Source organism: Canis lupus, chromosome 3 (genome assembly GCF_003254725.2).
Source record: "Canis lupus dingo isolate Sandy chromosome 3, ASM325472v2, whole genome shotgun sequence".
NCBI classification, from domain to species: Eukaryota; Metazoa; Chordata; class Mammalia; order Carnivora; family Canidae; genus Canis; species Canis lupus.
The window spans coordinates 42,591,204-42,735,382 of record NC_064245.1 but is presented as its reverse complement, the minus strand read 5'-3'; the positions used below and the strand labels follow the sequence as shown (position 1 = coordinate 42,735,382).

Sequence of the window (144,179 nt, the reverse complement as noted above, 5' to 3'; positions counted from 1 at the left end):
GCTTCTCCCTCTGCCTGTGTCTCTGCCTCTCTCTGTGTGTCTTTCATGAATGAATAAATAAATAAAATCTTTTTAAAAAATTAAAAAAATAAAAAACTGTAATGCACATAGCATCAAAAAACTATTAAGCTATATTGAAATATAATTAAAGTACAAAACACTCCATGAAATGTAAAAGTATAAACTTTGGTAGGTTGTGGTATCTGTTATACACATGAAAAACATCACCATGATGAAGATAATGAACAGATCTGTTATCTCCAAAAGTTTCCTTGTTCCCATTTGTAACCTTTTCTTCTCCCCTTCTGTATCTCTACCCTCTCCTTCCCTCTCACCCCTTCTCCTCCTGCCTCCCAAAAGAAGCTGTCAGGCTGTTCTCTAAAGGGGCTTTCCTTCTTGGATTGCAACCAGCAGTGCGTGAAAGTTCTAGTTGCTCCACATTCCTGCCAATGGTTGGTATGATCACTTTCAATTTTAGCCATTCTAGTAGCTAAAATTGTAGTATCTCCCTGTGCTTGGAATTTGCATTTATTAAAGATTAATTCTATTAAGCATCTTTTCATATGCTTATTTACCATCCATATGTCTTTGTGAGATATCTTAGCAGATCTTTGGTCCATTTATTTTTATTATTTGTTTTTATATTGAATTTCAAAAGTTTTTTATGTATTCTGGATACAAGTCCATCATCAGATATGCTTTGCAAATATTTTCCCCAGTCTGTGACTTGTTTTTCTCATTCTCTTAGTAGTATCATTTTATCATATCAGAAGTTTTTAAATTTTATGAAGTCCAATTTATCACTTTTTTCTTTTATGAATCAGCTGCTGTGTTGTCCTTAATGAATCTTTGCCTAACTTTAGATCATAAAGATTTTCATTTGTTTTCCTTTAGAGGTTTTGTATTTAAGACTATAATTAACTTTGAGATATTTATATTTTTCATTTTATGGTAAATATATTTTCTTTTTTTTTTTTAAAGATTTTATTTATTTATTCACGATAGACATAGAGAGAGAGAGAGAGGCAGAGAGAGAGAGAGGCAGAGACACAAGCAGAGGGAGAAGCAGGCTCCATGCCAGGAGCCTGACGTGGGACTCGATCCTGGGACTCCAGGATCGCGCCCTGGGCCAAAGGCAGGCGCCAACCCGCTGAGCCACCCAGGGATCCCCAATATATTTTCTTTATAACCTCTATTTCCATTTATTTGTTGCTTGTATATAGGAATACAATTATATTCTGTATACTGATATTACGTCCTACAATCTTGCTAAATTAACATTACTTCTAGTAGGTTTTTGGAGATTCCATTGGATTTTCTACATATACAATCATGTGCGTGAATAAAGAAAGTACAGTTTTTCTCTTCTAAAATGAATGCCCTCCCCCTTTTCCTGACTGATTATGGTGGCAAGAACTTACAGTATAATGTCAATGAAAATTTGTGAGAGCTAATATCCTTTTTTTGTTCCTGATCTTAGGGGAAAGCCTTTAGTCTTTAAATGAAAGTATGAGTTTAGCTGGAGGTTTTTCAGTAATGCTTTCTATCAAGTTTAGTAAGTTCCTTCTATTCCTAATTTGCTGAGAGTTTTCATCAAGAATGGATATTGAATTTTTTTCAAAATGCTTCATTTGTATTTAATGAGATAATCATAAGATTTTCCTTACTTATTTGGATAGCATAATTAATAACAACAATTAATATTTTCCAACATTAAAACAAAACCACATTTCTGTAATAAACTCCACTTTATCCTGTGTATTACTCTCTTTATATGTTGTTGTATTTGATTTGATCAAATTTTGTCTAGAATTATTCTGTATATTTCTATGAGATAATACGGACATATGGTTTTCTTTTTTTGTAATATCTTTGTCTCATTTTGGCATCAGTGTAGTGCTACCCTCAAAGAATTAGTTTAAAAGTATTCTCTTCTTTTCAAATTTCTTTTTTTTAGAGCTTGTTTGTAAATAATTGTTGGGGTTTTTCACTTAAATATTTGGTAAAATTCTCTGGCATAGTCACCTGGGCCTGAAATTGTCTTTTGAGAAAGTTTTAAACTAAAAATTACATTTCTTTAGGAGATAGAGAGCTATTTTGGAGTGATCATTGTAAATTCATGACATTCAAGAAAGCTGGCCATTTTACCTAATTATCAGATTTATTGTCTTGAAATTGTTCATAATACCATCTTCACATATTTTTAATAACTGTAGAATCTATTGTTAAGTCACAAACATAATTCTTAATATTGGTAATTCATGTCTTGCTTTTCCCTGACCAGTTTGGCTAGAGGTTTATCAATTCTATTGATCTTCCCAAAGAATTAGATTTTATTTCTTTGACTAATTCAGAAACTTTTATGTTTCCTATTTTATACATTTCACATTGATATTTATTATTTCCCTTATTCTCATTATATTGGGTTTAAATTTCAGATATTTTCTGTTTTCTTAAGATAGAAGCTGATGAAATTGGCTTATTTTTTTTGGCTAATTGACTTATTCTATAATAAAAATATTTAGTGCTGGGCAGCCCAGATGGCTCAGCAGTTTAGCGCTGCCTTCAGCCCAGGGCCTGATCCTGGAGACCTGGGATCCAGTCCCCTGTCAGGCTCCCTGCATGGAGTCTGCTTCTCCCTCTGCCTCTCTCTCTCTCTCTCTCTCTCTCTCTCTTTCTCTCTGTCTCTCATGAATAAATAAATAAAAAATCTTTTAAAAAATTTTAATGCTATAAAGTTTCTATAAGCCCTACCTTAACAGTATCCTACAAATTCTGACATGGTGTGTTTTCATTTTAATTGAATTCAAAATACTTTCTAATGTCCCTTTTGAATTTTTTATTGACCTATGTGTTTTTCAGAACTATGTTATTTGGTTTTCAAATATTTGGGGGATATTCCATATATATTTCTATTATTGATTTTAATTTAATTTGCTTGTGGTTAGAGTACATAACTTATATGACTTTAATCATTTAAAATTAATGACTTGTTTTATGGCCAAGATTATGGTCATCATCTCCAATAAGTGCCATCAAGTGGTGTCTCCCACCCCAGAATCTAAATCTGATCAATTGGAATTGGAATGACTGAAAAAAATAATAAGGATGGGAAAGGGAGCCTAGGTGGCTCAGCCCATTAAGGGTCTGTCTTCCGCTCAGATTATGATCCCAGGGTCCTGGTATTGAGCCCCAAATCTGGTTCCCCACTCTGCGGGGAGTCTGATTCTCCCTCTTCCTCTGCCATTCCCTGTCACTCGTGCTTGCTCTCTCTCAAATAAATAAAACCTTTGAAAAAAAAGAGAAAGAAAGAAAGAAAGAAAGAAAGAAAGAAAGAAAGAAAGAAAGAAAGAAAGAAAGAAAGAAGAAAGAAGAAAAAAGAAAGAAGAAAGAAAGAAAGAAAGAAAGAAAGAAAGAAAGAAAGAAAGAGAAAGAGAAAGAAAAGAAAGAAAGAAAGAAAGAAAGAAAGAAAGAAAGAAAGAAAGAAAGAAAGAAGAAAGAAAGAAAGAAAGAAAGAAAGAAAGAAAGAAAGAAAGAAAGAAAGAAAGAAAGAAAGAAAGAAAGAAAGAAAGAAAAAATGAAAGAAGAAATAAACTTGCCGGCTGGCACCATGGAAACTTTTGGAATCTTTAGAAATTTTAAAAGAAACATTTTCTATAAATCAGAACCTTTAAATTATCATATGTCCCTAAGGAAAACAAGTCATAGATTTCAAAACATGATTTTGATTCAATCTCAAATTCCTTTTTTAAAATTTTATTATTAAGTAATCTCTACACCCAACATGGTGCTTGAATTCACTACCTTGAGATCAAGAACCAGAGGCTCTAACAACTGAGTCAGCCAGGCGACCCTCAAATTCTTTCATTAAAGGTAAAATCAGTTCAAATATTTGGGCTACAGAGCCCCTTATTTGACAATGGAAGAAGACTGGGACAAAAATGTTATCATCCAAATTTCTGCCGCTTTTTATTGTAGTTTTGCTTCTTGTCCTCTTTCCACCATTGCTGGGTGCTGGCCACACTGGTCTATTCAATCTAATAAGGAATTCTTTTCTTTTCTTTTTTTTTTTTGGTCATATTTTACTGGCAATGAATATTCTTTTTTTAAAATATTCTTTACACAATATAAGTTCTTCTAAAAAAGCAAGATTCCAGGGGTGCTTCAGTGGCTCAGTCAGTTAAATATCCAGCTCTCGTTTTCAGCTCAGGTCATGATCTCAGGGTCATGCAATGGAGCTTGGCGTCAAGCTCCACACTGAGCATGGAGCCTGCTTGAGATTCTCTCTCTCCCTCTCCCTCTGCCCCTCCCAGCTCCCATGCCCTCTCTCTATCTAAAAATAAATAAATAAATAAAAAACAAGATTGCCTTCCAAGTAATAAAATGAAATGTTTTATGATGGAAAAGGTAGTGCAAAGAATAATAATAAGGATAACTTTATTGTGGGGACGCCTGGTGGCTCAGTGGTTGAGCATCTGCCTTCAGCCCAGGGCATGATCTTGGAGTCCCGAATCAAGTCCCACATTGGGCTCCCCACAGGGAGCCTGCCTCTCCCTCTGCCTATGTCCCTACCTCTGTGTGTGTGTGTGTCTCTTGTGAATAAATACATAAAATCTTAAAAAAAAAAAAGGCCAATTCAAAATACAATTAAAAAAGGCATAAAAGTCAGTCACAAAAATTGTTATTATTCCAAGAATGTGAACCTTCTGGACATTTAAAAAATGCACTAGATCCCATTATAGTCACCTCCAGTCCAGGCCAAGCCCCCTCCTTGCTTCAGCCTATGCATTAGGAATTCTGCAAATGAGTGTTCATGGTTCACAGGGGGTTTGATCACAGAAAACTAGTTGTTGATCTTTGGATGCCTGCAGGCCAGCAATCTGTGCTACAAGTTTATCCCTCCTAGAAAAAAAAATTTTTTTAAAGGAAGGAAGGATGAGACAAGAGGATGGAACCAGTACAAGCATCTGTAACAAGCTAATTGGACCCTTGTGGGCCACCAGCAGGCACAAAATTAAAACAAACAGAGCCTCTCATTGTGCACTTTCAGGGCTGTACACACCCTGGGTCTATCAGCTTTTCTCCTGCCTCCTCCCCTGATCCCCATTTTTAAAAGACCTAATTATGGGTCTTTCTGAAGGATCACAAGCCAGTTTGCATCTAAAAAGAATAAGGTATTTTGCCTCAGAACTGGAGACACTGTTAGAAGTTGGTAATTAGTATGACTTGTTAATGGAGTCTGGCTGTGATTAAGCGGTGATTGAGTGTGAGTTTGGTGCCTGTCAGTGGGTAAGCCTTGGGAGGGCGAGAGATGTTTAATGAGACACCTGTTGTTGGGGGCCCACTGGGATTCGTTGTAGCTGATTGGCACTTGGATGCAGTGTGCTCAGGGTGGGGGCTGGGACGAGCCTGGCAGGTGGTTGGCATCACAGCAGAGCCCGCCGCTCCCTGCGAGTCAGGGCTGGCTGGGTTTCCTGAGCAGTCTGTCTAAGGCCACAGTCACATGTCCCCAGCTGCCAGGGAGCACTGCACCCAGCCTGTAGGAAGAAGAGCCCCAGGCTCTCCATGACCCCTGCTTTCCACCAGACACCAGGCAGGCCTCTCATCTAGCTTCCCCTGATCCCAACGTGTAGATGAGGAAGCAGAGGCAAGGGAGGTTAAACAGTGTGCCCAAGTTCACGTAGCCACTGCCACTGCCAGGGGTGGATGCACCATACTCAGGACAGTGCCTCTCAAAAACATGTAAAGGATCCCTGCGGAACACGTTAAAATGCAGGTTCTGATTAAATCAGTCTGCAGTGGGGCCTGGAGAGACCATATCCCTAAGAGCTTCCAGGTAATGCCTATACTTTCTTTGCAGGTCGACATATAGGATACTTCCTTGAGTTTGAGTCAAACAGAAGCCATACAAGAGATATGCTTACTGTGTACTTCGATTTTATGATTAAGACCACATTGTACTTGGGCACCTGGGTAGCTCAGTCGGCTAAGCATCCGACTCTTGGTTTCAGCTCAGGTCATGATCTCGGGGTCCTGGGATCAAGCCCCACATCAGGCTACACACTCAACAAAGAGTCTGCTTGAGATTCTCTCTCTCCCTCTGCCCCTCCCCCTGTTTATGCTCTCTCTCCCTCTCTCTAAAATAAATAAATCTCTAAATTAAAAAGAAAAGACTACATTGTACTTTTTAAGGAAGAGAGAGAAGAAACATACATAATACAGCTATACCTCCTCATCTTTGCCACCAAACAGATCCTGATGCTAAAGATATTCAGAAATTGCCTAACTAAGCATGTGGTGGAAGAGGCCAGTGGACACAGCATAAAAATGTGGGACAAGTGGGATCCCTGGGTGGCGCAGCAGTTTAGCGCCTGCCTTTGGCCCAGGGCGCGATCCTGGAGACCTGGGATCGAATCCCACGTCAGGCTCCCGGTGCATGGAGCCTGCTTCTCCCTCTGCCTGTGTCTCTGCCTCTCTCTCTCTCTCTCTCTCTCTCTCTCTCTCTCTGTGCGACTATCATAAATAAAAAAAATAAAAATAAAAAAATAAAAAAAAAATGTGGGACAAGGATGAAAACTTACAAGAGTCCCACCCTCCACACTAATGCATTGGTAGAAAACTTCCAGAAAGGGAGTAAAAAGTCTCATCTTGGGGACACTGCTCTGTCACAGTGTTGGAGATCCAATCGCAACCATCCACCCTTACACCTGACCCTGCTCCCGCCTGCTGCGGCCCTGTCCAAATTCACTTGACAAACACCACCCTTTCCAGGTCAGCAACCAGGGCCCTGGGAAAAACAAAAAAACAGCATTTTGTTCTTTCCTGACAGTTGTTTCAGGCTGAATGTTGAGTCAAAACACATGCGAGAAGTCATAAAGACACCTGCAGCCACCTGGACCAGGTTAGGCTTGGGTTCAGGTAGAGGGGCTCCAGGCCTCCACCTGACCTTCCCAGTGGCATAGCTTACAATTCAGGCCACATTGTTTCAGATGTTCAGATGAAGGTTTTCTGAGTTGGAAAAAAAAAAAACCCACAGCCTCTAGCCAAAGTTTGGGCAAACTTAGGTAAAGTTTGTTGAGCATAAAAACACAGAACAGAACAAACTTGGATGCCTTCAGGTTCCAACAGCAATATTAAAAACACATAAGCCGGGATCCCTGGGTGGCTCAGCGGTTTCACGCCTGCCTTTGGCCCAGGGCCCGACCCTGGAGTCCCGGGATCGAGTCCTGCATCGGGCTCCTGGGATGGAGCCTGTTTCTCCCTGTGTCTCTGCCTCTCTCTCTCTATCATAAATAAATAAAAATAAATCTTAATAAAAATAAAAAAATAAAAACACATAAGCCTGCATGAGTAATTCACAAAACAAAAAGACATGGTCTTAAATTCCATAGATTATTGAAGGTAAAATGATTTGGTTCTGACTATCCTGATAACCATCTCATATCTTGGCTTCCCTTGGCTGGGAGAGAACTGATCTGAAGGAAATACAATATTACATCAAGTATATTTTCCTTGTATTACAATGATCAGACTATCAATTCATTTTCTAGAGAAGGAAAATATTTAGCTGATGTGGGTCAATTTTATTTAATTGATAGAAACATAAATGTCATATGAACCACAATTTGATCTAATGAAAGGTAAATCTCTGAGTAAGTTATATAAAATGTTTATGCATGTTCTCTTTGTCCACATTTATACTTATGATATCAGAGTATGAGGTGTTATCTGGTTATTAGCATGTGTCATTTCCAACAGAAAAGTATGTTTTAGACTTCTGGAAGGATACCAGAATTTCAGGTCCATCTTTCAGTAGGGATTCTGTATGCTTTTTTGGTAAACATGGGAATAGGGGACCGTCATCTGCCAAAAACCTATAGAAGTGCAGATATGTCTTATAGGAATCTTTCTTTTTTTTTTCTGTTAAAATTTTCAAGTACTAAAAGGTGCTACATCTCACAGATACCATATGAAAAAGGAATATGCAAAATGCTTTAGGATGGAGTAAATTAACAACAGATCTGAAGACAGATGGGTTTGGGCCAGAGGCCCAGTTCTGCAAAGTACTAGTCATATAGTTTTGGACCAGTGGCTTCACTTCTTTGAGCCCCAATTTCTCCATTAATAGTTTGGAAGCAATCATATACTCTTGGGATATTTTTAAGATAATTAGATGTAAGGTATGGAAATTTCCCAGTACATGGTGGACCCTGGATGAACGCTGAAGAGGGTTTATCTTGATCACTATCCCAGGTGGTGCAATCCTACCAGCATGACAGGGGTAACCATCCTTCCCAGTGGGAGCTTAGAGGGAGTCCATTTAATCATTGTGTGCCACATGCAGGTGGATTACAAAAATACCCATCTAGGTGCCATCACCTCTCACCTGGAAGATTGCCATAGCCTTCTGATTAACAGGTCTGCTTGATCCACTCTAGGACACCCTCTTCCCTGGCCTCCATTGTTTATATGAAAATCAATGTGAGCCTGAATGGAAGTCAGATCAGGTCACTCTGCCTCAACTCAGACAGTGACAGTCGAAGTCCTTCTGCTTGCCCAAGGCCCTATCTGAGCCAGCCACCATCATCCTGGGCCTCACTTCCCAGCACTCACTTGCCTGCTCACCCTGGCTAGCCCCCTGAGCTCCACATGGGTCCCAAAAGGACAAACTCAGCTCCTGCTGTTCCCTACTTAGAAAGTTCTTCCTCCATGGGCACCTAAGGGGCTCAGCAGTTGAGCATCTGCCTTCAGCTTAGGTCGTGATCCCGGAGTCCTGGGATTGAGTCCTGCATCGAGCTCCCCACAGGGAGCCCGCTTCTCCCTTTGTCTATGTCTCTGCCTCTCTCTGTGTCTCTCATGAATAAATAAATAAAATCCTTTTAAAAAGAGAAAGAAATTCTTCCTCCAGCTCTCCACTAGGTCCATCCTACCATCCCATGAGTGTTCTCTTCAAATCAGAGCACCCCTCACATACTAGCTTACATAAATTTGCATTCCACCGTGCTTTTTGGGGCTTCTTACCTCCTTACCTGGCTCCATTTCCCCCATAGCGCTGATCTGCTCTAATGTGTCGTATTTGGTTGTTCCTAAATGGCAACATCTTATTCTCTTCTCTAAGGGTAAAAGCTTTACTTTTGTTTTGTTTTGATATATCCCAAGAGCCTAGACACATTACCTAGTATACCATAAAAAAAAGATGGGAAGTAAATTGATAAATAAATGCATAAGTAAACAAATGAATGAGCTCCTGACAAACAGGAGGCCCTGTACACCTGCTGAGTGACTGAATGGAACTGGTTCTTTTTAACAAGACTTCTCGCTAAATAGGAATCTGCCTCTTGTGGGGCAGAGCCATATCTCTTGACCTCAGCATATTTCAGTGGAAAAGTATCAAATAAACATTCAACCATCTAAACAACCAATCTGCAAAATAAGAAAATCACAATGGGGGAGGGGGCAGGGGGCAAGGCTGGAGATTCAGCCAAGTGAGAAGAATTGAAGCCCAGAGAGGAAAACTAATCAAGGCAAGAGGAACTTGGACCTGGGGCCAGGTGTTCAGGCCTCAGCAACCTATTGCCTTATGCTTTTTCCCCCCTCACTGAGCCTACCGCCCCCTCAAGACTCCTGGACAGGGGCAAGGCTGGAGGAGTAATGCTAATTGAAGCTGGCCTCTTGTTTCTGTATCTGTCACAGATTCCCTTTCACATCCCACAGGGAGAGGCAAGGCCTTCTTTATTCCTCAGAAGAGTGAAAGGTAACTGGGGATAATTCCTAGTAAAGCCACCAGGAAGGAAAAGCCACCATGTGCCAAGCACCTACTGCTCTTTGAGCACTGCTTTGTAGAACCCTTGCCCTGAGATCACCATGTGATGGTCCAACAGAAACCTGTTGACTGGATGCATGACATCCTGGACATGCCAAGATTCCTCTGTTGGCATCTGCCCCACTTGTAAGTTCCATGCCAAAAAAGCCACAGGTCCTAAGGCAGCAGAGCACCCAAGTGAGAAGGCAAAGCTGCATAGAAGCCCAGCCCAAAGGGAGAGAAAGCCCTCCTCCACATCTCCCCTACCTCCACCCCCACCCTCACCCCTAGTAACCAGCCTCAGTCACCAGTAGAATGTGTGAAAGAAGCAGGCTTCTTGGAATATCCTGAGCTTAATCACAGACTAGGAGCCATGGCCAATGGGACCTGAACAGATGCCCCGAGGCAGGCAGGGTCCAAGCCTTGGGCCCCTTCCCAGGGTCCAAGCTGGGAAGACTGGGCCACAGGCAGCTGGGGTTAAGAACTACAGGAGACCCCACAAGGGAGTCAATGCAATGCGGGCAACACAAGGGGATGAGTCATGCAGGTGAGTCCCCATCCCCAGAGGTAAGGCCGTACCCTTGCCACTGAGACCTGGTAAGCCTGCCCATCAGAATGCCAGTGCACATCACTAAATTTTCAGTGATGCAGGACCATACTTAACCATATTATAATAAATTTTGTCTCTAGTTCACAGTCCAGAGTGTGGGTTTAGTCATTCTCAACTGATCCTTTTGTTTTCTTCCTAAAGTTCCAAATGAAAAAAAAACCTTCAGGCTATCATTTTCAAGGGCATCAGGGGACTAACAGACATTTGTTGTTTTTATAATTAAGATCCCAATGCATTGTCTGAAACTGGTAAAACCAAGAACTGTCAGGATGTGGCCTTAAGTAGGCTTACATGCATCCAGGTGTATATACATTAATAGAGAGCACAATGCAAGGTACTAGGCATCTTACATATGGTCTAGTTTAATCCTGGTGCCAGGTATGATTCTCTACATTTTTACAGATGCAGGAAATTGGAGAAAACAGGTGACTATTAGTTGGCTAGGGCTGCCATAATAGTGTATCACAGACTGAGTGGCTCAAACAATAGACATGTACTGGGATGCCTGGGTGGCTCAGTTGGTTAAGTCTCTGACTCTTGATTTCGGCTCAGGTCATGATCGTGGGGTCTTGAGATCGAGCCCCACGTCAGGCTCTGTGCTCAGCAGGGAGTCTTCTTCTCTTCTTCTCCTTCTCCCTCTGCCCTCCCCACCTTAAATGGGCAAATAAATCTTTAAAAAAAAAGAAAGAAAGAAAGAAAGAAAGAAAGAAAGAAAGAAAGAAAGAAAGAAAGAAAGAGAGAGAGAGAGAGAGAGAGAGAGAGAGAGAAAGAAAGAAAGAAAGAAAGAAAGGAAGGAAGGAAGGAAGGAAGGAAGGAAGGAAGGAAGGAAGGAAGGAAGAAGAAAGAAAGAAAGAAAGAAAGAAAGAAAGAAAGAAAGAAAGAAAGAGAAAAAAAAGAAAAGAGAAGAAAGAAATTTTTTCATGGTTCTAGAGGCCAAGAGTCCAATAACTGTGTGTTGGCCAAATTGTTTTCTTCTGAGGCCTCTCTCCTTAGCTTGTGGATGGCTGCCTTCTCTCCATCTTCACATGGTCTTTACCCCTGTGTGCACCCCCTTGTGTTTATTTCTCTTTTGTGTGTCCAAATTTTCTCTTCCTATCAAGACACCAGTCAGATTGGGTTATGGACCAATTTAAAAGCCTCATTTTAACTTAATCACTCCTTTAAAAGTCCTATCTGCAAATACAGTCACATTTTGAGGAACTGGGTGTTAGGCCTTCAATATATGAATTTGTGTGGGGTACACAATTCAGACCACAATGGGGGCCATCTGCCTTGTTTTGCCTGGGATACCCAGTGTGAGCTCATTATCCCAACATTAATGATTAAATACCAGCCTTTCACTCTCAGAATCATCCCTGTTTGGAAGATCACTCCCATGCTCACTCTACAGTGGCAGCAGAACTCATGAAACATCTCAAGAACAACAGATGGAGTTTCAAATGCACTCACCAAATCCGCCCTCTCCCTCTTGCCTCCCAAATGTTCCCTTGGGGAGAATTGTGCTTACCTGGCACTTTGCAGGATCTGGGTAAGGAAATCAAGAGATCTCCTGGTAGGCAACAGCTGGCCATAATACAGTATGGCTTCTCCCCAATTTCAAAAGGAAGTGTAGCTTGTTTGGATGAACATGGGTATATGGGTCCTCTTCTTTCCCTCTTTCCTCACTTTAGTTTGAGCTGAGCGTGCTTTGCTACTCTTCCTTCGATCCAAAATTAAGAACATTCTTTCAGGGGCACCTGGTGGCTCAGTCATTGAGTGTCTGCCTTTGGCTCAGGTCGTGATCCAGGGGTCCCAGGATTGAGTCCCACATCAGGCTCCTCATGGGGAGCCTGCTTCTCCCTCTTCCTGTGTCTTTGCCTCTTTCTCTCTGGCTGTCATGAATAAATAAATAAAATCTTAATTTAAAAAAAAGATTTTTTTATTCCAAAATGAAGAAGGAAAACAAGTGCATGGGTCCAGGAGGCCGCCATTCGAGTACCGGAGCCATCTTGGTGAAGATGTTCCAGCCTGAGCCTTGTGCCAGGCTTCTGCTGTTGTTTATCCCCCCATGCCCACCCCACCCCCTACACACACACACACACAAAGGCCCAGTAGCATATGGTGCTTCCCGCACCTCTTCAGCAACTTCTTTGTCTCATGCAGTGAGACTTTCTCTCCTGGGGTGTGCATGCTGGGCCCCTCACTGGGAGCTACTGTATCATCTGACAGGCAACAGGCCACATATTGCTGGGCTCTGCCTCTGCTGGGAGATGCTTAGTCTTTTCACAGTTCATTCATTGGGAAAGGAAAGATGGCGCCCTGAGACTATTAACGTGAGGGATTTTGTCTGGGGACGGAAGGAGGAGCAATTCTGGGAAAGTCTAAAATCTCATAGGCAAGGTAGATTTTGATTGCTTGAACTCTCTGTCCCAATTTGTCACGAAAAAGTGAAGATAATGACAGCAGCTTCTATATACTGCTTGCCATGTGGTAGGCTTTGCGCCAAGACCTTTAAAACCAAATTTTAATTGAACGATACAAACCTGTGAGGCTTGTCTCACAGGCAGTGAGCCACAAATCTGAACTCAGGTCTCCCTGTCCCTCTATTGGCTCTTGCTGCTATGGTACCTCTTCTGATCTTTTTTGCAATCATTGTTGGGGCAAGCTTCCTAAGACACATTAATAGTGTCACTCCAGCATTAAAAGGAAAAGAAGAAAAAAGAAAAGACTCCTTCATCTCTGTAGTAACGTGTTCCAAAGTTCTTTCCAAAGAATCTTTCTTCCACAAAATATTATTAAATGTCTGCCTTCCATCTTGACCCCGTCTCAAAACAAAGGGAGCTTGGTGACTTCTTGTGTTAGAAAGGATGGGTTGCTCTGCTTCATTATTGCAGGATTTCTCCAAGCCTCAAGTGTGTTACTGCTAGTGAATTTCCACTGAGGGAAAACAGCATGCGGTGTTTCCCAGACTGGATACCTCATGGAACGTTTTGTCTTTCTGAGGATGTCATGGACCTGGTTACCTGGACATTCTCCTGGAAATGCTGGCCTCTTAATGCTTCAATCTGGACTTCCAGGCCCTGCCTTATCCTATTTCCCCCCATTATTATTTAGCAGGAACATTTTCTCTTCTGAGAGTGGGCAGTCTTCTTCCCACACTAGAACTTGCCTCATACCCAAGCCTAACTCAAGTTCTCTCTTCCTATCTATCATGCCATCCTCAGCCTGCCCCTACTTCCAGTCCTACACTAAGCCCTATGGATCCTCCCCTTACCTTGTCCATAATTCATTCTAGCTACCCAATTAGAACCTGGCCCATGCTCTAATTGCATGCAAAGCACAAATTAATACTAAATCTGCTTAACATAGACTATTCTCTTTTAAGTCTAAAATTATTCTGTGCTTACCAGCCTTGTTTCATCAGCTAGATTGCAAGTTCTGTGTGATGTTCTTTCTTCTCTTTATTGAAACCAACAACATCTGCCACTGAACAGAGACCATGACTCTTCAGTCTGGCCACAACCCTCCTTTTCATTCTGGCTTTCTTATAGGATGACTGACTTGCCCCAGCTTTCCTCGGACTTTGCTGGCTTTTGCCTTGAAATCCCATTCCTATTACAGTATAGTTGCTTACACCAGAGGATCATTAAGTGGGCAGACACCCAATCAGGGTTTGCTGTTCAAATGATTGATTCCCATCCAGGGCAGGCCCAGGCTAGGGCAGGCTGAAGGCTAGGCAGCAGTATGACAGAGAATTTGGAACTGACTGTACTCCCTCCACACCAGCTAAAAAGCACAGGAAGTAACACTAAAATCTTCAAATCAGCAGAACTGCTCTGTGCAATGCATAGGACTGTCTATAAGTCATTAGTTGTATGTTAGCTTCTTTCTAGAAACAGGAACCCCCCCACCCCCAGGCTTGGCTGATGCATACAGGTAGGCGAGTTTGCCGCCATGTAGAATGACTCCCAGGAATGGGAGAGCTATCGTGCAATTCTGCTGGGTTGTTCAAAATAGTTATCATTATATATATCGCTGGGGAAATTGCAGAGGCCATATTTTTTAAATGAATATAAAGTTGAAAAGGAATTTTGACAAGTCAGATTCACCAAAGCCAAAGTAGGCCACCCTGACTTGAGCTGTCAATAGGTGTTAGGGAAGCCACTGGGAGATTAACACCCTTTCACGGTGACCCAGCTGTTCTCTTGAAGGTGATAACATGCAATCAGGCACAAGATGACGAACAAAAGCAAGTGGGGGTGACAACGGGGAGTTTCATAGCTAAGGATCCAGCAGACCTCCTACTTAATTTTCCAAAAAATGACAATTTTCTTTTCTTAATCTAAGTAGCATGATTTTCCAACCTTCTTCAACTACAAGAAAGGAAAGATTTCGCTGAGTATTTTCCTCCTATTATATTACATTACATTCATTTTCAGGAAGCTACTATATAAAGAGAAGCTCTCCATATAGAAAAAAAAAATCTCTGTGTGTCTGTGTGTGCGTATATTCATTTATTTTAATTGATTTTTATTATGCCATTTATATTACACTGTTATTTATTATGTAAATATATATATATATATACAGAAAGGTGGAGGCCAATGCCCATCCAAACACAACTTGTCCCATCACCAAGTGGGCATGTTGTATGCCATGTTGGGGAAAGTCACAACAACCTCCAGGACCCACCTTCCCCATCTAAAGTCAGGATTCCTCTGAGGTCATAGGTGAATCGAACTGAAGTCACATGCTCAGTGGCCTGACTTCTCATAGTCCAGCTAACAACCCACTAAAAGGAAAGACTTATATTTCTAGGATCCTGCTATATTCTTTGGTCAAATGGAAGTACAGCAATACAATAGACTCCAATGTTGCTTTTAAAGTTTGCATGAAAATAGAGTCTGATTGAGGGCATGGACTTCCCAAATGATTATCCACTCCATGCACTGTGAAATTCGGTATTGGTGTTTCTCCCATTTTTAACATCCCTATCAAATTTCTTTAAATAGCTTGAAGTCTCAACATGTTGTGTGGTGGCAGCAGTTAGCAGAACGCCCCTGCTCAAATGTCTATCCTCCTGGAAAGTATCAACTTAACCCACCTCCATTCCCATTAAATATTAGCGAGCTTATTTGGGCATTCTGAAGACGTGGAGATAATTTTCAGTGTCTAAAATAACTGCCCTAAGTAGGCAATTTGAAGTTTGTTTGTTTTAAGGACACGTAACAAAGACAGGAGAGATACCGGAAAATTAAAAAGCATTTTTTTAAAGGCAAAGGATAGAATAAGCGACACCAGCAGTGATATAGCAGTTGTCCATCTTCTGAGTCTTCTTTCACGCTTTCTTTACAACTCTTATCACCCAGTGTTTTAAATGGGCACTTATTAAGTCAGACATAATCTATATCTTTCATTAGACAAAGCTAAGAACTCTGTTCTGGATCTCCAAAGCATTGGAGCAGTGCTTTGGTAAGTTTTTTGGGTTGTTTTGTTTCGTTTTAAAGATTTTATTTATTTATTCATGAGAGACACACACACACAGAGAGAGATAGAGAGAGAGAGGCAGAGACACAGGCAGAGGAAGAAGCAGACTCCCTGCAGGAAGCGTGATGTGGGACTTGATCCCAGGACCCCGGAATCATGTCCTGAGCCAAAGGCAGCCGCTCAATCACAGAAGACTATGGAAACATGCTTGGTCAACAAGCAGTCACAAATGTTCTTGGACTGTAGGGTCTGGTTTTGCCTTGGGGTAGCTCTAGCCATCTCTGGAAGACTCAATTTCCACAGCAGCATGGATGGGGTGAGGCCAGATGAACTTTAAGATTCCTTATAGCCCTGACAGTCTATGGGTCCATAGAAAATAAATAAAAATCAATTAATATTCATAAGCATATTATTTTCACTTCTAGACACCCAGCCTTAGTGAGAATGATAGAATTATGCTTTTAAATACAAAAGTAGTAAATGTTCATTGTAGACAAATAGAAAATAATGTCTCTCCCCTCCCTCCCTCAAATATTCCTAAAATCCTAGTACCCAGAAATAGCCATTTGCAACATGGTAGTGTTTATCTTTCAGAATATTTCCTAAGCTAAAACCTAAATATGCATATATCTACATGTATAAATGAGATACTACTTTGCATGGCTGCAGGATATAGTTATTAGTTTAAATTGTCTAAGGACCAGTTGGCATTATATATCAAAAGTCTTGGAAACACATGTATTATTTGATTTAGCAAATTGTATTGCTAACAGAGTAATGAGAAAAGTATGCAAAAATTATATTAAAGGATGTTCTCTATAGCATTGTTTAGAATTGGTTTTTAAAGATGGAAACAAACCAAATGTCCTAAAGCCAATATTCTGTTAGATAACTTAGGTGGTATATTCACACTATGGAGTACAATGCAGCCTTTAATAATGATACTCAGATATATTTATTTAGGAATATGGAAACGTACCCAGGACCAGTACTTGGAGCAGTTCCTCTGACATCCACAGGTAAGGTTGCTTACTGAAGTGGTTCCTTAAAACCACAGCAAAGCTGCCAGGATGGCATAGCCCCGATCTGGGTTGCTGACAATTACAGGCTCTCCATATGCTCTGCAATTTCCACAAATGGCAGGCTAACATTTCCCTCCTGCTGGCACTTGTGGGCTTGCCACAACTGTCACTGTTCCTGTCCTCATTCTCCGCGCTATCTCCTAAAGCCTTTGCCCACTCTTACCAAGGCCAGAGAGACACATTCTTGAAGCTAAAAAAAAAAAAAAAAAGTCTGCTGGGTGGTGGCTGTCTTGTATTTCACAGTGACAGCAGCCTTCCTTCCTCTGGGGCCGGGCAGGGGCTGAGGGCAGCAGGAGATGCAGAAGGCAGAGGCAGCTGGAAGAGGCAAGAGAGGCATGGGAGTGTTCAGAGGCGTCCAGCAGAGGGAAGGTCACAAAGAAATCAGGAGACAAGGTGCTGGAGATAGAGCAGGAACTGGAAAGCTCTATTCTTTAAATAACCATAAAGAGGATGAAACTAAGATGCCACCCTGCTGTCTTTCCTTTGGTAGCCTGACAAGTGAATGAAGAAAGGAAAGGAAATTCAGAGTAGAGTCAGCCAGGTTCTGAGCTTGTTTGCTGGTCCCAGGGAAGGAAAAGCTTTCTTTCTTCCACCTGCTTCCCTTCCCTTCATTCCATCCCACTTTGATTCTCCTGATCCATCTACATAGACACTTGCCCATCTCTGTTGTCAGAATCCAGCCAAACGTCCCAATGGCTGGGGTGGTGCTAAACAAGATGGGGTCTTAGGTGGGAGGAAGGTTGCTGGTCCACCTGTGCAGGGTGGGATGTGTGTCATGGTTCACCTACTCCCCTTCCACTCTTCAATGTGCTGTTCTCCACTGCAGTGACTGCAGACTAAGAGAGTCTGAAATCTGAAAGTCCTGTACAGTAACTTTCTCGTCCTCTCTTGGCTGTGGTTTGGTTGTACCTAGCTTCTACTGGGCATCGTCTGGCTTTCCTTCATATCTGAATTTCTCTTAATTTCCTTTATTTCTTAATTTCACTAACTCCAAGTATATTTACCAGGTTTGGACTGTCACCAACTCCCTTTCTCTCTATGATTTGGAATAGCACCCAATTAAACTAATCCAACTCCCTCTCTAAAATGAAGCATACTTTTCCTCAATGTCTCTATATTTTCCACCTCTATACTTCATCATTGTGTAACGATGAGTGATTAATTAATTTACCTTTTAATTAACAGACACGGTAAGTCTGAAGCACAATTATAAGCAATTAAAGCCTGCCCAGCATCCCCTTCAGCTGCCTGGCAGTGCCTGCTGCCCACCTTCTTGTATTTTTGTGTATCCAACCACCATGAGGCCATTGGTAGTTACAGCTTTTGCTGGCCTCATGCTATTGTGTTGTCCCTCCAACTTCCAAGAATCTTAGTTTCTTAACTAGAGGGATAAAATGTACAATGGAACTCCTGATGTGACACAAAACTCATGGTCAGTGTAGATCACCACATTCCCCAGTTGAAGAGGAATCCAATGAGTCAACAACACAGCCTCACAGTAGAAGGACATTCAATTACCTGAGCACTTCCTATGAGCCAAATACTATGCAAGATGCTGCATGCCCACCAGGAACCATTATCCGTTCAGATGCTGAAGACACAGTTCCTGTCCTCAAACTAGACATATGTAGACAAAGTAGTCACCTGGTAATGGCTTATAGACATTTATAAAGGACATCGGCAAGGGGAAGTTGAAAAGCAGTCAGACCAGAAAAAGCATCAATTTATGACAATAAAAATAATCTGTATTTATTAAGTGCTGACCAAGAGCCAGGCTCTTCATCATCTTCATCATCAGAAAGATATTAAATGATGTAGGTATTAAATTAAATTACTTTGTGGGCACTTGAGTGGCTCAGTCAGTTAAGCTTCAGCTCAGGTCATGATCATAGGGTCCTAGAATGGAGCCCCACATCTGGCTCCCTGCTCAGTGGGGAGTCTGCTTCTCCCTCTCCCTCTGCCAATCCCCCTGCTTGTGCACTCTCTCTCTCTTTCAAATAAATAAGTGAAATATTTTTTTAATTAATTAATTAAATTACTTTTACTGTCAGTAATGTATTCATGTGTACAATGGTTACTTATTGATCTGAATAAGAATTAAGTTTTATTTTGTAAACAGATGGATGAAATGGAGTTTATTAAAACCAAACAACAATAATTGGTCTTCCTGGCTTAAAAGCTTCTAATTCTGGAACATAATTAATACTAAATAATATTTTAATGTAATTGATATTTAAACCACAACATGAATTATGACTAGTATTAGTTGTGACAATTAATAATTTTTAGTACATCCTAGAAATAATCTCATTTATTACTCCTACTAACCTATGTGAGAGATTTTATTATAGGTCACATTTTACAGATAAGGAAACTGAGGCACAGAAAGGTGAGATAATCTGTGCCCAGTTTTAAACATGGTGAATGGCAGAAATGATACTGAAACCAAATTCTACTGGGTTTTGAGCCCACAGTGTCCTGACCCATGACCATGCCAACTAGATTCAGTTACTAGTGTTTGTTTGTTTGTTTGTTTGTTTGTTTGAAGAAGGCTCCACTCCCAACATGGAGCTTGAACTTACAACCCTGAGATCAACAATCACATGCTCTACTATCTGAAGCAGCCAAGTGTTCCAGATTCAGTTACTAGTTTCAATAATAAAGAAATCACAATTTAAATAAATATCTAGGGTATGTTTCACTATGATAGGTAAAATTTACTTGAAAAATAATTGCATCAATTTTTTTTATATTTCTGACAATCAACAAACAAGTTACCCCTTTCCGGAGGGTTTCACTAAAGTGTTCATCCCTATTAAAATTCTTATCTGAAAACTCCAAGCATAGCTTTCAATCACCCAAGCTGAATTTTTAAAAGAGGAGTGGTTGCATCTTTTACAAACAGTTTTTTGTTTGAAGTCCTGACAGCTGTGAAAGCCAAAATTGTTTTTCCCTCCCTATGTGTTGCTTATGGGAGATGCAGGGTCTTATGTAAGAAACCTCACTCAAAATAGGCCTTGGGGACACTTGCATGGCATCCACTCATGGTGCTTCCTGAAGAAGCTCTTTGGAGAGCCAGGCCTGTCAGGCTCCTGGGGAGCCTCCCTGATTGCCTGATGAAGACATCACAGACCAAAGGGAACATTTAAACACTGCTGGCTGTTTTGCATTCCTCAGAATGCAAATCTCTTGATCCTGCCTCTAGGTTGTACCTTGCAATGGAAGAATCAGGACCTGACTCCTGATCCAGTTGCCAATGACTTAGTGTGTTGTCGTCTTTTACTAGGAGTTAAGAAATGCTTTAGATGATTAAAATGTTTTAAGGTTCCCCCAAGTTTTCTTCCAAAAATTGCCTCTGACTCTGCCTAGGGTTAGTTTCTCTGGTTTCTGATTGCCTTCCCCTGTATCCTGTGGGTTTTCACTGTGTGTTGCTAGATACTTTGAACTTATTGTCCCAAGAGGGGGCTAAGCTTGTATTATGTATTAGGTAACTTCAAGGACATGAAGCTAAATGGAGCAAAAAAAAGAGCCTAAGATTTTACTGGAGGAATTTGTGCCAAATATCATACTCAAAATAATAAGAATCTGAACTTTTCCCCACCAAATTTCTGACTGGAAAGATGAAGATGTTAGAGCGCATGGCTTATAACCTCCATCTCCACATAAATAATTTTATGCTTGAATAGACTTTTAAAACACATAAATATGCATGCTATTGTAAGATTCCCACATGGGATGATGTTTTAATGAAGGCTGCTGAAGTTTCAAGAGAAGTTTCCCTAGAACCATGGGGTTGCGATCGTAACTGAAAAAAGAAAAATATAGAAGTGCTCATTCTTAACTTCTGCTACACTGAAGACAAATGTGTGATTTATTTTTTTAAGATTGTATGTATGTATTTGACAGAGAGAGAGAGAGAGATAGCATAAGCTTGGGGAGTGGCAGGCAACGGGAGAGGGAGAAGCAGACTCCCCACAGAGCAGGGAGCCCAATGCGGGACTCAGTTCCAGGACCCTGAGATCATGACCTGAGCAGAAGGGAGCTGCTTAACCAACCAAGCTATCCAGGTGCCCTCGAATGTGTGATTTATCAAAATGGTCTGGATTCAAGAAAAGGCTTCCTGTAGTTGACCCCACACATAACCTAAAGCAAGTAAGCCTTAAGTCCAAATAAAACCTTGTTATAGCAAATAATGAAGAAAGACCTTTGAAACCAAAGTTCTTTCAGTCTTATGTAATGGACCGTAAAAATTCTCCCCTTTACAAATATAGATACTTCCTAAAAATTCAAAACCAATTATGTTTTCTGGACATTTGTACACCTCTTTCAAGACACAAGCCCCCTCCCGCATTCTCACATGTTTCAACTCATTCAAGTAACCTTACTGAGAAATTTTCAATGCATTTCCACAGAGACTCCCATATCCAGGTACCTGATACTTAGCACAGGCTGGATTAAAAAGGCAAGGTGTCTTTACATTCCTGTGGCAGTTTCTCCATATTTTTCAAATAGCACTCATGATTTTCTACTTGAAATCTGCTATTTATAAATATTTCTTGCTACCTAAACTACAAGCTTCATGAAAGCAGGAACCATATACCTGCAAGGACTGCATCCTATCATGTTATAGCCCATCCCATCATTTTATAGCATTTTGCACTATAATTACTCAGTAAATATCAATGGAAGGACCCAGAAAATCCCCCTTCTTAGGAACGCATCCTACAGATGTGTTTGCACACATGCAAAAACGTATTCTTCTTGTAGCATTACCTTCCACCATAAAAATTAGGATCTACGTAAAATTCCCATCAATAGAGAAGTGGTTAGATAACCATCCATAACACGCAGACTATAGATTGCTACATATCTAAAAATATTTTTAGGGGCAGCCCTGGTGGCTCAGTGGTTTAGCGCCGCCTTCAGCCCAGGGCCTGATCCTGGAGACCAGGGATAGAGTCCCACGTCAGACTCCTTGCATGGAGCCTGCTTCTCCCTCTGCCTGTGCCTCTGCCTCTCTCTCTCTCTCTCTCTCTGTGTGTCTCTCATGAATAAATAAATAAAATCTTTTAAAAAAATAAGAAAATAAAAATATTTTTAAAATATACACATGCACTTGATAACAGGAGCAAATTATGAAAGATATGGCAATGTGTCTATGATATTATGTGAAAAAAGTTAAAAAGGAAAGTTACAGAAAATATATAGAGTATGCTTCCATTTTTTAACAAGCATACACATATATGCTATATTATGTACTATAACATTTTTATACATCAAAAAATATCTGAAAGGATATAGAGTATGACTCCTCCGGGAAGTGTGATGTGATGGAGAAAAGGAGAATTGTACTCCTTTATGTGAATTTTGAGGCTGTTGATACTCTTTATGCCGAGTATGTATATTTTTACAATAAAAGCTTAAGGGGGGCTCTTTGGTGGCTCAGTGGTTGAGCATCTGCCTTGGGCTCAGGTCTTGATTCCAGAGGTCCTAGGATCGAGCCCTACATTAGGCTCCTTGTAGGGAGCCTGCTTCTCCCTCTGCCCATATCTCTGCCTCTCTCTGTGTGTCATGAATAAATAAATAAAATCTTCAAAAAATAAAAAGTAAAAAAATAAAAGCTTAAGAAAAATAAATATTATCTGAATGAATGAATGAATGAATGAAAATTGAATGAATAAAGCCTACATTACCAAATGGTTAATTCTGAATATCTATTCTGGTTATGAGGAGATGCTAAAATCAGTCCTCTCCTGAGGATGGAAACGTTACAGGATTAGACAAGTATTTACTGAAAGGCAACATAGAATCATGTAAATTACCCTATCCTAGGAGTCTGTAGACTAAATTCCTGAATCATCAACTACCTACCAAGCTCTGTGATTAGATAGGTTCCCTAGATCTTAGTTTTCTAATTTACAAAATAAAGTGGAGCTGATTTATAAAATCAGGTTTATTTTTTAAAAAAAACAAGCTCCAAAATTCCCTGAATTCTAAACTCCTTACCCCTTGAAAGAGAGAGAAAGAGAGGAGTATCATCAAATGGCTAGAGCATTAAAGATTTTAGGTGCACCACCATTAAAAGAAAGGCAGTTAACAGAATCTGACATTGGAAAAAAAAAGTGCTTAGAAGGTTAACATTCATTTTATGCTCTGCTTCATGATATAAATTTAGGCTTTCATCTGTATTCAGCCCTACATAACATCCTATAAGACAAGGGATCACTGTTTACAGTATGACATTTCAAATATCCAGATGATGGTCCATTTGGAATAGATTACAACTCTGCTTTCTATCATCAAGCATTCTTGGACTCATATTGCCTCCATATGTAACCAGGAACCATTTGTTGGTCCAGTTATCTTTCATTGGGGGGTAAAAAGGAAAGATGGGGGAAAAGTTAAACCCAGAAGTATTTCCTAATATTCTCTTCTAGATTAGAAACTAAAAAATGGATATACTGGTTGATGAGCAAGTAGCATCCATTAATAATGCCATAACAGAAGGGAACTTGAATCTCATCAACATGAAATGTAACCTCCTGTCTCAGAAACCATATTGATCCATGAATTTTATTCCAAATATGTTGCAAATATAAGAAGAGTTACTCAGATACAATGTAATGAGAAGAGCTTCTTTTTTTTTTTTTTTATTTTCCAGCCTTGAATTTAAGAAAAAAAGTAACTTCTTTGAATCATGACATCCTATTAACTGGAAAAGAGGGCCAACAGTTCGCATTGTCCCCAGTGATATTATATACAGTTCTTTCTATGGTTTCTGACAGAGGATCTTAATTAGACCTTAGAAAGGACAAGTTCATTTTTTAGCCAACTTTGAAAGACGATCTCACCCACCTAATTCTCCTTGAAAATCAATACATAGAGTTCCGCCTTTAACAGTTCCCAGAATGATATCCACACCAGGCCACCTCCCAGGCACCTGTATCTAGTTTTTGCTACCCAGATAGTCCTTTGTTTCTTTAAGAGTTACAAAGAAAGATCTAGTCTGGCTGCACTGAGAACAATGGGAAATAAAAAGTTTCAGAGCCGGAAGAAAGATATAGTTGCCCTCCTCGAACTGGGAAGCCTGGGAATTTCAGAACAGTTGTCAGAGAGGGTCATGAAATCAGGACTGGCAAAAAAAAATAAAAAGGGCCACATAAGTCCTCTGGCATGCACTTGCCTCCACACACTCTCTCTTCTGCCCTTCTGCTATTCCTTCCAAGTGCTTTCCTACCTCCCTGACAGTTGACTGGGCATCCCTTCTTCCCCACAGCAGAACCTTGAACTGGACCAGCCTTCATCATCTGAGCAGAGTCCAGCAATGGAACGTTTTCTTCCAACCTTGTCCAAACATGCCTTCCCTGTGTAGACTCTACAAATTGGTAGATACTAAAACAGTTAAACTGCTGAAGAACTGAAGTGTAAACATTGTTTCAGTGGCTTCTGAGAGGAAAGCCATAGAGTCAAGACAGCACTTCGCAGTTCCTATCTGCTGATCCTACATTTGTAGGATCTCTGAGCCCAGGTGCAATCTTACAAATCTAAATACTGGGTTCCAAGTAACCACTTGCAGTGGCTTCAAGTTGGCCTGGAAGATGGAAACTATTTGTCATCACTGTCTTGCCCTCTAAAAGCAAAAGCTACAATTGCTTAGATAAGCAGAGATAGCTGCCAAAGGAGATGGGTAAGTACCTTGTCATAGGTAAGGTGAATCTTCCAATGAACCTATGGTGATGCCACACAACCTACCAATGAAACTGCTCTTCCCTTAAATAAACTCCTTCTGGGGGTGCCAGTGTGGCGCAGTTGGTTAAGCATCCAACTCTTGATTTTGGCTTAGGTCATAATCTCAAGGTCATGGGATGGAGGCAGCATTAGGCTCCATGCTCAGTGTGGAGTCTGCTTGAGATTCTCTCCTTCTCCCTCTGCCCTTCACCCACCTCTCTTTTTAAAATAAATAATCAAATCTTTAAGAAAAACAATATCCCCCTTCTGATTCAGTACTGTAAGGACAGAAGTGCCTATAATGTCCATCTGCAATGCTCTGTGATGATAAAGCCACCTTTCTTCCATCCTTTACTACCTAATGATTTAAGTCATAAGCCTTAACATCAACAAAATCTTTGCTAAACATTTAAATTCAGTGGAAAAACAACATAAATCGCCACTGTTCTTGGATGCTTATACTCACACGAATGTGTTTTTGTCTCACCCAATTCTAAACTTGTAAGCATTTGTTAGTGGATGGCAAAAGCATGCAGTGTTCACTCATAATGAATAACAGCTCACTTAAAAACTCTACTCGGCAAATTTTATTAGTCAGTTTGAATTTGGGGAAACCTTTCTGACATCTTATAATACCACTTGATCTCCAGATTATTGTACTGAATTAACACATTTGTTGCACATATATTATGGACCCACCATATACAAAGTAGCTGTTGGAATCAATGACATATGTTGACACCAAAATTGTCCAACTTTGGATAAACAAGCCAATTGTTTGGCATTTGTATAGAAGCATAATTTCTTTTCAGTGGCTTGGATTTGTGACTTTTCTCCCTGTCATCCCACTCCCACCTATACATGCCCATTAACACAAGAATCAAATTACCCTTGTTTTATTCATATTGGGGCACTTCACCACAGATGTCTTCTGAAAACCTGTTAGATAACCAGAATCCCTCATTCATATTCACATGGTGTCTCAATCCTTTCTGCAGGATTTCAACACTTTTTTCCAAATTGTTTGGCATTCTTCTTCTCCTGTAAAGGTTCGGAAGTTGGCTGTAGTTTTCTCTCAGACAAAAGCTGCCTAACATACTAAGTAACTCTCATTAATAATGAAATTTTATCCAGCCAATCAACTGCTGCACGACCATTTACACAATGTACCCAGGAGGAAATTCCAGTTTGACTCCTCACAACACACACCCTGTTCAAGAGTAAGCACTCTATAGGTTTTTTTGGTTTTGTTGTTTTGTTGGTTTTTTTTTTTTTTTGGTTCATTTGCCACTTAATCAAACTTAATTTTTCTGTAAACTGAACTTCATACTAGAGAACAAGATAATGAGATTAGCAAGTTAGGGAACATCAGAATCCCACAGATCTGCAAAAACCAGTGATGTCTACACCTGATGCTACTTTTCCCTAACCAGAAATGTTATTAATAATCTCAAGCTTGGTGTCTATTTCATTGACTGTGAGCTGGGCCCTCATCTCTTCAAATAAATCTGGGCCATTTAAACTACATGATTGGCTGGAGAGGAAAAATTTCTCTACAACCAGAAACTGAATTTTTCATAGCAGAACTAGCATAACACTACATACATGGTGAATAATTTTTGTAAAGCACATGTTTTTCCAAAAAGGCCAATTTTGGGGGGAAATAAACAAAGACCACCCAAATAAGAGCAAGCAGAAACTATCCATCTATTCTGAATTGACTATATTAAGGGAGCCAGCCACCATCACCTGAGCTTGGCAGAGCCTCAAACGCAGGCAGAGCAGGAGCGGAGTATTGAGATGGGGACAAGGAAAGGCTTCAGATGTGCTCCGAGTGGAAGCTGGGAATGGGCTAACTAGAAAGGGGGTGTCCTATGTTATCAGTTAGGGAAGCATCTTTGGCTTTCTCCACTTGGCCCTAAACTGGAAGCAGGGACAAAGATTAGGGAAGGTATCAGTTGCCGACCAAGTCCTGGGTATTTGGGGCCCATTGTTACAGGGGTTTGATTTCCTGGACTTGTTACTACAAGTTGTGGGTCAGAATTCTGTGTTCCTTCAAGGCCTGGCCATTGGCAATTTGCATATTCAATCTCTCAACTGACATGCTCTGAAGGGTCTTGCTTAAATCCGGCAACATTACAGTGGCCATGCTATCCTAACAAATGGTACCTCCCATCCAAGTAGCTGATTTAGCACTTTTCTTCCATGATGGCAAAGTAGAACTCATTCAATATATATTATTGTGAAGAAAGGAAAAACCACAAATAAATACTAAATATCCCACCATGTGTAAAAGATAACTGTGTTAACATTCTGAAACGTACATTTCCACTGTTCGTTCTCTATACAAAATTCACAAAAAGAGGATTGAACTGGGCATGGTAATTTGCAAACTCTTATAAACCAACCAAAAAACCCAATAATCACAAGCATTCTTCTGCTTTGTCATTTAGCAACTTTCCCCGTCGTCATTTAAATGACTGCTATTTTAATGACCACATATATAAGTAGTATTCTGCTAATCTGGGATCTTCATGGCATCTACTTTTCACTAGCATAAAAAAAATATTGCACAGAACATTCTTGCAGGTAATTCTTCCCATGCAGTTCTGAATAACAGATTCTCAAGGAAAAAAATTGGGGGGCACCTGGGTGGCTCAGTTAAGCATCTGCCTTCAGCTCAGGTCATGATCCCAGGGTCCTGGGATCCAGCCTAGCATCAGGAATCCCTGCTCAGTGGGGTGACTGCTTCTCTCTCTCCCTCTGCCCTTCCTCCTCACTTGTGCACCCTCTCTCTCTCTCTCAAATAAATAAATAAATAAAATCTTTAAAAAAAGAAAAGAACATTTTTTTTCAAGTGTTGGTGATAAGAAATAACCAAAAAGCTATAGAATAGAGAAGACCCATGGAGGCTGATAGGTCTGATGTGCCTGTTTCACCACCATTACCCCCCCCACATTTCCTTCTGGTCCCAATGTCTTCATCCTAGGGAAGATACTCTCCAAAGGTACAGCAACAAAGCTACTCTTCAATCCTTCCAGCCCTGTTTCTGTGGTTCCTGAGAGCATCCTTGGGCCTGGGGACTCAGGCAGCACTCCTGGATGGAGCCCGGTGGAGCCATTCGACTTGTGGGCCTGGACACTTTGGTGGAGGCTGAAAGGCTACTGCCCACATCTTACCTGCTCTTCCCTGACAGGCTCATGAAATCATAACAAAACTCTCAGAAAGCCCTCTTCCCAGGCTTCAGCCTGCCCATGAGCCTGGGGCAATACAAGCCACAGGGCCACAGGTGAATGGATCCTTGAGGTTACCTTTCTGCTGCACAGCTAAACCATAGCATCATGTTGTTTCCTGTCAAGCTCCAATATTTTAGAAATATCATAAAATTTGTGTGAAACACTGAGCTGCCCCAATAGGAACCAGCACTGCTTTGGTGTTGGGGAAACAAGCACATTTAAAAGTTGTGACCAGGGCCACCTGGGTGGCTCAGTGGTTGAGCGTCTGCCTTCAGCTCAGGTGGTGATCCTGGGGGTCTTGGGATCGAGTCCTGCATCGGGTTGTCTGAGAGGAGCCTGCATCTCCCTCTGCCTATGTCTCTGCCTCTGTGTCTCTCGTGAATAAATAAATACAATTTTTTAGAAAAATAAAAATTAAAATGAATAAAATAAAAGTTGTGACCCAGGGTAGATCCAGGTAGAAGCTGTGAGGCTCATACAACTTGGGGATGCCCTTGAAGAAAGAGAATCTGAAGTCACTAGTATAAAAATTAGCTGCAGGGCTTTAGAATGGACCTGGCATGGAAGGGTGCTGCAGCCCAGATTTGCCACTAAAACTCCCTGGGGCTTAAGAAAATACCAGTCCAGAAGCTTCCAATTCCCCATAGATAATCAGATCATTATCTGGGGATGGGAATGTGCATTTCTTTTTTTAAAATATTTTATTTAAATTCAATTTGCCAACATATAACACCCAGTGCCCCTCCCATCAAGTGTGATATCTAAGGAATTCTCTTGCAATGCAAAAGAATTGGCCCACACTTTGCCCGTGTTCATGCGCTGAGAATACAACTAGCAAACTGGTGGTTGGTGGCTCTTTAAGAAAAAAAGTACAAAACTGTCTTTCACATTTCACAGCCATCTTATCTACTTTCCCATGTTTTATAAAAACAAAACAGAATCCACATGATACCACGAGGATCCCTCCCCGGGCTCTCGGAAGGGTTCCAGTAGGTAACGTTTCGTTTGTCTCACAGTCAAGCCACCCCAGGGTGGGGGGACGGGGAGAGATGCCTACTCTAGAGGTTGGCAGAGCCCCATCTAAGAGGCTGAATTTCCGAAAAAGTAGAGACCATGTCAATTCTTCAAAAAATGCAGTGCTTCCCCTCAGAATATCAGACAATGGGGCACGCCTGGGTGGCTCAGTGGTAGAGCGTGCCTTCGGCTCAGGTCGTGATCCTGGGGTCCTGGGATCAAGTCCCACATCGGGCTCCCTGCAGGGAGACTGCTTCTCCCTCTGCCTATATGTCTCTGCCTCTCTCTGTCTCTCATGAATAAATGAATAAAATCTTAAAAAAAAAAAAAAAACAGACAATGGTTGTTACAATTACCATAGGGGGATAGCATAATGTCTACAAATGGATACTGTAGATGCAAACTAAAGAATTCAAACCTTGACCTTGCCATGGACTATGTGACCTTGGTTAATCAGTACACTCTCTGGATATCTGTTGCCTCATGTCTAAGATGGAGATGATGAAGGCACCTCTTTTGCAGCACAGTTTTGAGGAATCAGCACCCGGGAAGGACTGGTGGCCATCAGTAGAAGCAGTAGCTTCAAGAGAGAGCTTACGCCACTGACCTTGGAGACAGACAGCCGGCATTGGGATCCTGGGTCCACCACTTTATAGCTGTGCTGTGCAAACAGAGGCAAGTGAAATAATCTCTCTGGGCCTTGTCTTCTCCTCTATGAACTCTGATATCATAATCATCATCACAGTAATAATATCTACTTCAAAGTTCTTGAAGGATGATGTGCAATAATGTAAACAATTTTGCGCTGTGCTCAGCACGTAGTAAGGTGACACAAATCTGGCAGCTGTTCTGTTGCTGCCGTGATTTTCTCATTGGATGACCTTATGAATCCTCACTGGCTCAGGAAACCTAAAGCATGGCGGAAGCCCCCTGACTCTTCCCCAATGTCCATTGCTAAGCACATAGAGAAGAGTCCATAAAATTCTCTTGAATCAAAACCAAAATGGAATCAAATGGCTTTATCTCATCAATATCAATCACCAGAATTTATCATTCATTTTTTTAGGGTTTGTCAGAAGCAGTTTTATTTATTTATTTTTTATAAATTTATTTTTTATTGGTGTTCAATTTGCCAACATTATCATTCAATTTGTTAACAAAAGTAATTCGATGAAAATCATTATCTAACTGGCCTGTTTCTGCCTTAACCTTCCATTGTTTCCCCATTAAATCACACTCCTACATTACAGTTGGTGGCAGGGAGCAGGGCGACTTAGTTTCTTAAGGGTCAACCAAATTTGTCCCTTCGGCTGAACAACTGATTGGCCTACTTATTGAGAGCTTCATGATTGTTATTAATGTTTTGTGTGGTCGATCTTGAATATGTAGAATACTGAAACTATCATGGGTAGTAGGAGAGGCACAGTTGTAGAGGTTGTTGTCATTTTGTAAGCCACCAGCAAAATGGCTAAGGTTCCAAGGCCACCTGACAGATGGCTGATAATTATCAATGAGCCTGTTGGAAGCCATCTGGAAAGGGGGTCCAACTATGAAATGCAGAGGTTGAAAGCACAGAATTCTGGCCAAAAAGCCTAGAACAAGTAGCAAAGGCCACCCTTTTGTTAAAGGGGCTACTTCTGCCCCATGCCCTAACTCTTTTGGGGCAGCCTCCCCTGAGAAGAACCACCAAGAAGGCAACATGGAAATCCTCCATTAACCGGGAGCTTCACTTAAAGAAACTTGTGGTTGCATTTCACTATTAGATACTAGAAAATACCACAGATTCCAAAATACTTATCAATTCATTCAAAAGTATGTGCAGCACCTGTTATGGACCATGAATGATTCCGACACCAGGATAGGAAGTTAAATCTTTCATGCAACATCTTTGTAACAAAGTCAATTGCAAACTGCCTTAAGATTTGTGTTTCCCAGGGCGCCCAGGTGGCTCAGTTGGTTAAGCGTCTGCCTTCAGCTCAGATCAAGATGCCAGGGTCATGGGATCAGGCCCCACATTGGACTCCCTGCTCAGCAGGGAGTCTGCTGTTCTCTCTCCCTCTGCCCCTCCCCCTGTTCATGTGCTCTCTCTCACCTGCTTTCTCTCAAATAAATAAAATCATTAAAAAAAAAAAAAAAAACAATTTGTGTTTCCTATAGTACATGGCACACAGTATTACTCAGCTAAATCTGGCCAAATTTAAATACACTGGAAATATACCTCTGGTACTACAAACTAGAATGACATGGTGTGCTAATATTATGTTCACCAAGGAAGATAGGACACTGTCATGTGTCTTCTATATGAACATGTCCTATCATAACAAAGAGACCAGGAGTGCCTCTAAGAGATTTCATGGTAACCAATATTGTCAACAACCTCCACATGGTGGACAGAGTTCACCATTCCCCCACTCATTCTCTCTGCAATCCATACCATCCCATGGGAACAAAGTGTTATGGGGATACACAGAGTAGGGAGCCTGATTTCTGCTGAGCATTTCCAAGAAGGTATTCCAAAGAGCAGACATTAAAGTCAGCCCTTGAAACATGAACAGGATGGTGGTGGTGGTAAATGGGAGGAAGAATATTCCAAGCAGAGTGAGCACCAGGAACAAAATGTAGAGAAGCACAAAAATGGAAATCAGGGTATATATCCAAAACAATTCAAAACAGGGATTCAAAGAGACATTCACACACCCATGCTTATAGCAGCATTATTCATAATAGTCAAAAAGTGCAGGCAACTCAAGTGATCAATGGCAGATGAATGGATAAACAAAATGTGATACATCCATACAATGGAATCTTAGCCTTAAAAAGGAAGGAAATTCTGACATACGCTACAACAGGGATGAATCTTGTGGGTACTATGCTAAGGGAAATAAGCCGGTCATGGAAGGACAAATATAGTATGATTCCACTCATAACAGTAACCAGATTAGTCAAATTTGGAGACAGAAAGTAGCATTGTAGTGGCCTGGAGCTAGGTAAGTGGGGAAATAGAGAGTTCTTATTTAACGGGTACAGAGTTTCAGTTTTGCAAGATGAGAAGAGTTCTAGAGATGGACAGTGGTGATGGTCACATAACATCATGAATGCACTTAATGCCTCTGATTTCTGCACTTAAAAATAGTCCAATTTATGTTATGTGTATTTTTTACCACAATAAAAAAGTGTTGGGGCACCTGAGTGCCTCAGTCAATTAAACATCTCACTTTGCCTCAGATCATGATCTCAGGGTCCTGGGATGGAGACCCATTGGGTTCTCTGCTCAGTGGGGAGTCTGCTTCTCCTTCTGCCTCTCTCCTCCCTATTCATGCTTGAGTTCTCTTTCTCTCTCAAATGAATTAATAAGAGCTTTAATTTTTTTTCCAAACCACTAAGCCCTGAGTTAAAACATTAGCTTTTAATTATTTAGACATTTATACTTTCAAAAGTGCTGGGCAGTTATATTTTATACAAATTTGTATTGTGCAAATTCAAAAGAGACACAATTGAAATAGTTATAAATATGATGTTATACAAAAAAAAATCCAGAAATGTGAATCTCCCTCTAAAATTTTGTACTTAACCAAGAAACATATAACTTTAAGCTACAGGAGTTGTAAGCTGTGTTTAAGATCAGAGACTTGGCAGCTTTAAGTGATAAAAATTCCGTCATCTTGGTCAGTGACTTCTCAACTATATAGCACATGATTTTAGTGATATATTGATTTTTTTATTTTTAAATATACTGTCATAAATTTTAAATTTTTCCTATGCTATATTCTTGAAATGCAAGCCCTTATTTGGTGGTACCATCACTAATATTGAAAGAAACCACAATTAGAAATAACTTTGGGGCACTGGGGTGGCTCAGTCAGTTAGGCATCTGCCTTCGGTTCAGGTCATGATCCCAGGGTCTTGGGATCAAGCCCTGTGTTGGGTTCCATGCTTAGCGGGCTGGGGGTCTGCTTCTCCCTCTTCCTCTGTCCCTCCCTCCACTTGTGCTCTCTCACACTGTCTCTCTCTCTCTCTCAAATAAATAAATAAAATCTTTAAAAATAAATACATACATATATATAAATATATATGTAAATACATACCTTTGGAACAGAAGAAGTGACACTATCTTAAGAAGCAAGTCAATCATTTATCAATGATTTGTCTATCTCTATAGATTAAAAGGCATACTCGAACATTTTTAAATGCCCTGCCTTCTCCAATTTGTGTGTTCTGAGAACACAGTCCCATGACTATATTATTCTAGAATTGTGTCTATAAAAACACATTCTTCACGTCAAATGCAAGCATCTTGTCTTATGGAAGTCCAGTTTCCTTTTAGAAATGCTATAACTGGACCCAGCAAATGGCTACGCTGCCAATCTGGAGTCCTCCTTAGCAATCTCCATGACTGCAGTGATTCCGCTGCCATGTTCAGTATTTACAGAGCCCACTCCCAGGCACGGAGCTACATTTGCTCAAAGACACCCATGCACATGTGAAGCAGACCTAAAGCACCAGGATGTGCACCTGCCTGGCCCCCAAGCACGTGAGTCTGGGAACACTTTCACTGAACTAGGATGCGTGGATGGCTAGAGGCTGCCTCCCAGATGGTAAGAAACTGCATCGACTCCTACACAGATCTTGCCTCCTGAAGCCCAACCTGAAAAATCATCACACTATTGGGCCTTGGATCACTGGAGGCTCCAAAAAGTAACCAAATAATTCAATTCAACGATTGGTCCATTGGAAAATGCAATAACTTGACCCTGTAAATCTATATAGTCTTAATCAAATCTATGAGTATGAGAAGATAGATGAAAATAGAGAGAGTATTCTAAGACACACGTGTCCGTCAAATAACAAGAAGAAAATTGAGGGCTAGAAAAATATTACTGAATATACTGGAGGCACATATAACATCAAACCTCTTATCAAATACACATGTTTCTCTTCCAAGCAGGCAAGCAGGGACACACAGTCTGACTTCTTGCCTATGTCAAGGTTGGTCTGTGAAAAGGCAGCAGTCGGGATCCCTGGGTGGCGCAGCGGTTTGGCGCCTGCCTTTGGCCCAGGGTGCGATCCTGGAGACCCGGGATCGAATCCCACGGCGGGCTCCCGGTGCATGGAGCCTGCTTCTCCCTCTGCCTGTGTCTCTGCCTCCCTCTCTCTCTCTGTGACTATCATAAATAAATAAAAATAAAATAAAAGGCAGCAGTTGATAACAGAGGGAAGTGTCCTGCCACTCTTTTAAAACCTGGAAACAAACCAACCACAATGTGAGGAAGGAAGCATCCAGTGAGGCTGTCATGTGTATCATCATGTCAGAGTCCAGCTCCATGACCTATCCTGGCACTTGTTAACTTGACTCCCTTTACCCAAAAGTATGAGAAGTTGGAGTTTAGAGAAGTGACTTCCCATTTCAGCCAGAGTTTTCTAGGGTAACAGAAGCATAGTCCTCTGCAGGAGAAACTTTGAAGAGGTGGGACCCCCCCCCCACCCTCCAAATCCCTGTGAAAAGACTTCTTCAGCCAGACGTCAAAAACTTATCACCCCTCCCCACCACAACACACACACTAGTAAGCTTCCCAGAAACATGGCAAGAATTAAATGGGATAAAATTAGAATGTCAGAAGAAATCCTTCCATAACCAAGATGCATCTGGAAATCAGTCCTAAGAGTCTACTCGAATTTCTGCTTCCTGCAGAGGTTTTGGTGGGGGCTGAGCAGTGGGGTGTCTGGGTCTCTACTTACCCACAGACTATAATTGACATAAGGAGAAAAAAAGAAGTGCATTGTGTTCCTAACTCAATTCTTCTCAGTTTTTATTTTTAATGCCAGGACTCCCTTTCTGTGTTTCAATCACACAAAATGGTACTTATTAATGAGCTCTCAAATTGCATAAAGAGAGATCTAAAGCACAGAAATACTAATATGGCCCGTGGCATTGTGGCTTTGAGTGTAGAATGGCATCTGTGAGCAAGTGAGGAGGACCTGCCCGCCGCGGCTATGGAAACCAGAGCCAGAAGAAGAGGGAAGAAGATGCCCGGAGTAAGCACTCAGGAGCTGCAAAGAGAAGAAATCCCAGAGAAGGAAGATGCTCAGCATTCCTAGACATAAACACACACACACACACACACACACACACACACACACACTGCTACTTTCACCAACATGACTCTCATATCCCAATCATTTTTCGTTATGTTGGTGGGTGCTAAAATTATAAAATTACAGTCTCTCCCATGAGCAAACATTTTATATATATTTATATATATAGGTATGTGTGTGTATGTATGTATGCATATGCACCTGTCTATGTACGTGTATGCATGTATGTATGTATGTATGTATGTATAGAATACTAGCTTAACAAATAAAAACAAGTATATTTGCAAGATATGAAAGGGCTGGGTCTTCAATCCATTATGATGATCCTCTGTGTGTTCCTCCTCCTTTCCAGATGGTACCAATTAAGAGTAAGACCCTCATCCTAACAGATGTTAACCAAATAAGCCCAATCTGAGGCTTTAATGAACAAAACCAGACACATTTACTTTACCCAAGAGAACAAATAATAAATATAATGTATACAGTGGGCCACTTGGGTTAACTTGCGGTGACTGGAGCTTTGACCTGTGGCTGTGATTAGTTTCAACTTTCCCCAGTATTTGTAATTAGCATACCGAAGACTGAGATAGTTGAGCACAATCCCACCCTTGGATTCCTTCCATTCACTTTCTTTTTCCTTAATATCATTTGAAGAGGCAATTTCCACTTCTAAGATACTTTTCATTGCTTCTATTGAAATGGGAAGCATGGCTTTTTAAGATTCTAAATCAATAACGATTAGCAACTAAGTGTGCAGCTTGCTCTGAGTCAAGAAAATATGTAGTTTTCAGCTCTGTCGGCTAGCTCTGGATGAACGTAGTTTACATCACCTCCATCATCTGTGCCTCAGGGTTCCTTCCGGTGACATTGGCCATGTGGAAGGGAGAGGCCCCTCAGGAGTTCAGACCGGCTCCCAGGGCCCCCAACCAAGCCCTCACATTCTCCTGAACAACAGGTGGCAGTAAAGAGACACATTCTGCAGAAGCTAATTAGAGGTTTCTGTTTCAGGAGGGGGTGTGCAAATGCTGCTTAAAAGAAAGGATTGGATGGTAAAAAAACACAACCTGATTCAAATTTATGTGCACACGCTGTTCTGTTTCTACATATGTCGCACCTAGCCCAGAGACGCTCCCCCTGCCACCTCCTTTTCTTATTTAAAGAACTCACCTTGTGATAGAAATAGTTCCCTTGCAGTGGAGACCTCCGTTTTTTTTTGCAATTCACAGACCTCCAAACACCGACGCAGCCCTCCCCCCACACACCACACATCTAAGAGAGCTTGAGCTTGTCAAAAGCACAGATTCCAAAGCAGCAAAGCCAAGGGGTGCTTTGTGAGAAAGCTGCCATATTATGGGAACATTTGGTTTCTGAACTGCCTTAAAATGGTGACCTTTTTTCTATTGCCAAATAAACATTCTGCAAGCTGCACTGGTGTAGAACAAAAGTATCATCTGATAGTTGATCAAAGAGTTGTCTTTTAGATCCTTTCATCATTTTGACCAGAAAAAAGGCATTTGTTTGAATTCTGAGCAGAAACCGGTCCACTTCGCTTTGAATGCACATCCCACTTAAAAATCTTTTAGGCGAGCACAGCACAAAGCTTTCCTCTGAAGAGAGAGAAAGAGAAAGAGAGAGACACTTAATAAAACACCAAGTCCCAGGGACTCTACATGACTAATTTTTGTATTAAAAAAAATACTGAAGACGTCTGTTCCAATGGGAACTGTCCCCAACTATTAGTAATTGCAAACATTAGTCATAACGACATGGAAAATACAATCTGTAAGCTCATCTAGTACATTTTGCCCAAAAATACAACCTATGGAACTCAGTACCACCCATTTTGTTGCAGTGTGCCACCCAGTGACGCAGTCCAATTTTTCAGGGCATTCTGCCAAATTTGATGCGTCACGTTCTCTGGGCAGCTCACTGGCACCAGCACCCCCCATACCCAGCCGGACCGCACAACTGACTTCTCTTTCCTACATCCATTCTATTTTGCCCATGATCTCCTGGATATGTGCTACTTCTGATACTAGGGATTCCAAGTTATCAGGAAAGAAAAGGAAATCTTTGAAATTTAGGGTGAAATCGGACATGTGCATATTTAATAATTCAGTCTGCTACTCCACACACACTCCTGTGTCTTGGTTGCCAGAAAGTAGAGGTGACTCTTTCTCATTGATTAGTGCGAGATCTATCAAGCTCACAGAGAAAGCACATTTTGAAGCTTTCCCAACATTAATTGTGGTCTAGTGCCTCGCTTCTAAAAGTGACTGCCTTGAAGGTCCCAGCCTAAGGAGGTCCAGAGCCAGAGCCAGAGCCAGAAATCTAGGACTCACCTTTGATTCTTCTCTTTGCCTTCCCTCCATCGTCTCCACCCAGATAATGACCAATGATTCTTGCCTCAATCTTCGAAATATACCACTCGCTATACTCACTACGTACCTCCTCCTCATCCTCCTGACTTACTGAGGCAACAGTTCCTCCAGAAATTTTATTTTTCTTTCCTCTCCTGCACTTCAATTAAATCCCACATCAGAGTACTTCCATCATCTGATGTGCCCACCTCTATCATAACAAGGTCACGATTTATTAGAATTGCCTAGTTACATGCTCGTCTTCCCAAAGACTGTGAGCTCCTTCAAGAATCGAACTGTATTATTTTCTCTCTTCTCAATCTGTGCCTAACCAAGGGGTTTGGCAGATGGATGGAAGAATGGACACATGGTTGGATGGACAGTTAGGAGCACTCCCAAAAACAAAACCCTGGCTTCCCCCTTGCCCAGTAGAGTTGCCAAGGACACCAGCCCATATCACATCTGTCAGGAGGATGTTCCTCTCAGCCACATTGCTTGGGCTGTTCTTGAAAACAAATTCTTTTTAATGAACATTTTGTTTATGTTCAAAGACAATCTCTGAACACCAAACCTTGAAGAAAGCCTTAAGGAAACAACTCCAAGTCATGAAAGACTTGTCTTCAAGGCTGAACCATATTGAAATTCCAAACAGAAAGGCTGCTTGCTATACCATTCCCTTCTCGTTAAGGCAACAAATGTAGCTCTGCTATAGCTCATATAGCCTGGCTTGAATTCTTCTAGGTGAAACATGCTTGTCTGCACAATTAGAGGCACTTGATCTACTGAGATTAATGGCTATTTTTGGATATGAATCTTAAAGGAGTGACAGATGTCAAAACTTTCACTAGCCACAACCCTCCATACCTGATCATACTATCGTGTGCTCTTAAAAATACCAGCAATCACTCGAGGTAATTGCCTTACATGGGATCCAGATAGAGTTGCCAGATAAAGCACAGGATAGCCAGTTAAACCCGTTTCAGATAAAGAGTAATAATTTTAGGTAAATATGTTTCAGGCAAGATTTGGGACATACTTACACTAAGAAATTACTCATTGTTGATCCAAAAATCAAATTTCACCGGGCGACCTGCCTTTTTATTTACTAAATCTGGCAACTCTAATTCAATGGTGCAAAGCCAGGTGTCTCATCTGAGATTCCTATGAGAGAAGATTTTTCATTGAGAGTTAAAAAAAAATCTATCATTTGGTGTAGCCCTGCTATGTGAAAAATAACTGTTCTTCATGCTCTGCCCATGCTGGCCACCCCTGAGGGAAGCTGCAGCCCTTCCAGCCCTCCCAGCACCCTTTCAAAGCCAGCTTGAGCTCATGAAGCCAGAACATGTGTGCCAATGGATTCCCTGGATTGTCTCAAAACCATCATCTGAGAATTAGTAAAAATGAAAATCATGACACCGGTCCTACACCCAGTCACCCCAGTGGAGAAACCTCAGGGGAATGAAGGCATTGTCCAGGAAAATCTTTCCTGTAATCATCTCAGGTCTGGTGACAGCAGTTCCTGCAATCACATAGCAGTTTCTAGACATCCTACAGGCTGATTTTCCTCTCTTTGGCTCCAGGTACAAATGTACAGGGTCTAGACCAGGGAAAGGCAAAAGAGACTAGGGAACAGAGTATAAGGGGGCAAGGAGTCCTGGAGCAGTGCCAGTGGAGAGTTGGCATCTGAGAGTGCTGCTTCCCTCTCCATAGCCCTGGTCCTGCAATTAGGGGTTATCAGGTTTTCCCCCTCAACCTGAAATGGTTTGGGGGACAAGAATTAAACATTTCTTCCTTCCTTCCTTCCTTCCTTCCTTCCTTCCTTCCTTCCTTCCTTCCTTCCTTCCTTTCTTCCTTCTTTCCTTCTTTTTTTCTTAGAGAGGGAGAGTAGGTGAAGAGGGGTTAAGGGGGGCAGAAGAAGAAGGAGAGACAGTCTCACATCTCAAGCAGGCTCCACACCCAGCCCGTAGCCCAACACAGAGCTTAAGCTCATGACCCTGAGGTCATGACCTGAGTCAAAATCAAGAGTCAGACGCTTAACTGGCTGAACCAACCAGGCCCCCGAAGAGTTTTAACACTTCTAATAGTCACATAGTAGTCATGACTAAGTGGGAAGACCCAGGCTTTGAGGAAAGAGATTGCAATCTTTAGCAAATGCAGAACACAACCCCTCACCTACAAAGACGTATGTAACAACGGTGCAAGGATCTTCATACATGAGCTTGCCCCCCCGCCATGAGCTCAGTGATGAAGCAGGCATTCATTTCCTAGGACTGCTATACAGAGTATCACACTGGGGGCAAGGGGTGTTGGGGGGAGTCTTAAACAATAGAAATTTAACGTCTCATGATTCTGGAGGCTGAGAGGCTGAGATCAAGATGTCAGCAGTGCCAGTTCCTTCTAGTGGCTGTGAGGGAAGGATGTGCTCCAGGCCTCTCTCTTCACTTCTGGTGGGCTCCTGGCAATCTGTAGTCTCCCTTGGCTTGCTGTATTGTCACTCCCCTTTCTGCCTCCATCCTCATATGGTGTTCCTCCCAGGGGAGCTGTCTCTCCAACTCTCCTCTTTTTATAATGCTGATCCTATTGGATTAGGGCCCACCCTGAGGAGCTCATTATATCCCTACTACCTCTGGAAAACTCTATTTCCAAATAGGTCACCTCCAGAGTTTGTGGTAGTTAGGACTTGAACAGATGAATGGGGTGGGGGGAGGTCACAATTCAACCCGTAGTGGAGCACCTCTGCACTGACTGGTCAGGGGCATACCTGGACAGGTGACCATTCCCCAAGCTTCATTCTTGTCTGTGCCTATCTTTCTATCCACTCCCCGTAGACACCCTGCATGCCTCTCTCCACAGAGGCACGACTCCTGGGCAGCCTAGAACATAGTAGCCCACCTTGACTTGGCTACCCACACCACCAAATCTCATTGGATCAGTCCCTAGGGCACTCGCCTCCTCCCTCAGTAACCTGCAACACCAGAACTAAATAAACTTCAAGGACTCTTCCTGCCCTGGATTTTTGTTTTTCTGCTTGTCTCTCACTACAAGCATCATTTCCTGGGCAAGGGGAGCTAAAGCACAATCACATCTCAGATCCCAGAGGGATTCTTTCTCATACAAGCAAAGAGCCAAAGGTCACAGGGGAGGGTTGTGGAAATCTGGGCACACCCACGATTGCACTGAGCCTCTCAAGGAGACTCAGGACAGCTGGTGAGGAACCAGGCAGTGGTCTGTAAGGGCCAGCTGGAGTTCCTCCCAGCCATGCAACATGCAGCATCTAAAGCAGGAGAAGCGACATTTTATGAGCATCTCAGGAGGGCAGGACAAAATGTGAAGGAGAAGGGGGAGGCAGTAAAGAGGAGAGGGGAAGAAAAAGAAAAAGTGCTGTTGTCCTAGAAGGAAAGAGCTAGGGGTGAGTTTGAGACCTGGTTCTTTCTGGAAAGGCTGTGTGACCTTGGAAAAAATACTTAACCTTTCTGAATCTCTCTTTCCCCATTTATGAAGTGGGTTAATGATAGCTGCCTCAGAGGCCGGTTGGAACATTAAATATAAAATAGCCCACATATACTCTGGTTTCCTTCAGATCCTATAAATCCTTCACCCTTTAAAATACCCCACAACCTGGCACACCTATTCCAAGAGAAGTAAGTTCTCAGTGTCAGTATCCCCCTTCCCCCGGCTTCCCCAAAGGCCTTTTAAAATGAGACTCCATCCCACCAGAGATGTCCAGGAGGGCCCCGGGAGGCACAGTGCAAAGGACAGAGGGCGACAGGCTTGCATTTTAGCGCAGCTCTGGCTGCTGTCCATGGTCGTCATGCTCTCGGAGCCGCAGGCTACAGCGAGGGCTCGGAATCAAGGAGCCAGACGCCTGTAGGGGCCCTTTCCAGAAGGCTCAGAAAGTATGCAAGATGAAAGCCAAGGATGCTGAGAAGAGCTCTCCGGTTTTTGGCAAAAGATGTCCAGGGCGCCGGGGGATTTCTTGCGCGGGGAGGCAGCGGGCGCTGAGCGAGCCCTGCACGGAGCCCGGCCGACGCTAGGTGGCGCCGCGCAGCCAGGCAGCCTGAGGCCGGGCCGGCGCGCTTCCCGCAGGAACTTTCTGCCTCCCTGGGCTCTTTCTGCCCTGGGCTCTTTCCGCCTTCTCATTTTTATTTGCTGAGCAAAACCCCCCGGCATTTAAAAAAAAAAAAAAAATTGTGACACTCAACACCTAACAGATGTACAGGCAAAACTTGAACACAAGACTCTGATGGACTTAGCAGTTTTTCCTTAAAGTGAGATTTGAGGAACTGGTCACCAGGGAACCCAAAGACATGAGATTGCTCTAAATTTTGTGGCTCTTGCCTGTGGGTAAAGTCTGAGCTGAACAATTAACATTTATGAAGTGCTAATGTAGAAAGATGGGGAAAAAAGGAATTAGCTAAAAAATCATGGCACTTTCTAGTGAAATTAAACATAGCCCACCCTGTGACCTAGGAATTCCCCTGGTAGGGAGGAGCACCGATGTCCACAAAACGTGGGTGAGCGAGAATGCTCAGAGCCACATTCATGTAGCCCAAAGCTGGAAATAATCCAAATGTCTATGAGCAGCAGAATGGATAAACAAATTGTCATATATTCATAGCCCGGAATCACTCACAGCAATCAAAAGGGATGATCTGCTGATAACGTGCTACAGCATGGCTTTATGTGGAGTGAAAGGAGCCAGATACCAAACACTAAATGCTCTACGATTCTATTTATATGAAGCTCTAGAACAAACCAGCTTTCCTACTGTGATAAAAAGTGAATCAACGGTTGCCTCTGGGGTGCCAATCACTTGGAGGGGGGCACAGTGGATGTTTCTGAGATGATGAAAATGTTCTAGTTCTTAATTTGAGCAGTGGCTACACGTATGCACATACGTTCACATATTCATGGATTGTAGACTTGGATGAAATTTGTGCATTTTACGTAGGAAATTATACTTATGTTCAAAGGAAGGAGAAAAGGAGATAGAATAATACCTCTGTGCCTGCACATCCTGTGTTGCTTTCTACCATTTCTAAATTGTCCACCTCAGGAAAAATTTGCCTTGGCCCTTGGAAACGGCAAGGGGGACAGGTAGAGAGATAGGCGTTTGGGTCAGTTGGCTGGGTAGCTCTAGGCAAGTGGCCCAACCTCTCTGATCTTTCTTGGCTGAGAAATACTTAACCAGTGGGGATATAGTCAGGCCAAGTGATGAAGGATGGAAAGTGTGCCTCCTTTATATGAATATGTGGTAGAGCCAGTACCATTCAGTGATGGGAAGGTTTCACACCATCCTGACTCTTGATTCTTATATCCATTTTAGGATTTGTCTCATCACGGGGTTTTTTTTTCCCCTCTAATATGAAGAATATGGCCTATTTCTGGCATCTGTCCCTCCCATCCAATTTTTCATTGTGTTTTGAATAATTTAGCTAAAGACTTCATTAGGTTTTTTTTTAAGTGCTCATGTTTCCAATTAATGAATTGTCCAAATCCTCATCACATGACTTCCATTTCACTCATTAGAACCCTAATTGTCAAGCAGCTGAAATGATTCTTATTGTTTATTCTAATTGCTGTTAGGAAGAAGTGCCAGAATTATATGTGATTTATTAGCCACATAAAAATAATGAGGGACAAATAAAATTATTTTCCCTGCAGTTATTCTCAAGGTACAAGAAAGGGCATGTCTAAGCAAGGCCACTCTGGGAATCCCCAGAAAGAAAAGAAGCCTGTCTCTGGGTATTTCAACTGGCTATTTTAACCACAGAGTTGCTTCTTTTCCACCCCCTTCAGGTGCTTGGGAACTTCAGAGATTGCTTCCTGTTGCTGCCAATGAAACACAAACTTGAATGTATCTGGTGTTGGTCATTATGCCTCCATGTCAATGGGACCCACCCTTGCTACTCCTTTCCAGTGTCAGGTATAGGGGAGATGGGGACACTGTATTCAGGCGCCAAGGGTCTGGAGCCTGGAGCTCATGATCAAGGACTTCCAAGGGGTAGTGGTGTGCAGTGTGTGCACTGAACAAGATACCTAACAAGGGGCAAGTGGGCGCCTAGGCCAAAACCACAGGCTCTAAGCGAGGTATAGGGAGGATGCGTTTTCCTTGTGCCTAACGCTTACACCCAGAGGGATCATCTATTTGTAATTTGCACAAGTAACTTTTGAGGCTAACAATGGCCCTAGATTTGGGTTTCTGGAAGATTGTTTTGCTATTATGATCAGCACACGTACTTTGCATGCCTATCATGAAGAGTGCAAAGAGGAAGTGGATGTCCCTGCATCTCCCACAGAGAATTCACCTTCTAACCAAGGAGCACACCATAATGGCTGGAAGCTGGTCCTTCCCACCCTACCCTCTTCACTTAGCCCACAGCTCCCTCATCTATAAAATGGGAATAACCTAGGTCCCTACCTTCAAATGTTGCTACAAAGATTAAACAGAAAACACACCCGTGCATTTGTTCAATGCCTCTGTGGTTTTCTACTTTGCTGAGAAATCGATGGCACAACTCTGCTTCATGTACATTAGTAGCAGAAAGAGAGAGAGACACACAGAAGTCCTGTGGTACCCAGATATGAGGGATTTGTCTTCTACATTTTCTGTTCCTCACCTTCATTTTCAAATAAGTATCTGTTGTCTTCATAAGCTGGGCAATTTAACATCATTTAAAAAACCAAGCCGGTTTGGTTATGCCAGCCAAAAGAAACAAAAACAAAAACAAACTACCTGCTTCTGCCCTTCCTGCCTTGGCCTCAAGATGGTCTCAGAGCATGGGGTGCAAGGCTAAAGCTGGGGCTCTGTTCCATACAGGCTCCTTGCAAAGATAAGAAGACAGTGAGGAAAGCAGAGCCATCCATATCAAGTCCTGCAGGTTTTTATTGATTAGCAGCAAATCCAACTAGATACATTCTGTTTGCTTTGTGCACTTTATTTTTAGGCTCCCCCCACCCTAAGCAGGCAAGCAGAAGAGATGGCACAGGCCCTAATTTACAAATAAAGAAAATGATTCAGAAAGGTAAGTGACAGGGCACCTGCGTGGCTCAGTTGGTTAAGCATCTGATTCTTGGTTTTGGCTCAGATCATGATCTCATGGGTCATGAGACTGAGCCCCCCTTGGAGGCTGCACACTCAGGGGAGAGTATGCTTAAAGATTCTCTCCTCCCCCATCCCAATACATAGATAAATTTTTTTTAAAAAGGAAGAGAAGGGAAAAGTGATGAGAACAGCCAGCTAGCTTGTTAGTTACAGAGCAAAGCCTAGAACCCTAACTTTGACTCCAAGTCCAGGAATCTCTTTGCCACACTTACCTGCTTCCATGTGCTGGATCCAGAGCAAAGAGCAGCTCAAGGAATCAGATGTCACCATGTCATGTACAGGTGAGTCATGCTCATCGTTCTAAGAGAGATGGTTTCTATTGACTGGGTAGGATAACATTTGTTATCTTAACTATTCAATTCTTTTACCCTCTATGTCCAGTGCTGTCTCCTCTTTTGGTTGGAGTGAGGCACATTCACTCTTTCATAAACATCTACTGGGAACCCAAATAGGTAGACCTTGAGATACTCTAATGGCAAAGCAGAAGGTACTGGTTGTTTGAAAATACCCATTCCCATCTTCTCTCCCAGGAATAGAACCCCAGATTTAGTTGGGGTGACATTATACCCAGGTAAAGACAAATTCGCAACTGACCTTGTAGCTAGGTATCACCATGTAATGAAGTTCTGACTAATGAGACGGAAGCAGACATTATTAGGAAGGATTATGAAAAAACTCTTTCAAGGAGAGACAAATATGTGTGCAGACTTTCTTTGTCCTTCTCTTCTTCTTTTTTCCTGTCTGGATCGTGGCTGTAATGGCAAGAGCTCCGCCAGCCATATTGGGCCATGAGGTGCCCTCAAGTATGAGAGACAAGGACTAAGGATGTGGAAGCAATAGAGGGAACACGGTTCTCCAGTGGGCATGTGGAACCCCCACACCAGCTCTGAGATACTTTTCTCAGGGCTATGATATGTGAGACAAAATACCCTTTTATCTTATTCTGTTTGTCTCTGTTACTAACAGTCAGATAAAATTTCTAGTTGATAGAGCACACGAGACCAAAATACCCCTCACTTTAGGGGCTCATCAGCCGGAAAGTAAGCAATGTGACAAGTGCAGGACAGGGAACCATAGGAGCCATAAATCCAGGGAACTTGGAAAATGCAGGGAGATTTCTCTGGAGAAGTAAAATCTAAAGTCAAGACTAAGGATGGGTTGGATTTAGCCACACAGAGAAGGGAGAGAAGACTATTCCAGAAGAGGAAAGAGCATGCACAAAAATCCACGGGCAGGACAGAGAGCATAACCTGTCCTGTTAATGAATTAGAACCTAAGAACAAGAGTTGTAGTAACTACAGAAGGCTTTTATTTTATTTTTTTTAATTTTTATTTTTATTTATTTATGATAGTCACAGAGAGAGAGAGAGGGAGGCAGAGACACAGGCAGAGGGAGAAGCAGGCTCCATGCATCGGGAGCCCGACGTGGGATTCGATCCAGGGTCTCCAGGATCGCGCCCTGGGCCAAAGGCAGCGCCAAACCGCTGCGCCACCCAGGGATCCCCAGAAGGCTTTTAAGTAAAAAAATTTTCACGTAGAAAAATTCCCCGGACTGCTGTGCCAAGTAAGGGTCTGAAAGGGTAGGTTTGAAAGGAGAAGAGCAGTTGGAGGCCGGTGCAGGAGTCCGGGGGAGATCCTGTGGCAGCTGGGGCCAGGCAGGGTGCTGCTGGATATTGAGCGTTATGAGGCAGATAGAATTGGCAGTGGGTAGAAGGTAAGGTAGCAGGAAGCGCCAAGGGCAGGGCCCCGTGGACTGGCTTGAAGCCATCTGGGGACAAGAGAATGAGCTCAGTCTGGGTCATCTTGTGTCCAACACCAATGCAGGAAAAAAGTTATTCCATAGCAATAGATTGTTCCCTAACCTCACTTGTGGGCATGTCAAGGCAGCCCCAACCCAGCTGCCCCTTCTTACTGAAAATAGATAAGAAAGCCTTCGTTTTGGCTGAGAAAGCCTTTTTAATATTTTTTTAATTTTATTGTTTTTAAAGACTTTTTTTTATTTGAGAGAGAGAGAGAGCACGAGGGGGGAAGAGGGGCAGAGAGAAAGGGAGAAGCAGACTCCCTGCTGAGCAGGGGCCCTGATGCAGGGCTCTATCCCAGGACCCCGGGATCATGACCTGAGCCGAAAGCAGATGCTTCACCAACTGAGACCCCTGGGCGCCCCAAGAAAGCCTTTTTTAAAGCACGAAGGTACAATGTTATATCTGAGGTAGTAACTTGATGAAAATATTTGCAGGGTTTTGTGTGAACGTAAAACATAGCAAGTAGGTTTTCATACAGAAAGGGACATGCAAATTACCTTGTGGAAAAAATGATTCCAGAGTGGATTCCGAAAGAATCCAAATTCTACATTTCTCTTAAAGCAATGCAGTCCATCTCAACTCTCAGGAACAATTTGGGGAAAAGTTCTGAGATTCAGTACAGGGAATATGCTGAACACCAAGAAAAAAAAAAAAAGGTTCTAGAAATAAGGAGAAACCTGTCTCACTGCCAGGAGAGCTGTCTGTCACTGAATTCCAGGGGCAGTTCTGCTACCCAATGGGAGAAGTAACCGGGGAATGGAAATGCACCTGCAGTTAAAGTGGCTGCCATAAGGGGGCAGTCTAGCACGATTCCTGCAAAAGTCAGGGATGCCCGAGGCAGAGAGGTATAAATTATCCCTGAGGCTTCCAAAGGACCACTCAACTCACAATCCCACCTAGTGAGAGCTCTCACTTTGGAAATAATGGAGAATGCGAGGTTGAAGATAAATCCTTAAAAACAGTGATTGCAGTATAACATGCAAGAAAGGAAAATGAGAAACAATCTAAACATCCAGTGTTGAAGGAACCGCCAAGTTCCTTATGAGATACCTAAAATAGTACCCATGCTTCATCGAAAATGATAATGAACAAAATTATCGTGTTTAGTTCTGAATTCGGGACACAAAATGCTGTGTATGGGCATTACATTTATTTAAATAAACAATTAAAACTAAATTACTCTGGGAAATAGGAGTAGAAAAGCTATCAACCTTGATAATATAAAATATGAAGATGTAATAATCAACAACCAGGACATGCAGGGCAGGAACAAGAGGTGTAATACAAGAAAGAAAATATAAGTGTGAATTAGAAAGGAAAAAGTCAACCAACTAGGAAGTTTTAAACAATATCTTTAATTATTCATGGATGTTTTTAAAAGCAGAATATCAGAGGAAAAAAATGTGCTTGTCTAGATTCATGGCACTAAAAACTTCCATAATGAAATAAGTAACAAAGGATTACTTAAGAATCCAATTTCAAAAGTTAAGAAAAACAATAATAGGGACGCCTGGGTGGCTCAGTGGTTGAGTGTCTGCCTTTGGCCTAGGTCATGATCCTAGGGTCCTGGGATCAAGTCCCCCATCATGCTCACCTCAGGGAACCTGCTTCTCCCTCTCTGCCTCTCTCTGTGTCTCTCAAGAATAAATAATAAAATCTTAAAAAAAAAAGAAAACAACAATAAAATATATCCACATAATAGAGGAGGATAATAAAGGTAAGAACTGAAAGGAAAGAAATACCAGGAAAGAAGGAAATAAAGCATTTTCTAGAAATACAAGGTACAAAACTGACCCCAGAAGAGGGAGAAAACATAAAGCAATACAAGTGAAAAACAGCACCAAAAAAGAAACAGAAAATGATTGCAGCATTTATGAATAGAATTGTATCCCCACAATAGAAAACTCTGAAATATGTTAAAGAATAAGGGTCTTTTGAATAAGCTATGAAAAAAAAACACTTTTTTTTTTAAAGGAGAAAAAGTAAGGTGCAGAGTAGCAGGTATGGTATGACCTCCTTTGTGCAAAATTCAGACTCAGATGGACACACAGTATCATGTGTTTCTGCAATTAAGGATCCATTATCATTGGGGCAGTGTGGTAAAAACCACCATGGAGACTCTGGAGCCATCTCTCTGGATTTGTATCCCAGGTCCACCACTGTGTGAGTGTCAACAGTTTCCTTAGCATCTCTGTCCCTCAGTCTCCTTCTCAGTAAAATGGTAACCATATAGCCTAACTCACAGATCTATGGGGATTAAACAGGTTAATTCATACAAACTGCTTTAGAACAATGTCTAACAGTTTTATGATAAATGCTCGCCAAATGTTAGTTATGGTAATTATTGTTTTTAAGATTTTATTTATTTACTCATGAGAGACACAGAGAGAGAGGCAGAGACAGGGACAGAGGGAGAAGCAGGCTCCCTGAGGGGAGCCCGATGTGGGATTCGATCCTGGGATGACAACCTGAGCCAAAGGTAGACGCTCAACTACTGAGCCACACAGATGCCCCCCAACTTTTCTTTTTTCAATTAAAGATTGGTCTTGAAAAATAAGCTTTCTCTATCAGTACACAAAAATCTACCTTATTTATTAATAGTTGCAACATGTTCATGTTCGTGGCAACATTTATGTAATGGTTTCCTTATTGATGGACATTTAGTTTGTTCTCAGATTTTCACTCTTGCCATCAGTACTACAACACACAGCCTTCTGCACCCCTGTCTGTGCCCATGAATAGTTTTTTTTTCTTCTTCAGCATACTTTTTAAAAATGTTGTTGCATTGCTTTCATAATACAAAATAATTTTTAAGCCAATAAAATTAAGGATAAGAGAAACATTAGCTTGCTTTCCAATGGAAACCCAAGAATTCTACAGTATAATTTATACCTTAAAGCAACAGCACCCAAGTGAGTATCAGGACACCTAAAAGTGAATAATAAAGCACAAAATAAATAAATAAATAAAAGGCCACACAAACAAAGCAATAATTATTTTTCTCAGGAGCTTGTAGGAAGTACAAACATAAATCTGTAGTTTAGCCAAATGCAAAGATGTCCCAGCGTTAATTGTTCATTGGGATGGTTGGGGACAAACTGCACGTAATAGAAACATCACGAACATTGACGCAGCTGCCAATGGCGGGCAATTGGACTCAATGAATTGAGAGCCAGCCAGCTGCGATCCATCTTAGCCCTCACTACTATTATTACCAACCAATGACAAACCTTTGCAAAATTCTTCCCCCATAATTTATCATCTTGTCTCCTTTCTAATAGGAGACAGTTTCATGGGAAAAGCCCCAGGAATCAATTGAATTTATTTTATTTATTTTTTATGAGTTTATTATTTTAGATTTAAAAAGGGAAATACTATTTTTTCTACCCCTCATTTTTTTCTTTCTCTGAGTTTGCATATAGGCCACCAAGAGCCCTGTGTCATTTATCATACCCAAGACCAGATGAAGTGAAGGAAATCTCTAGAGAAGGGGGGCTGGGGGGGGAGGGGGTTGGATCTGCAGATCTCCTGCCGCAGGGAAATGTTCTAGTGAGCTCTCCTGTGAGTGAAGCCCAGAGAAGGGGAGGCTGAGGTTCGTCCTAGTAAATATCAGAACAGAATGTGTTATTTTGTTTAATGCAACCCCCACCTCAGCCTCTACTGAAGAGACAGACTTACGGAAAGAAAAGAAATCAATGTGGCCACTCTTGGTTAAAACTGTCACACTTACAGAAGAAGAAAATAAAATGAATGTTTTCTATGTAACACTGTGGTTTCAGGTTAAATATTTCAATATTCATATTTGGGGGAGAAAAAAAATACAAGCACACAGCCCAACACACAAATTTTTGGGCTTTACAGAGGCCACTTAAGGAAGCAGTAAGGCCAAAGGGGAAAAGGTAGACTACATCTCAGATACGTCTTCATGTGAGTCTTCAGGTGGGTCTGAAAAAGAAATCATTTATCTGGCAGATCAATTTTAAAACCACATTTTAACATGTGACCCCTTTATCTCAATCCCACTGTGATACCACAGCTCATGTCAGCCATCCAAATTTCTTTCTGCCTTCAAAGTCCTGGCTCCGGCACCTCTCTGCACAACATGATTAAATAACACTCTTCCTTCCTTGTGCCCCACACTCCTCTCAGTCTGACTTTTTTTAAAAAAATTTTTATTTATTTGAGAGAAAGTGAGAGAGAGAACGTGAGGAGGGTGAGGGGCAGAAGGAGAAGCAGACTCCCCACTGAGCAGGGAGCCCGATGAGGGACTCAATCCCAGGACCCTGAGATCATGACCTGAGCTGAAGGCAGACGCTTCACTGACTGAGCCACCCAGGTGCCCCCTCACTCTGACTTAAGTTTCTTAATTTTTAAAAATTTCTTAAAATGCTGGTGACTATTTTTCCTGTGCCAAAGGCCTTACGAGGAAGAGTTCTTGCCGGAGCACAGTCTAACTACAAGCACTTAGTGTGTTGTCTGCCATTGGAGGGTGACTAACTTGAAACCTTTTCCAACCTGCTTTCCTTTGCCAGTTTCTACAAGAGGCTATAAAACTTCACCACCGCCACCACACCCAACCACCTCTGCTACACTTAGGAACCACCATGTGAGTCAGTTCTAAGAGATATAAGGGAAGTGTGTTGGTCTCTGCAGAACCCTATGCTTGCCTCCCCAGAACACAGAGATGAAGCCTGGCTGAGTGGCTGCCATTTTGCAACCAAGAAGGAAATGCCCAGAGAAGTTTGGAGATTAGACTCCTTGTCAAGTTGCTGAGTCAGTGGCTTCAGCTGCCTACTTCTAGGCTTCTTACACTAAAAGGGAAACAAGCTCCATACTTACATTTCTTTAAGCCAGATTTCTCTCAATCACAGTTAAATGCAATCTCTAGAGTAGATGTTACAGGCAGCAATGATGATAGCCTAGCTTCAAAGGGTTTATGATATCTTTAAAAAGGCAGGTACCTAACCACTTAGCTGAAATACTGAGCAGAATATGAAAATCACTAAATTGAAATTAATAGAAGTCCACAACATGGAAAACAGAAAGAGAAAATTTGTGTTTTACCAGCAGGACTTAGGAGACTTTGAAAGAAAAAAATGGAGAAGACAGGGGAGCCTGGTTTTGCAAAATGAAGAGGATTTTTCCAGATCAAGGAGGGCTGGAAACCACCCCCCATCCCCATACACACGTCAAGGACCCAGCATGAAGAAAGGATGGTGGTTTGAGACAACCTGGTTAGTTGAAGAACAATCTTAGGTGGATGGAGAACTGGGCTATGTTGAATGACAATGGTGTTGTCCTCCCTCTGTTTGATCTTCATACATTACAAAACATTTCCTGCAGCCCTAGCTTCTCCTAAACCACTTCCCACTTTTTTTTCCTTCCTATAATCAGTATTAGTCCCCATCCCATTTTTCTTTACTGTAAGTAGCAAAGTACAAATCATTGACTATTACCCTACAAAGAGAGAGAAAAAAAGTTTCCAACAATTGCTAATATTAAAATTTAATGATTCCTTTTATATGAGTGGTCTCACCCAACAGTGATATTTTCCCACCTAGAAGACATTAGGCAATTTCTGGAGACATTTGTGGTCCTCACCACTGGGGGAGTGGAGTTCTACTGGGGTATAGGGGGCAGAGGCCAGGGATGCTGCTCAACATCCTACAATGCACAGGACAGCCTCCCAACACAGGATTATCCATCTGGAAGTGTTAATAATGCCAACGTTGAGAAACTTTGCTTTTATGTTATTTGATCGTGATGGGAGGTGCCCATATGTGGCTTTATATCACCAAATGAGTTCATCGGGGGAAATGGGTAGGTGGCAGCAGCATCCTGAGAAAAGACTGGTGGTCACTGTGGGATGAGCCATCTTCTAATTAATTTCTGAACCAAACTACATTGACTAAAACAGTATAATAACACCATTTAATACTTTTAGACTCCCTCATACATGGAAATCCATCTAACAAGATTCTTGGTAATAGGGACACCAGCGTCTGACTCTTGATTTCAGCTCAGGTCTTGACCTCAGAGATCGAGCCATGCTGAGTGTAGAGCTGGCCTAATATTTTCTCTCCCTCTCCCTCTGCACCTCCACCACTCGCACATGCTCTCTTTCTCTAAAATAAAATAAATATATAAAAAAAAGATTCTTGGTAACGATGTTTGTTTAAGCAATTCATGAAGAAACAAAAACGCATCACACAGGATTCAAAATTCATTTCTTTTATAAAGTTTTCCGGGAACAAGGTGATAGAAGGTGGCTCTGGTTTATTAGCTTTTCAAATCTGTAAGCCCCTGCATGCAACAAAAACGACAAATTCTTACAATAGTTACAAATAGTTTCATTCAGAAGGAACTCCATACCAAAAGTACTAGTGTCTTACCACAGTAGTCTTCTTAGAAAAACTTTTTTAAAAATCATATTGAGCTACAATGGATGCAGCCTTTGTTAAGAACCGTGCTTAGATCACAGATGGGATATTGAGAACTGTGCTAAATCACAGATGGTATATTTTTTCCTATATTTCACAAAACAGGCCATTTCTACCACTTTTTTTTTTCTTTTACATTTTGCTCTTGGTAATCCTGTAGATTGAACAACAACAACAAAAAAGACTAAAAAGAAACGTGGAAACATTTACTTTTAGTGCTGTTTATAATCTTAGTCTTTAGCGGATGGAAACATCACTGAATATTCTGTGTAATTTACTTTAAAAAAAACTTAGAGTGTAATTCATTTTAGGTGAGCAATTTGTTTTATGAGCCGTGTATGTTTATTTGGGGTTGCGCTGTTTTTTTATTGAGTGCAATAAAGACACTTCTTATCAATTGATTTGTTGTATCAGCAATGGGCTTCTTTCCAGACTAAAATATGGCAGCTTTTCCGAGGACATTACCCAGTATATAATTTCACCACAGATATGAATCTGGGTTCATTAGGGCCCACTTGCACTGCCTGTTATGACCTAATTTCTAGGATTCCTGCTTGATGGTGGCATTATCTTTCCCTGCACACGATGTATAACATGGTTGTCAAATGGGTTCTCTCTCTTTGATGGTTCATCATATACCCAACTTTGAATTGTGCCAACTTTTGTATCAGCTGATAAAATCAGAAGTTCAAAAGTTCACTTCTGATCCCATGTGACATGGAAACTTCAAATACTATGAAGCTTACACCTTTTATAAATAATTCATTGCAGGGCTGAAACTGGAGTTCTCGGGTTACTATTTTGATGGTGTTAAAAAAAATTTGTTAGGTAATTCCTAACCCAAATGTGGATTTGTAGTTTTCAGCTGTGCAGTAATCAAGCCCTGTGTCTTCTATCTTGCCTGGGTGTGATGAATACTGGACTTCTGGTCTCAACTGACTGACCAAGATACCCAGACCATGGGGCATCTTGCAAGGCCTGATATTAATGCTCTCATGTCACAATGGGATCACAGTTATTTGAGCATTTCCAGAGCGAGAAAATCATACGTTGAGTATTAAATCATGGTCAATGCAGATTTCTCAAAAGAGGATATCACAATGTCCTGGGGAACATTTCGTTTGCACTTTAGAAATGCCATGCGTGAGGCACAACAGAAGTGATATACAGCCACAGAAAGTGGAACGGTGAGATTTAACAGCTGTGCAAACGGCCTCAAGAACGTAAAATCAAGAGGCTGTGTCTTCAGAAAAGTATTTCTTTCAAATCCCCAAATATCACATCTGGTTGCATCAAGTTGTCATTATGACATAGTATTTAAGATGATTTAATGGGTTATTGCAGGATAAGAATCTTGGAGTTTATTTAACTACTGTGCATTAAGAGAATGTAGCTGTTTAAATGATGTTCTGACAAAGCAGATAAAAAGCTGTTCTTGATGTTGAATGACTATTATATACTTTTTTTTTTACTGTAGTCAGTATAAATATAGATATTCAAACGTAAACAGAATATATAAAAGACAAGGGCGAAAGTGGAGCTCTGTGACAGAAACTTAAAGCGAGCAGCACGTACCAAATGCAGAAAACTATTCACCGTTGAAAATTTATGAGGCATGTGGACTATGTGTATGAATATGGAAATGTCACAATACAAAGGTATCATGTATCTGCCGTCCCTTGTTAACAAATCCCCTCACCGGGCCTCTGCCAGCTAATAGGTCAGTCCCCAGCATTGGTGGCAATGTATCTTGGTTTCGGAATGGTTCCTCCTGGCTTTGACCCCACCCCACACCCTCATACCTTCCACCTCCCACATTGGCATGAACCTCTCCCCATTTTTCTTCAGATGTACATATAATTTTTATTTTCTTTTATTTCTTAAAGCTTTTATTTATTTTAGAAAGAGAGACCTCACAGGGCAGGTGGGTGTGGAGAGGAGAAGACGGGGAGGCAGGGAAGGGGAAAGGAGAGAATCTCAGGCAGACTCTGCACTGAGCATGGAGCCTGATGTGGGGCTCGATCCCATGACCCTGAGATCATGACCTGAGCCAAAACCAAGAGTCAGATGGTTAACCAACTGAGCCAGCCAGGCACCCCGGTACACATCATTTTTAATAGAAAACTGGGGTCCTATGTACCTAGAAAATTTTCAGACAACTTATAGGGGGCCCAAAGCAAAATCCAACATCCCAACTTCCCAATCCATAGCTCAATTACATCATCACATTCCTGCTGCCACTTGGGCAACTGTCCCAATGGACATCAACACAACATGTGGTTTCCAACCTGGTTAGTGCACAAAAGTCTTTCTGTTCACCTTACTATCCCTACAGTAAATATGTTTTGCCTTCCTATCCTAATGTGCTAAGAACTCCTAATGGGGGGAATTAAATAAACAAACGGTTAAATAAACCGTTATGGGGAAGGGCAGACTCTCAGCAGATTTCAATGACTATTTAACAGCATCTTAAACAAAAGAGAAGTTTAGTCTGGGGCTAGTCCACAGGACCTACTTGGTAATAACCTCAAGGGACATGAGCTCTTCCAGTTGACTCTGCTTTGTCACCACTCCTCAGGGTAAGTCCACATGCCAGCAGCAGAATGTGGAAAGAGACAAGGAGAAGGAGCACAGAGCTGGCACCAACCGCCCCCTGAGAACAGTTCCCAGAAACTGCCACTCAACACTGCAGCTTCCATCCAATTGGCCAAAACTCATGCTCCATGGCCACATCCTGCTGCAAAGAATAGAACAGAATATCCCATTTTGATTTTGAGGAACCATGTGCCCAAGCAAAACCCTACCATTATGAACAAGACAATGGAAAGACAAAGTTGCTGTTGGCAGTGAAATGTGCATTTGTCCGTGGACTTGTAATCATTAACACTGTTCTTTCCTACTCATTGTTTCTTTCATAGGCCACACACTCTAGCATTAAAAATAGCACCTACATTTTATCTCTTGAGCCAACTCTAATTAATAGCTTAATCCAATTAATGACTGCCTGATTTGTTACCAACTCTGGTTAATGACTTCACGAGGAGGAGTCTGAAACAGTGTGGCCTTCCGGACAGAGTTCTGTTATCCACTGGTGATGCCTGCAATGTGTACAAGAAGAGAAAGTGGGGACGAAGATGCTTCTTTTCTATTCCTGTTTGATCACTCTCACTTGGCATTCACTTTCAAATTAATGTAATGTTTCCATAAGCTCAGCAGCACGTGATTCACTAATGCTCCTAACACTTCTATGTCACATTACCCAAAGCAGTTTATGCATACAGGTATGATTTCCATACTAACAGCTTTCTTATGACATAAAAAGAAAAGATATATTTAATATCCCAATTTGGAGATGAAGAGGGTAAGTATTAAGTAGAACAATGGGCTTCCACTAAGGTCATCTAATAATAAACAGAAGATCCAGAATTTGAAATTAGTTCTTTCAGAAACAATAAGATGTTCTTTTCACACAATACTACTCCAAAAAATTATAGAGAGAGAGAAAAAGAGGGAGATGAATAATTGTTCTCTGGATAAACTGTCTTGGATCAGAGTGGTTGTACGCTATCCACCAATGACTCACTCTTCAAATTTTGTAATCTTTCCTGCTAATAAATTCTCCATGGGACCTAGCAAACCCAGAGGAACATTCATTCAACAAAGCTAAAATTCGAACAGGAAGTCGACTGAAAGGAAATCTACTAGGAACTGGGCTATAGATACTAATAAAAAATTAGTTTCTGACTATAGTAACCATATAAACACGTAAACAAATTAATGAACCACAGTGTACTGAGAACAACAATGACAAGGACCCATGGTGGTACCCAAGAACCAACTGCCACCATACCACAGGTGTGAGTGGGCAGGGCGGGTGTCAGAGTGGCCTCACTCACGAAGAGATGGATGGATCCTGAAGGGTGGGTGGGTGATCACCAAGCATACTCAAGGGGTAGCCAGCCATGCTGAGAGGACAAATTCCAGGACCAGAACAGAATGGCAGTTTCAGAAAAACACTGGGCAGGGTTTGTGCATCATAGAGGCAAGTAAGAGGCAGGGTGTGCCTTGGAGTGTACGGAGTGAGATAGGGGACAGCTGGGGAGGTAAACAGTAAGATGGCCATGAGAAGCATTCAGCCACATGGGTTTTATGTAGTAGTTTAGCCTGTAAGCACTGGGAAGCCACTAGAAGGTTTTCAGCAAGGGTGCAAAACCATCACACTGGCCTTTGAAAAAGATCACTATGGAACCCCGGGCTGGAGTTATCCACATCACAGGCAGTATAACCAGCAAGAAGTGTGCCGAGCCAAAACCGAGAGTTCTTCCTCTGGGAACCATGCCTTTTAAAGGATTTAGGGAAGCTCTCCAATTATATGCCCCAAATATATGAAGGAGTCCATCTCTGAGGAAAAGTTCTGTACCTTTCCCCAGGTTCTCAATGAAACCCAGAACAAAAAGAACAAGAACATCCTAAAGTTGAAAACTATCTAGCCTAAAATCAGGTCACAAAAATGGGACAAAAAAAAAATAGACAAAGAGAAACATAAGAGTTAAATAGGAATCGCATATAAAACAAATAGGGTTTGAGATGCAGTATTTGCATTAAGTTTTAAAAAATGATCAAAGGCCTTAACAATAGGCCAACTGTATTTGGATCATATTTTATACACACAAAGCTCAGGAACTCATGCATCTAGATGAGCCTTGCCATACATTTTCCAAGATGGACCAGACCGCCTCACTGTCCCATCCTCCTGCATCTTCTCAAACTTCCAAGTGTTCCTCACATGTTGGACCATGTATCCCAAAAGTCGGTTTGGAAAGGAAATTCCCTGTAAGTTCAAGAAGGCAGGAAGGTGACCAAAGAAGACATATAACAGCCTCTTCCAGAAGAGGAAAGACCTGAGAAGCACCAAATCTCAAAAGTTTAGCTACAAAAACTTCTAGAAGCAGAAAATGTAGCAGTTACCAGGCAACAAGGTAAATACAGAAAAAACATTCTAGATCATTTGTTCTTAACCTTTATGGTGGTTAGAGACCTATAACCCCCATAACCTTGAGAAGTTGCTGAACTCTGTAGACCTTCTCCCAAAACAATTCACACAGGTATCTTCTTACAAAATTGTGCCTACTATCTGGAGAGGTTCACAAAACCTCTCTAGTCCAAGACCCTCGACACCAACTTAAGAGCCCCTAGTCTCAATAATTCTCCCTTCCCTCAACAAAAATTCTGTTATAGTTTTCCATCTAAATTAGCTCCACTAATGTTTACATTATCTAGCTTTCATTGATCTGTTCACTCTGCAATTAATTTCACCTTTGCAGCAAGCATGCAACCTTCGTCAGCTGTAAAATCACAAAGTCTAACAAAGTCTAAAAGGAGACTGATTCTAATTTAAACTAAATTAAACTATCACCCAAATGGCATTCGAAATCCCAAATGGATTTATAAACCTAGGATAGGAAATATTGTTCTATGCTTAAACTTCATAAAAATGCCTTCCCCTCTCAGCAATGGTGTCTGTTCTTGCCACCAGGTATTTGAATTCTGGTCTATGTAGATAATATGCATACACACACATATAAAATATCCTATAAGTCTTCTCTATCTATATCTATCTATATATCCTTTAATATTTTCTCCACTATGAAGCAAATTATCAATTCTCAATATAAGTCCAAGCCCAGCGATCATCTTTATTTCTTAATGGATTAGGGAAAAGAATAATTTGAAGGGAAAAAATTACAGCAAATTCTATATTGTTTCTTCTTTTTTCCCACACTGCAGTCACTGAAAACCCTTGATTAGACCTCTAAAAAAGACCACACATTCAATAATTTGAAGCAAAAGGTTAATGGTGTTGTTACAACTAATATCCTTTTTAAAATCATTATCCTCTTGTTTTTTTATGGCTATATTACCTTCACCTTTCTATGAACCCACTTTACCAGCTGTTTCCCTCTGTCATAAAGTTTGCTAAACATTATTGTAGGAATAGGAAAAATGCCATGTTTTATCAATCAAGCCTTAGGGAATTTGAGGCTTCTTATAACCACAAACTGTAAAGGGAGTTTATTGCAAGTTTCTGTTTTGATTTGTAAATTGTCCTTAAGTAAAATACATACCTGATGCCAAGGTATAGAATGTAAAAATGCAATACGGTGTACTACAGAAATCTGCATCATAAAGTTTGATAGGTTGACAAATGAGAAAGCTAAAGACTACTGACAAACATACACAGGCTTGCTTCCTTGATGCACCCACACCCACAGCATCTTTCAACCTGCCAGCACCTGAATTCCCAGATCCTTGACCCCACACCAACCTAGCACCCCCAAAGAATACACGAAACATAGGACAGATGCTTTTAACTTACACAGAATTACATAGAAAGTCTCAACATGGTTCCAAATTGATACAATGAAGATATTAATCACGATGCAATAATATTAAAACTTATTGCAAAAGTCCTAAAATACCACCACATAATGGGGACTAAAAAACCCATTCCTAAATTACAAGGCTCATTAAATATTTATAACTAAATGATAGCAAATATCAAACTCGTAGGATACAGCTAAATGAATGCTTTGAGGAAATGCTGCAGCCTTAGGAAATATTTTATTTTATTTTATTTTTTAGTAGGGGAGATGGGGCAGGTGCAAAGGCAGAAGGAGAGAGAGAATCTTTAAGCAGGTTCTGCACCCAGCACAGAGCCGGACACAGGGCTAGATCTAATGACCCTGGGATTATGACCTGAGCTGAAATCAAGAGTCAGCGCCACCCTGGTGCCCCTTAATAAACGTAATGAAAGGAATGCCTGGGTGGCTCAGCAGTTGAACAGCTGCCTTAGGCTCAGGGCATGATCCTAGAGTCCCAGGATGGAGTCCCACATCAGGCTGCCTGAAGGCAGCCCGCTTCTCCCTCTGTCTAGGTCTCTGCCTCTCTCTGTGTGTCTCTCATGAATAAATAGATAAAATCTTTAAAAAAAAATAAGTATTTTAAAAGATTGAAAATAAGTGAACGAAATATCCAACAAAAGCAGATATTAAAGGAGGAGGAAAAACAAGTCCAAATAAGGTAGTGGAAAGGGTCTAGACAAAGAGTAAAACTGCTTTCTTTTAAAAAAAGAAGAACAACAACAACAAAATCAAGTACTAGTTCCTTGAAAAAGTGAGTATTATTTATAAATCTCTAGCAAGACTGATCAAGAGAAATGAGAAGCCACAAATTAGCATAACCAGAAATGGAAAGCAAACACCTAGAGATAATTTTTTTTAATTTTAATTTTTTTATGCAATCTCTACTCCAGATGTGGGGCTTGAACTCACAACCCTTGAGATCAAGAGTTGCACGTTCTACCGAGTGAGCCAGCTGGGTGTACCCATGGCTATAGACAAGTTATTATGTTAATACTATAAATAATTTTGTATCAATCCATTTGAAAATAATGATGAGGGGTGCTTGGGTGGCTCAGTCACTTGATCCTCTGCCTTTGGCTCAGGTCATGGTCCCACGGTCCTGGGATCAAGTCCTACTTGGGCTCTCAACTCAGTGGGGAGCCTGCTTCTCCCTCTTCCTCTGCCTGCTGCTCCTGCTTGTGCTCTCTCTCTGTCAAATAAATAAATAAATAAATAAATAAATAAATAAATAAATAAGAATAATGATGAAATGCCAAATTTCCCCAAAATATTTTAATCACCAAATGGCTCAAAAAACAAATACATTCTGAAAAAGCCAGCAGCCATTAAGTAAATCTGAATCAGCAGTCTAAAACCTCTCTCTCCTCAACCAATTTCACAAGATAATCTTTACTACACAGAGCCCAAACTCTCTATTTATTACAAACTTTTTTCAGAATAAAGAAATAGATAAAGTTCTTCAACTTTTTCTTTTTAATGTTATTATAACCCTATTCTCAAACCAGTCAAGGCCAGTGCAAAAGACAACTAAACGCCCAAATCACTTACAAGCATAAATGCAACTATAACAAAATAGTGTCGAGTCAAATCAATACTATATAAAACTAACACATCATTAATGAGTTGGATTTATATTACTAAGGCAAAGATATTTCAAAATATAAAGTCAATCAACCTAAAGAACAAAATGATATGATTATCTCAACAGATGCAGGAAAGTTGTAAATATAAACATTTATTTAGTATCAAGATTTTGGCAAAGTGAGAAACTTTCTTAATCCAAAGATGATGTCATTTTTAGTATCGAACTTTCTAATGAATCCCCATAAAGTCAGGAAATAGTCAAGAGTTCCCAATTGGTATGCCTGAGTGGCTCAATGGTTGAGTGTCTGCCTTCGGCTCAGGTCATGATCCTGGAGTTCCAGGATCGAGTCCACATCCAGATCTCCATGGAGAGCCTGCTTCTCCCTCTGCCTGTGTCTCTGCCTCTCTCTCTGTCTCTCTCCTGGATAAATAAATAAAATCTTAAAAAAAAAAAAGAGTTACCACTTATTGACATCACTAGAAAAATAGTGATGAAAATACCATACTAGAATTCCACACTAGAAATCTTAGTCCATAAAATATACAAAAAAGAAGCAAAGGATTAAGATATATCTATAATAACAAAATGTTTTATTTATAAATAAAATGATTATGTGTATCAGCCCCTGGGCTAAATCAAGCCTATTATAATCCAAATCCAGCCACGCCCATTGGTCTACATATTGCCTATGACTGCTTTTGATCTACAATCGCAGAGTTATTAGTGATTGCATGACCCTCGAAGACAAGAATATTTGCCATCTGTCTTCTCCAAAAAAAGTCTGCACACCCTTGGTCTACAAAATAATAAATATGCAGTAGATCAAACAACCCATAAACTAGTAGAATAAAAAAAATAACAGTTTCTGGGCTGAAAATCAATGTATAGAAAATCAGTAGCATCTTTCTATGCCAGGATAATCTACTTGAGAGCTATATTCCAAAGAGAACAACTACTCACAATAACAATAAGATAAATAAACTATACAGCATATAGAAAAATACACCACACCTTTAAAAAAAGAATAAAATATTTTCGAAGGACATGAAATAAAAATCGGATAAAAATGCAATAAATGCTATTTCTTTGGCAAATTTTCCAATCACAATACAGCCAGTAAACTGCCCTGTTCCAGATTCTCAGATGCCCCTTGCCTGCCTGCTTGGCAGCGGTTTCGGTTATTTCTGGATTCCCCAACAACATGTGGGGTGGACAGAAAAACAATAGATAATTTGGATGTGATTATGCCCAGTCTGCACAGAACAAATAAAGAACAAAATGAAGTATGAGAGTGAGAAAGACAAGAAAAGCCAATAACTGTTTTAGTTCTATAATTATAAGAATCCTAAAATATTAAAATTTACAGGATATTTATAATGTGTTAAACTCAAAAATAAAGCCTAATGCACCTATGTTTCATCATAACCCTATGAAGAAGATATCATTATTGTTTTCAATTTATACATGAGGAAATTTATACATGAGCTGGGGAGAGATTAGTGCCATTAACAAGTGACACAGCTAGGCATTCGGTAGGGATCCAAACTCAAGCAATGTAATTCCAGACCCTACTCTTAATCCTGACCCTGTGAAGTAGGTATTACTTCCTTCATTATTAGAGGTATTACTTCCTTCATTATTCCTTCATACTATTATCCTCACTGTCAGTTCCAGAAGCTTGGAATTCTGAAGCGACTTGACCAAATTCATCACTCTAGCCTTGAGATTCAAATGTGAAAGTTGACCAAATTCATATTCTTCCTACTGCAACCAACCATAGTCCAAAATAGAGTGACACTAGCAGGGGAGCAGGAGAAGAATAAAAAGCTTTAAGTATTAATTATTCAGCAGATACTATGATTTGGGGTGGAACAGACCTTCAGAAATGTCAATAGACTATACATTATTAATGGATTTATCAAAGTCAAGAATTTAAATATTTAAACATTTCTACCACTGAAACATAGGTAGCAAACCCCATAGTCACTAAAACTGTTTATAGCACATTAAATTTCTACCCTCAACTAATGATGAAGGGCTTCAATTTATCCAGTTCTAATAATTTGCTTTAGAAAGACAGGCCTGGGAGTCTCTGGAGAGAAGTGACAGGCAGGCAGGCATCCCAAGTTACTGATTCTCAATCTGCAAAACTGCTTCCTTCAACTGCTACATCATCTTTTAAGTGTCTTTTCATTCCATTCTAGGTAGAGATTTAATCCTTGATGATAATAGTTCAAAATAACCTTACCCTTTTATTTTCTTTAGAAGGTAGCCCATTCTTATTGTAGATTTAAGAAAAGAGAGATAATCTTTGACAACACTAACACCCCCTGAATACTGCCATAAAATTGCCTTAATCGAGAGACTTGCTTCTACCTTAGCCATGGGCCACCAAAGTACCTAGGATTTTGTGGGGCAAAGGTTGAGTCTGTGATGTAGAAGTAGAATTTGACCCCTCAGTAAAGTAGTTAGTAAGCAAACTACTGTGTGTAAAAGTTCTATTCAATGTCCAATGAACCAGCCCAAACCACCAGGTCAGAGTGTCTGAAGCTTCTGGACAGAGAATCAATGCTAATAGAAGGAGTTTTCTGCTCAAGCACTCTGGATTAGGACATGACCCCAGGCAGCTGCTGGAATTACTGCGATAGCTTTGAAGCCTCTCAAGAAAGTCACCTTGGGTCAGTCATGGTCAGTCCCAGGTTGAAAGCCCCATTCAAGCAGAATAAAATACAGCACAGCTGAATTAAGAACTCAACATTTGAGGCAGGAGAATAATTCTTGGATATACCAGATGACTGGTCTGCTTCAGATTCCTGACCCAGTCAGCTTTGATTTCCTAGGCTCAGTAATGGGTAAGACCAAGACTGCAAATTGGATATCTTTTGTATGTAGTGCTGAGTGATACTAAAGCACCTAGTAAAGATCCTGTTGCCACATGATAGGTATTAGTAATAATAGGTCAGTCTTAATGTATTTCCAAAATGTCAAAGCATGATCATCAGATAGGCCTTGCTGCCTCATCATTTTAATCATATATACTAGGCTGATTTGTCCCAGCTAGCTGGGTGTGGTTAAAATGGAGCAAAGAGGATTTCATTAAATCTGGCTTAAAAAATTACCAATAATTATCAAATTATTGGCCAGGATCCAGGTGAGAAGTCACTGCATAAAAGCAAAACAAATGGTCCCCAAAAGAAACAGCATTGACTTTAAGGGAAGAGAAGAAAATGGCCAAAAGTCTGAATATTCCATCTGAGACTGAAGGCAATCTGGCATTCATATAAGAGCAGGCTGGTAAAGACGTATAATAAACAAAGTAAAAAAAAAAATTCATAGACAAAAATACAATTAGCACAATATAAAGTAGGGCATAGAATAATAGTGAGGCACAGAATAATAAAATGTACAGTTAACCTCCAAATAGTAATTTAAAAGCCCAATTTGAGGGGCACATGGGTGGCTCAGTTGCTTATCCATCCAACTCCTGATTTAAGCTGAGGTCATGATCTCAGAGTCATGGGATCAAAACTTACATTGGGCTTTATGCTCAGCATGGACTCTTCCTGGGATTTTCTCTCCTTCTCCTTCTGCATCTCCCCCTGCTTGCACCTGCACACTCTGTAAAAAATAATAATAATACAAATAAATAAATAAAATAAAAAATACTATGAAATGAAAAAATAAAAGTCCAATTTGGCAATGTAAAGCAAAAGACAAATGAAATATGAATTCTTCGAAAACAACTTGAGTTTTTATAACTAAAGTGCCACCTAAATGCCAAAAGGAAGTACTGAATGGAGTCGCATATTACTAGATATATCCTGCTATTAATTCTGAATTTAAAAGTTAATTCTAAAAAATACTACTCAGAACCTTTAGAAAGATAAAATAATTTTATTTAAAAAGATAGGGAAACAAACATGCTTAATTTATTGTAAGATGCTAAAGACTAAAAACACAATGAAGAAATATCTACAGTGTTCTGAAGAAAATGTTGTGAACCTTAAATCTTTTAGCCAGCCATATTATCATTTGCACATAAAGACCAACTAAATATTTCTTCTGTTGTATAAGGATTCAGAAAATATATTCCCAGATTTTTCTTTTCTGGAAAAGGATATTACTCCATTATATATTCTAGCCAATTAAAAATTATATGTACATATCCAAAAAAAGAGAAAAACCTTGGATATAAAAAATACTAGAGGTAAAGGCAACTAGTAAACCCTAGGACTATATCAAAACAAGGGTGACAATGCATTTCTAGAGTTTAATGCAACTGCTCAGAACAGATACTTTTATAAAGAAGACAAATAAATAAAAATTTTAAGTTTCTAAAATAGAAAATTAGATTTTAAAAATAAAAAAATTTTAAAGCATTTTTTAAAAATCTGGAGCTAAAATAATGATTTTTAGAATTACAAATATTATCAAACCTGGGTCTTAGGAAGCAGAGGAAGACAAATTGAAATTTTTAGAAATGTAAAGGTTTTATTCTCATCAGAGATTATAGATATTAATGTGACAGTAAAACATAGGCTCAAGAATATAAAAATTTAGGAGTACCTTTTGGAAAGGAAATATGGCTGAAAAAAGAATAAGGAATATTCTATGATGCTGATACACAGTGTGCTACCTTTTTTGAAAAATCATGCTGCACACTTTTGATCTAAGCAATTTTCTATATGCATGTTATACTTTTTAAAATTGATCTTAAATTCTAGAAACTATAAGGTATTATATCAAAGTTGTAGGATATGTTAATATATAATATCCACCACTTTCCTATATACCCACAATGAATAAAAAGGAATTTAAAATTAAAATTACAATACCATTTTAATAACACCTCCCCAAAATGAAATACTTAGGTATAAATCTAACAAAATATGTACAAGAGCTATATTAGAAAAATTACAAAACTCTGATGAACAAAATCAAGGAATACCCAAATGAATGGAAAGATATTCCAGGTTCATGGATAGGAAGGCTCAACATTGTCAAGATGTTAATTCTTCCCAACTCTAATTACAGATTCTACATAATCTCAATCAAAATATCAGCAAATTACTTTGTGGATATTGAAAAACTGATTCTAAAGTTTATACTGAGAGGCAAAAGACCCAGAATAGACAGCTTAATTTTGAAGAACTAACATTATCCAACTTCAAGACTTACTATAAATCTAGTATTTGGCATTGGCAAAAGAAAAGACAAATAAATCAATGGAACAGAATAGAGAGTCCAGAAACATACTCACATAAGTATATGATCTTTGTCAAAGAAGTAGAAACAATACAAAAGAGAAACGATAGTCTTTTCAACAAATGGTGATGGAGCAACTGGATATTCACCTTAAAAAAAAGAAGAAGACTAATCTAGACACTAACTTTACACCCTTCACCAAAATTAGCTTAAAATAGATCATAGATTTAAATGTAAAACACAAAACTATAAAAGTCCTAGGCAAAACATGGGAGAAAATCTAGACAAATGAGTATGGTGATGACTTTTTAGATATAGTACCAAGGGCACAATCCATGAAAGAAATAAGTTGGATTCCATTAAAATTAAAAACTGCTCTATGAAAGACAGTGCCCCAGAGAATGAGAAGACAAGTCACATGCTGGGAGAAAATATTTATAAAACACACATCTGATAGAAGATTTTTCAAAAATACAAAGAACTCTTAAAACTCAACAATAAGAACACAAACAACCTGATTTTAAAATGGGCCAAATACCTTAAAAAATGAACCAATGGGGCAGCCCAGGTGGCTCAGCAATTTAGTGCAGCCTTCAGCCCAGGGCCTGATCCTGGAGACCCAGGATCGAGTCCCACGTCAGGCTCCAGGCATGGACCCTGCTTCTCCCTCTGCCTGTGTCTCTGCCTCTCTTCCTCTCTCTGTATCTCTCATGACTAAATAAATAAAATCTTTTTAAAAAAAGAACCAATGAATATATAGATATGGAAAATGAGCATATGGAAAAATGTCCAACATCATATGTCATTAGGGAAGAGAAAATTAAAACAATAAAATATTTCTATACACCTTTGAGAGTGGCCAAGATCTAGAACACTGACAACACCAAATGCTGGTGAGGATGTTGGAGCAAAAGGAAGTTTCATTCATTTCTGGTAGGAGTACAAAATGCTACAGTCACTTTGGAAGACAATTTGATGGTTTCTCACAAAACTAAACATGTTCTTACTATAACATCCAGCAATCATACTCCTTGGTATTTGGCCAAAGGAGTTGAAAACTATGTCCACACAAAAATCTGCACATGGATGTTTATAGCAGCTTTATTCATAATTGCCCAAATTTGGAAGTAACCAAGATATTCTTCAGTAGGTGAATGGATAAATAAACTGTGGCACATCCAGACAATGAAATATTTTCTAGAACTAAAATTAAATAAGCTATTAAGCCATAAGAACAAGTGAAAGAAATGTAAATGCATATTGCTAGGTGAAAAGAAGCCAATCTGAAAATATTACATACTGTATGTTTAACTATATGACATTCTGAAAATGGCAAAACTGTGAAAATAGGAAAAAGACCAGTGGTCAGAGGGGAAAGGAAGATTAGGTGAAAAACAAAGGATTTTTAGGGCAGTGAAACTATTCTCTATGATAATGTGATGGTGGATACACGTCATTACACAATTCCCCAAACTCAGAATATACAACACCAAAAGTGAACCCTAGTATGAGCTATGGAGTTTTGGTGACTATGATGTGTCAATGTAAGTTCATCTATTGTGATAAATGCACCTCCCTGGTGTGGGATGTTGATAATGGGGAAGCTATGTATGTGTGGAGGCAGGGGTATATGGAAAATATCTGTATTTTTCTCTCGATTTTGCTGTGACCCTAAAACTACTCTAAAAACTAAAATCTAAAAAAAAATTATCTCAATGCCTAAAAACAAGATTAGAAATTCCAAATTGTTACAGGTAAAATAGAACAAATAAAATTTGATCAACCAGTCAAAAATCAAGAAAGGACTAAAGGAACAATATAAATACAGTAATTATAGGGCTATAAAATAAGATAGTAATCAAATCAAATAAAAAAGATAGTAATCAATATAAATGCTAAAGGGTTAACTTCGCCTTTTAAGAGTAAACAATTCTTTCCGATTAAGAAAAAAAAAAAAAAAAAGTAAAATCCAGCTCTATGCTGTTCAAAAACAAAAGCACTAAACCAAGAAGAGCCATAACACAGGAATATGTGCTATGGATGGTAAGATATGCCAGGTAAATAGGAACAAAAAGAAAAAAACAAAGCAACATCCATACCAGACAAATTAGAAAGCATGAAACGGTGTTTTACTCAGGTCTAACCAGGGAAACAGAAACCACTTTTAAAGATCTTCAATAGCAGGAATGTGGGGCAGAGAACTATTTTTTTAGAAGATTTTTATTTATTTACTCATGAGAGACACAGAGAGAGGCAGAGACATAGGCAGAGGGAGAAGCAGGCTCCCTGTGGGGAGCTCAATGCAGGACTTGATCCCAGGACCCCAGGATCACAACCTGAGCCAAAGACAGATGCACAACCACTGAGCCACCTGTGTACCCCTACAGGTGTTATTTTAGGTGTGGAGGTGCTGAGATATCAGTAAAGGGAGAGAGTGTGGTTATACCAGGAGAGAGGCAATGTCTCTAGTACCTGGGGGTGCCAGCATCACTAGCTGGCAGAGGGTAGATTCACAAGGAAGTGCAGTCGAGACAGGAGTCAGAAAGGAAGGGGTGATAAGTATCCTAGCTTTTCTGTTTCTCCAGTTTTATCCCCCTCCAGGGCTTCTCACTGGCCAAACCCATCTGAAAATGAGCCAACAAAGGAGCCTGGGAACCACAGCCTCAACATATCAGCCCCTCCCCGCCCCTCACCTCATCAGACAGTGAGGGGCAGAGGTAGGGCAAAGAATAGGAATGGAGACAAAAGTCTGAGGACCAACAAAGAATTTGAAAGAAATGCTTTTAATATAGATAAGAGGTATAATCCACCAAGATCATATACGAAGCATGCATCTCTATGCCCTGAACAATACTGCTTTTTTAAAAAACATAAAGCAAAAACCTCCATGGATGAGACAAATGGAAAGGAACTTCTGGGAACAGAAATCTTTAATGTAAACTTCTAACGTAAACCCCTCTTCCATCCTCTACCCTCTTTGAGGGGAAGGCAAAGAACTGCTGAACTTCACATTGAGTCAGCAAGGTAGAGTAGTACAGAGTCATGTAGCAAAGCCACAGGGCCTAGAGAATGAAGAATGTATATGAAAGAGAGGGTCCAAGGAATTAAAAAGAATCCTACAGAGATTTAGGCTTCCTTAAACACCACAGAAGGAAATACTCAAGACTGTATAAGTTGCATTGTGTGTGTGTGTGTGTGTGTGTGTGTGTGTGTGTGTGTGTGTCTTGTGCACCTGGACCCAGACATCTCAAGAGGAGGTGCTGGCCTGCTGGTGACCTGGAAATGCCATGAAGCTGATTCTGCACATGTAAGAAAAATTACATAAACTTTAATTAGCTGGAACTACCAGGGCAAGAAAAGGAACCAGATACAAAAGCCACAGGAACCCAGTCAGGTCTCCCTCCATCAGCTCTGCAGACTCTCTCCAGGATCCATTTGACAAAAACTTATCACAGAGGCAGCTGGCAGGAAAGCAATGTGATTTGAAGAATCCCAGTCTTCTTACATTATAAGAAGCAAGGGCATAGACAGGTACGTAAAGTTGGAAAGAGTTTTCCCATGTGAATACAGTCACACTAACTAGAGCCCTAGTCATGTACAGAGTAAAGATACTTTATTTCCAATATCATTAAAGACTTCTTCCTTTTAAAGATAACTGTCTTAGCTATAATTTACACTTATTGGAATTGGCCAAATTATCACTATTTTTTCAGGGTAAGTCACCTTTCATATGGTTTCTGAAAATTGTCCATACCACCTCTAAACCTTTAAAAGCATATATTTATTTGTTTACTTAATAAAATATGTACAAAATTTACTAATGTGACACGATGATATATAAGGATTAACAATGGAGTCTTTTGTGACAATTTTATTTGGAGACAAACAGTGAAAAAAATTACATAAAATAAACAGTATGTTAGACAACAATAAGTGCTATGGGGAAAAAATAAAGGCAGATAAGGAGATATGAACTACTAGGGGTGACATTTTAGATGTGTGACAAGGGAGATCTCACTGACAAGGTGAGCAGAGATCTGAATAAAGTGAGGACAGTAGCCATAAGGATACCTGGGGAAAGAGAACATTCCAAAGACAATGATATGTGCAAAGGCCCCGGGGTGGAGCATACCTAACTGCAGACTCAAACCATGACTTCTTGGATTCATCATGATACTGCTTTTACCCCTAAAGATGTTCGCTTTGGGAGGATGTTACATCCAATACACACAAATGCATACACATCAAATTTGTTTGATTTTACATGTTATTATTATATGAGTATACTTTTTGGCATTTTGGCAGTTCTAGCAACATAGGCATTACTACATATATATATTTTAATGTAATGTTAGAGTTAAAAACAAAACCAATGAATACAACACAGTTTGAATTATAACTGTATTTTAATTTTACTGCTAGGAATTTATCTTTAAACCAATAAAGATTGTAATTTTCATTTTCAAAAGACATGTTAATTATTCCAAACAGACATTTTAAAGGAAGTTGATTGTGTTTATACTTTCTGTCAATGTAAGTTTAATATTTTCAATTAAATATTTTAATTGGTTGTTCATAAGGTAGCTTTTCAAAAGACACAATCATTCAAGAACTGGAGACGTCCAAACACCATCTTAAAATTCAATTAGTTTATAATGCATTTGAATAAATTATAGCTTTAAGGACAGCTCTTTTAGAAGGCTGAACAAGATTAGCTTAAACAATTAAAATTCTGTTACCTATATAGCTAGTGTGAATGCAAAATTTATTTAACTTATTATTATTATGAAATATTTAATACATGCTAACAAGTAAATAATATAAAGGTATAAGGCATAAAAATAGTTGTAAAATACTCATAAACCTTCCACAAAAGTTAACAGAACATTAGCAATATTTTTGAAGCCTGCCCCAACCTGATATGTTATACCCTCTTCCTCTCTATGCCTGTTCCCCTCCCTCTCTTCCATTATCTCTCAGGAGTGACTAGTCTTCCAAAATTTGTATGCATCACTTTCTTGTTTGAATTCAAACAAACTCGTCAAAGTGTATGAATCGGGATTCATACACTTGTTTGAATTCAAGCTTGTCGAAGTGTATGAATCCCTAGACAATATATTTTATATGCCTCTGAGCTTATAACGAATGGTATGATGCTGTGTTTTTACTGCAACTTTCTTTTTTCATTTAACACTGTGATAAGACTTGTCCATATTGAGATATATAAGCTGCCCTGAACTCATTTTCATTGCTACCCAGGATTCTATGGTATGAATATATCACAATTCATTCATTTTCCTACCAATGAGCCTTTGCTTGTTTTTAAAACTTTGCTATTATAAGCATTGCTGCTATGAATACTTGAACACATTTAGGTATTTCAAGCGTATCCCTAAGTTGTAGATTATACACACCTTCAATTTTAAAAATGAATGACAAATTCTTTTACAAAATGTATGCATAAATTGATACTCTCACCAGCAATGAAAGCCCTGTGATTTCTGCAGCTTACTGCCTGAAGAGTGTTTCTGATTCATAGAGCAAAGAAATAGAGCTAAGGAAGAAACAGGCAGACTTCCTGATTTGAAGAGACAACGTTAAGAGTCTGGGGAGACCAAGGTGGCTAGTGCCTATAGAAGGGCTTAATAAAGGAAAGCTAAGTACTCACACACACACACACACACACACACACACACACACAAAAAAAAAGAATGGCTTAATAGAGAGAAGAGAGCAGGTCAGAGATACAACTGTGGGAATCTGCTGAGGTCCTCCCTCAAGCATTCAGCTTAGTACTAGTCAGTGCATGTGTGCAAAGAAACTACCTAAGGTTGAGGAAAGAATCACCTGGAAGTAGTAGAGGTAACAGAGCTCTGATTCATAGAAGACTGGAAATGATGCTTGTTCCCACTGGCCAAATTGGAAAACCTCCTGATTCAAAAGGCATTAGGCAGACTGCTCAGAAGGCTTTGCCTCTGTAATGGGGAATAATTAGCCATAGACTGAGCACTGCTTCAGTCCCTCCTAACAAATCATAAAGATGTGACAATCAAATTCCCTCTAAATAATTGCATCCCAGAACAAAGTTCAAGATCTTTTAGAATACAAAAATATCCAGCACCCAAAAAATGTAAAATTTATAGTGTCTGATATCTAATAAATTTGCCATGCATGCAAAGAGAAGCAAAGTAAGTACAACCTGTAATGTGAAAAAAAAAAAAACCTCAACTAAACCTAACCCAGAACTAATATGGATATTAAAATTAGCAAAGACATTAAAACATTTATTATACTGTATTTCATGTGCTCAAAAAGTAACACAGACACAGAAGACATAAAGAAGATCCAAATCAAAGATCCAAAGGTGAGAACTACAATGTATAAGCTAAAAGATACACTAGATGGCATTAACTGCAGGTTAGAGATTGTGGGGGAAAGATTAGTGAACATGAAGACATAAAAAAGAGAAACTATCCAAAACAAAACAAAGTAAAAAAGAAAGATTGAAAAATGAACAAAGCCCCAGGAAGCCATGGGATAATTTCAGTCAGCCTACGTTTAATTGTAGGGCAATAGGGATGGGTAGAAAAAAATATTTGAGGGGCGCCTGAGTGGCTCAGTTAAAGCAACTCACTCTTAGTTTCAGCTCAGGTCATGATCTTGGGGTCATGAGACCAAACCCCAAGTGGGGCACCCAGGTGCCCCATAAATAAAATCTTTAAAATTTTTTGAAAAGAATAATGGTTGAAAATTTTACAAACGTGACATAAATTCAAAACTCATTAATCCAAGAAGCTCAATGAAACCTACATCATAGTCAACTTCTCAAACACTGATAAAGAGAAAAATATTAAAATTAATCAGAGGGAAATGACGTGTGATATACAGAGGCACAAAGGTCAGGATGACAACATATTTCTCCTTGGAAACAATGTAGGTATTATGACAGTGAAGCAACATCTGTAAAGTCGTAAAAGAAAACACTGGCAACTTAGAGTTCTAATCCAGTGAAAAAACATTTCAAAAACAGAAGTCAAAATAAGAACTTTCTCAGGGTTGCAGTAACTAAAGAATACATTAGCAGCAGACACTATAAAATATGCTAAAGGAAGTCATTCTAGAGAGGAGAAAATAATACCATTTGGAAATATAGATCTATATACAAAGGAATCTATACAAAGGAATGAAAACACTATAAACTATGACTACATGGGTAAACAGTTGTTTTTCTTTGTTTAAAAGATAATTGGGGGGCGCCTGGGTGGCTCAGTGGTTGAGCGTCTGGCTTTGGCTCAGGTGATCCTGGAATCCTGGGATTGGGTTCCACATCAGGCTCCCTGCGGGGAGCCTGCTTCTCCCTCTGCTTGTGTCTCTGCCTTTCTCTCTCTGTGTTTCTCATGAATAGATAAATAAAGCCTTTTAAAAAAAAAAAAAAGAAAGACAGTTGGTTATTTGTTTATTTCTTTCTTTTTTTTTTAAGTAGCCTCCATGCCCAATGTGGGTCCTGAACTCATGACCCTGAGATCAAGAGTTGCATCCCCCTACTGACTAAGCCAGTCAAGTGTCTCAATAATTGATTATTTAAAGTAAAAATGGTAACAATGTACTGTAATGTTTATAACATATGTAAAAGTAAAATATATTACAACAATAACACAAAAACTACAGGGAGATATTAGCTTAAGTGTCCTTAACTGTAAGTCAGTTGGTACACTATCACTTGAAAATAGACTGCATAAGTAAAAATGTATTTTTTAAAATCAATAAGCTAGCAAAAGGGATAAAAATGGAATCATATTAGATTGGATTCTACCTACCCTTATATCTTTATTCTCTGCTTTAATTTTACTCTGAAACTTGGGGATAATGTATCAATCTAAATTTTAAAATATACTTTAAGTAACTATAAGTATAAAAATTGTATAGGAAACTTAGAAATAGGTAATAACTATAAAAACATCTGACCAAGATAAAGAAGAGAAATGAAAATCTTTGATTTAATGACAAAAAACATAACCTAAATATATGACTAATATACCTGCATATGTGAGAGATTTATTTACCATTCAGGAAGTGGGTTGAAATTCCTCTCACATATTCAAAAGTATTGTTATATAATCACTTCGTTGTCTATGTAGCAATGTGATTTTGAGTTGAATCATGAATGCCAGAACTGTAATTGTACCCTGTTTAGTAACTGTGGACTGAAAGGAAGTGCATAAGCAATACCACAGTTGACAAATAAATAATGTAAATTCTCTTGTAGCTCATCACAAAACTGCTATTCTCAGAGTTAAAAATCTTTAAAGTCCCTGGAAAGCCACACTTAAAAGTTCTTTGCATTCAATGTAGAAAATATTTGTCTTTAGCACACACACCTACATACGTGTTTAATGCAACACTAGATATGGCATAAAAAGAAAATTCACAATAACCATTTTTAGAAAGAGTTTTGATTTTGGAACAATTCAGAATTAGTGATTAATGAAGTTAATTAACAACATGGTATATATTCATAAACTACTTTCAATTACACTAAAAATCATCATCTTTCTTAAATCACAGAGATAGCCATCCATAGGAATACATAGTAGAAATGAGATATATTTTTCACTATTACAACAAAATTGTAAAATACCTAGGAATAAATAAAATGAAAACACAAAAAAATGTACTTGAAGAAAACAATAAAATGCTAATGAAGGACATCAAGGAAGACCTGAACTAATGTTCTAGGATGCCAAGACTATATTTTAAAGATGGCAATTCTCCACAAATTTGCAGCCTCCAACTAAAATTCTAATAGAATTTTTTTGAATTAATGGACTTCATTTTTTAGAGAAATTTATGACTACAGAAAAATCGAGTAGAAAGTAGAGGGTTCCCATACATTCCTTTCTCCTGCCCTCCATTTCCTAGTATTACCATCTTTCATGGATATGGTATACTTATTACAAATGATGAACCAATATTGATACATCATTATTAACTGAAGTCCACAGTTTACATTGACTTTTTATGTTGTACAGTTTATTTTTGTTTTGGTGTTCATGAATTCATAATATAATGTATAATGTCCATCAGTACATTATCACATAGAATAGTTTCACTACCCTAAAAATCCCCTGTGCCCCACAGGAATTTTTAAAACAGGAACCCAATGACCTGATTCTAAAATCATCTGAAAGAAAAAAAAAATGCATGAAAACCAATAAGGATTTTTTGACAAGAACAATAAGAGATGTTGTTTTATCAAATATTAAAACATAATAAAAAGTCATAGAAGTTGAAATAGTGGTGTATAAATGCAAAAATATGTATGTAGATTAATGGGACACAAGATAAATCCCAAAATTAAGCATATATTTATGGAAATATAGATAGCTATTTCAAATTAGTGATTAAAAGCATTTAATAAAAATACAAAATTAGTTCTTATATCATACCCAATAATACCCACGTTTAAAAGCCCAAACATAACAATATTATAAATAAAAATATAGAATATAAGACAATATCTTGATAACTTTGTAGGTAAGAAAATCCATTAGCTCACTCAGGGATTGATTGAAAATTGGGAGAGGATTGAATAATAATTTTTATTATAAATCTCTGTATCACTTTCAGAATTAAATAGTACATAGAAAAAGAAAAAACAATGAGGTTTCTTTTGTGACTATCTTCTCTGATCAGGAAAAAAATGTACTTACCTTACACAACTTTTCCAAACAATGGTGGTGTCATAAAAATCTTTAATTTGTGCATACTGTAAAAGAAAATTGTCAGTTCATATTTAAAATGAAGTTCATATTCCTAACAGGGAGCCATGTAAAACACTAAAATATAATCTTATGGAAAACAGGATTAAGAAGGTGTTCTCAAAAGTCTTGCCTTGGCAATTACTCACTAGAAATAATTTCCTTGATTCTTATATTTTTGCAAATGTATTCTCAACTCAAAAAAAGTGGTGTCTCTTAATGGTTTCATTGTGGAGCAAAAAGCCCAGTCACTGATTGACCGGTGGACACTGGTTCTTCTCATCACAGCACAGGATCACGCTGACCATAAAACTTATTGCTCAAACCAGGACTTTTTTTGACAGTGAAAGGGAGCCCTTCAATAATTACACCCAGGCAGCAAGCATCAACTCGCACTGTCCTGGGAACACGAAGATGAATGACCAACTATGGGGAAAGCTTGTGACGTTCTGTCCCTTTCCTACCTCTTTATACTTGTTCTCCACCAGTGCTTCCTCGGGTGATAGGAATTCCACACTACTAGTTTCTAAATTATGCCATTATTCCATACCTTCAATGTGTTGCATATTCAAAGCCCTCTGAAGAATTCAGTAATTACTATTGAGTAATTCAGAAACTCCTACTGTGCTTTTAAATGCATGCTCAGATGGTTAACTCTTTGGAAGGACCTCCAGGGTCATCCTCTTCCTGTATCAAGAGCGAGTCACTGAGCATCTACACTGCTCTACTTTGCAGGGCTACTCAAGGTAGACATCACATTTATGTTCTGGAAGCTTAGAATCTGGGATAACTCTGGATCTTGAAATGCTTCTACTACTATGATTGTTTCACTGTATAACATCTACCTTGCCATGCTTTATAGAACTACCAAGGTTTGGGGACCCTGGGTCGCTCAGCTGGTTAAGTGCTCCACATTCAGTCTAGAGTCTGCTTGGGATTCTCTCCCTTTCCCTCTACCCTTCTCTGCCTCCTTTGTGTGTGCATGCTCTGTTTCTCTCTCTCTCAAATAAATTTTTAAAAACTTAAAAAAAAAAAAAAAGAACCATCAAGTTTCTGTAAAGACAAATATTTCAGCAGACTTCTGTGTCTGGCAACATCCTGACCCTCCTTTGGAAAAATTAGCCTTCCCTCACTGCATATGGTCACGGTAAGGATATTAATTAACTACTGCTGGGACTCCTGGGTGACTCTGAGGTTGAGTGTCTGCCTTTGGCTCAGGTTGTGATCCCGGAATCCTGGGATCGAGTCCCACATTGGGCTCCCTGCAGGGAGCCTGCTGCTTCTCCTCTGCCTATGTCTCTGCCTCTCTGTCTGTGTGTCTCTCATGAATAAATAAAATCTAAAAAAAAAAAAAAATTAACTACTGCTAAATAACAAACCATGCCCAAACCTAGAGATTTAAAATGTGCACTGATTTGGTTGATGGTTCTGCAAGTTGGGTGGGAAGTTCTGTGGATATGGGCTGGCCAGGCTGATGCTGGAGGCTTACCTATGCATCTATAGTCAGTTGGAGGGGTCACTGGAGGCTCGCTCTTTGTGGTGGTCTTAGGATGTGTCCAAACATTCTTTCATGTTCTCCCTTTCAAAAGGTGAAATCTAATTCTCCTTCCCTTGAATATGGGCCAAACATATTGACTCATTGCTAACAAGCAGAATGTGGCAGGGCAGCAAAGGTAGAAGACTTCTGAGGCTAGGTCCTCAAAGGCACTGCCACTTCCAGCTTGCCCTCCTCGATTGCTTGCTCTGAGGTGGGGAGGGGCAGGGGGGATCCATTTTGTTGCCTCTGGAGAGAGGCCCTGCTGGGGGGTAACTGACGCCTCCAGCCAATAAGCAATACCAAGTTACCAGCCATGAGGAGGGAGTCACCTTGGAAGTGAATCTTCCAGCCTCAGAAGATTACTGGCTTAGCTTACACCTTATCTGAAACCTTAAGCCAGGACCTCCCATCTAAGGTGCAACTGGATTCCTGACTTCAGAATCAACAGCCATTGTTGTTTTAAGCCGCTAGTTTGGGAAATAATCTGATTCATGGTAGTAGATAGTAAATACACTGGCTAAGATGACCTCAGCTAGGACAACTCGCTTCCACTCCATACTTCTCATCCTCCATCATGCTAGCCAGGCTTCCAAGAAAGGGAGCAGAAGCTCCTGAGACCATTGAGCCTAGCTTCAGAAATGGCCTGCCACCTACTCTTGCCTAAAGCAGGTCTACTGGGCCAGCTCAGGTTCAAAGGTGGAGACATAAACACCTGCCCCTGGATGGAACATCCTGCAAAGTCACATTAGTCAAAGGGGTAGGGAAACATTTGGCTGGTTCAGTCTGTAGAGCATGGGCTCTTGATCTTGCAATCATGAGTTCAAGTCCCATATTGGGCACAGAGCCTACTTAAGAAGGAGGGGGCATGGATAACAAGAGGGAGATAATTAAGAGGAGTGGGTTAACCAAGGCCACTTTGGCAAACAGCTACCACAACAAAATGGTCCCTTGACTGAAAGAAGGAAGGTCAACTGCTCCCCGCCCCAGGAATCTTGACTGACTGACTCAAGAGGAAGAAGAAATGGTTTCATCCCAACAATGAGCAATGTGAAATGGCAGCGCTTTAGTTCCTGATGTCGAGATTTCTTGAGTTTGTCTACGTCCTCTCTTGCCCTGTGTCTCCTTCCTCAGATTTTCCTTTTGGAAACTACCATAGTACTTTCCAATAAGCACCCTCCTTTCCTACTATAATCAGCCAGAGTTTGTTTCTATTGCTGACCCCCGGAGAACGCAGCCAGAGGGTTCTTGGCAGCACTCAGCACAGGCCTGCATGGTCTGCTTAGGAAGTAAGTGTCCCTTGCCAAAGCAGGAACCAGAAGATGCCATAAACAGTACCGTGAGATCCCTCAGATGATGACTAGCATGCAGAAAACCCTTTGAAAAAGTCCTTAAACATCCTTAAGGACAAATGTAATACAAATGCAAAGCAGCAGCAATAAACACTGTAGAAACCACTCTGGAATGTGATTTTTCCGTAAGGGCTGAATTGTTTAGCAGCATTTCCATGTGGCAGTGCTGCTTTATGCCAGGCCTCTCACGTGCCAGGAGAGGCCAAAGTGCTTGGCAATTGGACCAAATATTCATATTCAGGCTAGGAAGGCAACTGTCTCATGGCTCCTGCCTCCCGTTGACATATGGCAGCTGCAGGCCCCGGTTCTATTAGCTCATCTATTGTACTATAGTTTTACAATCACTCTGGGCATGAAATACTTAATGATTTCCACTGACGGCTGGTCATGTTTCCTTACTAATTCCCTACACCAATCGGGGATGACAGAAGGTATCAACTCCCTCCTCGGGTATTTAAACTGTGAATAGTCATCTATATGCAGAAAGTGTGCCCACAAACTTTTGAGAACTTTGCTTACACAGAGCCCAGAGACAAATGCTGCAGAATCAGACGCAGAAGCAAATGCTGCAGGATCCGATGACATTAGGCAGCTTCTAAAAGAAACTCATTAGCGTTTTGAGTTTTGGGTCTTTTTTTCCTTTTTTTTTTTTTTTTTTTTGTTTTGTTTTGTTTTGTTCTGTTTTGTTTTGTTTTTAGGTTGAAGTTCTAGCAGTTGTCAATCAGGGACTGGCTTGGCACTTGCAGCAGAGACAGTATGTCAGAGTGGTTAGAAGTACCGCCTTTTAGTCTGAAAACTGTGAGTTTCAATTTCACTCCACTCTTACTATCTGAGTGACCTTGGGCAAGTTACTTAATCCTTCTGGGCCTCGGCTTCCCCTTTGGAGTGATTGTGACAAAAATAGAAACTATCTCATAGGGTTCTTTTGAGAATTAAATGTAACAACAAATGTGGTATGCTTAGTCCAGAGCTTACAACACGGGGCACTGAATAAATGCTAATCATTCCTGCTTTTTTATTATTACTAGTACTACTAATAATAGCAATAAATGAACATGCTAGCAGCTTCCAGGGCTGGAATAGCAAGACCCAGGGACGTCTGACTCACCAAATCGAAGCAGCAGAGCTAATGCTGGTGCAGGAGGGATTGGCATCAGTCCCAGGGGCAGGAATCTGGGAAAATAGGGCAAAATGTTGTGTCTCAGTGTCTAAGTTCATCATCACCTGCAGTCAGCATCTCACCTTCATACTCCATCGGGGTTAGATCAGCAGAATCAGAGGCAGACCTCGAGAGATGGAAGGTGAGAATACATCTAGGTTTCAGGACTGGGCTTCAGACTCAGCAGAGAACAAAAGCAGGTGCCTGGGTGGGAGCAAGAAACAAGACAGCTGGGAAGGGCCACAGACTGATGCTCATGGAGCACCAGGTCTCTGGTCATCCTGCATGAACTGGAGCAGCAATTCCTCTTCAAACCCATCCAATCAGCAGAAGGCAGTGAGCTTGCAAGGAGCTGCCAAGATCGGCTCTCCAGCAGACTGAAGGCAGCACTGGAATGTGAGCTGTTCTTGATTGTAGGGATAAGGTCATCTTCCTGGACTAAAGGAAAGAATGAGATCAGCAATGTTAGGGAAATCACAGAGCCCACTGGGATGGCACATTGCAGCAACTGCAGAGTGCTCTAGCAGGGAGCAGGCTGATCATCTGAAACAGGAGGAGTCACGGGCTCTGTCAAATCTCCAGCTCTGCAGCAGACAGAGCCAAAGGGTCCCAACCTCAGAGTCATCCTCAACAGAATCCTTTTGGATCTTGCCATGTACAGTGGTTCTCAGGGGGTATCAGAATCTGCACTTGAGCAAGATAGCCTTGGGATTCAAATGCACATTTCCATTCAAGAAGTTCTGCTAGGATTCCCTTATCAACTGGTAGAATTTAGCATGTGAGTTCAAACCTATTTTTGAACTCACTCCATTTTTGCTTTGAAAACAGACTGAAGTTGAAAGGTGCGGAAGGCATGAAGCATATCCCACATTTCAGAAATGATAAGCTTCTTACTGATCTGCCAGGGACTTTTGGCTCATAAGAATGTTCCCATGTAGCCAAAAGTAAGAGGGTCCTGGGCCAAGTGGAGATGGAGGTTTGGGGGGAAGCCAGTTAAGATATATGGGGAGTGGAACAGAAATTTGGAGCATGAGCACAGTAAGAATTAAGACTCTCCATCTGAAATTTTTAAGAGAGAGAGACAGAGACAGAGACTCTCCATGTGACCTGCTATGATTTCCTTCATTGTTTGATCATCTTGATTACTTGTTCTACTTCATCATTTGTAGGTTTGAGAAGATTGCACTCACTCAGCCATGCTAAGGTATACCAAGGAAAGGTGATTTTCTCTGGGTCGGAATTGTTCAGTGGGAGCTGTCGCAGGCACCAGGAACTGGTGACCAGGGAAGTTAGAGAGTGGGAATAGGAGAAAAGTAAAAGTGTGGGGGACCCTCCCACTTGTAGGCTTTCTTTCTTCAAAACTGTGTGTGGGGCAGCCTGGGTGGCTCAGCGGTTTAGCACTGCCTCCAGCCCAGGGCCTGATCCTAGAGACACTGGATCGAGTCCCACATCAGGCTCCCTACATGGAGCCTCCTTCTCCTTCTGCCTATGTCTCTGCCTCTCTCTGTGTGTGTCTCTCTCATGAATAAATAAATAAAATCTTTAAAAAAAAAAAAAACCTGTGTGTGTATGCCTTTGTGTAGGCATGAATTTCATGAAGGTGCTTTGTCAGCAGTTAAAATATTTGCTGTCTGTGGCTTCCTTTGAGAATCCTCTAAAGGGAATGAACCCTTTCTCCCTATCTCCCCACCTGTCAAATATAGAGACATACATATGCTCAAAGCTTGGCATACAGTTTAAGGGGGTTATGGAACTCCTATATCTTGTGGACCTCAAATTAAGAACCCACACCTGGCACCTTCCATACATTTTTATTTTTTCCTTGGATCTATAACTTAAGACCTTCACCAAACCATTGACTAAATAAATAAGATGATAACCGGGTTGCTTCCCATTGGTGGGGATCAATGAGAACTAACGCATCTTTGAAAGAATGAATGGTCTTACACCAGATGTGCTATTTAAGCTGGAAATAACCAGGGAGCTCATAATAAACACTAGTGACCAGGTCAAAGGCTGTGATTCAATTGATCTGAGTGGAGTCCAAGCACCCACGTTTTTTTTTAAGATTTTATTTATTCCAGAGAGAGAGACAGAGAGTACTCGGAGGGAGGAGCAGAGGGAGAGGGACAAGCAGACTCTAAGTCCAGCAGGAGCCAAATACAGGGCTCAACCTGGGGCTCAATTCCAGGACCCTGAGATCATGACCTGAGCCAAAACCAAGAGCCAGACACCTCATCAACTGAGCCATCCAGATGCCCCCTTCCCACAAGTATTTGTATTTCTTTAAAGCTCTCTAGGTGATTCTAAAGTGCATCCTGAGTTTAGAATCACTGATCTAGGGGGCTTTTGTCCGGAACTGAGTCTGGGGTAAGCAGTGATCACTACTCTGCTCTCCCCTGTCCCTCTCAGCTGCTTCGGTGTACAGGAAGCAGGTGTGCCCAAACCTGGGCAGTATGAGATGAATGTCTTCTATTCATATCCTTTCTCTCGGATACAATCCTGTTTCTGTCCTAAGCACAAAACCTGGAACATATGTACACACACACACACACACACACACACACACATATAAAATCCAAGGTTAAGAAACACCTGCCAAGAAACTGTGAATCTTCACCTCTGTCATCCCTCCTCCATCAATGACAAAGGTCTTTCACAAACAGGGTGGGGACATTGCCTCTGACCTCACTCACAGAGCCTTTCACCACTTGTGGGTGTGAAAACTCAGGTGAGCCACTTGGTGTTTAGTAAACATAAGTATCTCCAAGCTACTTGCCTGGAAGTCAACCTCTGATCCATGTGTGCATATCATTTTCATATACATTTGAAGGGGTGGATTTTTCCAGTCAACTCATAAAGTAAGTTACATCTTTGAAAATCACTAAGCAGCAAATTTAAAGCTTGTGGGTATTGGCAACAAATGTGATGAATTACCTAATTGGCAGTCTTGAAGCTCCACTTGGAAACATTCATTACTTCAAATGGCTTTACAACACACTCTTCATTTTTGGTTTTCAAGGATAGAGAGATACATGGTTGCCACACCTTGGTGGCTGGTTAGTGTCTGGCTTGTCCTCTAGAAGGTATGTATCAGCCACTGTTTGGTTGCAGAATCTGTAGAAACAGTGCCTCAGCAAATAAGGTTTCCTTCAAGGAAACATTAATCTCACACCCCAACCCACCATGTCCGATTTTAAAAAACTTCTGACACTAGGGCCACCTGGGTGGCTCAGTGGGTTGAGCATCTGACTCTTGATTTCAGCCCAGGTTACAACCTCAGGATCTCAGGATCATGATATCAAGCACCACATTGGGCTCTGTGCTGAGCTTTTAGCCTGCTTAATATCCCCCCTCACTCTCTTCCTGCCCTTCTTCCTCTTTGAAAAAACCTGACCCCAACTCAAAATTTGTGATAATCAATTAACTTTCTTTATTAACAATAATTGGACTACCTCTCTCCATGCTAGCCTAAGTGCAATGAATATATGAAATGGATTATTTCAAATCTGCTAATGAGACTCAAAGTATATTGGGCCCAATGCAACTGAGAGTTCTTCATTGTTTCCCAAAGTAATCCATGATGGTGTGGCTTGAGGTACAAAATCAAGGTTGTAAGCTGGTCTCATTATTCCATTGAAAAGCAGTGTCCTGTGATGCTCAGGTTTGTGAGAGCAATTAGACACTACAATTTGAGCACACAGCTTGGATTACTACCTGGGATCCTTATTCCATATATTTGTGGGAAATGGCCTAGTTGAGAACATGTTTAAAACACATACAAGGGCACCTGGGTGGCCCAGTTGGTTGAGCATCTGCCTCCAGCTAAGGTCATGATCCCAGGGTCCTGGAATAGAGTCCTGCATCAAGCTCCCTGCTCCATGGGGGTCTGTCTGCTTCTCCATCTGCCCCTCTCCCCTGCTTGTGTTCTCTCTCTCTCTCTCTCTCTCATGCTCTCTCTCATTCTCTCAAATAAATAAATAATAATTTATATATTATATAATAATAAAATATTTTTTAAATAAAAAAATAAAACACACACAAATCCAGTCATTCAAAATTCTAAAATTCTTCACAGGGCACAAGTGACATTTGAAGCTCCCTCTAAAGATTACAATTACAAATGTGATTTTATTTATTTTTTATTTATTTTTTTAAGATTTCCTTTTTTAATTTTTTTTATTCATAGAGATGCAGAGAGAGAGAGAGAGAGAGACAGAGACAGAGACAGAGACGCAGGCTCCATGCAGAGAGCCTGACGTGGGACTCGATCCAGGGTCTCCGGGATCATGCCCCGGGCTGCAGGCAGCACTAAACCGCTGCGCCACTGGGGCTGCCCACAAATGTGATTTTATTCTGAGCTAATAAAACATACTTCTCAGCATCTTAACGGGACCTTTTTTCTTTCCCCTAGAAGCAAGAAATGACAGAAATGAAATCATTGGCTACTGTTGCATGAAATAAGGTAGTTCACAGAGAACACCTACATGTTCTCCCTGGATCTTAATTGTGACTAGACCAACTTTGAGGAAACTGAAGCTTAAGAAATGCAAATAGCTTGTCCATGGTCATGCCTTCAGGAAGCAGCAGAGCCAGGGCTCAGAAGCAGGCTTTTCATACTCAAACCCTGTCTCCACCACCATCATCTTATGAACAACGAGGGCCCCGACTCACTGGACGCCTATTGTATACTAGGCACCTCAAGGAATGCTCCATTTAACACAAGAAATGCACAGACAGCAAAGAAGGCATTTAACATGTAAAGCCCAGAGAACTTAGTCCCTTCCTCAATTTTACTGAGGAAGTGCTAGTAGTAATAGTAGTAGTAGTAGTAAGCTTTGCCCCTGTGGCCTTCACAATGAGGCAGAAAATCTGCATTCCACGTGCCTCTGAACATCCATCACATAATATGCCCCACTCAGCAGCTTGTAGCCCTGGAGCCAATGCCAAAGGCCAAGGGGTCTAGCCATCTTGACTGTGATGTGGGGAGCTGGAAGTCTTCCCTGCCTTGCCTGATACTGTGCTCCCTTGTAACCTAAGTGGTCCAAAGGACACAGAGAAGTTGACACTTGGAATACATGAAAGGATTTATCATGTTTATACTGTTATGCTTTAGTTACCCCGTTTGCCTGGGATCTACTTGACCCTTGAAAAAAACCTGAGAGGGCTTCATGAGCCTTGGAATCTAACAGATGGAGAGAGTCCACTGAGTGCGGAGGTGCAGGAGCAGGTACAAGCAATAGTCTTCCGATACGCTAGCAGAAGCCAATATGAAAATGTACAGGAGGAAAGAAAAGTCCCATTTATGTCAAAATAGCATATTGAATAAACTGCACTAGAAATCTGCAAGACCCACATGAAGAAAAAGATAAAATTTTATTGAAGAACACATAAGCTCTTGGATGTGAAAACTTAATATTTATAATTCTAATTCTCTACAACTTAACTGATAAATTCAAACTTTTTCCAACATTATTCCAATTAAATATCTAGATTTTTTTATGGAAACCTGAAAAGTTAGTCTTACATATCTTCAGAAAGATAAAATACATAAAAATAGCCAAAGTAAAATGTGAAGAGAATAGAAATGAGGTATTATGTGCTCCACTAATAATAAAAAATTACTCTAGAAAAACCTAAAATGAACAAAAACGTTTTGATGCAGGGACAATGGGTCAGTACAAGGGAGAGTAATTAAAAAAAAAAAAAAGACCGATGGATTTATGTCAATTCATTATGTGATAAAATGAATATTCCATATAGTGGGAAAAGGAAATAATAAATTACAATAAATTATGTTGGAGGAATTAGCTATCTCTTTGGGGAGAAATGAATACTTTTCTTTACAACATACTCAGATTTAAGGAGCTTAAGGTAAAATAATTAACAAAAGGAGAAAATATAGGTAAAGTTTTCATAATCATGGTAAAGGGAGAACCTTCAAAAAAAAAAAAAAGCAAGAAAGATGAACTGCCATTTTGTAGAACAGAATAGAATGAAAATATGTTCACTCTCACTCATATTCATAAAAAGGTACATTTAAGCCCCAATGAAATACCACTTTCCACCCAACTGATTGGCAAAAATTTTAGGCTTTTTTTATCCAATGTTGGCAAGATAAAAAGTGATTCCATGCACTGATGATGAGGGTACAATCTTTTGGGAGGGTAGTTTGGCAATATCTACTTAAATTTAAAATGACATGTCCTTTGACCCAGCAATAACACTGTCGGGTTTCTACCTTAGGGGAAATAATTACGCAGAGACTTACAGAAGGGTGTGTGCAAAATTACTATTAAGAGTTCCAAAGCAAAGGGAACATAAATGCCTATTAGTGGGCTGTGATTATACAAACAATGGTGTAGTCACACCATGAAATCTTAGGTTATTCATAAAAACTCTGAGGCAGACCTTTACGTCCTGATTAAACAGGCTTCAACATAGTTGGAAATGAAGAAAACCCAGGTACAGAGCCCATAACTAGAGTATGATTTTATGTGCTTGTGCATACCTGTGTAAAACAAACATATAAAACTATATAAACGCACATATGCTTGCAAAAGTAAATACTAAGCTGGGAATAGTGACTATGGCTTCAGACCAGAGAGGAAAGGTCTGAATGGGATCAAAACAGGAGCATGGAACTCTACTCCACTCACATGCTTTCTGCTGGAGTCCACTGGAAAACAGTTTTGATTCATAAAGTGATGTTTTTAGAGTTTTTATCATTTACAGTGTAATAACGCTTTATAATTTACACTGGTAATTTTATTTTTGAAATCAATTAGAAATCCTCATAAGCCCCCAAATATTTGCAAGAAGGTGTCTTATGAAATCCATACGTGGCATTTTGTTAAGAGCAGACCCCTGTGGGGTAAAAGGATAGTTGTAAAGGACAACTAGATAGAACAGATGATGTTTGGTCACAGATGAGCTCTTCCTATCGATTCTGCATTCAATATGGATCTAACTATGTTTATTTAAGATCCTTAATTGTTACTTATCTTACTTGTCTTGGTTTTATGTTTGCCTGTTCAGTTTCAGTAATGGAACTATAATCTACCATCAGTTCATTTGCAGGAAACACCTCCTTTCTCTGCTCATTTCTATCGCTATCACCATTCAACTACATTACCTATGCAAGAACCCTGCAGGAAGAAGGCAGGACCTTTCTGCTATTCAAAATAATTTATCTGTAGCAAAAAGTTCAGTGTTCCTTAAAAAAAAAAAAAAAGATTTTATTTATTTATTTAATAGAGAAAGTGAGAGCACAAGCTGGGGGAGCAGCAGAGGGAGAGGGAGAAACAGGCTCCCCACTGAGCAGGGAATCCAATTCAGGGCTAGATCCATCCCAGGATCCCGGGATCCCAGGATCCCAGAATCATGACCTGAGCTGAAGGCAGATGCTTAACCAACCGAGCCACCCAGGTGCCCCAAGTCTGGTGTTCTTACGGGAACTTCTTTCTCTCCACAAATGGGAGGATCAAACAAATTTGTCCATGGCATTTCCTTTATTGGTCATATTTTGGGCTTGTTTTGTTGTTGTTTCCTAGTCCTAGGTCAGTTGTCTATTTCCCCATATGCTTTCTCCCTTCAAACTTTCCTTCCAGAAAAAAACAAAAAAAGTTCATTTCAGTTATTTCCTCTCCAGCTGCCACCAATCATTTTTGGAAGAAGGTAGAGGATCACTTTAGGCTGGTGGAGAAACAGATACTGCAGCACAGTGCTAATCATTTCCAGGAGAGTATGGTAACATAGAGGGGAACCCCTCAACGTCAATATCATGCAAACTGTGCTGGTAGGGAACCCCACCTGGCAGTGGTGAACGACTCTTCTTTCCTCATATCAAAATAAGTTAATCATTTTTCCTTCTTCCTTTCTCTTCCATCCTTCTTCCCTTCCCTCCTTTCTCTTCTCCCCCTAACATGATACTGAAGAGTAATGTTACAAATGGAATGCCTTGGGTTTGACCTTGGCCCTGTCACTTAGTGACAATGGAAAGTGAACCAAGGCACTCCATTTTCTGAACTTTGGTTCCCTGTCTGTAAGCTTGAATCTCTATCCCAAAATGCCCCCTCACAGGAAATGTTTTAAGGTTAAAGGGATTACACATGTTGAGCCCCTATGTTGATATTCAGTGAATGTTCGGTAAGGTGAGGTCCTTACTTTTCCTAGAGATCTTTGCTTTGATCTTGATTTCCAACTCAGGTAGCACATGAGTTTCAAACATCAGCAAGCATATAGGTGCAGCCTCCAAATAAAAATCAAGGTATGAGTGAGCACAAATTAGAGTTACCATATAAAAACAGTGAGGCAAAAACAAGAGGAATGAGTCTACTCTTCAAAAAGATAAGGAATGTATGTTGGTACTTATGCAGCATTTTAATTACCTTTTTAAGATCTGAAGGATCAGGAAAAATGAATTCTAATGCTGGAAAATGAAGAGTCACACAGGAGAACACTTCTTTGCCAGTGTTTATAACTAAAACTCTGAAAATTAAAAAAAAGGGGGGAGGAGGAAGGAGGAAGAAAAGAAGAATAGCAAGTATCTGAGCACTGCCTTAGGAAGGGAAGTCAAAACTTAAAAAGCAAGCCACCTTGAGTTTCTGGAGGGTTTTCTTTTACCTCCCTACTTGGAACCAAGGATGACCCCACTGTAGAAGTATAAAGCAGCCATGGGCAGCAAAAATATCATAGGGCTCCCCTATCTTGTAGTCAGAGAACCAAGAACAAGGGTTCCTGCAAGCAGGAGACTATGGGGGAAAAATCACTGTTGCTATTTTGGAATAATTTCAAACTTCCAGAAAATCTGCAAAGATAGTCTAGCATTCTCATGCACCCCTTACTCACTTTACCCCATTGTTACCAACTTACATTATCACAATCTATTTTTTAAGACTCAGCAACTATTCATTGGTACAATTGTCATGTGTTATTGCATGTACATTACTATTCCACAATGCCAAACTTCATGTGGATTTACTAGTGTCCTTTTCTGTCCTGGGATACGATCCAAGGTACCATATTGCATTTAGTATCATGTCTGGGAGTTTCTCAGTCTTGTCTTGTCTTTACGGCCTTTAGAGTTTTGAGGAATGCTGATCAGATATTCTGTAGAATGTCCTTGACCTTGAGTTTCCCTGATCTTTTGCTCCTGCTTAGACTGGAGTTACGGGTTTGGGGGAAGAATATCAAAGGGAGGGATGTGCTGTTTTCATGACATCCTATAAGAGGACGATGTTACCAACGTAATGGTCACTGATAATGTCAATCTGGCTAATCTGTTTTCTGGGTTGGAAACAAATCACTAAGTCTGGTGCAAAGTCAAGGAGAGAAATTCACTTACTGGGAATTCAGCTATAAGGAGGATATGACTCTTCTCCATCTCTTTATTTATGTAATCATTTACTTGTATCAGTATGGATTCACCTAGATTTCTTTTTTTCTTTTTTCTCCCTTTTTTCTTCTGCCCGCCCCAAGAGTGGCTCTGGTCCTGGAGCTGCAGTGAGATGGTCATATTGGCATTACCTAAAACCTAAGCAGAAAATTTGCCTTGCTGGCTGGAGGAAATGGAAGAGACCCCTGAAGTTTAGGGGCATCCACACCTTTTTCTCTTTTCCTTACTGTTTTGCCTTGAGAGTGATCCCAGTTGTACAACTTGTCAAGATCTGTGGCTGAAACTTCTAGGGAAATAGCAAATTTCTATCCAGAGGATTGAAGAAAGGGGCCCCTGGAAGCCATAAAAAAAAAAAATGGGACAAATACTGGAGAGGAAAGAAATGGAGATGAGTATCCCTTAATTCTGTGTATGAACTGACAGAAGTCTTGGGCTCATTCTGAGCTCCTCACATGGATAAAAGATCCAGAGCCAAACAGCAAAGGATCTGAGAACTGAATTGACATTGGAGCCACTGCCCAGAGAATGTGAGTCTTCAACAGTCTGAACACACCCAAGTTCACTGTCCCTTAAATGAAAACAGTTGACATTCTCCAGAGGATTTTAATATAATGTAATATTCAAAGTGTCTAAGATATAATCTAAGATTTCTAAACATATGAAAAACTAGAAAGTGTGCCTGATTCTCAAAGGAGTAGTCAGATGTTAAGTTCAAAATTACCCAGGTATTATTTTTTTCAAAGATCTTTAAACAACTATTATCTTTTTGATCTTTAAACAACAAAGAGACAGACATTCCTTATGAATGGAAAGATAGATGTTCTCATCAGGGAAACAGAAACTATTCCTTTAAATGAGTATTTTAGAGCTGAAAAATAAAATATCTGAAATAAAAGTTCACTGGATGATCTGAATAATACAATGAAGGTGACAGAGCAAAGAGTCTGTGAATTTGCAAACAGATCAATAGAATTTACCCAATTTCTACATCAGAGAGAGGGGGGAAAAAGTGAAAAACTTAGAGTCACAAGTTCCTATGGGACAATATCAAAAAGATCTAATATTTGGGGATCCCTGGGTGGCTCAGTGGCTTAGCGCCTGCCTTCAGCCCAGGGCGTGATCCTGGAATTCCGGAATCACATCCCACATGGGCTCCCTGCATGGAGCCTACTTCTCCCTCTGCCTGTGTCTCTGCCTCTCTCTTTCTCTCTCTCTCTCTGTGTCTCTCATGAATAAATAAATAAAATCTTTAAAAAAATCTAATATTCATATTTAAGTCTCAAAAGGAGGGGAGAAAGAGATTGGTGTGAAAAAAATCTGAAGACATAATAACAGAAAACATAAATTTGGTGCAACACATAAACATAAACAGTTCTTGTGTGGCAAGAACTCCACACAAAATGAATTCAAAGAAAACCAAACCCATCCACATTATATTCAAATTTATGAAAACCAAAGATAAAAATATTGAAAGCAAACAGAAAAAATAACCTGTTACATATATAGGAACAACAATTTGAAGGATGGCTTGGTTTCTCACTAGAAACCAAAGTTCTCCTAAGACAATGAAACATGTCAAGTGCAAAGAGAAAAGAACCTTCCACTCAGGATTCTATATGCAGCACACATGTCTTTTAGTAATGAAGAAGAAAACTAAAAGAATTCCTTGTAGCAGGCCTTCTCCAAAACAAATGCTAAAGAAAATTCTTCAACCTAGAATGTTCCCACGGGAACTTAGAACTTCAGAATAAAGGGGTGCCTGGGTGGCTCAGTCGGCTAAGTGTCTGCCTTTGGCTCAGATCATGATCCCAGGGTCCTGGGACCAACCCCCACATCGGGCATCCTGCTCAATGGGGAGTCTGCTTCTCCCTCTCCCTCTGCCCCTCTGTCTGCTAGTGCTTCCTCTCTAGCTCTCTCTCATGAATAAATAAAATCTTTAAGAAAAAAAAAGAAAGAACTTCAGAATAAAGAAAGAGCAAAACTGAAACAGAGGCACAAATCAAGCAAATAATAACATGATACACCTGACACCAACTATATCAGAGATTACATTGTATGTGGTGGTCTAAACACACAAATTAAATGATGAAGATTGTCAGATTAGATTCTTTATTTTTTAATATGGTATATGCTGCCATATTAATGCTAGCGGAACTTGGATACTCATAAAAATGTATGCACAATAAAAATGGGATTTTATCTGTGAATGAAGTGGGTCACCATATAATTATCAGGTGCTTAGTCGCAGAATAGTTTTTGTTTTAATATCCTCCTTTTTCAAGGTTTGGCTGAGAGAGCTCTGCTCTATAGCAAATATGGCCAGGCCCACTTAAGCCAGTCGAACGGCTCTAGATTGACCACATAACAGCCATTTGCTACAGAGCTATGATTTTGTTTAGCCCCCAGAGAAAAATCACCGATCTGAGCGAACTGTAGGTCTCCTTTCTTTTTGCCCATTAATGACCTATGGGTGCACAGATTGAGTCAGTTTGCGCCAACACCATATAAGAAGTCTATTTGGGGGCATGTAGGAAATATATTTTCTTTCTGAGAGGAGAGAGGAAGAAAAGAAAAAAAAATCACTTTTTTTTTTTCCTTTGGTGAGCATGGACTCCCTCTACTTTATTATTTAAATTCTATTTTGAGATAATTAGAGCTGGGCAGCCCCGGTGGCCCAGCGGTTTAGCGCCACCTTCAGCCTGGGGTGTGATCCTGGAGACCCTGGATCGAGTCCCATGTCAGGCTCCCTGCATGGAGCCTGCTTCTCCCTCTGCCTGTGTCTCTGCATCTGTGTGTGTCTGTGTGTGTGTGTGTGTGTATGTGTGTCTCATGAATAAATAAATAAAATCTTTTAAAAAAATGACTTTAAAAAAAGAGTAATTAGAGCTGTGGTAACCAATGCTACCAGGAAAGGAACTGAGTCTGGTAGTGGAGTCCAATGAACCAACCCTGACAGCACCTGCCATTGGACTTCCAGTTAAGTAAACAAGAAATACGCTTACTGTTTAAGCCAATGTTTGGCCGTACATTCTGCTACCTGTAGCAAAGAGAGCCTGATCTTTCTTAACACAGAATACCTACATATGTGCAATTCTGCCTTTTGGGCATAGTGAGGGGGGGCATTACCCTTTCTCATACACTTAATTTGGAAGGGGGCAGTGGAGATAGAGAAGAACATCTGCTTGGAGAGGATAAAGATATAGTAGAGTAAGAAACAGAGTACCATTCATTTATTGCAGAGCCAAATAATACTGTATAGGTTGGGATTCAATCAAGTCAAGGTTATCAAGTCAAGTGCTGATTGTGTCCTACAGTCTGTGTTAGGTAACAAAGGTACAGCAATGCAGACAGTGCACTCCAATGATAGTGATGAAAATTATCCAAGTAAGTACACAAGGTGAGGTCGCGTTATAAAGAAAAGTGGCCAAGTCATAGCACGTGGAGACTCTTCGAGATAAAGTGATGAGAAAATAAGAGCTATTTCAGAAACGTATGCAGATATTTGTGGCCCTTTCCACTTCCTTTCAGAAGTGATGAAGACACTTGGAGGTTGTAAAGCTTTAGTAAAGTTCCACGTTAGTAATTTAAACTAAAAGAAGGCAGTAAAGCAACCTTTCATTTGGGATCCTTAAAAAGGGGGGGAGGGGAAATAGCTACTTCATGAAAGGTTTTAAATCTCAATATGAGGGGTACCTGGGTGGCTCAGTGGTTGAGCATCTGCCTTTGGCTCCGGTCCCGATCCTGGGATCCTGGGATCTAGTCCCATATCTGGCTCGCCGCAGGGGGCCTACTTCTCCCTCTGCGTATGTCTCTGCCTCTCTCTGTATGTCTAATGGATAAACAAATAAAATTTTAAAAAATCTCAATTCAAGAGCAATCATTCCGTGATAACTGTTCACAAACTTGGAATTTTAATAAGGAAGGGACTTAAAAGGGTTAGAAAATGGCCAGATAACGTTAGCTACGATGGTATAAAAAAAAAAAAAACAGAATAGAAAAGGAATGGAATATTAAAGAACAAAATGAAAATGAGGACAGGCGAAAGGGGGTGGAGGTGTGGAGAACAAGTCATCAAGGAGACTGGAAGTCTTCCGGGATTATGACAAGGGAGGTCAGGAAATCCTTTCGGGTGGAGCAGAAACTTGGAGAGCATATATTATTTAGAAACAATCTGATTCATGACCTTGTTTACAACAGGTAGAGTCAGTGTTCTGGGCTATTCCCAGCTTGGAAAGACTGTGAGCCGTGGTGAACACCTCGGTTGGGGGTGGGGTTGGGGGTGGGGGTGGGGGTGGGGGTGGGGGTGGGGGTGGGGGGGTCGTACCGGATTGAGAATCACAGCCTTCATCCCTCCAGTCTGCAGCTCCCATTCAGCCTGGGAATTCCGAAACCCCCAAGAGGCGGGGCTGGGGAACCTGGAGGTTAGTGGTTGCCAAGGTACCCATTAAGGTTTCCAGACAGCCGCCCCCCAAAACGCACAAGAGAATTATAGCTGAGTCCCATTTTGCAGGGCATCTATTTCCCCACGAATACTGCAGATGAAATCATACATACAAGCGCGTTGGCAGTCACTACTTCATATTCCAGGGCGAACCCCACGACCTGGCCAAAGAGCCGCCCCTCGGCCAGAAACCCCGCCCCCGTTCGTAACCAGGGGAACGGCCGACACTCCGCGAGCCGGAGATTCCCGGTTCCGCCCCCTCCCTAACAAATATTGTTTCCCACTATCTGTCCACATGGGCGCACCGCCTCCCTATTGGCCAGGGCCCCAGGACTGTGCCTTGCCCCAGCCAATAAGCGGCCTGTGCACGTGTACGCCTGCGTGTCCCGATTGGTCACCGCGGCCTGATCACGCACTGCCTACCTGCGCCATCCGGTGCGTGGGAGCGCCTATGAAATGACTCAGTAGCCCTTTACAACCAATCGGCACGAGGCGGGTCGCACAGCCGGCCAATGGGCGCGCGCCGGGGGTGGGCTGTCCCGGCCCCTTTCCAGTCCCACCTGGGTTTGTTAAAGCGGTAGGCCCCACGGCGCGCCGGGGCTCCACCGGGCACCGCACGGCGGCCGCGGCGGCCCTCGGCGTGCGGCGGGCGCCAGTGACAGCGGCGCCGGTCAGCTCGCCACGCCGGCTCCGGGCAGCCGCCGACCGCCCCGGCGCGGCCGCATCGCCCGGCGGGATGGGCGGCGAGGCGGGGGCCGCGGCGGCCGTGGGCTCCGAGGGCCGCGTCAAGAGCCTGGGTCTGGTGTTCGAGGACGAGCGCAAGGGCTGCTACTCGAGCGGCGAGACGGTGGCGGGCCACGTGCTGCTGGAGGCGGCCGAGCCGGTGGCCTTGCGCTCGCTGCGCCTGGAGGCCCACGGCCGAGCCACTGCCGCGTGGGGCCCGAGCCCGGGCGCCGCGGCCCCGGCCGCCGCCTCGGAGGTGGAGTACCTGAACGTGCGCCTGAGCCTGCGCGAGCCCCCGGCCGGTGAGCGAGGGCCGGGCCGGGCCGGACCCGGGAGGGCGCGCCGGCGGGATGCTCGCCGGCTGCGCGGGAGGGGGCGCGGGCTCCGCTCGGGGGCGGCGGGAGCTCGGCCTGGCGGCCGGGGCGGGCGGGTAACAATGCCCGCCCCCTCCCCCTGGAGAGCCCCGGGGCCCTGCCCGGCGTCCCGGGACCTTCCAGGACCGCCGCGGGAGGGAACCGTTGCCAAGGGAACCTGTGATGAGCGGTCAGAAACCTAGGCTCTAAGGATAGAGGTGCTGTCCCTGCTGGCCTGAGGGATGGAGAGCCCGATCCGTCCAGGTGTTTTCTGGGCCTCCCGTTCTTCCCATCCTGGACGTTGGTTCATGATGAATTAGCAGAACCTCGATCTTGGGAAGGGGGAAGTAGTCCCTGAGCCGTAGGAATTCAGAGGAAGTGATTCTTGACCATCACACTTGGTTTTCCTCGTCTGGGAGCAGAGTCACTTAAGAGTTCTGCCTCTGCCCTATATTTTGTCTTTTATTCTCTGCTGCTTTTTGTTTCCTTGCAACGTATTTCCTCTCCTACCCCGCCCCCGCTCCCCCCAAGTAGGCCTTTGGAGACGTTGGGGTACCTGGGCATTTCAAGTTTCTGGAGGAATGAGTACCCTTCCTGTCCACTCTTGCGAAGTCCAGTTAATCGTGTCGGGTTTTTCCAAGTGCTCATGTGGGAACCCATGACATAGTTGTTTCATCTATAGGTACACTGTATATAAAAATACAGGATTTTATATAATTATGTATAATAAGAAGGGAAAAATTGATTTTCTTAATGATGAAAATACTAGTCTTGATCTTCATGAAGCTGGTGGAAGCTACTTTATACCTTTCTGCCTTATCAGCTTCAGGTTTTGTCTCTAAAACGAGATAATGATAGAAGTTCCCCTCCCTTGAAGAGTAGAAGGCAGCATATCAATGTTTTAACCTTTGCTGTGTCTTATGCAAAGCGAATAGTATGTGCAATATTGCTTGGTCCTGCCATGGGGAAATAGACTTTTCACAGTTGAATCCTCAAGATATGCGAGAATCCAGTGATCCCAAGTATTCTAGTGAGAAAGAAATATATTTGGAACCAAAACCTTCTTTTGGATTCACAAATAGCAGTGCGTTGGGTGACCCTTTCCTCAGTCTGGTTTCCAGTAGCAGCCCACACATGCCTCCCCCCATGGTCAAGGACAGCACAGATTGTCAACATGGCGGGCTGGAGTCAAGGGTACAGTAGAGAGAAGTAAAGTGTTGGTGGTGGTGGTTGTTTTTTTTTTTTTTTTTCTTTGTCTGGGACTTTGGACTCTGTATCTCTGAGCCCATAACTACTGAGTAAACAGAAATGAGATTAATAGCAGTTGGACCTGGGATTAGCAATAAAAAATTGCTTTGGTAAAATCTAGTCTGATAAGTACTGTTTTGATTGACAAGTTAGATTTTGCTTTTTCATCCTGATGGGATACAATGTCTAAGCCTAGGCGACTTGAAAATTTTTAACTTGTTTTTTTAAAAGGTACTATAACTAATATTGGCAAAAATTATGTTTTATTTAAAAATCATAGTTTTAGGTGATCTCATTGATGGAAAAAAGAACAAATGTCACTCTTAACATCTGTAGTTTGGAAGAAGTTAGCAACTTTACATAGTTGTGGATTCTCAGGTTCTTTTATTTCCCAAACCTGGGTGAATTCCAATCACCTCAAGAGATTTTTAGAAATCCAGATTTTTGGGAAATGGGTCTATGAGATCTGTTTTCAGGAAATTTCCCCAGATAATTGTTTGGCACTCTTCATCTAATCTAACTACTTGCTCTCATTGTGATTGATCTTCTTCTTTCCTCCTCCTCCTCCTCCTCCCCCTCCTCCTCCTCCTTCTCCCCTTCTTCTCTTTCTCCTTCTCCTTCTCCTTCTCCTTCTCCTTCTCCTTCTCCTTCTTCTCCTTCTCCTTCTCCTTCTTCTCCTTCTCCTCCTCCTTCTTCTCCTTCTCCTCCTCCTTCTTCCTCTTCCTCTTCCATTGAGGAATTATGGTAGAAAGACAAGACAGAGTGTTGTTTTCACTTGGTCACCCACGAGCAGTATAGCTTTATGAGAGTCCTTCATCCTTCCTGAGCCCAAGTCTCTGACTCTGTAATAATGTTCTTAGCTCCCAAGTGCCCTGAATTAGGAGCTTGGGCTCTAAGATCATTAGTGAATGGAGCACCTCTCTGGAACATTCTAGTCCTTAGTATATAAGGCAGAAGTAATGAGCCATGAGAGCAGAAGCAGAAATGGGCACATGATTCAGCTTGTGAAACTTTTTATTAAAAAAAAAAAAAAATAGTAATGAGAGAAAGGAAGAAAACTAAGATTTGATTCCAACCTCTGTTTATCAGCTTTCTTAATTTTTGTTCCTATTTATGCACGGAGTGAAAGTCTCATTTTGAATGTTATAGTTCTTATGTTAATTTATGTTCTCTGTGAGGAGAGAACTTTATCTCTTACCTTCTCTTAGTTTCCCAAGTAACCGTGTTCTCCACATGTGCCCATTGTGCCCAGCCTCATGCTGTCCTAACCTACAGCCCTCTCCTACGCACGCCCCTACCGGCTCTCAGGTCCAGGGCAGGAACCATCCCCTCCACGGGCTCCAGCATTCTGTGCTTGTGTGCTGGAGTCTGTAGCCTCCTCTCCTCCCACGGTCTGTTTGAGGATTGACGTTACTCATCTTTGTATCCACAGTGCCTGCCATCGAAGCCCTGTAAAGTTTGAACTCAGATGAAGTCCGCATTTTTAAACATTGTGGAGTACCCTGGTTGTCCTATGTTCAGTTAGTCTCTAAGGATTACACATGAGAACTCCGGCCCAGCTCTCTCAGGAGGACGAGAGTTGCCTTGAGCCTTTTACATGATAGCACTGCTCTAACAGTGCTGGGTCTTACAGGGAGGGCAGCTCGGGGCGCACCCAAGCCCAGGGGACTGCCTCCATTGCTGTGGCTGTGGTTTAACGTGGCCTCCTGCCCCTGTCACTTGTTCATTTTGCCTCCAAGTCACCCACCTGTGTTGTATTTCTATTTGAATGACCCTCTGTGGTAAATATTTTACTTTTCCCCCCTAATAGCTTATATGCTGAAAATTGGGGATGGATTCAAAAGACTAAATGGGCCAATAATGCATATCTGTTTTCTGAAAGTGCAAGGTAGAGATGTTACCTTGTTTCTAATAATTAAGTGAAAAAATATTCCATTTCACTAGCCCTTTAAGTGTCTTTTTTTCTTTTTCTTTCTTTTTTTTTTTTTTTTAAATGTATGGCTACAGTAGAAATCTCCATTTTTAGTATCCTGACCAAGCAAATCTCGAAGAAATTTCTCATCTGTGCTGCACTTCCTTCTTCTGAATCGTGCCACCCTTGATGAGGGAGTTTAGTTCTAAACTTGAATTGATGAGCATAAAATGAAGGGGAAGTTGATAAGTATCTCTGCAGAGCTGTCTAACCAAATGACAGCCCTGGAGTTGGCTTTGGATCTGAATGATGCCGATCGTCTGTGTGTTCATGGGGCCCAGCAGTGCCTCTGGTCCATCCACACCCTTCATCTTGGCCTTCTGACAAGCAGGGCTAAGTCTCTGTATGAGGTAAAATGGAGCTGGCTGACCCAGACCCAGAGCAGGAGGGAGGAGTCATGGCCTTGCTTGGCAGACCCCACTCTGTATCCTAACTTAACCACCAATTAACTAATCACCAATTAATTGGTAGAGCTTAAGTGTAAATGCATGACTCTTATCTCGTAAGTTGTCCTGTTGGTTTGGCAGTTTGGTATTATACTCAATAATCGCAATATTCCAAGTAAATTTTTCATCTTTTTTCTATTTTTGCCCAAAAAATACAGAATCTGATTTTTGTGGCATATCCAAAATAAAGAGATGTTTTGAGTTTTAGATCCAATTTAATTTTGGTATCCCATATTAGTACAGTAATATGCTATAATGTTAGTATAATGGTATTGGTTTGTGTTTATAATAATATAATGTGAGTATACTTATGCTGGAGTAGGTTGAACAAGTGTGTATGTGTATATGTACATACACGTTGGGTGTGTATATATGTGTGTATGTATACATATATGTGCTCTTGTATACAAATACAGTATATACATGTGCATATATATGTACATGAGAACTCTGGGCTCTGACACTTTATGATAATTATTTGTGTGGTTGGTCTCTTTAAAGATAGAAACTGTATGCATTATATGATTTGAAATGGATTTAACTTGGAAGAAACCAATTGAAATTTAAATGTTCTAAATCTTAAAGATTACTGTACTTTTTGGAGTACCCTGGATGCTATAGCCAGGGAAACCTCCTTTTAAAAGAACATGACTTAGGCTGTGAAAATTCTTGATCTAATACTAACCTTAAATGTATTTACTTTTTTAGGTGAAGGCATCCTCTTACTACAGCCTGGAAAACATGAATTTCCATTTAGCTTTCAACTTCCATCTGAGTAAGTGAAACCATATTACTTTTGCAATTTTTCTTTCTCTGCTGTATGTTGTTCTAGATGCAAGGGTACCAAGTGTATTCTGATGCTCAGTGATGCCCGTTTATCTTGAATAACCTCTCAATAGACTTATCCTGTTCACGTTCTTTTTATTTAACTCAAACCAACATTTTAGGGTTTTTTCCCAGCTGTGTTTAACTGAAAAATAAACTTCTAAATTTGGTTCGTTTCAGACCTTTAGTAACCTCATTCACCGGGAAATATGGAAGTATTCAGTACTGTGTGAGAGCCATTTTGGAACGACCCAAGGTACCTGATCAGAGCGTGAAGCGGGAGCTCCAGGTCATCAGTCACATTGATGTCAACACACCAGCATTATTAGTAAGTTTTTCCTCCTCCTTTTTCTCCTCCCCTCCCTTCCAGTAGTGTCGTATGCATCAAGCCAGCATAGTGCTGGTCTGTCCTGTCACTTTCTGATACAATCTTCTAACCCATGGGTCCTCACTATAAATGTGTGATTCTTGGTTGGGCAAATTACAAATTGTGTGTGTTAATACTATTGATTATGTCTCCGTTGTTCAGGGCTGCTTTTGCCAAAAAGTTATACAGGCTTGAAATGCATTAATAAGGCTTAATAATAATAATGCACACAGAGAGTGGTTACTTTTACCAGAGCAGCCACATTCACAGGGCTGTAGTATTCTAAACTCTTCAATAATAGCAGGTTGAGGAACAGTAATTATGGAAGAGTATTAATCATGCTCAGCCTGTTATTGAGGCTCAGGCCATTATGCTATGTATCCTTCCATTTTGCATGTCATTTTCTAACATTAAGTAAGTGTGTGCAGCTGCTGTGGAGAGCCTTTCTCTTATCATTTCCTTATGACAGATTTGGCCACATTAAAGCATTGAACTTCTAATAATCACCAGAAATACTGTAGGCTGATAAGAAAGATTAGGCTATAAGTAACAACAGAATAGGCAAGATGGGAGCTAATGAGCTAGATTCTTTTATCTAAACCCATATTATCAAAATAATATAAAATTATACCTTGTACTTTCATGATAGCTATGAGGACCTAATGGTTCTTCATTTAAATATGAATGAATGATTTTTTTTTTTAACTTCATAGAAAATACTGGGATAATTTAAACTTTCCATCATGATACTGGTGTTCCAAAGATGTATGTTTAGTATTGAGGGTTTCTTTTTTCTAGCCAGTGTTTTTAAAGATAAGGGGAAAAAACAGGAGTTTGAAGGTGTTTCACTCTATTTCCATTCCAAAATGGAATGGACTTCACTCTAATGTTCACTTTTAGAGGGGTGGCAGTATAACAGTTATGCCCTGGTGGTGTGGCCCCTTGTGGCCAACATCCTAAAATGGCCAGCACCCACCTGACAGTTATAGCTGTAAGTTACTTACCATCCACCTAACACCTTGTTTTTTTTTTGGGGGGGGGGGGTTGTTTTTTGTTTTGTTTTGTTTTTGCAAATTGACAATACTGTCTTATATTTTTAAAAACTACTTAGAATTAGGAAGCTGGCTCTTTCTAAACTAAGGCAAATGATTTAAGGAGATTTTATTTTTTTGCCAAAAAGAGAAATGACTAATCCTTTAATACTCTTTTTATAGGTAAAAAAATATTGCAGCTTGGGTTTTGCAATGAGCCATTCATTTGTGCATCTTTTAAACTGAGCTTTTGAATTTTTCTCTTGATGCCGTAGAATAGAAGGTTGGGGGAGGTCTGTTCAATAATCTGTGGGTCCATTACATTGGGTATGTTGTGCTGCCATCAAACAAACGCCAAAACCATTCTAAGTTAAGGACTCTTGAAATTTCTGCCTAGTCATGCATTTTTGAATTCAAGAAAAAAGGCTATTTGTTGCTTTTACATTTTAGATGACAAAACAAATAGAAGATTCTGATGGATTTTATATCATTTTTTCTTTTACCTAACCTACAGGTAAAGTCTTAAAAAGAAAAAAAACTCTGTCATGTTAATAGTTACTACTGCAATTTTTTACTATTACTTTAAGGGAAAGTATAACATTTCCCAGCAATATAATGATAAAATAGGATGGTGCTACCTAATTTGAGTCAGACAGTTCATCTTAGTTTTCCTGAAAAGAGAATGATTTTTTTTCAATGCTTTGTGTTTTAGCAAGTATTTTGCCTAATATATCATATCATGATAAAAATATGTCATAGGATAAAAAAAAAGTTGATTTGTTTTCTGGAAGAAAACTATTTAATAAAGAATGATGTAATTTTAAGTTCTGTGAGTTCTAGTCTAATTAAAGCCATGTTATTATTTGAAATTTTCAAGACCCCTGTATTGAAAACTCAAGAGAAAATGGTTGGCTGTTGGTTTTTCACGTCTGGTCCTGTCTCACTGAGTGCCAAAATTGAAAGAAAAGGATACTGTAATGGTAAGCAAAATGTTTGAAAGTCCAAATGGAAGGAGTCACGCATTTTATTAGCTACTTTTAAGTGATTTTAAATAGTATGTTTTAAATAAATAGTGTGTGTTTTGTAACTCATGAAGTACATATTCTCTTAAAACATAGATAATACCATTTTCTGTTTTGCATATAAATAATGGGACACATAAGTACTTTTCAGTGGATGAGTAAATTCCAGCAAAACTCCTGGTGTTTCCTGACTTTGGTCCTTTCACTTTAGTAACAAAGACTAAAACTGGAAGAGTGGGAAAATGCTAGTGTTTTACTTGACATTGCAGAAGAATGGCTGGAGCAGCATTGCTCAGAAGAGCACTATTGTAGCACACACTTCCTGTTGGGCATTCTGACCCTGGTCTGTGAATATGTATGCAAGTATAGGGGGTAAGAGTGTAGAACAGTAACAGCCTGAACAGTCAGATTGATATTGGAACAACCGTTTGTGGATTTGGCACCCACTCCAGGGTTCCAGCTCAGTGGAAATGTATCTGGTATATCTGGTACCAAACGGTATAATGGTGAACGTGTAAGGCAGATGTGAAACTCAGCTGCTCTCTTCATTGTTTCATTAATGCTTTAACATCAGTTCCTTTTTAAAGACAACATCTTTGTTCTCTTGTGGGGGCCATTTTAATTTGGGCACTAATGAGTTTGTTAGTGATACTTAAAATAGTACTGGGTCATTTATTTGTATGTCTTAATTTTTTATAGATACTTGTCATTTACACATCTTCATAATTGGCAACCTAATATTGTTACATTAGAAAAGCAAATAACACAAAAATTAGAAAATAGTATCTACTGTGACCTGCAGTGAATTCACAGATGTCTGACACAGATTCACAGTAGAAGTATTCCATCAAAGTTCTCAATTTGATAAAGTCACATTGCGACATTTGCTTTTATGTGTTAGAGGCTCTCTTCCACGGTTGTGAGAACATTCAGAAATGCCTCTGATAATGTTCTTGTTTTCTTTTTAGGAGAAGCCATTCCAATCTATGCAGAGATAGAGAATTGTTCCTCTCGGTTGATTGTTCCCAAAGCTGCTATTTTCCAAACCCAGACGTATTTGGCGAGTGGGAGAACAAAGAGTGTCCGGCACATGGTTGCCAATGTGCGAGGGAACCACATCGCTTCTGGAGGCACTGACACGTGGAATGGGAAGACTCTAAAAATTCCACCTGTTACCCCATCCATCCTGGATTGCTGCATTATCAGAGTAGACTACTCCTTAGCTGTAAGCAGAGATCATCTTCTTTTTTTTTTTTTAAGATTTTATTTATTTATTTGTGAGAGACACAGAAAGGCAGAGACATAGAGAGAGAAGCAGGCTCTCTGTGGGGAGCCTGATGTGGGACTTGATCCCAGGACCTCAGGATCACAAGCTAAGCCAAAGGCAAATAGATGCACAACCACTGAGCCACCCAGGTGCCCCAACTGGAGATCTTCTTAATGTTAAAGTATGTAGAATGGAGCTGTAACTGTGCCATGTTCCCACGAATATGTGCGTCTAAGACCTAGGACCATGTCATTTTATGTCAGCATTATAGCAGACTGTGGAAGCATAGAGGATTGGCCTTTATTCTTAATCAAAAACTGTCCCCCTAAGAAATTTAATTAAATAACACTCATTAAAGAAGTGTTTGCTATATTGAAAAGATATGCTTAATTTTTTTGTAATGATTATGCAAGCCATGCTCACTGACATGCAGTATGTTGAGGTTGTGGCTCCCGATAACAGAGCAGTCACTGTATTTCCTCTGCTCTTCACTTGGTTTGCTTTCATTTTATTTGGTCAGGATCATTTACAGTTGTATTGGGGAAGTGGTGGCAGGCAACAAAGACATTTGTTTCTGTGAAAAAACAAATTGGAAGTTTAACTTACATTTTTGTCTCTTCTTTCCTTCTTTTCTTTTCTTCTCTTTTCTTTTTTTTTTTTTTTTTTTTTTTTTTTTTACCTTTTAGGTGTATATTCACATTCCTGGTGCTAAAAAATTGATGCTCGAGCTGCCCTTGGTGATTGGCACAATTCCATTTAACGGTTTTGGCAGCAGAAACTCCAGCATTGCCAGCCAGTTCAGTATGGATATGAGCTGGCTGACACTGACTCTGCCAGAGCAGCCTGAAGGTACGGAGTTCCGAGGTTCTTTCAGCGTGAAGTTTTACATGTAGGGCCAAGAGCCGGGTAAGACCAGGCGTGCTCGGATGATGGCACTTACTCCTGCCGCTACAGCTATCCTGACTCTTTTGAGTACTGAAAATTATAAAATAGCATTCCTGGAAGAGACTTTGAGAGCCTGGCTGGATAGGGCACAGAGCAGCTGATGGCAGAGCCAGAATAAAGTTTTCATCTCTCGATTCCCATTTCTTTAACAGTAAGACAATGAAAAATAGTCGGAAGCAGGATACAGTATTTTCTGTAGCCACATTTCAATGATTTTTTTCTACCTGCACTATAACATACACTTCTCAAGAGCAGCATATGTTAAATGTCAGTAGTGATTTCACAAAACCAGAGTCAAATATGTTCAGTCATGATGGAAATAAAACTTTGCTCATTAGAGGGAAAGAGAAAACGTTGTTTGCAGATTTAGCTGAATTTCTTGTTTTGGTGAGAATTCAGAAGATGGATGTAATTGATTTTTGCACGGACTTCTGAGGACCCAACTCTTGTTTTCACCGCAGCACCACCAAATTACGCAGATGTCGTGTCAGAGGAGGAATTCTGTCGACATGTGCCTCCTTACCCTCAACCCCCCGAAGGTGAGGGGGAAGCATGTTGCCCAGTGTTTGCCTGCATACAGGAATTTAGGTTCCAGCCTCCGCCTCTTTATTCAGAGGTAAGCAAAACAAAAGAAATGGAGATTTTTAGTTTGCCTTCTGGAGAGAATCCTTTGTAAGTATCTGCTGCTGATTCCTAACTGGTAAGGGATACATTTTTAAAGAGATTTTCTGGTGATGATAGACCAGCACTGATCCAATTACCTCATTCTGTAATATTTTCCTTGTAAAACTACAGCATGCACGTAGAGTGCCACGGATCGCCTTTAAAGTGTTTTCTGTGGCCATGGAGTACAGGGCACTTAAGTGACCCCTTGGGACTTCTTATTAATAGGCTTATAGCAACTTGGCTTCTAACCACTATATAATTAGAAGTAGATACTAAGATTATTTATACAGTGTTGGAATAGTAATCCCAATGTGCTCTTTTTTTTGCAGATTGATCCACATCCTACTGATGTAGAAGAGACCCAGCCTGTGTCCTTCATTCTCTGAACAAATTTCAGAAATCACTGTGTTCATCATCAAACTAGAATATGGGTTCTTTCCCCCCCAACCCCTGCCTTTTTGGAAAAGAGAGAAGATTAGTGTAAGAACATAAATGAACATCAAGATCGAAGATGATAGAAATTAAAGAATATGTGAACTTTCCAGTGGGCCAAGAAGATCATTGCACAGTTTATGATAAGGTCACATGTCCTTTTTAAATAATGCAGTGAAGAAGACATGAAAAGTCAGATGAAGAGAATGCCCCGGAAGTCCTGATGGCGATGGAGTAAGTGAAGGGTGCCTGCACCTGACCTTAGGGACCAGAGTCTGTGTGGAGAGTGAACACACTACACGAGTGTCACTTTAAAAAGGTTTCTCCAGGTGGAACAGAAGTTACCCTAAGCTTTAAGGAAATACGGACTCCTTGGGAGCCTTGATTTTGAAGAAGTTAGCAACACAGATGCGTGTACAACTAGGAGAAAGGCCCACTCTAAATATGAAGTGTGACCCTGACCCCTGAGCATCTTCATGGTTTCTTACCATGTCCCGTAGGACTAAAGTCCTTGAAAGAACCTTTTTATGAGGTCCTGATGAAGTATACAGTTTCACTTTATAAATTGGCTGTACAGTATTATGAAACCAAGAAAGAGTTCCTTGCAAGGCATGTCAGTTCAGAGGGGAGCGATAAATTTCAGTGTGAGAACACGTTTTGTTGAAGGCTGTACTTCTTACCCTTTAAATACTTTGGATATGTGTTTGATTTTCCCCATGTTTTATTTTCCAAGGATCATAGTAGAAAAAGAAAGGGAAGAAAAAAAAAAAAAAGATTGCATCCTCAGGCTGCCTTGGTAACTACACAGAAAAAAATACCCCCCCCCCAAAAAAAAAAAAACCCACAAAACAACAAAAGCCTTTCTTAACCTACCTCTAATGGGGTTATCAGAATCCTTTTACAACTCTGGGCCTGATAAGCCTTATGTGGGGTTTCTGCTAATCGGCAGTAGCGCTCTCCTCCAACCCCTTGGTGAACCAAGGGAAAAACCTATAAGGTTAGCATTAGATGAAAGCCAGTATATGTCTACCAAAGGGTATTTCCAAACAAATGCAAAATCAAAAGAGGGTACAAATAACTATGTGTTTTAAAAAGGACAAACTGAATTCCTGCCAAGAGACTGAAGGCTACCAGTGGCAGTCACTGTGCTCTGCATTGTTACTCCAATTCCAAGCCTTTAGTAATTCTTTTTAAACTGTGATTTTTTTTTTTTTGCTTTATTGTTTTGGTGCAATATTTTATTATCGTTTAATCTCAGGATATTCCGACCAACAAGATTGTGTTGCTGCTAGAAGTCTGAGCAGTGTTTTTACTGTCCCCTCTCTCCCTTCTGTTCACGGTCCCATGTTCACTTGGTTTTCTTTTCATCTGTTGGTTCCCTGACTGCTGGCACTAAGTGGAAGGGAGGTAAGGATTCCCATGATAGAAATTTTGGACCTGCCGAGTACTTTGGTTTTCTCCATGTCCTGCAGCTTCTACCAAGAAACCCTGGTGCTTCCCATGAAGAATGCCATACTTCATTCACCAGAGCAAGTCATTTTTTTTTTTTTAATCAGTATATTCAGTCACAAATACAAAAATTCTTCTAAGCTTAGGTTTTGTATTTAGAAGTTAGCTGGCCATCTGATCAGGGATTTTTTTCTACATGCATTAGGTAATTGTATACTACTCCCCTTTCCAGACATACCTCTCTTTGTAATCACGCAAGCATCTTAAGCAATTTTTTCATTGTAAGCCACTATTTAAAATCACAGTGCAAATCTGTTACACCAGTAATTGTGGTACTGAAATAGTCACAAAACTTTATTCCTTGCTTTGGTTCTTAGTGCCTTTTTTAAATTTTGCTTCTTGTGTGTGTGTATTTTTATACATGTTATGTGTTTTTAAGTGCTATCTAAACAGTTTTGTTTTTACTCTTAAAAAAAACATCTTTGGCTGTTTCTTGACTTCTGAGTTGTAGTTTACATGCCTTGTCAAGACATTGTCCATCTCCATGATACCAAAATAAAGTGAAAGAAACAAAGTAAAATGGTGTGAAGGAAGAAAGTTTAGTTATTTGGCCCCCTGTGGAAAGCCAAGTAGTTCGCTTCCAACTGCTCAGTGGAAGCCTTCCTAGGATTGTTTTATCACCTGTAATGGAGACATCATGAACTGTGCTCACAAAATTCTAAAGCAAAGCTGATTTTGTAGCACTTAAAAGAATAGCTAAAAGGTATGATTTGCCTTATCGAATTGGTATCAGTATATCTAACCTTAAGCAGTAGGTTGAAACTGCATACCTTTTTGTAATCAAGAAATTATTCTATGAATGTAGAAAATTCTACATTGCAACAGAATTCTTGGGAATGAAGATAAAAATTTAGCTGCTATTTGCTTGTTATTCAGTTGTTTAGTTTGCAAAGAAACTGTGGCCTTAGAATTTTCTTTTTGATGCAAAAATTTTGAAATTGAAAATGTGCATCTTTTGGCACACAAAATCTTTCCATGGGTGGAACTTTAATTTTTATGTTTTTGTTTTGCACAATAAGAAACTCAATAGGCAGGGGTTTTGTTTTTGATAAGTTAACTATGAAAGCTTTTTTATTTTTATTATTAAAAATGTAACAGTTTAACCCACAGGAAAAAAAATAAAGATTGTATTTTGTACTCTGGTTTGAACCCCATGGGTTCCTTTTGTTAATAAAATGATGACACTAATGCTGTGAGGTGCTGGTTTTGTTTCTGCTTTGTTTTTATAAGACTATAACTTAAATTGTTACAGACTTAGGGGAAATCAGTACTGTAAGACAAAATGTAATTGCTGTTAAATTAAGATCCTTTTGTATATGGATCCTGTCACTGGGTTGGATGGCCCTGAGGGGCATCTGAGCCTGGTTTTACTGTGGGCTCAGCTTCCCCAAGGAAATCAGTCTTTAGAGTTCCATGAAGAAAAGTGGTAACATGAGTAAATATGCCTAAGCTATCTTGGTTGTTGAAGGAGCTATACCTTCATTTATTCCCAAATGACAATGGCTACTTTTTAAAACTTTCGAAATTTTTGTGTTTTATGGGCCACATGTTTCCCCGGGATTAGTTTTAGTGGATCTGAAGAGCTGTCAGTGGGCCCGTACTGGAAGACACTGACCCAAGTAAACCTCCCGTTTCAAATGGATAAAAGCCATAAGTCTTGTACAAGGAATATATAATGGTATATCATCGCAAGAAAACTACTCAGATTCTCCCGGAAAATTCTCAGATTGAGCTAAGTGGTAGAGCCCTACCTATTTACTCTCCAAGTGTTTATATTATGTGAGATAGCATTAAATAGTTTGTGGATCTGCACTGGCAATCGACACTGAGACGTTTGTCTCATGCAGTAAATATTGAGGCAAAACTTAAATAGTTCACCACTAAAGTTTCTGTAGTTTCTGTTGTGAAGTGGTGGGTTCTAAAATTTAGAACTAGGCAGGACATTAACAAAGCTTCTAGGACAAAGCCCTCCTATTACAAACGAGGATACTAAAACCCAGAGGTGTAACCTGAAAGTCTGACCTACATTCTCTGTAAGATCTCTGCTCACTCTAAAATTTCCTGATTCTACTACTTTAATAGAAGCCACAGAAACAGTAATACTTTAAGTTACACAGTGTGTAAGACTTGCAGAACTGGATACTAAGAATAGGCTAAATCAAGAATCTTCTGCATTTCTGTCTGAAAGTCCTGCCTCCTGAAAGGATAGCAGTCTTTGACTAAATTGCTTCATAAATATGTTTAATTAGTAGCTGGAATCTTTTCTTCGGCAGAGGGATTTGTTCCTAACTTCATATTTTGAAATAATTACAGACCTACAAGCTGTAATCATAGTACAGAGAAATCCTGCATCCCTATCATCTGGTCTCCCCCAAAGGTAACATCTTACATAACTATAATAACATGACCCAAATCAACACCAACATTGACACACATTACCTACGATTCACTGGAATTCAAGACTTGCTTGGATTTGGCCAGTTTTTGAATGCAGTCATTGTTCTTGCATATATTTTTGTGTATAATCCTATGACATTTTATCGTGTCTAGGTTCATACCATCATCACCACAATCAAGACAAAAACTCCGATCACCACAAAGAAACTCCCTTGGGCTACACCTGTGCATGGACACCCTCCCCTTCCCGCCTCCCTGATTAATCACATCTCCATCTCTATAATTTTGTCATTGGCTTTTTCACTCAGGCTATCACCTTTAATATCAATGGGAGTTGCATCGATGCCTTTGTGTTTCAGCTCAGATGTGTTGAAAGAAACCACTTGGCTATTACTGGCTTTGAAACTTCATTTTGCAATTTGCAAAGAAAAAGTGTCACCTTGGAAATGTTTTGGCTTTGATTTTGAGAACTACCTCTGATGGACAAAAATACACAAATGCAGGTTCACACAAACTTTTAGGGGTTCATTCTTAGTTTGCCAAGGAATTGAATACTTTATATAGAAAGCTACTACATTATACATGAACAGAATATACCTGTGATGAAACTATAAGCCAATGAGAAACATCTTGGGCTATTTAAATTATTAGCAGCTGGTAAATTTTAATACAAATTATGCAGGAAAGAAACTGCATTTGCCCTGCGTATTTTTTTAGTTAAATCTTAAGGGGTTTTTTTTTTTTTTTTTTTTTTTTTTTACTTATTCCTGTCCCTGCATCAATCCTTTCTAGCCTGCTTTTTTAAAAATTTTTTATTTTATATATATATATTTTTTTTTTAATTGGAGTTCAATTTGCCAACATATAGCATAACACCCAGTGCTCATCCCGCCAAGTACCCCCCTCAGTTTTAAGACTTTATTTATCCATGAGAGACACAGAGAGGCAGAGACATAGGCAGAGGGAGAAGCAGGCTCCCTGTGGGGAGCCTGTTGCAGGACTCGATCCCAAGACCCCAGGATCATGCCATAAGCCAAAGGCAGACGCTCAACCACTGAGCCACCAAGGTGTCCCTCTAGTCCCGCTTCTTAATATCTGAGGTGAAAAGCCCACTGAAAGCTGAGAAAAAATTAACTGTAAAATGCATACTTAACGATACAATATTATAAAGTAGACTCACTTTTTAAGACAATTAGATTTTTCTAGACAGGAGAACTCTTACAGAAGTCATTAAACACTAACCTAAGAAGCTTTTCCCTAGGAAAAGACATGAATCTGTCAAGGAGGAAAGGAAGCAGGAAAACAAATACACTGTGAAAGGGATGAAAGCAGATAAAAAGTGATGACCAGCGCCAACTTCCAGAACATCACGGTAACTGAATTCATGCGGAGCTGTTGCTGTATTCACAGATGGGAGATTTCATCCCTGCTCACATTTTCAGAAAACCAAGATGTCTTACATGGACTGGAAGAGACATGCTTTAGGCAGCATCTGCCAGTGGAAACAAGTAAAACAATAGGCACTTCCCTTGTGCTTGGTGATTGTCCTCCCCCCAACACATGTGAACATCCACACACGTGTGTGTACACATGCATGCACATAGACACCTCTATTTCTCACCTTTTGTCTACACTCTTTACCTTCAGACCTAGGTCTATTTTAGTCAAGGAAGGACGTCAGTTCTATTACAAAAGGTAGAAACAGACAATGGGTTCCTGCATCCACAAGAATTTGCTAGAAGAGAAGCCATTTTCTGCCAACTTCTTCCAACTGTCTTCCCCCAAACAATAACAATAGTACAACACTAGTAGAGGTTTCAGGGAAATAATTGTTTTTATTATCTTTGTTATATATATATATATATATTTATATATATATACATATAAACATATACATGTATATATATGTATATACTATATATATACTATAACATATATGAATATGTATATATATAAACACATATGTGTATGTGTATATACACACACACATTTTCTTAAAGATTTTATTTATTCACGAGAGACACACACACACACACACACACAGAGAGGCAAAGACACAGGCAGAGGGAGAAGCAGGCTCCATGCAGGGAGCCCGATGTGGGACTTGATCCCAGGTCTCCAGGACCACGCCCTGGGCTGAAGGTGGCGCTAAACCGCTGAGCCACAAGGGCTGCCCCCTCCACACACACATTTTTTTAGAGAGAGAACACACATGAGTGAGAGGTGGGGGGATGGGGCACAGGGAGAGAATCTTAAGCAGACTCCCCACTGAGCACAGACCCACCCCCCCCACTCAGGGGCTTGATCCCATGATCCTGAGATCACAACCTGAGTGGATATCAAGAATCAAGACACTTAACCAACTGAGCCACCCAAACGCCTCTTTATATATTTTAATATATCTATTATATTATGTTATATTATTATATTTTATTTATTTTATTTTTTAATAATTATCAAATCACTAAACTGAAGGCAGTATATGCCAGGAATTTATCTTTTCTTTTATAAAAAGTTACTGCATGCTACAATGGTCTTTACACTCACTCCCCTATTCTCCCTCCCCATGTCTTTTTAATGACTAAAGGACATAATGTCTTCCAAACCAAAGTAACAGTGACACTACTCAGACATAGTATTTACTGTGTCCTTTACATACACAAATTTGCTCTAACATGAAGATGCTAGGTTGATTGGTTTATTCTATTTTGTCTTTTAATTTAAGATGCCAAAATCCATCTGAGAGTCTGCATGATTAAGCCCTCACTCACTATAGGATAGCTTATTTGTATTTTCTATCACTGCAAATATTCAGACTTGCCTGGACTGGTTTACTGAGTTTATTCAAATAAAGTATAAAGGTTTATGATCTGTAGTTAATTAGCTTATTTCAAAATACAGTATGCAAACAGGCGCGTGTGCACACACACACACGTACACAGATGCTCTGTGTCGTAACTGGGGACTTTACCCCCCAGGCCAGGCAGTTCATGAAAACTTGCCTTGTTTATACTCTTGGGGAGTATTGTACTCTTGGGGACTCAAGAGAGGGCACACGGTCATCACCAATTTATCCCACTTTTCGAAGAACTCAGAGGATGAGTCTTTGGGAAGCTGAAATATCCATGGGGAGTAACTAGATAAGAGTGAGAGAGGCTTTCAGCAAAACAATTCCATATTTTATGTAGCCCCTGAGTCACTACAGTCCAGCAAGTTGAAAGCAAAACCCTAATGTTGAACCATAGGAGTTCATGGCATGATTATGAAAATTCTAGATGTCCATAAGAGTCCATACAAGAAAGTATGCCGAATATTCACTGCCTGACAGCATCATTGCAAACCAGGTTTTACAGTCCCAAGAGAACTAAGATTGTGGAAAAACCGCTTAATTACCTAACCACCTTTATAATGTTCTTGTCCTGCCTAAATCAAAACAAATTTAAGAAGTCTGTGTATGTGTATTTACAGGTATTAAGCAAGTCTCTCATTTCCTTTATATTTTTTGGGAGAGGCTAAAGTCAAAACCTCCCTGTAAACCTCTTAATAGAACCCACTTCCACAGAGGTGGATTTAAAAGCAAATCTCAGTGTTTGTTATTCCATCCTTAATTCAACATCTGGCTCTTTTGGGTAAACACACAATGCTGGTGCTGGGGAAAATTGTAGCAACAAATACCTCCCTTTATCTTATCTGACATTACAGAAAACCTCAGTAATGATGTCAGTAGATAACTTATCTTCAACACACAAGGCTGGCTGCAGACACCAAGAGCTGTTCCCCTAAGAGAGTGGTGGGATCCTACCACATGATAGTGGAGTTTTTAAGACAATGAACTGCATTGTGCTTGAGGCCATCTTTGAACAACCAGCCCCATAACAATCCCCTGACAAATGAAAATAAGAATAATTCCTGCTGCCAGGGGGAGATGTTTTAAAGAATGTCCACATTGAACAAGGGGCTCTCTGGTGGTCTTGTGTGTGCTTCTGATCACAATACAGAAGTGTCACAGAGAAGAGCTGAGTTGGTGGGAGTCTGACAACCTGCATGTTAACCTTCATCTTTCTCCAGCTTCACCTGGCTATAGATAGCAGGTCTTTGACCCTTTAGAAGAATGAGCCTGCCTGGTTCCAAGATAAGTGCCCCAGCTGGCTCCAAGGTAGATGCTGGTGTGAGCTGGACTATGGCTCGTTGTTTCAAGTCTGGTCTGAGTCAGGCACGTAAGCACCTGCCTTGCTCAGCCATCACCTCTCACTGGTCGTGTGACCCACACATAGCACTGGCCAGATCCTGGGACAGGGTCCTTCCCCAGACAGCTGCCTTCCTAGTTGAGACCTAGAACCTCAGCTCTAACACCACAATTCTCCAGGAAGAGAAAGGCGCAAGAAATTCTTTAAACTGAAGAGTAAATCAGAAGCGGCTGCTCTCAGCAAAAATGAGAGTTCCTATATACCAGATAAATTCACTAAGAGGAAAAGTGTCTGTGTTGGTGTTTGTTTGTGCTTTGGGAGAATTTATTTTTTACCTGATTTTTGTGAAGGAAATTTATATGCTTAAACCCAGATAATCCCAGAGACAGAGACTCACTTCCTCCTACCTAGCCAGGGCCTTGGTGCCCTGCTCAGTGATTATTACCTGCCCTCATCCAGGGGAACCAAATTGTCATATTTGCCCATGCCCTGTGGTCCCTTCCCAGACAGATTGGTAGAGCTGGTCACCCTACCCTTACCACCTCCTCATCAAGGGCAAAAGCCTGCTCTGCTCTTCAAACCCCAAGCACACCAGCTGTAGGCCTTCATGGAGTTACTGTCACTTGTGTCTGAGGCTCTAGCACCAAAATCCTCCTGCTGTCACCCAAGACTCCCCATGAGAAGTGTTTCCCTGAAATGAACAAGGACACATGCATGGGGTCTGGAATGCCCAGACCCCTTTGGCCACTGGCGTTTGGACTGGGTCTCGTGAGGAGGCCAGCCCTACAAGCGGGTCCAGTCTCCACCTGTCCCCCATCCCTGTGGCCTCTCCTTCCTCATTCTGCCATGGTGGCTCAGCCTGCCTGCAGCCAGTCCAGGGCCCAGAGACTGGTTGTGGACCACAGGTCACATCTCTTTAGAAGATCTCTGTACACAATTTCCTGCCAGGTCATAGTGGTGGCCTCTCCATCTGCTATCTTTCTCTGTCATCTATGTGTGTGTGTGTGTGTGTGTGTGTGTGTGTGTGTGTGTCTCCCTTTCTTGCCTTCAAAGAAATGAGGACCTCATTTCCCAAGAGCTGCAGGATCCCTCTCTTCCTCTTGTAGCTTCCTCAAGACCTGGGTCCTCCAGTGACCTGGGCCCAGCTTCACCTTGGCTCCTCACTGTATAAGGACCACACAGGGTAATGACCAGGACTAGATGGTATGTGCATGCACACCAGGAACAGCGACACAGCATGACAACACAACTTTGCTCACAGGACATCTGGGGCTCCTCTCTTGAACCTTCCCTCAGAGCCTATGGCACAGTCTTCTTAATATCTTCACTGGTGAACAGTCTTTGTCCTTTGAGATTGGCATTGATGCTTTGAGACCATCCAAAAGCCATGGAGAAACAAGCCAGGAAGTAAAACCAAATGCCAGGCAGTGGTGGCACTGAGCAAATGGATCAAAGCTGAGGGGAGGGACGGCATTGAGCAGGATGTCTTCTTGGGGTTTGATCAGCTGGCACTGGAACAAATTTTCAAATGGCTGACATGTAACACCTTATTTATACCTCACCTCACTTGTGTGTTCCCAAGTGCCATCAGTCTGTGGGGGTAAGTTGGATCCCATTAAAAATAGCAACCCCGAATCACCCACTCAACTTCTTGCCAACTTCCTCTCCTATTCCCAAGAACTTTCTAGAAGGCTTCCTTAGTAAGCCCATCCCCACTACACCCTGACATCATCTCTAATGCCCCAAAGGCTTCATAGATCCAGATGAGGTTGATTTTTACCAAGTGGAGAAGGATTCCTATTATTTCATAATTTTTAAAAGTCCCACAAACGTGGCTTCTTGCACCCCAATCTATGGCCAAGGTTTTAGTGAAACTACTCTTTTTATTTTTTATTTGCCCAATTCCCACTCCCTAAGACCCAGGTGAGGAACCTTGGGACTGTGCTGCTGGCAAGGTCCAGAGAGGCACCCTTCTCAGAATCTTCTGACAACCTGAGTCTGAGGACTAAAGCTCTGAGATTGGGCCAGATGTGCCTTCCCCAGCAGCCTCTTAACCTCGGCATGAGTCTCTTCCACCCCAAATGCTCCCCAATTGTTTCCCACATATCTGCATCCACCCGAGAGCTCTGGCTCAGAGTCAAGCTGAGTCCCCTCCATTTGCAGTGAGATGGGCAGAGTCACAGAAAGGCAGGGTGTGTCAGAGTGTGACAGCAGGAGGGACCTAATGCCCAGCTCCCAGAGAAGTCACCTGCCCCAGACAACCGGTGACTCCTTTGAATGAGAGACTGGGCAGAGGAGTATATGCCAGGTTTCCATGAACACCCAAACCCCACAGGTAGACAGGAAACAGAGGACTCATACAGCCTTCATGAGAGGAAGTGCTTCTGAGCTCATGGGTAATTACCTGGGGAGGGCAGGCCCAGGGGTTCCCCGGCCATTAAAGGAAAGCACAGGATCATGATGGAACAGGGCACTGATGTGCCTACGGGCTTGCTTTGTACTTTCTCTTGGTTCTCACAGCCCATCCTGCAGTGGTCAGGGCTCAGCCAGGAAGCAACCAGTTCCCCAGCTTTGACAGGACCATGTTAGTTAGGATCGTGGCACTCGCAATAAATCTGGCAGGTGTAACTTCTTCCTGCCTCCTTTTCACCTATTTCATTGGGGTTTGGGGGCCCCATCTTTTCTAGGCTTCTCCTATAAAAGGCTTCCATTTGTGCTCAGCACAGACTCAGAAGCCCAGGGAATTTTTATATTTATTACAGAGAGAGGCAAGCATCCATTCTGCCTGTTTCCATTAACACAGACTGGCAATTAATGTGTTTGGTTCAAAAGCCTTCAAACATTTGTACATCCATTTGCACGTTTAAATGGCTCTGTATAACAGTCAAGCAGGTGGTTAACTATATGTATATTAAATTCATAGAGAAACTGGTAATTTTCAATTATAATTGTCAGTTCACAGTTTACATGATAAGAATTTTTTGAATAGACCCATTAGCTGATTTAGTTAGCCAGGGTTTTTATAAATCATGGTTTATTTGCTTATTCTACTTATAAAGGAGGAATTTTCAGTGTTCTCACATGAATCAATAAATATTTACTTTGGTCTTTATTCTGCCCAAATGCCAAGTTTGACAATGAATGAAATATCATTGAGTTTTCTTAAATAGCTGTTTGAATGCGGCTGCTTTATTAGTTGTTTTGTTTAGTATTATTACTCAGATAATGGTTTAAAAGTTTTATTCATTTGCTATTAATTTGTTTTTTATAAATAAAGTCAAAATAGGGCTGAGTTGCAGTTCCTCATCATTTTACAACATATTGTATTTTCCTGGTAATATGTTTTGACAATAGAAACTTGCAAGCCAATGAAAAGCTGTCCCATTTTTCTAAATGATATCCTTTAAAGCAAAACTCTGATATATATAGCACTGACTTGTGCATAATAAAATTTGATGATTTTGTCATCACGGATAATATTTCTCTTTCCTAGGCAACAGAAATAATTTAAAAGCCTCTCATTTGGCTTTTACAGCACAAAAGGCAATGTAAGATACCAGTTTGGTGTTGAGAAGCTGAATGCCTTCAATATCCTCAACCCTTATCATTCCCTCGAGTCTCTTCCTAGATTTCTTTAAAAGCATGATTAGGCAGGAGCTTCTTGGCCCCAAAGGCATGGGAAGGGGATGATGGAAAATTTTCTGGTGATTCCCAATGACACCTTCTAATCCTCCATATTTGTAATTGGGGACTACCGTCTGTGGCATCCTTCCTGCTGGGACAGCTCTCCCCTGTCCCAGCCATCTGGGCATGAACTGCTCAAGCAATGTAAGAAACAGGAGGTCTTCCACTTCTTTCCCAGAGGTCCAACCAGGTATTTCTTGCACTAAACATAGGGCTGTATGACTGGACATGGCCAGTTCTCAATGATAACTGATGTCTTCACGATGGGCACTCAGAGGCAAGACTCGGAGAAGAATCTGAGTTACTCAGCTATGGATGGACAGACCCCTAATGAAAGACAACATGAAACAGAAGTATTTTTTATCTCAGATCCCTGAAAAATATTACAAACCATTTTAATAATAATAAATCCATAATAAGCTACCACATATTTTCAAACAAACATAAACTTGTTATTCTCTTTCAAAAGTAATCTTCTAATGGCTTTCTCCTGCTAGCCCCTGAATAGAACATTCCTTGTGGGCAACATAAAGCTTGACTCTGACTTAGGATCAGTTGCCTACTCCACTTGCAAACGGTGGTGAAATGATCAAAAGGGATTCTCTCTTCACTTGGGTCCACTGAAGTTATCAGGTGGGACATTGTAGGGAAAAATGCAATGCTCTTCTCAAAATATATGTGTACAGGTAACCAAAGAATATTTCCTGGAAAGAGAAATAAGAGCTTGTTCTTCAACAGAGAAAACAGATCCAGTTGGAGAATTATCCAAACGAGAGGCAACACCAAACATTATCAGACTAGGATTTAATTCCTGGGTCCCCAAATATATAACCTTCTCTGGGCCTCAGTCTCCTTATCTGAACAATGGAAATAATAATACAATCTCAGTGGTTGTTTAGAGATATATTGGGGTAACATTTGCAAAGCATAGATCCCATAAAATATGGAGCCATAATGGATGTTCAATAAATCTTAGATGAATCTGGAACAGTTACGTCAATCATTTGCTTCAATGATGAGATGAGTTCAATTTGAATCCAGAGAGATTGAACATCCAGATCCTTCTTCCTCTCTTCCCTGAACTGCCCTCACTACCCAATAACCCCAAGACTAACCGTCTCTTCTTCTCCCATAGAAATTCTGGAGGGTCTAGTGTCCCTAGCCCACCATATGGGATCCTGGTGGCTCCCACTTAGCACCCACAGCAATACCACACAGGAGAGAAGTGGGGTCTGGGGGGAGGACCTTGGGGAGAGCTGTATTTCATGTTTCTATAAATGACTTTAGCACTCAGCATTGAAGGTCAAGGCACTATCAGCAGTGATATGATATCAGTCAGTGTTGAGTAGAAAATGAGAAAAAGGGAGCACACAGTCACCTTACATGAAGCAGAGTATCTGTAGAGAAGACTGAAGCTTTTTAAATGTTCTTAACAATGTACCTAGATTTTTAGGATCACTTCAGGTATGATTCTGTGTAGATTAAAAATCCCCCACTCCATTCTCTCTGATCTTATTGCTGGAAACCTTAGGAAATAAACATCTGGGCATAGGTCAATCCATTGGGTAGAGCGGTGCTTGGCAAACCTGAATTTCCATTTGGTAACTCACTGTGTCAGTCATGAAAATGTTATGTTATTTTTCATTTTGAAAACTATAAGGTATTTCTAGTTTAGGAAATTAGAATAAAGTACATACGTTCCTACTTATCATCCAGTTTTTCACCACCCACATTTCACTTTATCTACTTTAGATATTTCTACATATAGAAACCTAACACATTAGACAAAGTGAAAGACCCTATTGCAAGTCTTTGATGGCTTATCCCCTACCCTTTCCTAGAGAAGTCCATAGTACCAATGTGTGTGACTCTATCTTGTACATGTTTTCATAATCTTACTCCATCTCCTCCTCAGAAACAATATAGAGTAAGGTTGTGTTGTGTATGTTGATATTATACATTAATGCGGTCACACTATTCTATACTTCTTTGTGTTCTTTGTCGTCTTTATCATTCTTTGTTATGTTCTCAGGACTTATCCATGTTAACATATGTAGACCAGGTTCACCGTATTTTATTGTAGGAACAAATGCATGCTTGTTGTAGGAATACATAATGATCTATTGGAAATTCCAATCCTTTGAGACTCCTTGTTTTCTCCATTCTCATTTTTTAAATTTTTTTCAATTTTTATTTATTTATGATAGTCACAGAGAGAGAGAGAGAGAGAGAGAGGCAGAGACATAGGCAGAGGGAGAAGCAGGCTCCATGCACCGGGAGCCCGACGTGGGATTCGATCCCGGGTCTCCAGGATCACGCCCTGGGCCAAAGGCAGGCGATAAACTGCTGCACCACCCAGGGTTCCCCTCTATTCTCATTAATACTTAATACTTGCCCAGTTTTCATTTTATGCTGTGATTTCCCATTTTTTTAGCGCTCATTTCCATAGCTACTAGAAAGGTCCAACAACATTTCATATGTTTATCCGCCATTTGGGTTTTATCTTCTGCGAAGTCACTTATTCCACTCTTTGCCCATTTTTACTAACTGTGTCTTTTTCTTATTGATTTGACAAAACCCCAACTTTAAAATTTGGGTAGAAATTAGATGTACAAGAACAGGAATCAGGGAGGACACCTAACTGGAGATTTCATGAGCAAATATAAACTCATTCTTTGAGCAAACCATTTACATTGGTTTCATTTTAGCCTAAAAACAGTTCTGCAAAGTGATTATCATCATTATCTTTTCAAACATGAGGAAGCCAAGATTCAGAGAACTGGGGAAGTTGCATAAAGTTCTCAAAAGTAGTTCCATGTAAAGCCCTGTTTTCATGATTTCCATAGCCTTTACTCTTTCCATGTCACTACACCATCTCCCAGGGGCTCACGGGTCTGAGCAAGAAGGACATGCGTGCAAAGATAAGAGACCAGCTGGTAGAGCCCAAGTCTTGCATGCTGCCTGGGCATGGGCCTGGAAAAAGGTTGGCCAGCCAGAGGCTGAGGGGCTAAAGCCACCCCAAGCAGACTGGACTAGTCGCACACAGGGAGGTCAGTCCTCTGGAGAATAAAGACAAGCCATTTGTCAGAGCAGTAATGCCTGAGAAGCTTTGAACAGTCTGTTCTTGTGAAGAGCTAAGCAGAGAAACAAGAACAACTGCTTTTTGGCTCAAGATAATGAAAGTTTAGCAACAAGAAATCACAAAGCTCAGGGATGCCATTGTGCAGTTGAGAAAGCCAGGAAAACTCAGCCTTCTCAATAAATATCTATTGAATGGGTATATAAATAAAGGTGGGAAAGAAGAAAAATATATGTATGACATGGGTAAGAGGCCCAAGGAAGATCACTCTAGCAGAGAGGAAAAAATAGATAAGGCCACTGTTGCTTTCTTACAGGACTCCTTTCTTTGTCATGGCTGTTTACCTTTCCATGTGTGCATAGTGGAAAGGGATCTAAAGGGCCCTAATCTTCATTTTGCTTCGATTACACTCTTGGGCCTTTCCCCAATATCCCCAGTGCATTAGACAGACCTACCTTTCATCTCCTGGCAGGGGGCTTCCCAGAAGACATAGGAGGTAAAGGGCAGATGATTGAAATGAATTGGCCCATTCTATAGGGAAGGACACCATGGCCTAGAGATATCTGGGAATTTGTCCAAAGTCACAGAGCACATCATCCTCTCTGGCTGTTTCTACCACTAATACTGGACTTTACCTTTTGTTTTTCTCTGGGGTTGCAATAGACTAAATGTCCATATTCTATGAAAAAGAAGCAAATATGCACCAGTACCTCTCAGATCTTAGGCACTGATTCCTTCTAAAAGATGCCCCTCTGGAATATGTAACTGAGAAGTAATGATGGGGTGCCATGGGGTAGCGAATTGGCCTGATTTAACTAGAGAAAACATATAATAATCCTTCACATCTATTCAAGAGCTAGGAGGTGACAAATCCTTTGGAATCCATTGTTTCAGTTAGCCCCCAAAATGTCCTAGAGACACCCCTCCCCTTTATACGTGAAGCCCAGGACTCCCATAGATAATGTCTGTCCCATAGACGGTGGACTAAAGTTTACACTCCACTCTTCTGATCCCAGCTAAGTTCTTCCCAACATCACGTAGCTGGGAAGACAGAGAGGCAGATAGAAGTAAAGAACACTGCCACAGTCACATTCCCTGAATGCAGTGGCTATTCATTTGTTTATTCACTCATTGCATTTGCTCTATTGAGTTTCCTGCATGACAGGCACTGTGTGTAAGTGGAGCATGTGGAAGTCCCTACTGTTATTAAGCTTAATTATTTTGACATGTTCCACTCTTTTTGTCTTTATTTTTTAAAAGAGTTTATTTATTTATTCATGAGAGACACAGAGACAGAGACAGAGAGGCAGAGACACAGGCAGAGGGAGAAGCAGGGTCCATGCAGGGAGCCCGATGTGGGACTTGATCCCGGGACTCCAGGATCACGCCCTGGGCTGAAGTCAGGTGCTAAAACGCTGAGCCACCCAGGGATCCCTCTTTTTATCTTTTTATATGAACAAGGTACAAGACACTTGAATATAAATCTCTCCTCTTCTATATTCCAAGATGACTAATTTGCCACCATTGAAAATGCATCCTTATGGCTGTGAGAGCCCCAAAATATGTTTCATAAGACCTGGTGAAAGCCTGGGAAGTGTCAGCATCCAGAGCCCTTTCCCAAACTTATATGCACAGCATTTCTTATCATTCCATTAAGGCCACTACTTGCTGATCAAATCACCCATGCAACCAGCCATGCAGCAGTTTGGAGTTTGTTAACATAAAATGCAAATGTATTTGAAGAAGTCAAATATAACACAATTATCAACTCTTCCCATGCCCATGGGGATTCTAGCTATTTCTCAAACTTGATCATCACAATACCCCAGGGTACATGTTGGAAGGAGAGATTCCTGGATACCCCATGAGTCTTCCGACTCAGGCCTGCCAAAAGGGGGTCTCTGGCAAGTCCAGGATTTTTTTTAAGATTGATTTATTTACTTGAGAGAAAGAAAGAGAAAGAGTATGGGGAGGGGCAGAGGGAGAAAGAGAGAGAGAATCTCCAGCAGACTCCCCATCCTGAGGACTCAGGACTTGATCTTAAGACCCTGAGATCATGACCTGAGCTGAAGTCAAGAATCAGAGGCTTAGCTGACTGAGGCACCAAGGCATCCCAGCAAGTCCAGGAATTTTAAGCAACTCTGCCTTAGACCACTTCTGCCAATGTAGAAAGAACTCTAGACATAGAACTTGGGCTTTGCAGGTTTAAAGACTACTTGGATGCAAAAAAATCAATATAGGTGGTCAAAGTGGTTAAGTCAGGAGTGTGAGGGGCATTGATGGGTCATCTATTCAAAGTAAGACAAGGTGAAAGATAAGGAAGGGAGGACTGGAAAAGGGGATGAGAAAGACAAAAGGAGCACTCAGTGAGGATTCAGGGTGCAGAGAGGTCAGGAGATCAGCTCTGGGACAAACAGCACAGCTTGGTCCATGGCCAGCCTTTCCCAAATATGTATGTTCATTGGCAGAGTGCAAGCCAGTTAGACCAAGCTCATCTGACCTTTTGCTTCTCATAAGCAGAAGGACTTGCTAAATTCCTACTGTTGGCACTAGAAACTGGGTAAGCCCTTGATAATACATGGGAAGCCATTCAGCACTTGTCAGGAAATCTAAGTCAGTCTGTGGCTTTCTCACACAAGTCTGTACCTGTTTGGGGCAATAGTGAGGAGAACTAGTCATGAAGGTGTTCATGAAGGCTTCTGTCCATAATCCTCAAGATCCCTTGCTTGTTTCTTACACTGATGAAGTTTTCAAAATTCCCCTACAGGAGGCTGGGTGGCTTAGTCAGTTAGGCATCTGACTCTTGATTTTGGCTCAGGTTGTGACCTCAGGGTCATGGGATTGAGCTCCTTGCCTAGCTCAGAGTCTGCTGGAGATTTTCTCTTCCTCTCTTTCTACCATACCCACCGCCACTACTCATGCTTTCTCTCTAAAATAAATAAATAAAATCTGAAAAAAAAATCCCCCTTGTCTCATCCTTGAAATGCCATTTTAAGTTTGAGTAACACTAAACGCTTGTCATCATGTAACTCATGTAAAAATTCCCAAGCTTGATAATTTGGAGAAAATAATAAAAATGGAGTTTGCCTCATTTTAGGAACAAAGGCAAGGGATGATTTCAACTAACCGACTTAAAAAACAAACAAACAAACAAAAAACACCAGTTGCCTCTAAGGCTGTTAAGTAAGATCCTGGAATATGGAAGGAAGAAGGAAATCTGTTCATGGAGCCCCAAAACACATCCAATTTATTTGTCATCCTTTACATTAAATCATTGACAAATTATAGTTGACACTTCAATATGGGTTGGAACTGTGCAGGTCCACTTATATGTGGACTTTTCTCAATAAATACAGTACAGAACCATAAATGTGTTGTGTCTTTATGATTTTCCTAATAACATTTTCATTTCTCTAACTTACTTTATTGTAAAAATACAGCATATGATACATAAAACATATAAAATACATGTTAAATGATTATGTTATTGGTTGTGGTTCTGATGTACAGTAGGCTATTAGGAGTTGAGTTTTGGGGGAGTCAAAATGATATGTAAACTTTCTACTCCCCAACCCCCATATTGTTCAAGTGTTAACTGTATATCCACACAAAGAGTCTCACTTAATCCTCAAAATGGTAACAATAAAGTAGAAATGATTATGTCCAATTCACAGAAGAGAAAATTGAAGTTCAGACTAGAAAGAAAGCTGAGGCCCTGATTTAAACTCAAGGTTGATATTCTGATTCCAAAGAAAGAGATGCACCATGCAACACAACTTGTAAACTTGTGTTCCAGAAAAACCTAAGGAGAGTGTACTAATAAGTGGTTATCTCCGCTTATAAAAGTAGGCAACTACTTTTATTCATCTTTGACTCCCTAGAGCCTACCACAGAGCATGGAAAATGTTTGATGAATGAATGAATGATTTAGTACAAGTTTGAACTTTTTTTTTTTTCAAGTTTGAACTCTTAATGGCTGCAGCACTGGATGATCTCTAAAAGCCACTCCTATGTTTTAAGGCTTTTGATTCTCCTAGAGAATCTCTTCTCAGGGCTTTACTTCCACTTAATCATTTGCCATCAGGGCTGGGATCCAGAGAACCCTGGATCTTCCCAAATCCAGAGATCCCTGGCTTTTCCCAAATGCTATCCAGTTTCAGCAATATCTGATTTTTTAAAAATATCTTACATTGTATCGCAAAAGCATGTCCCTTGAGACATGAAAAGACAATTAAATCAGGCCACCAGAATGTTTGAGTACAATGGCATTGACAGGCAGACACAGATGAGTCACTTGGCTACAGGCTGATGTCTGGGCGCCTTTGTCAAATCACCAGGTCCTAGATGGGGAGTGGTTATGGATGCCTGGGGGTCAGCTGCAAGGTAGCGCCTCAGGTTGCCTCCAGTAAATGTCTTCTTGTGGGATGGGTCCATGAAGCTGTTTCTGCATGTGAAAACTCCCCCCATCCTTCAATCACCTACAGAGACCATCCATGGAAGAAAACAAACTGTTCCCAACAGTCTCCATTTTTCGGGATCCAACAGCTGCAGCATGACACCTGGGATTGAGCTTAGTTTTGCCAATTTCCAGCTTTATTACTTCTGGTCATTGCTGTCATTTTTCTGAGCCTCAGCCTCCACCGGCGTGTAAAAATAGAAAGGTCAGAATCTACTTTTGCTGTTGGGGAGTCATGGAATTTAAAGAAAAGACTCTGTGCCAATGCTGCCCAGCACATTATAAACTTTTGACAAATATTATCATTATTGTGATACTTTTAACTCTTAAAGCCATTTTATTTTTTGAATTAAATGGATTGTCTGGTGAAGATCTGCTGCTTATCATCTAGACAACATCAAAGACTGTGTGTGAAACATTTTTGCCCTTCCCAGGCTCATAGAACCTAGTGACCTCAGCACACTACCCCAGAGAGCACCTCTCACTTCAGACAAGGCAAAGACCCAGAGAGGTGGCACCATCCTGAATCACGCCAGCAAGATGCCAGGATTAGAGTTCAGGTTTCCCTGTGCATCTCCTCCACTTGCTCTACTACACCATTTTCTTCTCTCCTGGTTCACATTCTTTTTTTAGTGTCCAAATAAATGTCTCTCTGAAACCCAAAAATGCTGTTGGTAATAGTGGAAACTGTCAAAGGAAAAATTTATATGGCTCTTCAGTCCTTGCATTTAAAAATCTCTTAGGGGCACATGGGTGGCAGTTGAGCATCTGTCTTTGGCTCAAGTCATGATCCTTGGGTCCTGGGATCGAGTCCCACATCGGGCTCCCCACAGGGAGCCTGCTTTTCCCTCTGCCTATGTCTCTGCCTCTCTCCGTGTGTCTCTCGTGAATAAATAAATAAAATATTTTTTAAAGATTTATTTATTTATTTATTTATTTATTTATTTATTTATTTATGATAGACATAGAGAGAGAGAGAGAGAGAGAGAGAGGCAGAGACACAGGAGGAGGGAGAAGCAGGTTCCATGCCGGGAGCCTGATGTGGGACTCGATCCCGGGACTCCAGGATCGCACACTGGGCCAAAGGCAGGCGCTAAAGCGCTGAGCCACCCAGGGGTCCCCAAATAAAATCTTTTAAAAAATCTTTAAAAAATAAAAAATTCTCTTACTCTTAAAATCTATGAAGGAAACTCTTAGATTCAGCATAGACTTCTGGTAAGCAAAGTGTAAGAAATCAAAAAGGAGAGGTAGTTGCAGTAAGGTCTGAAGCTAGAGAATGCTCATGTCTTGTTCCATTTGAGATCTTGTTTTTAGTGAGATCCTAATCCAATATTTATACCAAAGAGCCTCATGATGTGATGACTTTATTGGGGGGAATAAAATGCCTCTGTAGAGATCTTTTGCTGAGATGAACATAAGCATTAGAATATAAGCATTAGAACTTTAAGATGTCATGCTCCCCTTTGCAAACTGCAGTGTATTGGAACTCCACTATCCTGTACAGAGGAGCCTCAGTTACAGACTTCAGACCTGGAGGACCTCTGTCCTTGGATGAAGGTCATGTCTCCATGAAGACAGAGCTATGTCTGGCTTTTCACTACAGCATTACCACAGCCTAAAGAGGCGTCTATCAGATGGTGGCTGGTGTTATTGATGCTCAGAGGCAAGTTTTCAAATAGAAGACATTCAATAGATTTCTGATTTCTCAAAAAAAAAAAAAAAAGATTTCTGATTTCTCGATAAGAGTTATAGGTCCACAAGAACTATAACAGTGACAATGAAACAAGCAGGAAAAACTTAGTCTGCCAAGACTGGGTTCTGTCCACATCTGCCACATTGCCTATGTGTTTTCCTGATGCCTTTACAGATCTCTGGAGTGTCGTTGTTTGGGTGCGCTGCACTTGCTTATTTCTGGGTATCACACTAGTTCCCTAGTGTATTATTTCACACAATAAGCAGGTTTTAGAGGAACACCAGCTTGTCCCAGACTTCCCCTTCTCTATTGGTTTCTCAGAATTCAGGTCACTTTCTATCTGCAGGTCTTCCTGTCACCTGTTACCAGCTTTCAGCTTCAGTTTTCTCTATGGGACATGGCACAGAGATTGTCACTGGGCCACCCTCCAGCTTAAATAATTTCTTGTCTCATCGTGGAAAGCGGATCAGCTAGACTTTCACAGCAGAAGGGGTTGATGTCAAGTCAGGAAACCTGCACCAACCTCCCAAGGATCTGATATTTGGGAAGAAGTTAAGTATTTAACAAAGAAAACACTAAATGGCAGGAGATAAAAGAGTGTGTTAGATGGGTAGCCCGGGTGGCTCAGTAGTTTAGTGCTGCCTTCAGCCCAGGGTGTGATCCTGGAGACCTGGGATCGAGTCCCATATCGGGCTTCCTGCATGAAGCCTGCTTCTCCCTCTGCCTGTGTCTCTGCCTCTCTCTTTCTCTCTCTCTCTCTCTGTGTGTGACTCATGAATAAATAAATAAAATCTTTTTTAAAAAATAAAAAAGAGTGTGTTAGAAATGGATTCCAGTATAAAACAAATCTGTTGGTGCCATGGTGTTATACAGAAAATAAAAAAGTGATCCTGAGGTCTAGGGGTAGCAGAGAGAAGCCTCTCAGTGTCAGATCTCAGATGGGATGGAAGACAAGGTGTAGAAGAAATGAGTGGGTGTTTCTGGATACATAAAAGGTGACCTTGTTTCTAAGCTTCTTGATAAGGGTGTTATGGTTTCATTATCTCTCATCTCGTTGCCTCAACCCATATATCACCATTTCTGCCTGGAGGCTGCCTTTGTAGGCACAAAGTTATTCCCACTGGCTTCTGGATCCCAGTTACTCACTTGAAAATATGTATTGGGGCACCTAGGTAGCTCAGTCGGTTAAGCATCTGACTCTTGATCTCAGCACAGGTCTTGATCTCAGGGTTGTGAGTTCAGGCCCTTCATTGGGCTCCATGCTGGGCATGGAGCCTACTCAAAAAAAAAAAAAAAAAAAAAAGAAAAAGAAAGTCAGGAAGACATTTATTGAGTGCCTTGTACATGACAGGTGCTGCTCTAGTTGCTATAGAGACAAAAACAATCATGAACTATGGCTTCTTCAGATAATAAACAAATGAACAAACAATTAAATGAAAGAATGCAAATTGTAGTTGGTAATTAAAAGAAAATGTGCAGGAGGCTGAGAGAGACAGTGGCTCTTTGAATGTGGTCTCCTATAGATAAGGACCAGGGAAGACCTCTGAGAAAGGATGGCATGTCAGCCAAAATGGGCACAATGATGAGAAGCCAGCCATGGGAGGGCTGGCTGGGAGAGCACTCTTGGCAAGAAGAGCAAGTACAAAGTTTTGAGATGGGGAGGACCATAGTAGAGAACAGTGGGCAAAAGGAAATGAAGATTAGAGCCCAGAGCGAAGCAGGAAGGCCATCACTCAAGCAGCTTTCCCCTGAGACAGAAGTAGGTCCCTGTGCTCCTGTAACTCAGGTCAGCTTACAGAATTTCTGCTGTGAAGATGATCCCTGACCTCTCATGGAACATGTCCAGCTGGTGAGGTCTCCAAGCAAGGTGAAGATCAGAAGAAAACCAAGTCTTGGGATTTTTAAGTGCTTTTTTTGTTGTCCGTGAAAAATAAAAATTGTTAGAACCCCAAATAGCAACAATCCTCCTTAAACCCGATGAATCTTCAAATTCTGGAGAGTTTCTATGTCTGGATATCTTACTAAAGTTAGTGGAATAAAAAGCTGGGTCTGAATAAAACGACTTGACTTTTTTTGTGCTCCTCTAAAGTGGTGGGATAACGTCATAGGAAAAAACATGAGCTCGGCCATGCTGGGCTCCTTAACTGCTGTGTGACTTTGTACAAATTACTTAACCTCTCTGAGCTTGACTCCTCTCCTTTTCTATAGAATCCCCACACAGTTTTTGTGAGGATTGTATGAGATAGTGGAGGCTCAGCTGACATTAGTTTGGCTTCCCCCTCCCTCCCTGACCATGTAGACAATAGGAGAGGGAACCCCAAAGAGATGCTATTTAGTAAATGGAAGAAGAGGTGGAGATGAGGGCAAGGAAATTGCCCATGACCAGAGCTGTCCCTGGAATACAGCATTTGCTAAACAGTTGTGGGCTGGATGAGCTCTTAAAGAGCTGAGCCCCCTGCCAGAAAGACTGGGAATAAGCACGGAAAGGGCCCCAGACAATTTCAGTACAAGTTCACTGCCAGTTGGCTTGTGTTTCGGCATGTGGTCCTTCCTCTGGTTTCAGGTCTAGTGAGGGAGTGATGAAAAGGCAGTGGTGGAGGATTGGGGGGCATTGAGGGGAAGGAGGAAAGACACAGATCTTGCTCTGTGGGAGATCTAACCCCTAGTGATTATCCACAAGACCAAAGTATTCTTTGCTGCTTGGCTTGGAGGATCTGTTTATTTTCAAAATATGATATAATCTCCAGGATGTCTGAGTGGTTCAGTCAATAAAGTGTCCAGCTCTTGGGGCACCTGGTTGTTCAGTGGTTGAGGATCTGCCTTCGGTTCGGGCCGTGATCCCAGGGTTCTGGGATCAAGTCCTATATCAGGCTCCCTGGGGGAATCCTACTTCTCTCTCTGCCTGTGTCTCTGTCTCTCTCTGTGTCTCTCATGAATAAATAAATAGAATCTTAAAAAAAAAAAAAAAGCATCCAGCTCTTGTTTCAGCTCAGGTCATGATCCTGGGATCGAGCTCTGCATAAGGCTCCACTCTCAACACAGAGTCTGTTTGAGCTTCTCCCTCTCCCTCAGCCCCTGCTCCTCCACCATGTACACACCATGCACACACTCTGTCTCAAATAGATATTTTTTTTTAAAAATGACATAACCTCAGTTGTGCATATCAAATTCAGAAAGTATAAAAAAAAAGCCAACAATCCCACTCTCAGAGATAAATTAATATTTTCATATTTTGTTCATTTAAACTAGGAGGTGAGAAATCATTGAGATCCTATTAGGAACCTAGTCATGTGTTCAATCATTATGCGTCTGTCAGTCCCTGTGCTGGAATCTAGAAGGCTCTTCATCAACATAATTTTGATGGCAGAGTAGTAGTCTGGACTAAGAATGTACAAGAATTTGTTTAACCAGCACCTACTGCTAGATATGCAGTTGGCCTCCAGTGTTCCCATGACACATCCTTTGCTTCTTTTTCTTCATTGTATGAGCCTGGGGGGAGGCTGAGGAACAGAGCAAATACACATGTGTGTGATGTGATCAGGCATGTGAAGTCCTGGGGACAGGGCGTGCTCCACCAGCCTCACCATCCAGCAGGTCCCCTCTCCATCCTGATGGCCTCCCACCAAGAGCAGCCTTCACCAAGCCTGCTGGGGGGTTGACTTTCCTTCTCTGAGCCCAAGCCGAGAACTATTGTCTGGACCAGTGCTGGACTCTTCCTCACTGGGTGAAGGAGTCAGAGGGTAGTAAAGAGAGACATGAGAGTGAGGACTGCTCGGCTCCGGGTCTGCCCCAGGGGACCTGTGTCTCCTAACTGAGGTCTCCTCTCTCCAGGGCCAGAACCTGAAGCTGGCCCGCTTCATCCCATCACTTGGGCCTGAGGTCCTGGCCACTTAGCTCTCACTTGACATCAGAACACATGCAGCTTAGTTCTTCCAGCTTGGCCATCCGACGCTAGAAGGACTGCTGGGAAACCCTGGGAGATGATGACTGAGTCAATAGCAATGTCCCTTCCTTCCCACCTGCCCTTCTGGTGGGTCTCTAAGCATCTGGGTCCCCACTTAGCCCAAGTAGGACGCCCCTCTATGGTGGCCCTGATGGCACCGTGAGCACACCCATAGGTCCCTGTGCCCCATGTCTGGGGCTGAGACTGCTCAAATCCTCCTCCCTCCTCTAGCGCTTAGCACAGTTCTGGGCCTCAAGCAGCCACTTGAAAAATGTTCATGGCTCTTCATTTCCTAAGGCAAAAAAGAATTAAAGTGGATTCTTTCTCTTTCTTTCTTTCTTTCTTTCTTTCTTTCTTTCTTTCTTTCTTTCTTCTTTCTTTCTTTCTTTCTTTCTTTTTCTTTCTTCTTTCTTTCTTTTTTTTTCTTTCTCTCTCTTTCTTTTTCTTTCTTCTTTCTTTCTTTTTTAAATGAACACCACGGAAATAACTGGGAGCACCATGACCTTGGGTGGTTAAACAATTCCTGCCGGCCCACTGACCCCGTTCAGTCCTGCCACCCTCTCCTGGAATGCTCTGCAGAGCCAGATTACAAACTGCACAGAACACGGGTGCTCACTTTCAGCAGAAACTGCTTGCTTGCTTTAAAAAAAAAAAAAAAAAAAAAAAAAAAAAAAAAAAAAACCTGCATATTTATTCATGGGACACACAGAGAGAGGCAGAGACACAGGCAGAGGGAGAAACAGGCTCCGTAGGAGGAGCCGGATACGGGAGTGGGGACTCGATCCCAGGACCCCGGGATCACCACCCAAGCCAAGGGCAGCCGCTCCACCGCTGAGCCCCGCAGGCGCCGCCCAGCAGCTGCTTCCCGGCCCCGCAGCATTCCTCAGATCCAGGACCCCACTGGGCTCTGCGCGATGGCCCTAGTTTCTCAAAGCTCAGGTTGAAGAATTTGCCAGCCTGTCATTGTGCTGCACGGCTTTCCGAGAATTCCCCTCATGCTCTGAGCGCTGGAACACGGGGGAACTTTCCAACCAGTCTTCCGGGAAGGAGGCCAGGTCCCCTGCGCCTTCACCGGGTGGGGGAGGACTGGCGGTCACCTTTGTGCCGTGACACACACCATTTGCTGTGACTTAGAAGCCAATTTCTGCCGTTCCCCCAAAGAGCCCACCATCGATTTCCACACGGGCTATTTAGGAAGTGGAATAGGATTTAATGGGTGATCCCTCCGCCTTGGTGGGACTGGGGAGGACGCTCAGCTCAGGGCCACACTGGGCAGCGCCGACACACTCATTGCTCTACATGAAACCCGGGGGGAGGCGGCTGAAAAACTCCCAAGAAGAACTGCTCTAGCAGAAGTGGCTTCTGAGAATTTTGTTATGGCAGAAAAGGCCTCTCTAATTTAGAGCTCCTTACTTTTGATTAAAAACAGTCTTTAACAAAATCACAGGAGAGGGAGAAGAGAAGCACCAGCTACTCTAAATGGTATGTTTGTGATAAGAGCTAAGTTTTTTCTTTCTCAGTGAAGGCTCCAATGGATCAGAGCCACAGATGGCATTTGCCAGATGAATCCAGCTCATCATCTTGTTAAAAAAAAAAAAAAAATCACCTAGTGGCCACGGTCCATGGACAAATCACACACACAGGGACGCCGTGTGTGCAAGCACGTCGACATGGCTGGGCCCGGTTCCAAAGGGTCATTCGTGTCTAAGGCTGTGGATTTTAAAATCCTTACCAGGTCCAGTCCCTGCCCCCTGAATGGAAGTGAAATAAAACAGTACTTTCCTTTGGCTTTTTCCTGGAATACCCAGTATGAACATGAAGAAAGTCTTGGAACAAATGATCCAAACCCATAATATATTGGTCTATTCCAACCAACTCCACTATTACCCAGCCTAAGAATATCCATTAGACTATTTCTGGAACTCCACAAAGTTCCATTAAGAGGCTCTACTTCACCTTAAAATGTCCATCACTTCTGCTCTCCTGACTGCCCCTCCTCTCCCAGCTAATCATCTCTTACTCAAAGACTAAAGAAACTTCAAGATGAGATAGCCACACACTCCTTATATAAGAGCCACTCGGGAAATTATTTTTTTAATTTTATTTATTCATGAGAGACACAGAGGAAGAGATAGAGACATAGACAGAAGGAGAATCAGGCTCCCTGCGGGGACCCTGATATTGGACTCAATCCCAGAACCCTAGACTCATGACCTGAGCCAAAGGCAAATGCTCAGCCACTGAGCCACCCAGGTGCCTCGCCACTCAGGAAATTAACCCCATGCCCAGTTCTCTCTGACCTATGACAGGCTTCACCTCTTTCCTACAATAAAGGAGCCAATGAAGATGAAAACAATTCTCTTACTTGTCTAAAGGGCTAGTCATGAGAGGGCATCAACCCCCCATCATTTATCCTCAAGGAGATGGGTCGGGTTGCCAAGAATAAAAAGGGTTGTGTGTGTGCACGTGATGCATGTGTATTTATGAGTGAGCATCATAAGGCCGCAGGCATGGCTTCTTTGTTAGTTTCCAGGGCATCCTTTGGGCTGATAATAGTGGGGGGTGGGGGGGGTTGCTGTTCACATCCAGAAACTATCCAATGTCCTCTTTCTAATAAGGTCTGCACATCCAATAATAGCTGGATGTGCCACCATCCCTTCAATCTCCATCAGGCAGAAATCCTATAACAGAAGGAGAAAGGGGAAGTGAGGAATAAGGAGAGGGACAAAGGATCCCTATTAAAATGTTCCTACTCAGGCACAGTCTCGGAACCACTTCTGCTGCTGTCCACACTCAAAGGCTATTTACCATGGCCCAGGGGAACCTCTAAAAGGCTCTATGTGTCCTGTGCCTGGTGTGTGCCAGAAAGCCCAGGAGACCACAGGACATCTGCATAGAGCAACAGAGAACCATCTGTCAGCGCCCAGACAACCAGAGGAAACAAAGTTCAAGTATTTTGCTCGCACTCTCAAAAGACAAGAAAGTTACTCACCTCATGTTATGCTCAGCATAGATGCTGTGTTCTAGAGGGAAATTAAGCCTAGACCCAGGTCCTGTCCCATTTGACCTTATCATAAAGCCAAAAGCTGTGCAAGCAGTAGGGAGAGATTTGTTGACAAGGATATAATCAGAATGTATGGGAGTCAGAAACCAGTTTGGTTCAGCAAACATTCATTGAATGTCTACTAAGCATCAGGTCCTCAGTTGAGGAGTGGGCACTTCAGAATTAATATGACAAAGGGCCTGCCCAAGGGGATTTTAGTTTGATCTAGAAGATGGGCATAAGCACAGAATCTGGAGATGGGTACTACCATAGAACAATACCCAGGGTGATACAGTTTAACCCCGGTGCTTCAGGAAAGCTTCCTGGAGCATGTAACACCTGAGTCCTTACTCATACCTGAATGATGAATATGATCTAGCCTGGGGATGGCCAGGGAGATGAGCATTCCAGGAAGAGGCAAGGTTAAAAATAGATATGAAAACTTGGGGTAAGTAGGTAGCTCGGTTTTACAGAAACATAGCCCATGAAGTGAAGAAATATGGAGCTGGTGAGGTGGAAAGACAGGTCAGCACAGAGGCAGGTGTGGTCAGATTTACCATTTAGGGTGTCATTGAGACTGAATTGTAGCAGGTAGGTTTAAAGAGGCAAAGAAGAAAGAAGGCCAGTCAGTGTACTATGGGAATATTCTGGGTGATAAAGGTAGCAAATCTACTCAGGCCCACCTGGCCACAAGCCACAGTCGATGGGGCTTTGGACTGCAAGAATTCACACATAGGTTTGGATGTTTCTAGATTAAGGAATCAAGTTTCTAGATTAAGGATGCCTACTGCCTTGGGGAAGAAACTACCCAAACAGCATGATGCATGGCACTCATTAACTTATAATTGCACAGGATCCAACCACATCTATTACTCACCCACAAAGGTGGATTCAACTAGTATGTAGGAGGGAATGATCTGCTCACAAGGCCTATTGCTAATTAGCCAACAAAGGCATCGTCCACATCCAGGTAGATGGATGTGGTCATGAACCCAGAAGCTCTCGGAATCCCATACTGTGGGTACTTTTATGGAAGTTTCATCATATGGGTATGATTGATCATTAATTCAATCTCTAGTGTTCCCACCCCCTTCTCAGAGCATAGAAGGTTGGGCTAACAATCCCAAGCTTCTAAGCATGGCTTGGTATTTCTGGTGACCAGCCCTCAACCTGAAGCTATCCAGGAGCCCACCAAGAGTCATCAAAAGGTATTCCTATCACCTAGAAAATACCAAGGGATTTAGAAGCTCAGTATCAAGAACCAGGGGGCAGAGAACAATACATATATTTTTGTATTAGCTCACAAACCTCCTGTAGTATTTTTCCCCTGTAATACTGACCTTATCTTTTCATCTCTGTCCTTACCGCTTAGTGAAAGAAGGCCATTTCTTCCCCCAAAACCTGATTTTGTGTGTGTGAAAAGCAAGCAGGTAATGAGGAAGAAATATTTGCAAGTCATATCGACCAGATCCAGAGGACACAAGAAAAACTTCACCCTTTGGTCAATTTGGTAAAGAAATGGAGATAGCAAGACAGCAAGGAATCTGAGGCGCTTTATCTGAAGAAATCCTCTTTTGTTCTGGGAAAAGCAAGAACAAAAACAACCACTGTGGTAATTGTTTGCCAAACCAAAAAGTTACCTGACTTGTCAGGTTAGCTCAACAAAGACATGCTCCTGATACTTGTGGCCCACACACACCCCTGCTTAGCAGGAAATGTTCCCTATGTCATGAGTCTTTAGTAACTTCCAAGAGAAGACCAAGAAGCCTTGACTATGCAACACAACTAGTGGTGTAGACAGAAGAGCATCCCAGGCGTTGTACTCATGACAGAGTGGGGAGGGACCAGGTTAGTCATCAAGCACGCTGCCATTTCCAATTCCGAGGAAATCCTATCATCATGGCCAACGGGTCATTTGCTGCTTGCCAACCACATACCTGCTCTGAGCTTTGCCATTCATCATCTGGGTATTGGTGTCAGAGACATGTAAGGAAGTGACTGGTGTTTTTTTAATAATGGGATCTTAAATTAAGGCCCTGCATAATTGAAAAAATCAGTATAGGATTTGAAAACTTAACCACTGTATTGTATACCTGAAACTAGTATTGCCCTGCATGTTAACTAAGTGGAATTTAAAAACTTTCTTAAAAAAGAAGAATTTGAAAACTCAATCAAATCTTCTCTTTTCCTGAGCGTCTAGTATCTTCTCGCCACTGTGTGGAATGTTCAAAGAAGCAGAGCATAAGGGGCACCATGAAATATCATGGCATAGTAATAATAGCTAACATCCTATGGGCTTGTACATGTGCCAGCCATCATGTAGGGGTTTATTGCTATTTATTCATTTTACCCTCAAACAGCCCAACAACAATGGTCCTGTCAGGGGCACTGGGGTGGCTCAGTTGGTTAAGTATCTGCATTTGCCTCGGGTCATGATCCCAGGGTCCTGAGATTGAGTCTCACATCAGGCTCCCTGCTCAGTGAGGAGCCCGTTCTCTCTCTGCCTGCAGCTCCCCCTGCTTGTGCTCTCTCTCTCTGTGTCAAATAAATAAATAAAATCTTAAAAAACAACAGCAACAATGATACTATCATTTTGCCCATTTTATGGACAAGAAAACTAAGTGATAGAAAAGTTAAGGCCATTGATAAGGCCATACATTTGGGCAGTGGTGGAGCAGGCATTCAAAAGTATGCGATTAACACTACAGACCACACCCTTGCGCCAGCCTTGGTTTGCCTGCTGCCTCTGCCACTCGCTATCACCTTGGGAAAAGTGTTCCATCATCTCTGTTTGCTCAGGGGGGATAACTGGATAATTACATTTACCTCATTGGTCTGATGTCAGGATTGGAGGCATCCACGCTTGTAAGGGGAACGGCATGGAGGCCTGGACCCCAATACTGAGCCCCCACTGTATTAGCTACTCCTATTGCCATTTCCAGCTGGCCTCCCCAGTATGCCCAGTTGAATCATTAAGCAGCTAAATCTCAGCTGCCACACAGCTGGGCCTCCAAACTGTGCCTGCTCCTGGTGGAGTCTGTGCCCTTGACTTCCTGTACAGGCTTGGCTGTGAAATCACCGCCTATTTCTTCTGCCATGTCCAACATGGCCCAGCTCAGGGGTCACATGGGGTTCCTGGTGTGCCTTAGCATCAACAGAGCTGGAGGGATGAGCCCTTCAAGAAATCTAAAAGAAATGTTGTTATGTTCCAAAAGCTTTCGAGTTATATGGTCTCAAAATGCAATCCACAAATTTGATAAGCTCTTTTCAACCAGCAGCTGAAGCTGCTCCAAAATGATTCTCATGCTCCCCAATTAATCACATTCCTGCTCCCTAGAGTGCCTATATTTTAAGTAAACACATGCCTCAAAGACTCCCCAAATTTCTTGAGAATCCATCCAGCCATTTTCTTATGACCATAATATATTGTATTTGTATAAGTTTATTATTTGTTTGAATATATAGGATAAGATCAGCAAACATATATTATAGACTCTTCTGACAGAAGTTAATGATGTTTTTAAATGAAGAAGCGTACGCAGGACATATTAAGTGATTGTTTTCAGCCACACCATTCTGATGAGACCCAGTAGACTTGGCCTGAGGTCTGGCACTTGACCACTCGGATTCTCAGGTTCTTCTTCTGTCTCATGAGAATAACAACTGTAATTGTGCAGGTTCAATGAAGGCTCACTGTGTGTCCTGTTCCACGGTAGTGTTTGACACCTTATAAATTTTCTCAGTAAGATTGACAGAGAACAGAGAGCTGGGGACAGAATCTTACTTAAAAATCTCCATAGTGAAGTTTATAAAGGCCGTACATTAATTCTTCCAAACACAATTACTTAAAAATAATGCCTTTTTTCTCATAGGCATATTTCTCTTCTGATTTTATTTTGTTGTAATTATTGGCACCCATTCTCTTTAAAAGTAGTACTCTCTTTGCTGGTTGATTCCAGAGCACTTTGAGAAAAGTCAGAAATGAGTGTTTTTCCAAGAAGTGAATTTTGGAAAAATATTCATGGGCAAGGGATCAAGTACCATCAATATAAAAATTAGAAAGACTATTTGATTTGTCTGCCTAAGAGGGATCCAGTCTCATTTTGAATTAAATTATTCAATTTTCTTCAATACTCAAAAAAATAAAAATTATAGATGTAGGCAAATTCAAAGAAACAAAACCATCTACATTTCTACTTCCCAGTTTATGTCCTGCCTGCATCAAACTGTTTTCCAACTCTTTATAAAAATGTTAAAGAAAAAATATTCTTTCATTGATTATTAATTAATTAATTAATTAATTAATTTACTAGAGGGGGTGGAGGGACAGAGGGAGAGAGGAAATCCTAAGCAGGCTCCATGCCCAGGGTGGAACCTCATGCAGGCCTTGATATCACGATCTGAGCCAAAATCAAGAGTCCCATGCTTAACCAACTGAGCCATGCAGGTGCCTGGAAAAAATATTCTCTTTAAATTTAAACTCATTGTCATTATTAAGAAGAATTCAAACAATATAGGAGAAAGTACATACAAAGATGAAAGTATAAAAATCCCTTCTAGAACTGGTCACCACGAATCCTAGGGAAATCATTCAACTTGGTGGCAAAGAGCAGGACTTAGAAGCCAGTCTGGCTGCTTCTCGCTGACTCCTGGTCCAATGGTATGTTCGTGGGCTGGGCACACTCATGTCTTGGTTTCCTCATCCGAAATGCAGGATCAAGAATACAGGGGCCAGTCTATGTTAGAACACCTGGAATTTTGCTTGACATACACCAAATGTTAACTATGATTACCCTTGTTGTTGTAATAATTATTATAACAGGCATCCTTCTATGTGGACACAGAGCAAGAAGGATCTTTAGCTAGTCAGAAATACTGTAACGAACATGGGAACATTCTCTAGATTCTATATTTGTTAAAATTATTATGTTTAATTTTGTTTGAGTTCAAGTTGAGTTTGAAAATAAAAAGAGTAACTAAAGGAACACTTTCCTGGAAATAAATGTCTCTTTCCCACTAAAAGTGTGAATTCCAAAAGACCTCTAAAATAAGAAATGGAGATTGAAGGAAGAAATAAGTAAAAGTAGGAGCCAATTTAAAAAAATCATCTTCACTCCTTGATTTTTAGACTGGGACTATTCGCATGTGTGTTAAGATTCTCCCTGCCACTTACAAATTTTTGTTATTCTAAATCACTTTTAAAATAATTTTCAGATGGATAATGGTTCCAACATGATCTGTACCCACAATTCTTAAAATTGTTGATGATGAATTTACATTGATTCTGTGTTCACTACCTACATTTATTTTCTCCATTATGATCTCTTACCCCTTTTTTAACCTCTTAGCTGGACACCACTCAAACAGGATTTTCATGCCATTGTTGTTTTTAATTTTCAAAATGGTTAGTATATATTCTCTGAGTTCTTTCATGTTTGAAGCATCTCCTTATTACCTTTAGATTTTGATGGCAACTTGGTGATGCATAACCCTTTGGGGGACTCTTTTTGCCTTAGGGCTCCACATTTTTCTAGCACAGAATATAATTATAGAAAAATCTGAGCCCGGCTAACTTTTTTTTCTTTGTAAAAAAGACTTACTTTTTTACTCTTTGCTTGGGTTCATGATAAAAACCTATTTATAAAGCTCAAACGCTCAAATAGAATAGGTCTTGGTATTAAGAGTTCTAGAGCTTTAAATATATATATACATATATATGTAGTTATTTGTTGTTTATTTTGGGAAATTTTTCTTGTATTACATGCTATCTTGTATATATATATATATATTTTCCATTTGCCAGGCATGAATTAATCCTAGTTGAATCATTTCTATATTAATGTATTAGTTTAAAGGTTTATCTATTCATTCACTCATTTATATATTTGCTTATTTTTAAAAGAATTTTTTTTTGAATAGTTTTAGGATCACAGAAAAATTGAGAGGAAGGTACAGAGAAGTTCCATATACCTTCCCTCAAACATGCATAGATAGTCTCCTCCACCATTTGTTGGTATTTGTTACAACTAATGAAACTACATTAAGCATGATTATCACACAGAGTCCATAGATTAAATTAGGGTGCTCTACATTCTTTGGGTTTGATCAAATTTATAATAACATGTATCCACCATGTATCATGCAGAGTTCTTTCACTGACCTAAAGATCTTCTGTGCTATCTCTATCCATCCTTCTTCCCTTCTAATTCCTGGCAACTACTGGTTGTGTTTGTTTTTTGTTTTGGTTTTGTTTTGCCTTGTTTTACTGACTCTGTATGAGTCAGTGTTTTTGCCTTTTCCAAAGTCATATAGTTGGAATCATATAGTATGCAGCCTTTTAAAATTGGCTTCTTTCACTTAGTAACAGGAATTGAAAGTTTCTTTATACTTTTTCATGTCTTGACAGGTCACCCAATTGTTGTGCTGATTAATATTCTATTGCATGGATGTGCCACTTTATTTATCTATTCACCTACATAAGGACATCTTGGTTACTTCCAAATTTTGGCAATGATGAAGAAAGTTGCTGGAAATGTCCTCATGCAGGTCTCTGTGTGAACATAACTTTTCAAATCCTTTGGGCAAATTACTGAGATTTCTGGATCCTATGGTAAGAAAGAGCATGTTCAGCTTTATATGAACCCCCAAACTATCTCCCAAAGTGACCGTTCCATTTTGCACTCCCACCAGCAATGAACAAGAGCTTCTGTTGGTCCACATCCTTACCAATATATGGTGCTGTCCATGATCTGAATTTTGACCATTCTAACATGGGTTTAGTGATCTCATTATAGTTTTAACGTGAGATTTCCTGGTGACACAGGATATAGAGAAACATCTTTTCAATAGTCTCTAACTAAAACATTAGATTCATCTCCTTATCCTTGAAATTCTATCATTTTCTCGGACATATTTCAATGTTCTGTGATTGGGTGCATACATGTTAAGATTATGCCTTCTTGGAGAATTGATCCCTCTTAGCATTAAGCAGCATTGTTCTTTACTGCTGATAACTTTTCTTGCTGTGAAGTCTGTTCTGTCTGAAATTAATATCGCTACTCTGGCTTTCTTTTGGATAGTGTGAGCATAGTAAAATTTCCTCCACCCATGAACTTTTTAATCTATGTGCATCCTCATATTTAAAGTGGATTCCTCATATTTAAAGTGGATTCCTCGTAGAAAATATATAGTTGGGTCTTGTTTCCTGATGCACCTTACAGTCTCCATTTTTTTTAAAGATTTTATTTATTTATGAGAGAGAGAGAGAGAGAGACAGAGGCAGAGACACAGGCAGAAGGAGAAGCAGGCTCCATGCAGGGAACCCAACGTGGGACTCAAACCCGGGTCTCCAGGATCACAGCCTGGGCTGAAGGTGGCGCTAAACCGCTGAGCCACCGGGGTTGCCCCAGTCTCTGTTTTTTAATTGGTATATTTAGACCATTCAGGTTTAAAGTAATGACTGATATAGTTGAATGAATATCTACCATGTTTTTCACTGTTTTCAATTTGTTGCCTTGATCTTTGCTCCTATTTTTGTCTTCCACTCCTCTGACTTTTTGGAGTTTGAAGTGATAATTTTATATGATTCAGTTTTCTCTCTTTTCTTAGCCTATCAATTGTATTTTTTTAAAGGATTGCTCTAGAGTTTGCAACATACAGTGATAGCTAATCCAAATCTACTTCCAAATAACACTATACTGCTTCAGGGGTAGTGTGAGTACCTTATAATACCAAAATATTCCTAATTCCTCCATTCTGTCCCTTGAATTACAGCTGTAATTCAATTCACTTCTATGTAAGCATGCATAAGCATAATTTTTTATTTCACTTTTACTTCTTCCTCTATTGATGCTTTTCTTTATGTAGACCTGGATTTCTGACTTCTATTTCTTCTTTTTTGTATGATTGATTAATTTTTTTTTTACAAAAGTTAATTCTTACATGTATAACAGGATCTAAAACATCACTTCATTCTAGCTACGGGTGGCAACAGATGGTATGACAGAGAATCCAGAGGTTTAAACGGGAGTGGGATTATAGATCAACATCGATTTGGACACAAGGAATGGTTTTCTTTCTGCCAGACTTCTTAAATCCACCTGTGGCCAGGGGAGGGGAGACCATCCCCATGGCCTTTGCTTTCACTCCTCAACTTTCTTCTGCTCCTCTTTCTCCTTCTGCTTCAATGCCTTACCTTCCTCATCCATCTCCTTAACCTACTTCTTGGGCTGCTACAGGGGCTTCTCACCACCTCCTTGGCTGGACGTAGCACCTGCCACCCCTTCCCTTAGACCTTACCACCAGGAACCTGACCTAAATTGCTTTTCTTTTCTTTAAAGAACTGCCTTTAACATTTCTTGCAAAACAGGTCTACTGGCAATAGCTTCTCTCAATTTTTGTCTGAAGAAGTCTTTATTTCTTGGATTTTGAAAGGGAATGTTGCAGGGCACGTAACTGTGAGTTGGTGGGGGGTTTTCCTCTTAACACTTGATTTATTTTTTTAAAGATTTATTTATTCATGAGAGACACAAAGAGGCAGACACAGGCAGAGGGAGAAGCAGGCACCTTGCGGGGAGCCTAATGTGGGACTCAATCCAGGACCCCAGGATCTGAGGTCGAAGGCAGATGTTCAACCACTGAGTCACCCAGCCGTCCCTCCTCTTAACACTTTGAATATTTTATTACATATTCTTCTTGTTCGCATGGTTTCTGAGAGATCCGATGTAATTCTTACCTTTTTTCCTCTGTAGGTAAAAACAAAAACAAAAACAAAAACAAAAACAAAACACCTATTTTTTGGCTTCTTTATTTTTTATTTTTCTGGATTTTTTTAATCTTTTATTTTCTGTAGTTTGAATACAATATGTTTTGGTATAGTTTGAGTTTTTCGCTGTTAATTTATTAGGGTTTTGGGGGGCATTTATTCCTCTTGATCTTCTATAAGCTTCTGGGATCTATAATTTGCTGTGTCATATTAATTTGGGGGGAATTCTCAGTCTTTGTTGTATCAAGTATTTATCTGGCTCCTTTCTTCTTCCTTCCTTCCTTCCTTCCTTTCTTTCTTTCTTTCTTTCTTTCTTTCTTTCTTTCTTTCTTTCTTTCTTTCCATCTATCTTTCTGGTTTTCTCATTACATTTATGTTATACCTTTTGCAGTCATCCTATACATCTTGCATATTCTGTTGTATATTTTTTCTGTCTTTGGGGAATTTTTTTGTTGTTGGTTCTGGTATGGTGTTTTGGCTTTTGGCTTCTTGCTTTTTTGCTTTTCAGTTTTGGAGATGTCTATTGATAGATTCTCAATCTCAAACATTCTTCAGCCACATTCAGACTGTTAAACTCATCAAAGGCATTCTTCATCTTACAGTGGTTTTTATCTCTAGCATTTCTCTTTTGTTTCTTTCTTAGGATTTTCATCTCTCTATGCACAACGCCTCTCTGTTCCCATATGCTGTCTACTTTATCCATTAAAGTCCTTAGCGTATTAATCATAGTAGTTTTAAATTCCCAGTCTAGGGATGCCTGGGTGGCTCAGTGGTTGAGCATCTGCCTTTGGCTCAGGTCGTGATCCCAGTGTCCTGGGATCGAGTCCCACATCAGGCTCCCCACAGAGAGCCTGATTCTCCCTCTGCCTGTGTCTCTGCCTCTCCCCCTATGTCTCTCATGAATAAATAAGTAACATCTTTTTTAAAAAATTAAAAAAAAATAGCCAGTATATTAAGTCCAACATCCCTGCCATGCATGGTTCTGGTGCTTGTTCCGTCTCTTCAAACTGTGTGTATACTTTTTGCTTCCTGGTATGTCTTGTATTTGTGTCTTGATAGCCAGACATGATGCACCAGGTAAAAGGAACTCCTGGCAACAAGCCTTTAGTAACAGGGTGATGAGATGTTGGGGGAGGCGAAGTGTTCTAAGTCCTCTGATTAAGTCTCAGTCTTGTAGCGAGTCTGTACCTATACACCGTGGACTTCACAAATATTTCTCAGTGCCCCCTTCCTTAGGCGGCACAAGATGGGTATAGTGGTCTGGAATCAGGTACTCCACTCCTCCAGGTCGGGTAAGCTCTGATGAAATACCAGCATGTTAGGCTCTGGTTAACTAGTTCCTCCTGAAAGCAGACCTTGTTCTTGTTAACAAGAACAGATGTTCTGGCATATTTTAAATGGTTACTTTCTCCCTCCTTGCCAGAAGCATGGGCGGGGGGGGAGGATTTTTTTCCCCAATATTCACTGTGAGGGGCACCCGTGTGGCTCAGCTGTTTGAATGTCTGACTCTTGGTTTTGGCTGAGGTCATGATCTCAGAATCCTGGGATTGAGCCCCAGGTCTGGCTCCACGCTCAGCAGGGAGCCTGCTTGAGAGAGTCTCTCTTGCTCTGCTTCCCTCTCTGCCTCTCCCTCTGCTCATGCTTGCTCTTTCTCTCTCAAATAAATAATTTTTTTTTCACTGTGAGAACCTCACAAAGGTTCAAACTCCCAGAGGAAAAAGTCACAGGAACATGAAGACCACCCTGTGACTGCATCCCCCTGGGATTTTTAACTCCCTGACTTGTCCACACTGAGCCTCCAGCAATTGTTAATGAAAGTTCAAGCTTCCTACCCAGCACTAGTTCCTGTCATGCTTTCTGCTCATGCATTTCTGCTCCAGTAAGTTGTGATTCTCTGTATTTGCCTATTGGTCTCTTCAGTTTGCGGGGGGAGCAGTTTGCCCTATGACCTCACTTCTCTTACACATCTAAGAATAGTTGTCAGTTTTTCAGCTGGTTTGGTTTTTCACTTGTTAGGATAGAGTGGTGACTTCTGAGCTCCTCACATGCAGAACCACAAACTGAAAGCCTCTCCCAACATTTTATTCTCTTAATGATCTGCATTCTCTGTTATTATATTACATCTTTTCTCCACATCACTAAGTTAATTTTCAGACTCCTCACTGTTCCTAATTTGGTGTTCCTAATTTATTTACTTTTTTTTTTAAAAGATTTTGTTTCTTTGTGTGTGAGGGGGGAGGGGCAGAGGAAGAGGGAGAAAGAATTTGAGGCCGCCTCTGCACAGAGTGTGGGGCCTGACTTGGGGTTCGATCCCACAACTGTCACGAGATGATGACTTGAGCCAAAATCAAAAGTCGGATATCTAAGAACTCTGCCACCCAGGGGCCCTTAATTTATTTACCTTTTAAAGTTCTTTCCATTTTCTTATTAAGATATAATTTACATACCATAAATTTACCCTTTTTAATGTATAATTCTGCATGTTGATAAACAGTAATATAACCATCACCACAATCAAGTTATGGAACATCCCATA

The 144,179-nt window shown here is 40.8% G+C and overlaps 1 protein-coding gene and 1 long non-coding RNA gene across 25 annotated transcripts; one reads left to right on the top strand and one right to left on the bottom strand.

Annotated features, from left to right (window-relative positions):
* Positions 1-35,763: 35,763 nt before the first annotated feature.
* On the bottom strand, positions 35,764-94,150 carry LOC125754858 (uncharacterized). Of its 23 annotated transcripts, none has more exons than XR_007409824.1 (10): positions 93,475-93,993; positions 92,844-92,979; positions 82,691-82,870; positions 79,703-80,191; positions 75,661-75,716; positions 66,489-73,366; positions 66,006-66,099; positions 64,279-64,363; positions 49,191-49,226; positions 45,856-46,264 (listed from the first exon to the last, which is right to left on the bottom strand). It is a non-coding gene; the product is annotated as an uncharacterized LOC125754858 (long non-coding RNA). The 23 variants fall into 23 exon arrangements; XR_007409811.1 differs by lacking the exons at positions 45,856-46,264; positions 49,191-49,226; positions 66,006-66,099; positions 66,489-73,366 and adding exons at positions 58,368-60,349; positions 87,920-88,004; positions 88,144-88,243; positions 89,100-89,288 and having other exon boundaries at positions 93,475-93,960; XR_007409826.1 differs by lacking the exons at positions 45,856-46,264; positions 49,191-49,226 and adding an exon at positions 35,764-36,638.
* Positions 94,151-94,175: 25 nt separating this feature from the next.
* On the top strand, positions 94,176-107,585 carry ARRDC4 (arrestin domain containing 4). 2 transcript variants are annotated; one of them, XM_025437209.3, is made up of 8 exons: positions 94,176-94,616; positions 99,042-99,108; positions 99,339-99,486; positions 101,434-101,536; positions 102,547-102,803; positions 103,532-103,694; positions 104,252-104,406; positions 104,786-107,585. In XM_025437209.3, the coding sequence occupies exons 1-8, from the start codon at positions 94,328-94,330 to the stop codon at positions 104,840-104,842; spliced, it is 1,239 nt and encodes a 412-aa protein (XP_025292994.3). In that variant the 5' UTR covers positions 94,176-94,327; the 3' UTR covers positions 104,843-107,585. The 2 variants fall into 2 exon arrangements, with proteins under 2 accessions (XP_025292994.3, XP_025292995.1); XM_025437210.3 differs by lacking the exon at positions 94,176-94,616 and adding an exon at positions 97,923-98,237.
* The last annotated feature ends 36,594 nt before the right edge of the window (positions 107,586-144,179 follow it).

Coding starts and splice junctions, on each gene's coding strand:
- ARRDC4 (XM_025437209.3), top strand. CDS start 94,328: ATGGGCGGCGAGGCGGGGGCCGCGGCGGCCGTGGGCTCCGAGGGCCGC. Junction 102,804..103,531: donor GAGTAGACTACTCCTTAGCT/GTAAGCAGAGAT, acceptor TTTACCTTTTAG/GTGTATATTCACATTCCTGG. Junction 103,695..104,251: donor TCTGCCAGAGCAGCCTGAAG/GTACGGAGTTCC, acceptor TTTTCACCGCAG/CACCACCAAATTACGCAGAT.